This window comes from Callionymus lyra, chromosome 5 (assembly GCF_982586985.1).
Source record: "Callionymus lyra chromosome 5, fCalLyr1.hap1.1, whole genome shotgun sequence".
NCBI lineage: Eukaryota > Metazoa > Chordata > Actinopteri > Syngnathiformes > Callionymidae > Callionymus > Callionymus lyra.
Genome location: NC_141822.1, coordinates 21,871,607 through 22,012,698, shown reverse-complemented (window position 1 = coordinate 22,012,698; position 141,092 = coordinate 21,871,607). Strand labels below are relative to the sequence as shown.

At 38.4% G+C, this 141,092-nt stretch overlaps 13 protein-coding genes across 16 annotated transcripts in view; 7 read left to right on the top strand and 6 right to left on the bottom strand.

Annotated features, from left to right (window-relative positions):
* The window catches only part of arhgap1 (Rho GTPase activating protein 1), a 13,774-nt gene extending 9,637 nt beyond the window's left edge, over positions 1–4,137 (bottom strand). The window contains exon 1 of the mRNA XM_087791430.1: positions 4,052–4,137. The gene's annotated coding sequence lies outside the window, so the exon portion shown is untranslated. The remainder of the gene's footprint in view (positions 1–4,051) is intronic.
* A 54-nt stretch (positions 4,138–4,191) lies between these two features.
* Positions 4,192–5,756, top strand: arl6ip6 (ARF like GTPase 6 interacting protein 6). 3 transcript variants are annotated; one of them, XM_087791433.1, is made up of 5 exons: positions 4,192–4,317; positions 4,563–4,669; positions 5,050–5,103; positions 5,401–5,515; positions 5,595–5,756. In XM_087791433.1, exons 2-5 carry the CDS (start codon positions 4,564–4,566, stop codon positions 5,686–5,688), a joined length of 369 nt encoding a protein of 122 aa, XP_087647559.1. In that variant the 5' UTR covers positions 4,192–4,317; position 4,563; the 3' UTR covers positions 5,689–5,756. The 3 variants fall into 3 exon arrangements, with proteins under 3 accessions (XP_087647559.1, XP_087647558.1, XP_087647557.1); XM_087791432.1 differs by lacking the exon at positions 4,192–4,317 and adding an exon at positions 4,382–4,484; XM_087791431.1 differs by lacking the exon at positions 4,192–4,317 and having other exon boundaries at positions 4,383–4,669.
* slc19a2 (solute carrier family 19 member 2) lies at positions 5,739–13,466 on the bottom strand. The gene is made up of 6 exons (XM_087791428.1): positions 12,865–13,466; positions 9,761–10,294; positions 9,447–9,693; positions 8,329–8,521; positions 6,643–6,784; positions 5,739–6,564 (listed from the first exon to the last, which is right to left on the bottom strand). The coding sequence occupies exons 1-6, from the start codon at positions 13,003–13,005 to the stop codon at positions 6,397–6,399; spliced, it is 1,425 nt and encodes a 474-aa protein (XP_087647554.1). The 5' UTR covers positions 13,006–13,466; the 3' UTR covers positions 5,739–6,396.
* A 91-nt stretch (positions 13,467–13,557) lies between these two features.
* On the bottom strand, positions 13,558–17,356 carry atg3 (autophagy related 3). The gene is made up of 12 exons (XM_087791427.1): positions 17,198–17,356; positions 16,937–16,978; positions 16,815–16,864; positions 16,524–16,594; positions 16,164–16,271; positions 16,026–16,078; positions 15,583–15,658; positions 15,480–15,514; positions 15,260–15,412; positions 15,025–15,152; positions 14,502–14,570; positions 13,558–14,162 (listed from the first exon to the last, which is right to left on the bottom strand). Exons 1-12 carry the CDS (start codon positions 17,267–17,269, stop codon positions 14,081–14,083), a joined length of 939 nt encoding a protein of 312 aa, XP_087647553.1. The 5' UTR covers positions 17,270–17,356; the 3' UTR covers positions 13,558–14,080.
* A 910-nt stretch (positions 17,357–18,266) lies between these two features.
* Positions 18,267–20,793, top strand: ddrgk1 (DDRGK domain containing 1). The gene is made up of 8 exons (XM_087791426.1): positions 18,267–18,455; positions 19,266–19,415; positions 19,585–19,736; positions 19,841–19,942; positions 20,011–20,133; positions 20,201–20,239; positions 20,317–20,422; positions 20,498–20,793. Exons 1-8 carry the CDS (start codon positions 18,368–18,370, stop codon positions 20,656–20,658), a joined length of 921 nt encoding a protein of 306 aa, XP_087647552.1. The 5' UTR covers positions 18,267–18,367; the 3' UTR covers positions 20,659–20,793.
* A 13-nt stretch (positions 20,794–20,806) lies between these two features.
* Positions 20,807–26,771, bottom strand: cars2 (cysteinyl-tRNA synthetase 2, mitochondrial). The gene is made up of 15 exons (XM_087791425.1): positions 26,424–26,771; positions 26,295–26,345; positions 26,108–26,225; positions 25,583–25,654; positions 24,887–24,992; positions 24,739–24,819; positions 24,540–24,672; positions 24,325–24,458; positions 24,182–24,249; positions 23,985–24,051; positions 22,465–22,603; positions 22,269–22,392; positions 22,096–22,194; positions 21,007–21,213; positions 20,807–20,930 (listed from the first exon to the last, which is right to left on the bottom strand). The coding sequence occupies exons 1-15, from the start codon at positions 26,636–26,638 to the stop codon at positions 20,844–20,846; spliced, it is 1,701 nt and encodes a 566-aa protein (XP_087647551.1). The 5' UTR covers positions 26,639–26,771; the 3' UTR covers positions 20,807–20,843.
* Positions 26,772–42,197: 15,426 nt separating this feature from the next.
* atp1b1b (ATPase Na+/K+ transporting subunit beta 1b) lies at positions 42,198–48,456 on the top strand. Its single transcript, XM_087791424.1, has 6 exons — positions 42,198–42,363; positions 44,825–44,953; positions 45,580–45,735; positions 45,810–45,994; positions 46,063–46,146; positions 46,988–48,456. The coding sequence occupies exons 1-6, from the start codon at positions 42,273–42,275 to the stop codon at positions 47,246–47,248; spliced, it is 906 nt and encodes a 301-aa protein (XP_087647550.1). The 5' UTR covers positions 42,198–42,272; the 3' UTR covers positions 47,249–48,456.
* A 3,362-nt stretch (positions 48,457–51,818) lies between these two features.
* Positions 51,819–55,571, top strand: LOC148079748 (cyclic nucleotide-gated channel alpha-3-like). The gene is made up of 7 exons (XM_087792020.1): positions 51,819–51,824; positions 51,871–51,896; positions 53,373–53,423; positions 53,493–53,612; positions 53,680–53,781; positions 53,844–53,950; positions 54,208–55,571. The coding sequence occupies exons 1-7, from the start codon at positions 51,819–51,821 to the stop codon at positions 55,569–55,571; spliced, it is 1,776 nt and encodes a 591-aa protein (XP_087648146.1).
* A 1,392-nt stretch (positions 55,572–56,963) lies between these two features.
* LOC148079747 (ubiquitin-protein ligase E3A-like) lies at positions 56,964–67,702 on the bottom strand. Its single transcript, XM_087791420.1, has 11 exons — positions 67,561–67,702; positions 66,953–66,997; positions 66,021–66,325; positions 62,657–63,918; positions 62,439–62,583; positions 60,733–60,938; positions 60,500–60,664; positions 60,271–60,426; positions 60,128–60,201; positions 59,712–59,855; positions 56,964–59,035 (listed from the first exon to the last, which is right to left on the bottom strand). Exons 1-11 carry the CDS (start codon positions 67,635–67,637, stop codon positions 58,915–58,917), a joined length of 2,700 nt encoding a protein of 899 aa, XP_087647546.1. The 5' UTR covers positions 67,638–67,702; the 3' UTR covers positions 56,964–58,914.
* A 1,594-nt stretch (positions 67,703–69,296) lies between these two features.
* Positions 69,297–74,514, bottom strand: ddx4 (DEAD (Asp-Glu-Ala-Asp) box polypeptide 4). The gene is made up of 23 exons (XM_087791422.1): positions 74,433–74,514; positions 73,952–73,979; positions 73,835–73,880; positions 73,724–73,762; positions 73,623–73,667; positions 72,482–72,502; positions 72,347–72,406; positions 72,200–72,238; positions 71,976–72,002; positions 71,869–71,910; positions 71,775–71,810; positions 71,669–71,704; positions 71,567–71,599; positions 71,354–71,496; positions 71,117–71,269; positions 70,878–71,032; positions 70,682–70,811; positions 70,450–70,616; positions 70,241–70,386; positions 70,076–70,175; positions 69,738–70,008; positions 69,564–69,668; positions 69,297–69,496 (listed from the first exon to the last, which is right to left on the bottom strand). The coding sequence occupies exons 2-23, from the start codon at positions 73,970–73,972 to the stop codon at positions 69,425–69,427; spliced, it is 1,887 nt and encodes a 628-aa protein (XP_087647548.1). The 5' UTR covers positions 73,973–73,979; positions 74,433–74,514; the 3' UTR covers positions 69,297–69,424.
* A 2,616-nt stretch (positions 74,515–77,130) lies between these two features.
* Positions 77,131–83,475, top strand: donson (DNA replication fork stabilization factor DONSON). The gene is made up of 12 exons (XM_087791423.1): positions 77,131–77,623; positions 78,271–78,345; positions 78,438–78,635; positions 78,711–78,889; positions 79,085–79,160; positions 79,619–79,721; positions 80,558–80,663; positions 80,995–81,135; positions 81,224–81,422; positions 81,497–81,566; positions 81,702–81,832; positions 82,958–83,475. Exons 1-12 carry the CDS (start codon positions 77,201–77,203, stop codon positions 83,093–83,095), a joined length of 1,839 nt encoding a protein of 612 aa, XP_087647549.1. The 5' UTR covers positions 77,131–77,200; the 3' UTR covers positions 83,096–83,475.
* A 900-nt stretch (positions 83,476–84,375) lies between these two features.
* sonb (SON DNA and RNA binding protein b) lies at positions 84,376–96,263 on the top strand. Of its 2 annotated transcripts, none has more exons than XM_087791419.1 (20): positions 84,376–84,481; positions 84,903–85,085; positions 85,233–85,428; positions 85,521–85,669; positions 86,131–86,237; positions 87,794–87,850; positions 87,945–88,173; positions 88,251–88,444; positions 89,985–90,137; positions 90,518–90,693; positions 90,904–91,038; positions 91,625–91,711; positions 91,882–92,097; positions 93,750–93,860; positions 93,921–94,037; positions 94,119–94,266; positions 94,329–94,397; positions 94,478–94,593; positions 95,629–95,730; positions 95,800–96,263. In XM_087791419.1, exons 1-20 carry the CDS (start codon positions 84,399–84,401, stop codon positions 95,875–95,877), a joined length of 2,706 nt encoding a protein of 901 aa, XP_087647545.1. In that variant the 5' UTR covers positions 84,376–84,398; the 3' UTR covers positions 95,878–96,263. The 2 variants fall into 2 exon arrangements, with proteins under 2 accessions (XP_087647545.1, XP_087647544.1); XM_087791418.1 differs by having other exon boundaries at positions 86,131–86,303; positions 95,800–96,262.
* An 11,078-nt stretch (positions 96,264–107,341) lies between these two features.
* chrm4a (cholinergic receptor, muscarinic 4a) lies at positions 107,342–140,803 on the top strand. The gene is made up of 7 exons (XM_087791417.1): positions 107,342–107,675; positions 123,630–124,228; positions 127,700–127,854; positions 129,142–129,337; positions 129,398–129,469; positions 130,723–130,989; positions 134,289–140,803. The coding sequence occupies exons 1-7, from the start codon at positions 107,621–107,623 to the stop codon at positions 134,532–134,534; spliced, it is 1,590 nt and encodes a 529-aa protein (XP_087647543.1). The 5' UTR covers positions 107,342–107,620; the 3' UTR covers positions 134,535–140,803.
* Positions 140,804–141,092: the final 289 nt, after the last annotated feature.

Sequence of the window (141,092 nt, the reverse complement as noted above, 5' to 3'; positions counted from 1 at the left end):
GCTTGCTACACACACATGTACGAACACACACACACACAAACACTCTGCCGGCTCCCTTCAAATTGACGTTATATTAGTGGACGTGTGTGGCCTAAAATAAATATTGCCACAAACCAAGAGACGCAGCACAGATGCAAAGCTTGAGTGTAGATGAGGATTTTTAAAAAGCCTTAATCCCGCATTTGTAACCATTTTTGAGTTGTGTAATTACAAACAGTATCACTCCCTTGTTGCTTCTCTCACTTGCCGGAACAAAGACCCAACCAGCTGGTTAAAAGCATACCAGTAAATCACAGTATTTACGTTTTGCTATTCAGGATTTTTATTTTATGGTCCGTTTGCTACAAACGAAAAAAAAAGATTTAGTTCTGATGTCTGGCAGCAGACAGTAGACATAACGAAGAAAGCAATAATAGTAAAAGAAGGTTCTTCTATAAAAAGCTTGTAAAATGGTGTAAAATAAATCAAATTGTAATGTTAGTGTTCTGTATTCGAAGAGTTGCTGGAGCAGAACATGTCAGTGGGTATATGTGTGTGAGAGTTCTTGTTGTAGTTTGTGTAAAAAGATAAACAGATTAGACACATTCTGCTTCACTATATACACGTCATTTTTCAGCGGTTTCACATCCTGCTGACGCACTCAAGATCCTTGTTTATATAAGAACGCAATTAAGTCCATTGGTGGGACTTTAAAAAGTTGAATCTCTATTGGGCAGTGATGCCCACCCCACGGTCAACCAGACAAACTGAATTCTCTGATGCACTTAATGTTGAATGCACATTCAAAAGAAAGGAGGCAAAGCCAATGCATCCACTTTTGGTTTGCCAACTAGGATTCTACATCTACAAAAAATGTCAATTCATTTGTATTATTTCCCCTTTTCTTGTGTCTGCCAATAATTTAGAGGCTAATTTTTTTAATTTGTGTAAAGAAGGTCACGCCTTGTTCTCAACATCCCGCTGTGAGGTAAAGATCCGGTGCGATAACAGCGACTTCTCACTTAGTCCCTTCAAAAAACATCGATTGCAGAAGTGTGAGGTCATTTTAGGTGACATTTTCAAACATCAAGATTTGGTAAGACATGAAAAGGTTGTTTCAACCATTTTTTTTATCATTTCGAAACAACTTTAAATACTGTATAAGTGTTACATTAGACTTTTCAAATCTGACTACAAGAGACGGATATACATTCCTCTTGTTTTAAGTGATGGAAAATTTGAGACACATTCTTAAAACACGAGCCCCGCGACCACAGTCTGCGACTGCCTTTGATTACAAATGGAGAAAGAATCTTGTCGGGTCGGACTACAGTTTAATCATTCTGTAAATTTCATAAAGTCATCTCAGTACTGAACCTCTTGTGTTCTAGTAAATGGGCCTTCTTTGGAAAAGAAAAAGGACTAAACAGATCCATTAAAGTCCAGAGAAATAAATGTTTTCCTACAGAGCAGATGTGGCTTTAGTAAGGAAAAATGGTGGGCGGAGGTAATGGCGCAGAAGTGTTTCAGCTGAGACGAGAACTGGCATTTCCTGGGCCATTTAAAAGCGTACCGAGGCCGGTCTTGCCATTTTCAAAAATAACTTGTTGGTAAACCGCGGAGTAAATGATCACAAATTGGGGCATGAATCACGTCAGACACAAGATGACATCCAAAAGTCCCCCACAGAACCATCAGACAACCAGAACATGCAGAGATTCTCGTGAACAAAGGCAGAACATTCATGTCATATTTCAGGTGAGTGGCAGCTGCCAAGAGTAAATGCTGCTTGTAACTAAATGTATGCGTGTGGCTCATAAAAAAGATACACGACAACCCCTTGAGAATGATGGGACAAAAATCTCAATTTGCACCTGCTTCCACAAAGCTTTCGGTTTTTCACACTACTGTATTGATAGATTTTGGGCTTCAAATCATATTTTATTGTTTACCATATTTCTTTGATGGTTGTTCAGTTCCATAAAGCGTGTATAAAATAACTTGATTTTTAATTTACAATTAACACGCAAATATTTAGGGTTTTCATTTTTTTTGTTGTAATGACACTTCTGGTTCCTGAATGGCAGCAGTCATTACGTTCTCTGCAGCAAAAGGAACAATGACATCCTGAAAGATCTCAGCAGTAACTGAGGATGAGAGGATACAGTCGACTCAAGCAGCTTTAAACGCCAATGTTTGGACATATTTTGGTTTGGAGTTACAACTTTGTCAAGAGTCATGTGTTCTGCAAATACTGTGTCAGAGGCAAGTACAAGGACAATACTACAAATACATCCTTATCGTAATACATTGTATCGTTGCTCCTGTATTGTGGTACATTGTAAGATTCTTGCCAATACACACCCCCACACAAAAATTGTGCGAGTAAACCAGAGTGCTGAACAACAGCCTCCCTCCACATCACCTGTGTGCAGGTGACAGTGTTTACCCATCCTACGTCAGTCCTCTGCACACTTGAAGAGCCACTGACTGTCCATATAAAATTGTTTACAGAGGGCTCCCATCCTTGAAGCCATACCCTGCCCCCTTCATTTTCCTCTATCTCGCCACTGCAGCAGAGAAAAGCAGCTTAGTCAAACTGCGCTCCAGGGAGTGGGTTACTGCTTCACTGGAAGCAGCAGGGAAAATACATAATGTAGATCATATAGCCATTATTCACTATGACCCAGACGATGCTTAAAGAGTTCTCATAATCTGTTTTTTAAAAATTTCAACTGAGATACTAGTCAATCACGTTTACAAATCTCCTTCACAGGGAACGCAGCAACAGACAGTTGACCTTCCACAAGCAACCTTCGATGAGTCACCACATCCAACGACACAGCTCCTCTTATTTTACATTACATTTACCCATTATATTTTCATGACAAATATTCATTTGTGGTTGAATTTCTGGAGCAATATATGTGGTATGGTTATTTCTTTAGATATATGGCCAAATATCTGCACAGGCATTTACACAAAAATACAAATGTTCTAATATAAAATGTCAATAATAGCAGTAGAAGATAAGACAGGAAAGGTTGCTTTTTCTTTGAGTGGAGGTACGAGTGACCCAGGTATGTCAGGCAGGATATTCCAAAGACGGGAAAGGAAAAGATTCTAATTCTCAACATTGGGACAACCCCCTGAGGAAACTGAAGGTCCTAGCCGGCTCATGAGATGTCGACATTGTGATGGGTTGGCAGAACCTGGATGGTTAAGTGGTACAATGTATGTCAACATGTCAAGCTCGAAAGAGACATTGTATTTTCTATCACAAAATGGTAGATGCTTTGGACAGTATGGAGACCACAGACCAGAGAAGAATAACAACATCATGAGCGAAATAAAGACAACATCTAACATGTTGGTGTTGACCTATACAATTTCAGTGACTGAGACCACCATCTTTTCTGTGTCAAATGATACAACCAGCATCATTTACATTAGCTGCCCTGTCTTTTAGGAGCGTTCATTGGTTTTAAGTTTAGTTTAAACTCAGTAAAATAATGTTTCTCCCTTTCAGAATGACATATTACAGTAGGGTTTCATAGATTTAGCTGACATTTCTCCATCCCTGTGATCTGAAATAGTAAATATTATAGGGATATATCTGCAGTTTGCAACATGGATTGGGTCGATTGAACCATCAGTCTGATGGTGATGGTGATAAATAATAAATTAACTCAAAAGTAAATGAAAAAAAACTATATATTCAACACATTCATAGCTTTCACTTATAAAATAACAGTGATAGATGTAAACGATTTTTCACTTTAACATCGAATACATTAAATGATAAATGCTACCCACATTAGCAAGCTAACTTAGCATGCGTCTGTAGACAAACATACGTATATTTTAGTTACTTTTCAGAATAACAGGTAAGGACGTGTGCGTTACCATCTACGCACAAGTGACACAAACACAACAACATCTCAGAAAGACGATGTGTCAAGATAAAGACATTCTTCAACCCCGGAGCACGCACATTTTAACCAAATATGCGGGGGGTTGAAAAAGTACAAAATAACGGTAATCTCAGGAGTGGATACAACATAATTCTTACCTCGATCACTGGAGGGTCTTATGATGAAGATACACTTCGTGATCGCTGGTGCTGGCAGGCAGCTATTAACGCCGTCGACACCTTTTCCGGGTTAGGATTTCCAAAATAAGACGCTGCATATCCGGTGGGAATCCGTTAACATAAGATCCCAAATATGGAAGCGCGTGCTCTTGTGGGGGGATATTGTTACTACACTCACATTATTTGAGTTAAGATAAGTCACAGAAAGATGGTTCAAGCTTTAGAAAAGTCATCATTGTACAAATGTAAGTGCCTCGTTTTTACCAGAAAGGTTTTGACATCAGGAGCGGCAACATCCGGGACACCAGTGTTTACGGAAGTGCAACAACAGAAAGTTCCTGATCGAGTTGTAGAAAGTTAAACTGTAGCGTCAGTTTATCATTTTTTTTTATTAAATAAATATTTGTTTCAAGTACGATTTTCTCAATACCTGCTATTAGGCACATCAAGATAAATAAAGAAAAATATTTTCCTTTTTTTTTCGAAACAGAATGGGAGTCAGAAGATGGCCAACCGTGTTGTCATCGGTGCTGAGTTCTGCGTTTACAGTGGCTGTAGCGGGTGTTTTTTGTGCCCTTATCTACCCTATACTGAAAGGTAATACATTTAACTCAATTGTTCTAAAACACACCAGGTGCTAGTCTTCGATTTTATTTAAAGTTCATTCACTCTTTTCTTTACGTCTGTCTTGATCTGATTATAAGTGTGTCAAGTGAAAACACTTCACCTTGACCTTATATGTTTTATTTATTATTGCACATATTTATAATGTGGAGCTTAATGCACTTCACAACATGTTTAGTGTAGCATTTTACTCAATGGTTCAGCTACATTCATCAATGCATTCATGTTTGTCAACCATTCCTGTATTATACATTCCTTGACCTATGACCCCTTACTGTTTACAACCCTCTGTGGATTGCGAATATGTGGATCCACAACACAGTCGTTTGATATTGGCTGGTATCCCTTTTCAGAACTGCGGGCTGAGAGAGTCAGAAAAGAGGATGGAACCGAAGAGAGGATGCTGGGTAAGTACCAACACATTCCATAGTGAAAATGGTAAAAATGAATTTAATAATCATCAAATAATACAAATATTGTGTATACTTTGTATTTTTCATCATCTACCTTAGTGTGTTCCAAGAAAATGTCCAAAAATGTAAAATCCAAGTGGGTTTTATTATTGTTCATTTGTTAACAATATCAGCTCAAACACATGTTTGAAACAACCTTCGACTCCGGATTACATTTGTAACAATAACTTAATCGAAAGTGTTTTAGTTTAAATTGGAATCTAACCAGCAGTAATGTACATGTGCGTGTAGGTTTCTGGACTACCCTGGTGATGTCACTACTGGCAGGATTCATCGTAGCAGTTTCCTCATGGACACTGTCTTATCTGGTCTCACTCAGGCCTGGGCTGACGTTGACTTCAATCAGGTGATTTTTTTTTATTTTAGAGGGAGATGATAAGGCATTAAAACAATTTGTCAATCAATGTTCATCTGTGTCTCTCTAGGAGAGCGTCTGGTCCTAATCTCCAACTGGCTTGCAGCGTTGCTTTGCTCAATGGCAGCATGGCCATGCTCACGGTCATCTGGAACCTCGTCTGACCGGTTTTGGAAAAAGGCCTTCAGTATGTTACAGAAAATATGATGACAAATAAATTTGATAGAAAATGGTTCTTTTTGATTGTTGCTAAAAACAAGATAGTATTGTTCAAGTGTTTCAGGATGACACAACATACATAGAAAAGTCCTACAAGAGAAACAACACAAAGTTTCAAGTGCATTCGTTCTAAAAGTAAACAATAAACAAAACTAGTTGAAATTACAAAGACCTTCAGGATCATTATCAGAAGGCAATCACAAAATAAAAAAGTGTAAAACATGTCAAATTAAATGACTAAAATACTGTATACATATAAAGGAGGAACTAGAGAGAAAGTTTGAAGTGGAGGGTACCACATGTGGTAGTGTCATTCTTGCGTCATTCAAACTGTCATAAGTGGAAACATCGTTGACCAGAAGAACTTCATCTGATGAAGAAAGTATTTACGCTGAAATAATTTTTCAACAGCAGCTAAAAAGACATCTATAATCCACAGTATAAACTTACATCAGCAGCACTTTATAGAAACACTCATTAGATTTGGTTTATCAATATGTAACAGTATGTTTACCAGAGGGACCCAGTGGCAAAAAAAGGCTGTAGCTCTTATCAACAGTAAGGCACACACTAGTAAGCACGTTCATGTCAGATCTGTTTCTGATCGCCAGCTGAGGAGAACTCATATCATCTCCTTAACAAGTTCTTGTGTGCTATGTACAAGTGTCGGTGTCCACGACAGGAAGAGACACAGGCTCCGTGTCTGATGGATCTCTGGACTGTCCTTCCTGCTCGGAAAATCTTCGACGGGCGAACTTGAACAGGCCAGCGAGAAGGAAGACCACGGAGATCACTACGAAGTATCCACCGTAGACGGAGAACTATTTGGAGAGAAGCAGATTCTTCCATCAGATTGAGGCTGACTGACTTCAAACGATTAAAAAAAAACAACACTTTACTTGAGTAGAAACTTGAAGGCCCAGTACAGCAGAGTCCACTACTATTGCAGTGAGCAGCGTCTGCAGCAGCAGAGCAATGAAGGTGTTGACTCCAAACACCAGGGCGTAGCGTTGCATGTTGAGAGACGCAGCAATTTGATATCTGAAGGGGTAGAAACGGAGCAAAATTACTTCATTTAATAAACTTGGCAAAGAGAAAATGGAAAATAACTATCCTGATTCACATACTGACTGAATTTAATGCAGTTTAATTCACAGTTAAATGTAATCTACTGCAAATAAACAGCCAGAAAATGTACTAGATCTTGCTCAATATTGTGACTCATCAGTTGATTGTCAGACATGTGATGGTCAAACTGTGAGCTCAACGGAATATTTACTCTTTCCTCCTCTCCCAAATAGTGCTAGAGGGTGAAAAACAGAAAAGATGCAGGACAAAGATAATCATACATTCCACAATAGACTTTGCTTGGCTCATGACTCGGCACTTTTCTTGATTAATCTTTTAATCTTTGTAATTATGTTGCAACGAAAGCTTGTGTTTACTCGTTTGTTCTTCCAAAACATCAACACTTGTTTGTTTTGAATTAAATATACTGTATTCATGAAGTTATTTTCACAGTCGGTTCAGAATGTTCCCCAAAACCACACCTTAAACTGTAGCTTTACTGCGTGTCATTTTAATAAACCACAGATAGAGGAGGAAGGAGAGCAAAGGACAAATGGAAGTTTATTTCCCCATAAAATGAATCTGACCCCTTAAAAACAACTGTGTACACCATTGTTGAAAGATTGTATTAGCAAAGGAGGTTGTGTGATTAAACTGGGCACAAAGGCAGAAGACCCCACTGAAACTTCACATGGGTCCAACTTACTAACGATCTTACCATATTTAATACATATTAGATATGGATTTATTCCATTATTTCAGATGAAGTCTGCAATTATAGGGCCCATAATCCACCAGTGCATAATGTTTTCCATCCTCCCTTTCACGACTTTTGAGGTCATTTGATTTTTAGTATTCTTCCTAATTTCCTAAACTCTTTTCTTTGTTATGGGATGAAAAATAAAGTAGTTTTTTTTATATTAAAAATAAACACCCTTGATGCAGTGCCTGTAAAAAATACTTGACATAAGGACACAAAAGCATAGAAGAATTCAGGTTAGACCTCAGATGCTCAATGAAGATTAATTTCTTAGCTCAGGCTGCAGTTCAAAGTTCTACATTAGTTGTTTAAAGAAATTTAACAAGGTCACCATTGTTTTTGTAGAAGAACTCAAGTATATAAAATGTATGTTTACTTAACCGCTTTCTAAGTACTGTTTCCTTGTTGTTGTTGTTTAATTTATTTATCCGTTTCTGTTCAAACGTTTTCCTTTAGAATCGTTGTCTCATTGTTTCCTAAATATTATTCTGTTTTACAAAATGTTAAGATTTATTAAGACATTTTATAGACTGCTTATTTTTTCAGAGAAAAAAAAATCACATGATATATTTTAGTTTCCAAGCAAATAAAATTGGCCTAAATTAAAGTAAATGAAATAAAAGAAAGTCTAAGAAGGTTTAGTGACAATATTACTAATGTTTTTCTAGACAATAAAGCTTCTGTTACCTTCCAACTGTCCACAGCAAGGGTGGAAGACTTGGCAGATTTGAAACATGTAAAAGTGTGTGAAACTCACGTGGCGATGGTGATCAGCAGCATGTATGTGGCTCTGAAGAGAACGTAGGCGCTGTAACACAGCCAGATGTTTGCAGTGTGGCCCATGACGAACACACACACCGCCATCAGCACGGAGAGAAAGAACAAGGCCAGCTCCCCCCACAGAGACCAGCGCATCGACATGTATCCCACCAGTAGAGCGGCCACAGCCCCTGCACACAAGGAACACCAAATACATTCCTGAACCAATTTAATAGTTGCTGGAGACTCATTATTTTGAGGAGCTTACGTTTTTTGGTGACAGAATGGAATGTATTTAAAAATTGTAGCTTTTAGATTGTATTAACCCAAAAGTTCATTATACCTTCCCTAAAAAAAATTCTTAAATTAACTGTTTACATTTTTCAACTCTATGTTATGCAGTAACAGTAAAATGTAACATAGTAAGCCAAATAACATTTTGTCTAGGGAAAAGAAAATCAAGGAAAAGCCTGCACAAATAAAAGTGTCTTCAGTGTTGTCCACCTCAAAGGTCATGACATCGGACGTCAGGGATTTTGACATCATTGTCCTTACTGCTGAAAACTCAAAAAGTAACAACTTTTTTTTATGATCATCACAATTTTCAACAATTTTATATTCACATATTTTTGCAATATAGACTTTACCTTCCAATATTTGTGTGTATTTAAGTTTACCTATTTAGATTTTACTCATTTCATCTTCTGCTCTCCTTTAATCAAAAATATACAACTGTATTTAGTGAGGTTGTCGGAACTGATTGACATTTTTTTACAGTTCCGTATCTACATTCAAAGGCTAAAAATCTGTTTTTTTTAAATTACTAAATACCATACAAATCTTCCTTCGGTTGAGCTTGTATTTCTTTGGTTGTGAAATACAAACACCGCCGTTTAATTTAGTGAGTTCGTGTTAAGCATGTAAAAGCTAAGAAAGTTTTACTCCAACAAAATATTTTTAAATAAACCCAATGTAACACTTCTACAGCAATACAATACACCGATCATTGTCCGGTATCCTGATACACATCACATCGCCACACCCCTAGTATTTAGACATACCTAGTAAACTTTTGTTTTTAGAGCACACAAAAGGTTCATAAAGTCGTTTACTCACCCAGCAGTGTGGAGAAAGTCTCCACGTAGCCATTATAGATTGAATATTCCAGCGACGGTCGGATGTTCTCCCACAAAGGTTGTGCATAGTTAACCACCTGGAAGTAGCCGCACGTGGCGAGAGCCCACCATATTGACCAGGCCAGCAGGGTTTGACACCTGTAGCACGTGAGGAAGTCTTTAAACAGCATGTGCAGGACCTCCAGAAGACCTCGACGAGCACCTTTTCCGGCGCCGGCGTTGTTCACCTGCAACAGGAAACAGGATTTCAAAACAACCGTCACACTGAAATGTAAACGTTTCTTCATGACTTACCAACGACAAGCTTTCGCTATTAAGCGGGACTTTGCTCTCCAGGTTCTCCATATTCTTACTATCTTGGGCAACGACCGATGACTCGTGGAAGAAGAGGCTCTTCTTAGGCATGGGGAGAAACCACGAGGCTATCAATGCCACCGCAGCTGCCGCCAGGGTGATGATGACCAGGTGGGTCAGTTGAACATCGGCCACCGACAGAAGAAGCTGTCCGGTCAGGGAGCCCGCCGCCGACCCCAGTAGAGCCACGCTCCGGCAGTAGCCGGTCACCTTCTGATAGAGATCTGGATCCACCAAACTGTAGACGTAGGAGTAGTAGGCCACCTCCGAGGCCGTCGCCAGGCCGAAGAAGAACTCCAGCATCTGCATGGCCAACATGCCCTTGGCCTTCAGCAGGATCACGTAGGTGACCACTAAGCTAGTGGCCTGCAGGACCAGGACGGGTATGTAACAGAGGTAGTCTGTGGCGAGGAAGACTGGAAACAGCAACAGCAGGTAAGAATAGGTCCATATTGGATAGATTTCATTGACCACCTGGAGGGAGAAAAAGGCTGTGAATACAAGAAGCAGGACAAAAAAAATACATAAAACCGATCCCTGATATTTCTCCTCTAACAGATGAACTTAAGCACATTGTTTTCCCTACTTAAAAGGTGCACTTAATACCATTTATTTTTCTTTAAAATCAACAATGCTACATATAATCCGGAGAGCCATTGGTAAACTACACAAGGGTCAGTAATAATACAGGGTAATGTGTAACATAATATTATAGTGTTTTTGGACCCAGAAATGACACCTGTTAACAGACATGCTTATCAAGCAGATTTCAAATTAAAGTCAGGTATAACGAAATGCAATTATTTTTCGCCTTATAGTCCAATAAATACAGTATATGTTAAATAGATTTTCAGATACTTGTTGTCCCTGGCCTTGGTTTTTCCTCCAGGCATCTTGAACGACAATTAAATAAAATAAGTCATAATTTTTAAGCATGTTCTTGATGTTTTTTTTATGCAAATCTATTTTTTGGACCGGTTTAGGGTACACTGAATTTTAGTAACATCTTGTGATTCTTCCAATCTGTTTTGGTTGAATCAATAGAGTACAATCCTCTTGTCCTCAGTAATCGCCGGGATCGCACAGGAATTTATTTTTTGTGCAGTTAAAGTAAGTTATTTAGTGGTCAGAGGTTCAATTTCAACACAAAAATTAACAGCCCAGTAAGAACAGCACAATAAACAATTTCCGGGAGGAGACCTCCAGAGGGATCAATAAAGTTGTATCTATCCATCTATAATAGTAAAAACAAGATTGAAACAAAGAAAGACAAGATAAGTTAAACAAAGCATTAAAATGTGACAGTTCATAAAAGCTGTCTGTAAAAGTTCGTCTTTTTAAAGAGCATGAACCAGGCTGGTTGATTTTAGCCTTGACTTTGGAACAGCTGCCTCACGAGGATTAAGAGAGTCTTGGGCTCTAAGTGACGCGTGGAAATTCCTATTTTTCCTGCAAAGCCCTTTAACTGAACACAGGAATATTGGGGTCCATTATCTTAAACATCACAGTCTGGTATACAATGTAACCAACTCAGAACCTTTTGTGGTGAACAATATCTGCTCCTACTTTCTCCCTACGTGTGGTAGAGCGTGTGAAACTCTCTCTGTTTTCATTACAGGTAGCACACTGAGAGATCCACTCCTCCGTCAGTTTTCCCATGCTACACTGAAACTGGACATCTCTACAAATAAAGTCTCATCTGACCAACACGTTTTTTCATCCTTGAATGTGTTTGAGATTAGATTTAGTGGTTGTGTTGCACAAAAAGTTAAATGTTCTCAGTTCATGGTCTTCTGACATTTGTTGGTTTTCCCTATTTATTTTTCAGGGACAGGAAGTTTGACTAATTTTTCTGACCTCTAACTCATGACTGTTATTGCCCTTTCAGAAATACACTGGTCCAATCGTGGTTCCTCACACACATCAATCTATTATGCATCTGCACAAGAAACACGAGACAGGCTCAGGACAAGAAAACATCTCTGCACGGTGAGGAAGTTACAGGTGTATGAATACCTGTGGTTGTGACTGACTGAAGTGTATTGTACAAGAAGACAATGAGCAGACTCTACTTCTTGGAGAAGCTAAACAACTCTGCCGGTCAGTTGTTGTTATTATTATTACTGGGCTGGCAGCGTCAGAATTCAGAACTGCTGACAAGAACGTGCTCAGTAAACTGGGCCGGGGGGTAATCGAGTCAGAGGTGGAGAACAAGACACTTCTCTGCCACACATCATAGATGTTTTGTATCTGAACGGTGCCAAATGTTCTGCTTTCAGACCATTGAACGCTCAATTCATTGCCAGTGCTGATCAATCTAAGGAAAATAACAGTCCTAGCTGCGACAGTTACTATTGTTTAGTCTTGTTCATAGTCAAGACCAACTGATATGGCTTTGCTTTGGCGAGTACCAGGCACACATCCTGCAGGCAACATTCAGACAACACATACCACACATAAACACACTAATAGTAACCAAGTAATAACCTCAAATCGTCAAATAATATTGGACTTACTGCATCTTTGAGAGGAAGACTTCAACATTAGAAACATGCGAGTCAGGAGAGTTGTTTTTTTAAACTGTGATGCTTATTTATTTATTTTTTTTAACAATAAATGACCACAGAAAATAATTCGACATTGTGATAATATGGCTATAACATCAATTAAGTATTTGCCATTTATTAATGGTGACCTTGACTTGTTTTTTTTTATCATTCAAATTTTGAATTAATAGAAGTGTAAGAATGAACGCACGTGGAAGTTATTGCGCAGTTGACTAAGAATCACGTCACAACACGAATAATAATAATAACTTTGTATATACTATATACTACTGTATATAGTATTTATTGAAATATAGCGACATAGGTCACTATATTTTTGTGTGATGAACTTTGAGTTTACATTTAGATAAACAACGATTCGATCCTGTGACAGCGTGACGTGGTTAAAGTAAGTTAAGGTAAATATAACAGCTGGAATATATTAAGTTTCCATCGGTGAACCTGACGCAGGTGAAGGTAACACCTGGTGAGTCTCACCTGAGCCTCGGTCAGGTTCTTCTCAGGTCCCATCAGGAAGGCGGTGAGAAAGGGTTCCGACGGTCGCAGGTTCGAAAAGAAGCCGAAAAAGCAGAGCAGGATGATCGGAAAGAATAGAGACATGTTCCCCTGTTTCTGCATGACCTACACTGGGCACCATGTCTCCCAAACTCTGCGTGACTGTCAGTGCGCGATGTTACATCATTGTGCGCATGCGCCGGAGCGAGTGGCGCCCCATGATGTAACTACAGGTACTATTAAGGGACAAAACGCACGGATCGCAATATGCATCAATTTAAAAAAATAAAATAAACCAAAACGTCTTAAAACGTCAAACAACCTAAAGAAAAAATAACTGCAACATGTGTTACATACGGATTGGGCTAAAAAAGGAAATATGATTTCAATGTATGAGGTATTTAATGTTGAAGCGATATTTTAAAATAGAACAAACAAACAAAAAATAATTTAAAAAGAAAAGGAGAAACTAGAAATTCCCAACAGGAATAAAAAGATACCAGAATTAATTTGATTTATTTTACATAGTCAGCCAAAGGGCTCCTTTGCATATGGGATTGATACACATCGATACAATTTCTAACAAAAAGAATTAGAAAAAAAGCTCCAGCTCCACTTCCAGAGTAATATAAATGGGTTACATTATGACAATAAAAATAAAAAGCACAAATCATGTCAGGATGTTTGGTAGATTATTTATTGATAATTTTACATTGAGTAACGTGATCAAAAATGTTAAAACATTAGCAGAAAAATGGCCCAACAGGCAGCACAGTTGAAAACAATCACAGTAGCCCGTTTACAGCCACAGAACCTCAGGAGCAAGAGAGTGTTATTGTTACTTGGAGAAAGCGTCAGCAGCAGCAACAAGAGACGTGTAGTAATGTGACTGTGTTGAGGGTGATTCAGAACTTAAAGAAAGAAAGACACTGAGCCGTCAATGGTTAATTTAAAGAAAATGACTTGGTGGAATGTTAAAATGTTAAGCAGTTACAAATGTTAATCCCAGATCATTTTGAAAGATAAATATTTTGTTCGAATTGTAATTCGTCAACAGTCAGTGAATCATATGTAAAATGTTCTTTTCTCCCGTAAACGATCCGCTATCATAGCTGTGCCTCCAATTGTCCCCAAGAGCACACATTCGACAACCGGTTGATCTGCTGGTCACATGATCTTATAAGAGACTTTGATGAAGCTACATGGTGAAGTGTCTTGTATAGTCATATTCTATTGTCGGGATGACGGCCTGGACAAACTTCAGGAAAATCAAAAGATACCTGAAAAGCTTTGGTTAAGGGAAATATAAAATAATTAAGATTTTAAAACCAACAAGGACAATGAGACACATACAAAATGATCCTCTTACACTAAACTCACTCTGGTTCTTTAACACAAGTTTGTAACATATCAAGAATGTACATTATTTAGTTTGTTTCTGTGTAATCTTAACCAACCCTCTAGTTGAGGGCTGACTGCTAAGGCAAGATACATCCCACTTGCTGCTGATCAGCTAGTCCTACCTGTCATCTGTGATTTACTCTGTAGACAGACTTAATTTAGGTTAATCGTCGGTGTTGCAACAGAAAGGTGTGGTGAATACCAGTGGTAAAGGATACATATGCACTCCAAGCTCTCCTCCTCCTTCTGCCACAGTCTCGATGATCTTTTTCATCACTTCAGCATGTCTAAAAAAAAACAAATGACAACAAAAAAAAAATTAGGGAAGAAAAAACATGGTTTCCGAACCAAAACCTCCACCTCGACCTCAATAGTCAATGCCAACTCTGGAATGTAAGGGTGCACTGTTAAATCTTTCGAAAATTAAAAGGATTTTAAGTGCGCCTTATCGTGCGAAAAATACTGTATGTATAGGTTTAAAAAGTTTCTACACTTTCTGGGTTGTTATCGTCGCCCATTGATAGGATAACAAATAGAATTTGTGTAAGTTGTAATTAAATTACAACTTTTTTTAATTTTCAATTTAAATCCAACACGCTTTGGGTGGAAGTAAATTCAATTAAAATTCTTCAAGTGGTCAGAAATTAGAAATTTGGTATTATGCACAAGTCAGCTTTATGAAGATGGAACGCAGCCACATGACTTAAAGATGTGCAGCAAGCGTATGTGAAAGTAACAAACCTGCAGGGATGGACAGAACACATTGCTGGCGGGGGAAGATTAGGATGGTTCTCGATTGTGACCGTCTTCTTCACATGGTCCTGGCTGATGTCCTCATACATCTGATCCACTGTCAAAGGCTGGCGATTCTGAAAGACACGGACCAAAAGCAAAGTTCAAAGAAATGGTCAGTAAAAGATTAACTTCCATAAAAGTTGAATTTTTATAAAGGTGTTGACCGAAGAGAATTTCTTACTTCATCGTATCCAAACAGCCACAGTCGCGGTGTCTGGTAGTACTTGTCATACGTGATGTACAGGTCGTATGTTCTTGTCTGTAAAATTGCGTCCTCACTTCCCGACTCTGCTTTAACACTCGTATCCGGCATTTTACTTAGGTCCAGAGTGGCCTGCAGGATATCGAGGAGGGAGAGTTAATTTCATCCCACTAGAAGAGGAACATTATGCTTGAATCACCTCATCCGTTTCCAATAACCCACTCTCCTCATACTCTAACAGACGGAGACACAAGGAGTTAAAACACCTGAACATAATTGAGGGCAATTACTCGTTTTCAAACCTTCCATATCAGCAGCCTCTTCATCTTCATCATCATCCTCGCAACATGCTGCAGATGGAGCATTCATATTCCTATCCTGGAAGAATCGGGAAAAACAACAATCCCTGCCTTTTATTTCTCATGGACACGTACAACCATGTCAAGCTTTTATTTTTTTATCATTTATTAACGTCCACTTTTACTATCTATTTGAAAAAGCTCTTCATCCTCCATTATTATATCTGCACAATTTTGTGTTTATATTTTTATAGATTTAATATTTGTGGCACCCGGTGTATTAATACAATAGGTGACATCTAACAACAATGATTTAAAGATGTTGACACACTTTACATCACTTTATTTTTATGAAAAATACACTTCAAAAGATTACTAGTTACTAAGAACTACTACAGTTTGCACACAAACAAAGCATTTGCCACAGGGAAGTATTTCTAAATTACCTTATTGTTATCCAATGAGATCTCTCTAACTGTATCCGTGACACCCAAGACACCTGTAAAACGAAAATGTATTTATTTCATTTTTTAATCCTACACGTTTTTTTTTCAGTTAATGTCATCCTTGTGAGCTGTACCGACCTGCATTATGATACGTGTCCACCCAGCCTCCATCTCCATCGTCCTCCTCTATAATGGCCTCAAGCTCGTCCGAATACTCCATCTGTTTGCAGCGCTTGTAGCAGGGAACTACAACAAACATTATTCAAACATTTCTACAGAATAGAAAACATGCTTTCAAAAGTTTTTTTCGGGATGACTTATTTGTCGAGCAAACTATTTTAAAATAAACATCCTACAGGCACACACTTAACACAGTCATTGACTCACATCGACGACACTATTGACAGATACGTTTTTGATTTTTGTCAACTTGTCTAACGAATAGATAAAAGCATCAAAAAAACTTCAGGTACAGTTATACAGCGTTTCTTGAATTACCATTGCGGGTGAGAAGAAACTGTTTATCTGGCGGCAAATACGGCTTCACTTTAACTTCCTCGCCTGTTGCCCTGACGAGACACAATAAAATAGTTACTGGGTTGAATTCTTCTACAACAGTAAACTTCCCACTTCATGAAATCCATCCTGTTGTGCAATTTTAGGGTTCTACATGTTTATTAAAACGGATTCACTTCTGTATTGCACTTCTCTGTCAACATCGCAAACCTTATACTAAAAAATAATTGCAAAAAACAAATAAAAAATACAATAGTTGCTTATTTAACTTACCATTTCCATGTGGGGCAGTGGTGAACCAGATGATCGCCAGCTGCCACAAACTAGTACACAAACGTTTTCCTTTTAGTGTGACATTAAACAGAATGTACTCAATGTTATAGTGTTTTTCTTACCTCTTCTGGAGTAATAACTCCAGTTTCTTTAAACTTGGATTCCTGAAAAGAAAAACACACCAGGCGACATAAAAAGAAAGCAGTTGTGTGTGTGTGTTGTTCTGGAGTAAACGGGTCGATATATAGGAGTGACATTTGCTTCTACACTCTGGCAACACTTTAAACAGCCAAACAACGTCAAGCTATATATGATGTACATGGACTGTCATGTCATCCTAGCGACTTGTCTTCAAGCTAGCAGCAGATATTGCAGTGTTTTACCTTAAGAACAGGTGTGAGGAACTCCGCCACACCGAGGGCAGTGCCTTTCACCGAGTTGATAACGTCCTGCATATCAGAAGCTGGAGGAAAGATTTAGCGTCACGGAGGAAAAAAACGTGGTTTTATTTAGTCATAGCTTCCGCAGTAGTGTGTTTAGACGGATTCACGTGACACGCTCGACGACTCCGGGATGTCATAATCTCGCGAGAGGTGGCAATTTGACGGTCTGTCAGAACTCGAGAGCGTTCCCAAAACTTTATTGAAAAGGTGAAAATCGCACCTTCAAATCACAAGTCCAGTTTAGTTTGTAAATATTAATTTAAAGGTAACTGATCAGAAATAAAAACGAGTCGATTATAGTGAGTAAGTAAGTAAGAAATGTGTATTTTTATGGCGCTTTTCCAGACCAGGGTCACAAAGCGCTTAAACAATCAAAACAATATTCAATTGAGTATAAACTTTAAAGATCAAGATAAAAACTGATAACACAACAGGAGTTCCAGAAAATCAAGGAAAAGCCTGAACAAATAAAAACGTCTTAAGATGTTTCTTGAAGGAGTCAATAGTGTTAATGTATTGTCCAGAAAAAAAACTGTGTTGTTCTCAGTGTTGTCTTGACCTTTAAAGTATATACTTTATTGAATATTGTTTTGATTGTTTAAGCGCTTAGTGACCCTGGTCTGGAAAAGCGCTAAATAAATACAAATTACTTACTTACTACAGTCGAATATACTAACGCTTGTACAGTTTATTGCTGGGAAGAAGTTCTTAATAGTTTTTTAACGGAATTAATAGTTTGTAATTCGCCGAATGGAACACTTGGGGTCGTTTTTTCTTTCATGGCACAGATGTAACTTTGTATTATCTATAATGTCAGTGTAACATACAGATTACTAAGTGACACGACCGTTTTTAACTTGGTTACCGCATTTTACAACGAAATCATTTGCGTTGCATTTTAGAGACAACGCTCTGTTGTCTTCTCAGAAACCGTGCACTGAGGTAAACTGCAGTTCGTGTATTTTGTCCCTGTAGTGTAGCGGTAGTGACGTCATCAACCAGCCGACGCTCCTCCTGCACTCTTCGGCGCAGCGTTTTGTGTACTGTCAGTTCTGAGTCCCTTTGGGTCTTAAACCCACTAATTTACTGTATAACTGACGTCATTCAAACATGGACATAGAACTGTACATCATATGCGCTGCTCTACTCCTCATTTTAATTATATTTGCTGTGAAAGTGCGGAGTAAAACACAAGAAGGTAAGAAGCTAACCGCGAAGCTAGCAGCTGTTAAAACTACTTCCTTAGCTACTATTATAAGATCTAGATGCGCATTATTGTCAATTACAGAGTGTAAGGATCAATTATTGTTAAGCTAGAGATTGATTTAAATGTCAGTAATGAGTTATAACGTAGGTAACGACAGTCGTTGTTGTTGTGTCGGTGTGCATTTTGCTCAAGTATCAAGTTACTATCAAGTTAGGACTCGTTTCTGTCGGATCTTCGTGTTGACATGTTATGAAATGTTTTTTTGTTGACTATAATTTTGATACTTTCAAAGTTGATAGTGAATCGAGATCTCCTGAGTCCAATCTTGTGACTATCCAACTCTTATCTATCAACATCAGAGCTCCAGAACATGCATGAGAGTTAAATTAAAGTTAACAAGGAAGTGGATTCAAGACGATCCATTGCATAGTTGTAACGATTCATCCTGTGAAACAAATAAATAACTTATATGTAAGTGATGTAATGTTTTATTTGAACAAACTAAATGTTTATTCTGCAGCAAAACCTTTTTTTTTGCTTCATGCTAAAACCTGGTGCATTTTATTCATGTGAGAATAAAAGCAGCAACACGAAAACATTGATGATGGAATTCTGTCTTTTAGATTAAACAATTTCTATACTTTTGACACTAAGTAACATGTGGCTGCCTTAACCATGACCTATATTTTTTTTGAATAATTAGAGGAATGGTTTATTTGTGTTTGTGTTTGAGAAGCATTGTATTGTCGTGATTCTTCAGTTTTCAAGGGTCATTATAACACTGTTGTTGTCTTTCCCAAGCGGATGTTGAGCATCAGAGCGATGTGGCCCGGGCAGCTGGACGCCCTCTGCAGGCGGCTGAAGAGAGAGGAGCTGGAATGCCACGGAGGAGGAGGAATCTTGCACATGGGATGGCCAATAGAAGATCACAAAGAGAAGATGTGGCGCCTGGTAAACATAGCTTTGTTTAAGCATTTTTATCTTTATGCAATTATTTATAGTGTTGCAGTCATAAACACAGGTCAACAATGAGAATGAATAAATCACTTTTACAATGGGATTACTTGTATAGCTTAGTTTGATCTAACTAACTACTGTAACACATGCTGTTGTATTCTAGAAGTTGAACGAAGAGTAGAGGAAGTCGATGACAATGATGATGATGATGATGAGGGGGAAGAGGTTCAGCCAAACCTCCAGCCCACAGCTAAAGTGGGAGCCAAGAAGCAAAGAAAGCTGGAAGAAAAGCAGGCCAAGAGAGCCCAGAGAGAGGTGATTAGACGTGATTTTTATGTTTCCCGATGGTGTAAAAACGAGGCCAGCTTCTTGCACTCCCCAAAGGTCGTACAGTTTAACGTGTTTCTGTGTGTGTTCAGACTGAGCTTGAGGAGCGTGAGGAGAGAAAGAGGACACAGGCACTGAGGGATCAAGAAAGACAGCAGCAGGAGGAAAAAGAGCGCTTGATGGAACAGCAAGAGGTCACAAATGTTTCCTGAGTTTCTGGCGGGATGTGACTGGCAGTTGACCAGGGCTCATGTTCCTGCAGGAGGAGGCGGAGCAGCGGGCCAAAGAGGAGAAGGAAAAGCAGGAGGAGGAGGAGTACTTGAAATTAAAAGCCTCATTTGTGGTAGAAGACCAGGGCGAGGAGGCGCAATTGTCTGAGGATCAGGTTCTGACATTATATTTTCGACTTGATGAGAGCGAAGCAATACTAATGCCTTTGTTTTTACTCGCAGTCACGCAACCTCCTCCAGGAGTTCATTCAGTACGTTCAGGTGGGAGACTTTTCCGTTCATGAAAGCAACAGATGGAAAGTTGATGATTCTCATCTATCATTGTGTTTGTGGTGTAGAGCAACAAAGTGGTTCTAATGGAGGATCTGGCCTCTCATTTTGGAATGAGGACTCAAGATACCATTTCCAGACTGCAGACCCTGCTGGCTGATGGATCCCTCACAGGTGACGGTTTATCAAGAAAAGGAAATGGATTGAGTTGCACATGTTTAATAATTTTCTCTTCCATGCTTCCTGCAGGAGTGATCGATGACCGAGGAAAGTTCATCTTCATCACACCAGAAGAGCTGGAGTCTGTGGCTCAGTTCATCAGAAATAGGGGCAGAGTGTCCATCAAAGAGTTGGCTCAGGCTAGTAACTCCCTCGTCAACCTGCAGCCCGAGGCTCACATCGTCGCCTGAAAGCCACAGATTCACCTTGATGGTGTTAAAATAATCCATATTATTTTGTATATTTGTTTATTAAATTAAAAAAATATCAATTGGTTGAAGAAATTATTTTTAAGTTGATCATAGAATAAACGGATCAACAACTCACTGATCTCATTGTGGTCAATCAACAAATCAGCACGAGGGAAAATTTAATATCAGCTTGAAGTCTCCTTTTCCTGGATTTTCTGTTCCTGACTTGGTCTTTTCCAGCTCATCTCCCATGTAGAAGTGGCACCTCGATCCTGAAACCAAAGGAGAGTCCTCGGTTCAATTCCCCCTATTGATGTTGTTTTTCAACACAAAACATAGTCCACAAACCTTGATCAGGACTCCAAGACTGGCCAAGTCATCCCTGAGCTTGTCACAGGCCTTCAGGAGTGGAATCCTCTCCGGGTAGAGTTCGTTCTTCTTGGAAACACCAGAATTATCCTTGCAGGTCAGAGCGAATCCACGGATCTCACGTCTGAAGTCAGTCAGTTGTTCAAGGACAGCGTCAAGACTCACTGAGCCGCTGTGATCCAGTTCCTGCACAGAAACATGCTCCGATGAGATCCTCGATATATGGGCGGTTATAATACAATTACCTTTTGACTGAAAATATTAATTTTGAAAAATGTTTAAGAGGAAAAAAAGCCAATTCAAAAATTATCTTAAAAATAAAAACACCTTAACAGACATGCAAAAGTGTTTTAAAAGGCATGAAAGTGTTATTTAAATATATTTATATATTTAAAATAATGTTTAATAAACTACTATCATTTTAAAAGGTTATTAAAACAAAGCAAACAGTGTTTTTAAAATATATTCTTGTCGACTTGTTTTATGTCGGCATGGACCATAAAAACAAAAGGACTTAATACATTACACTTATGTTTAGTTTTTTTCATAATACCAATAATTATTTACTATTTCCTTGATATTCAAAATCATATTTATTTTATCAGTCATTTTATTGTTTATTTTTTAATAAATCATGTTAATAATAAAATAAATCACATTTATTTTTTATTTAAAATTGACATGCAAATATGGAATTTGTTTTTTTTTGTTGCAAATAAACCTCCAGCTGCCATCATGTCATTGCATCCCTGCAATTGGCAACAACTAAGTACAAGAGGATACAGTAGACTCCAGCAGCTTTTAAAGCTGATACTGACAAATTTTGGTTTCAAAACAAACAAAAGCTTCAAATTCTGAACTCTAGAGTTAGGTACTCGGTCAAAACTACAAATATATGCTTGTTTCTACAGTATCTGAATATATTGTATCGTTGCCCCTGTATCATGATACGTTTTGTCGCTAGGCTATGGCCAATACACACCCCTAATTATTTGATGCGTCATTAATTAAAAGGTATTTAGAGAAATATAGATTTGAGCTCATCGAGCTCAGTAAAATCACCCGTACCTTCCAGTGCTGCGGAGTAATTCCAAACATGTCCAGCACGTCTCTTATGTAGGCTGTCATCGCTCCGAACACTGCTGGAACGCGAGCTTGACCCTCAGTCTGGACACCAACCATATAAACACATGACTGGTTGTACGTTATGATTAGGGTTAATAGTGTGTTGGCATGGTAACCTTTGAGACAGGTTGGAGTTGGCAGAATCCCTGATGAGCTAGATCGAGAACAGCACTCATGGCCTGGGCAGTGTCGAAGTCGTCCGTCAGAGCTGCCCGGACGCTGGCTTTGGTCTCAGCTAACCTGCAAAGTCATGATGCTAAAAATGAATCACTGACTCATTTCACAGGGTTATAAAGAAGAAGCGTGAACGACCTCTCCCAAAGAAGAGCTTCCTGCACAGGCGCGCACTGAAGCTGGCCCTTCATGTAGGCTTCAGCTTCATTGAAAAAGCTGGAGATCGTTCTGAGAGTGGAGCGAGCTTCCTGCAAGCTGCCCTCGCTGAAGTCTATAGCTGCAGAGACAAGATATCACAATACACAAGGATCAGTGGAAGATTGTTGTAAAAGCACATTTCTCTTCAGACCAAGAACACTGTGAAGAGAATATGACCAGATGCAAAGACTTTTGCAACACAGCCTTAGAAAAGCAGAGGAAACGGATGAATGCAACGTAAGAACTATATAACTCTCTGTTTCTTATAAAAAAGTTTTACTTGTGGTCGAGACTTCCTGCCAAGACCAAAACACTACTAAGAGCGTGGAGAGAGTGTCAAGACCAACACTGTTCCAAATATGTAAATAAAATTATATTTTATTGGCAGCTGGTATACCTTTTGATCTACTTTATTATTATTATTCTATTGATTTCGAATAAAATAATAATGACAGACGATAAAACAAAAAAGTAGGTGAAAGAAAGTGAAAACAAATCAGTAAGGTTCCCCTTCTACATTATGTATCTGAGATTCACTTTGGCACAAAGCCTAGTGAAAATGGAAAAAAAATGGAAAAGATTATAGTTTTACTGACCAATAATAATGAGAGGTGACAATATAATAAGAGGCAAATGTTGAGCATACAGTAATATTTCAGACAAATGCTCTACTCAATGGGAGTACCTGAGATAGTAGGATTTTTTTTTTTAATGAACATAAAGTAGTTTTTCAATTTGCACTCATACTTATCACACTGGTTGAGGAGTCTGTAAGAGTTACGTTCATAGGTTGATACTATTTTCCAATGACAATGAGTTTCCTTCCCAACTTTCAATATGTTTGAACCCAGTTTTCCTGAAGGGCTGGAAGAGCCTCTCACCCAATATAAATAAATATGGGGAAAATGGAAAATCAGCTTTAACTACTAATTTACTGTGATTATGAATGGATAACGTTATTATTAAAAGCATACATCAATACTCTTCATTCCAGTCCAGATGAGGTCTACTAAAAGTCAATTTTATTCAATAAAAAATAGTAAATAAAGTGGCTTTTCGGCATAGTTTAGGTTTCTTAAACCACATTAAGTCTAGTTTTTATAGTCAACAACTCTGCATTATATAGTAAATGATAATTAACATCACCTGATTCACATTTACGTCCGGGCTAATCTGGTTTTGTCCCGTGCAACAGTCTCGCTGTAGACATTAGTAATTCATATAATAATATAGAGAACGATCCTGGTCAAGAACACCATTACGTCCAGAGACCAGAGTGAAGAACGCGACATCAAGACAGGACTGAGGCCACAACACCAACAGATCTTCACAGCTACAAGACTATCTTGTACACAATAATGTCAGCATTAACAAGTTTCTTTTCAGGACTATTTTGCTGCATAAATACTACGAACTGATTGGTTTGTTTGTTTTGGAAAGTCAAATAAAAAAGAGCTCACCTGATCTGTATTTGGTTAAAAGGCAAAACATCCGGAATTCATCGGCGGAGTAAGACTTCAGGAAATCCTGTACCGAAGAAATGAGTTACTACTACTACTACTACTACTACTACTACTACTACTACTACTACTACTACTACTACTACTACTAATACTACTACTACTACTACTACTTTAACTGAATAGATCAAGTTTACCTTTATTGTAATGTAGTTTTTTAAAGATTTGGACATCTTTTCTGCACTCCCTTTAACATGTAAATGTCCTGAAGACACAAGCAGAGAGATTTGCAACATGGATGCGTAATTCATGATTCATGGCTGCGAGAGAGAGTAAACACCTGAGTGCATGAAGTAGTTGGCCCACTGTCCACACTGGTGATGAGCTTCACTCTGAGCCACTTCGTTTTCATGGTGAGGAAAGGCCAGGTCGATGCCTCCAGAGTGAATGTCCAGCTGACTCCCGAACACAGAACTGGAAGTTACATGAACGTCTTAGAAGGTTAAACTTGTGTCAAACTCATTATGTTTATAGATAAAGAAAAGCAGATTGAACCTTGCGACAGTTGAGCATTCAATGTGCCAACCAGGTCGTCCAGGCCCCCATGGAGATTCCCAGTGAGGTTCCTGAGGTTTGGCTGCCTTCCAGAGGGCAAAATCCCTCACATCCTTTTTCCCTGAGCTGCCAGCTAGCAAGATGAAACCCAAATATCCAATGAATTACTCAGTGAAACATTATATTAACTACTACCTACCAGCTTCTCCTTCAGACTCGACGGCTTCAACAAACTTTCCGTAGCGATCGCCGATGGTACGGACGTCAAAGTTAACATCACCTGAAACATAACACTCGTTAAAACCTCAACTCATGAGATCCGATTATCGTGCAGCAAATATGTAAACCTTCTTTTGTCGTGTAGGCATGTCCGTTTCTGATGATCTTCTCTATAAAGTTGACGATTTGAGGAACGTTCTCTGTCACTCGCAGATAAACTGACGGAGGAATCACCTGAAATAGGAAAGAAATATCTTGTTCTTCAACCTTTTCTTTAACTTGTAGGGGGGAAAAATGAAAGTGAGATACAGTCATGCAAGCTATATTACACATTTTAGGCTTCAGAAAATTTTCATTTAATCAAACCTTTACATAAAAGGTAGAGGCACAACATTTAGACACTTTAGGTAGCATTAGGTTTACACATTTAATCGGTAGGTTAAGAAGAATATATGTTTTTTTCCTATTAAAATTGGTACAAATTATCATTGCCAAATACTAGCAAATACTGAAAGTATGCTTTGAAATAAATTTCTGTTTGTTAAGGGAGATTGAAGTTTCTGATTTTAAACACATAGTTTGCAATGTAGAATTTGTTTTAATCCCTAAAGTAATCAATTTTAATAGGTTATTACTGTTAAAAAACACGTTTTACTCAAGGTTTCTATACCGACGAAAAAGTTCTGTCTCCTTCTGTAGTGACTCAACGAGAGTACAAAGAAATCTGTGCATCCTTGTTATAGAAAATATCCTATGTAGACACATTTTATTTGAACAACAACAATGACAATAATAAATAATGCATTCATGATTCAATAACAGACCTTTAATGACAGCATATCCTGTTTAAATTCATCTTCGTATAATCTGGCTAAAATGGTGGACGAAACGTTTTCCTGCAAAAGACAAAAACAAAAAGTTTTTAGAACGTTGCTGTAGTTGAAATAGGACTAAAAAGTTTTTTTTTAAATAATTGGTGGATATTATACTATTGATAATACACATGTATGGTGGCATTTCAAATGACACGTTTACAAAAAAATGCATATTTATTCAAAATGGTATGAGGATTGAATCACACTGCTTTCTGTTTGTAGCTTAATTCAATTACATAGTTAACTTTTGACAATCATGCAAAATGGAAACAGTATAAAAAAAAGGAGTTGCATAGAGTAATGTTCAATCCCGAAAGTTAATTATTAAATTCCTCCATCAGCATTTCAGGGCTACTCACTCCATGAAAGAACATGATCTAGTATTTTACCCACAGAGGTGAACGTTCTTATAGGTTTGAATCAAAATAACCCAATGTATTCTGCTTTAAATATTTAAGGTTTAAATTGTCTCACCTCCAAACTTCTTTTGATAATTTTGTCGTCGATGTCGGTGATGACCATGGCGTGGATGACAGTGATCCCCAACAGCCTGGTCAGGATTCTCTGCACGATGTCAAACCTGACATATGAACTTTGAAGCAGAAAATAATTGTTTACAATTCATGTTAGTGACAGTATGTAGGTGTGTGTGTGTAGTTACCACGCGTGTCCCAGGTGGGAGTGGTCGTAGACGGTGGGTCCACAACTGTACCTAATACACACAAATACACAAAGACACTTAAACACAAAGACACAACTTAGCAATACATTTCTACGGACAACAACATACCAAGTAGCAGCTCCTTCCCTCGCAAGAATCAGCGACTCTTTTCGTTTGGTCAGGCTGTTGTAAACCTTCATGCCAGTGTCGAATCCTTTCGGTTTCTTCCATTTTAATTCAGCAGCAACACAACAATATCTGACATTTGCTGCAGACTTAAGCAGCTTTGACTGCTGTAACAACAACCTACCTGTTCTCTCCCACATTTTACTGACTGACAACATAACGTTATTCTATTCTATAACATATATGGGGATATCCATAGCTTTAAGATTACAATAGCGCGTTTTATTCAACGGAATATCAAACTAAAACAGACTGACCTGTCACAACCTGATTTCCTACCTTTTAGCGCTCCTACTCTGTGTCGCATGTGTGACGTCATTGTATTAGGCGCATGCGCCGCGCAATGGTAGACGACTTTCAAGTTCAAGAGTCTCTATTTAGCATTTAAAATACAAGATAACGATATTTCGCCATTAAAACAGTTAAAAAAAACTCTAAAAAAGAGGCAGAGAATAAAGTGACAAGAAAGAGTTTATGATATCAGAGTTGAATGTCGTTTAAAATAGATTATCACACTATGATAATATATAATATTAATAAAAAGTATTTCACTGAACAACACAGATACATAGTTGAATATCATGTAGTGTTTTTTTGTTTACTTTATTTCATAGAGCTGCCTTAGTCCAGGAAACATTAACAAAAGTATGTGCATCCTGGATAGTTAATACATACTGTGTAATACTGTATATATATATATATTTTTTGTACTTTTTTTCCAACTTAAATTGTATTCTTTGTATTAATAAGTGTAATCAAGAACCAAAGATAATCTATCATTGACTCTTATATACGTGTGAAAAACATTCTTAGATAATATTCATCTGGCCCTCGCATGTATCCTTGGTCTTCCACTCAAGTTGATCTTTAACCGTAGCTTTCTGCTTCTTGATGATGATGATGATGATGTGATGGTGATCATCATCATCATCACATTGATCTTAAAAGTATGTACTTTTTTGAGTATTGTTTTGATTGTTTAAGCGCTTTGTGACCCTGGTCTAGAAAAGCGCTATATAAATAAATATTACTTACTTACTTACTTACTTATCATCATCATCATCATCATCACTCATCACCAAATCCTCTTCCATTACTGCACCCTCCATCCCCTCCATCATCATGTTCTTTTCAAAGACCTCCAGCCCTGACTGGTTATCATTAATCCAATATCAAACAGTAAACATTTTCATTTGAACTTATATTGCCATACTGTAATAGTGAACAAAAATTAATATTACTATTATTTTTGTTTAGGTTTTTTTTTTGGATGTGTATATGATCTAATCAGTTTAATCTAATATGAATTTATGTTTATTATTTTTCTATTTCGGCTGTTGCTTCTGTAACAACCTATATTTACCCACTGTGGGACAAATAAAGGAATGTTTTATCTTATCTTAACTCAATAGATAAGTTTGAGGAATGTAGTTTGCATTTGGATGTAATTCTCGGCCATTCTTGACTCCAGTAAATTGTTTAAAAAAATGTTTTAAAAGTATCATAAAAGTGTGCCTCCAGTTTAGAATTAAAGCTTTAAAGGTCACTCACATCCATCCATGTTTGACCTTGAGACTGACAGATGTCATTTAGCACAATCAGACTTTACAACAACGTCTCTGTTGTTGCACTTGTGGTATTGAAGGTCATTCGGGTGTTATCTCCCTGCTACAATCACCTTTTTTTGTTCCTGAGTTATTTAATAAAGAAGAATCCTCACCAACAATATTTTATTCAAAATAATTCCTGCTTCTATTTCCACTGTCAGCGAAAAAACCACTCTCCTTTCACCCTCGTGGGATACAAAACAAACCGTTCTTCTGTTACACACTGACATGAAGTGCAGCTAAGAAAAGATCTAAATTTAGAAGCATGCAGCGACTTGGTGTGACGACTTGCGTGAACTCATATCTGCAGCAGGAGGAAGAAGAACGAGAAGACAGAGTGTGCTCATCGTTTAATCCTTGCTCACACCGAAGGCCACCAGGGCGGGGACACTTCTTTCCCATCATTATAGTGACATCAGCAGGACACTGTCTCTTTCTGCTGCAACCTGACCCATCTTCCTGCATCTTCCCCGTGCATGTGAGCGAACCCCCTCCCCCCCCCCTTGTGTCAAGTGTGTGTAAATCATACCAGATAACATCTTTAATGAAGGATATTAACTTTATCTGCTTTTACTTCAGGTGTTCAGAAGGATGGACGACTACAATAGAGAGCATTAAGAAAGTTGAGGCTGAAGGTGAAACTTTTAGAGGACACTTCTCCTGCCGCAGTCTTCATTTCCTGGTTCACTGCTCACTGGATATTTAGGAAGGCAGAGAAGCCTGCAGTGAAACTGTCACATCCCGGTGCAAAAACTGCACTATGAGGCGGAACACTAGTACATCATGCCTCACGTGCCTCATGACAATCCTCCAGAGGTCAGGGCGGCCTCTCGGCACCGGCTCCGAGCAACGTGGAGCTGAGCCAGCATATCGCAGGAGCGTGCAGGTGTAGCACCGGGAGTCGAGCAGAGGGGGCTGGACTCTGAAGGAGACCGGAAGTGCTGCAGCACTCAAGGTGACTCCTCTGTAGGGCAAGGAAGGAGTAAAGCGCTCAGGAAAAAAAAAAAAAAAAAAGCTTTCTCATCGGAAAAAATGATCATGAAGGGATTCTATCCACATGACAACACTTTTCATAAGCATACATTTTAGATTTGTGGTTCCTAAGATCAAACTGATATTTGAATATTAAAAATATAATTGACATTCATACGCAAATGAAATAATGATTCTGGTTAATTGAGAAGTACTTTAAATTGTATGTTTTAACAGCTCAGAGGTGACTAGAATTATAATTCATCTAGAGAAGATTGCTTTTCTCTTTTAATTAGATAATGACCTTCGACTGATTGACCTGAAGTTTCATATAAACTCTATATAAAGTAATACCTGCCAACTTTATAACAAGAGATAAACATTTCTGAACTTTCTTAATGAATGTGTATACAGTATATGCAGGCTTTCAACAAGAGTGATCCATAGAGCTGGTGATATTCTGCATATTTAAACGTGTGTTACTCATCTCATGAGGAGGTTATTTAAAGGGCAATTAACTACTTAACTACTTACTATGTTTCAAGTGTTGAAGTCTTCCTCTCCAGCATGCAGTAAGTCTCTCATCATGACAGTGTTTTAAAGTAATTTATTTATAAAGTTCTCCACCATCTGAAATCTCAGTGAACGAGAGGTTATGAGACCGGAGTCCAATGTGATGTAATAATGGCTTCACTCCTCCTCACGCCTCGCTTTGTTTATACAAAAAGCCCCTTGGAGGTGGAGACTTCATTGATTGATGCAGAGTGGATGTGGTTATGGTAAACAAGATTTAATCTCTTGAAAAACAGTGTTTTCAGTGGGCGGGAATAATGCACAATTTCTAATGTAAATATATATAAATTAAAGGAGAGTTTTTTACAAACAGACACATACTGAAGAGTACATAAGGGGTCCAACATCTATTTAAGATTTAAGACACGCTTAAATCAATACATTAGTTGATCATTAGAGGTCTTTTCTGACCTGAAGTTTTTTGTGGAACAGACACAACAGATACACTTATATATAAACTTATTCATATGGGCCAGTAAGCGGCTACTAAGATGGAAAACACACCCAGTCCTTCTTTTTTACCAACCTACTGAAATAAAAATTAAAAAAACGTTCTGTTCCTAAAGCAGTTCTACTGTTTTCAGAACACATATCAAAATAAAATGTGAAAGTTCAAATTTCCACATGGAATGAAACGATAAACATTTAACATCATAATGATACCAGGCATTCTACCGTCCAACAACATTCCAGATTAAAGGCTTTCTATTCTATGTTGATATAGACAACATGACATTCAAATGTGTTGAGATATGTGGTTTTTAACCTCATAAAGCGTTTTTGAAATCTGTAATCCTGAAGGATCCTCGTAGCTCCAGCCTGCACTAATATCTGTGGAATTTCTCTGACAGTGTTAAGTAACACTTATTGACTTCATGCCAGATTAACGAAAGAAAAGGTGAAGGGACACACATGTGGGCGGGAACAAGTGAAGGGCAAGTTGGTGGATGGTCTTCTGAAAAAACAGACTTTGTTGAGAGTCTGCGCCGGTGAGTTGTGATCCATAACGACGAGGCTGTTGTCGTCACAACACGAGCTGATGACAAGTGATTCCTCTACAGCCGTGGATTCCAACCACCATTTTTTAACCTGGTTTTCATTATTGATCAGTTTGAACTTTGCTGTAGTCAAACACTTCACAGTCCCCTTTTTTATAGTTAGAAAAAAATAGTTTCCAAATTTCAGATCAGTAGTGATAAGGGATGCAAGATTAAACAAAATATGGATGTAACGTAACAAAAACGCTCTCATTCTTAACAGCGATTGTTCAAATGCTATTTGACTCAAAAGACTACAACGGTGTCTGGATGCAAACGTTCTACCTTCAAATGGCCTGAGTCTATTTGTGGGTTACCTATTTTCTTCAAATATTAACCATAGGATGAATTATTGCAAGGCGTGAGTACTAAACTTTGAGCTAGGCTATGAAGCGTCTAAAATCGAGTGAGATTAATTTGTAACCAAAGTTACAACACGGTGTCGGGGTGGCCCAGAACCTCGGGGTGAAAAGGATAAAAATTTCCTAAACTGCATCGGCTCAACTGCAACCTAATGTGTGGGAAAAAAGAGAAACATTGCGTCCGGTGGAGTACTATCGCTCTATAATATCAGAGAAAACAGCGGATGAATGAGATCTGGAAGCGTGCACACAATCATTTCTGCAGCAGTGCACGTTACAAAGTTAAAATATGCAGATGGTGAAGGAGCTGAATGAAACATAAGATAGCCTATCTAGTTCCAAACGGACACTGTGTCATGACATCATATCCTGCGGAGTGAGGATTGGGTAACACTTAAAAACATTCACCTCCTTTAGCTTATCATCGACATAAGGACACACGCAAGCTAGTCAGTAATTAAAGGTTTCGATTGGAGGAGATAGAACTCAATCATACTGGTGTGGGTCTTGTTACAGGAAGAGCTACTGAAGGTGGTCCATCCTGCTGATTCAAGAGGATTTTCCGGGGGGTTTCGTTTTGCACAGAACTTGACATTTTTACAGCAGTTCCAGAGCCGGACTTTGTAACATAGTGATGTCACAATGTCTGTTGGTAACCTCTAGTTCACAACATATCCAGGAAATAAAAAATTAAAAAGTATATTCATGGACATATTGCATTGTGATGAGAATGGTCAAACATTTTAAACATTTACCCAAGTCAAATTCAAATGTTCAACCTCCCTGTGGCATGAAGCCATGCCTCCAGAGTCTATGGACACATTACTTGTAAAAGTAATGTCAGGAAAAAAATATTCAGCAGGTTCTGTTCTTCCAGACAGACGTCGTCGCTCAAATGCCTCCTTTTTCTTGTCCAGTGGTTGAGGATGGCACCTCACTGTTATGGCGCTCCTAGCTTCAGAGATGAAGAGCTGGTGTGATTGACCATCAACTTCCTGATCAATTTCATTTACGTACATCGCTTTCAGTAGTTCATATAGTGGCGGGAAGAGGTTTTTAGCAATACAGTAAAATATGTTTTCTTAAATCATCCTTCACTCTCTCTTTACCCTTAGCTCTTTAGTATGTTTGTTATTTTTATTTACAGATTAAAAAAAAAAGCTTATAACAAACCACCTTTCAGAGAGTTAAAGTTAAACTATTGAATTGTAACAAAGGGGTATTTCCCAGTATCTATCGAATGACACTAAAAAACTGTGGGTACAGTGAGCTGCCGTTTGGATTATACTGTAAACACAGATATTGTACCTAACAGACCCTGCACCGCCATCCATATTGGATCCCAGTTCGAGGAACATACACACTCCCACCTCCCACTGATGGTAACTCCTATGGATGAATGACTGAGAGATAGAGTCCGAGGTGAGCCCAACTGTATCAAGTCTTCACTCTTCAGCTCAAATGAGTCTTTCTGTTCACATCTTTGATACTTTGAGCCAAATATGAATTGGAATATGAACCAGGTTGATCCCAACTCCCACCCGTGGAGACACATTAACCTCTGTGGAAGAACATTTAAACTTTCCATAATGTTTCTTAGTCAATCATTGACCTCTGGGATTTGTTAAGCGTGTGACTGACAGAAGCTTTAAGTGAGTTTATTTCAATCTCAGGTCATCAGTTGACAAAGTGTATAACGTTCTACCTCGTTTCCTTCTTTCTTCTTGAGCAGATTATTTAGCTACTTCCAGTTATTCTTCTCTTTCTTTCTGTCGTTCTGGTTGGTGTTCTTTAAGTGTCAAGTATTTTTCTTGTATTCCTGAAGTTTTTTGTGTCAAATATCTAGTTTTGAAACTTTGGTAAAGATGAACTCTTTTTACATTTCTACATTCACTGCTATTATCTGCCTCAGAGTTGTTTAAGTACACGTATGGTTGGTATAAATTCTACGTATGAGCAACAGTGGCCTTGTGTTATTATAATAATAGTTGCCAGTGACGCCTTTTCCTGTGTAGTTGTAAGCACTGTTTTAATCTCCTTGTATTTGCATTTATTTATATTTTCGGTTTAGAGTCTGTTTATGGCCATTCAGTTTCTATTTTCTGCGTTTCATTTTCAGTATCCCCACTATAATGAGATTGTCTCTATAGATTACAAAAGTTTAATTATCTGCAAAAGGTTTTTTTCTTCTGTCAACTATGTTTCATATATAATCCAAAAATATTGTTACAGATAATGAGCCTTGTGGTACTCCACAACTACTGTATATCCCTTTGATTGTGTAAATGCCAACTTTTGCGTACATAAAGTATTGTTTTTTTCCTTATTACTTACCTTTATGAGATCAGAATGTTAGGAATAATTATGTCCAATGTTTTTTGTTTTCAAGAAAAAATCATTGCATACTTTTTGTTGTCCTTTGTTAAAGTTACATCCTCCATTTACCTTATTAATGCCATAAAGAACTGCTGCTGTTGATTGTTGCTAAGTAGCTTATTGGATATCTTAAAATAGAATTGGAGTGGAAGTGAGACTAGTCAATAAAAACTACGATCTTGTTTAATCTTCATTGAGGGGGATGACTCCAGCTACTTCCATCCTATCTAGTGAAGTTTCAGTTTGAAGATTGTAAATGTCTAATTGTCATAAATATAATCGTAAAGTAATCCAGGATTTTTCAGAGTATTAATACACTCACTCACATTGTAGTATTGCGAGAGTTTCTCAAAGGTATGGACGTTCCTGTAAAGTGAAATCAAATGATTTAGAAAGCGTTGCAATGTCATTTTACTTTCTTTAGCAGCAGCACATACAGTATGATTCAACCTGTCACTCTATCAAGTGATGTCACATCATACTTGTATAGAGTGACATAATGACATCATAAAGAATATAGTTGTAATGACACTAATTGTTTTGTTACATCAAAATTAGTTTTTAGGCACAAACGTCCTTCTTGTCTTTCTGTACTAACATCTATCCTGAACACCATGTGTGATGTCACTGATCTTCAGATGGAAGCAGATTAAATGAATCATGTAGTAAAGTGGTTGAGTCTCGAGCAGCAGCGCCGCTATCTTCATGCGGGTTACGGAGAGCAGATTAAACGTGTTAATTAGTGAGCCATGAGTGTTTTGAACTTTGAACCAGACCCGGACCGCCACTTCCTCCTTATTGCACGACCTTCATGTTGGGTCGGACAACATTCCTCTACTGCAGGATCAGTGGAGCACTTGCCTGGAAAAAAACAAACAAAAGATACGATTAATCTATTAAGGAAATGTGTGATGTACATCGAATAAGGTTTAACGAATACACTTTTTTTTCATAAACATTCCATTAGGAAGAATTGTTGTGTCCAGAGATGTTAATGCTACTTTAAGGAATGATATGTTTGTACTGGACTAGCAATGTCCACAAAAAAACATACATAACAACATTCGCATGAAAGACAATTTACTTTAGTGATTATATATAAGTATTTGGAATGACGAATCATATCTACCTGAATCTATAGGTTGAACTCCAGTACAACAAAATGCATTCATGTCTTCTTTGTCCCATTATTATCACTTCCTAAAAATATCATAAGCACACATTCAGATTTTTGGGCCATTTTACCAACATATAGACTTTCCTGGCGTAAGGTAAGAATGGAATTATTGCATCTATTAAAATAGGAAAGATAAACTGATGCTTCACGATTAACATTACAGGGCCACAAAATAAAAAAGTAGGGGAAGAAATTAGCAAGTAAATGAGTTTAGTAAATAACATAAAGGTCTCTATCTTGGTTCAAGAACACAGAGGTGAGGCCAAAGATTGTCTGTATCCACATAGTATAAAGAGAACAAGTGAGATTTAAAAGGAGTCAGCATAGGGGGGGATGGGAACAGTCACCATCTGAATAGTAGAACAAAAGGAGGAAGAAGCAAAAACTCCTGATGCAGGGAAAGCAAAAATACAGTGGGCGTAATGCTCTACAACCAGTGACGTGTCAAGTTATCAGGTCAGACACTAAATTAAAGGCAGGCAGGCCCATTGACATTGTAATCCATTTTTAAATATTTTATTTCCGGGAACAGGCTGATGTATAAATATCCATTTCTTTCTGATTTACTCAAATATAGATTTCTAAAGTCTAAATAAAGAAGTTAGTCTTTCATAATTTGACATTTTTTGTACCACTGTTTTATAGTCAGACATTCTTGTATCAGCAGTTTCTTATGACCAAGTTTAAATCTTAAATAGTTATTGAATATATTGTGCTTTATTTTGGTATAGTGGGACAAAGAAAAAAAAGGATTTTTATTCTTTTTTTTTTAGTAAGAAGCAAGATTGATGGAAAAAAAGGTGGTGATCTTTTGTAATGAAGCCAAGCCTTTACGGTAACAGGAGCAATTAGAATAATACTTGCCTATAGGAGTTTTCCCTCAGGGATCAATAAGGTGAGCTGGTGAGACCAGGTGATAACTATGATGTCCAGAGCCAAGGAGGGGACAATGTACTGTGTTTTTGTATGTATTTGTATGTGTTATATGTATGTGATGTACTATGTAAACTGTCTGCATCTTTGTTGAGGACTACAGATGGAAAGTAGCATTTTGCTAAATCTGGTGCAACCATCTTTTTAATGTAACTACACATTGTCCTTTGAAATAAATGAACTGAAAATGAATGTAGGCGGACACTCCCTGGGTTCTCGTGAACGTATCTATATATATCAGTTGGACGAGGTGAAGCTGAAAATGTCGCAGCTGTGACTGAGGATTCACTAGACTTGCTGTATAATACTTGTCATTTATAATAAATCGATTTCCGCAAAATGTGTTTCCATCCCTCCATCCATCCATCTTCTACCACTTATCGGAGGTGCAGGCGTCATGACAAATATGTCTGATCCAATTTCATAAAGCTGTCGATCCATCCTGGTGGATTGCAGGAGTGTTTGACAGGCAAAGTTGGGATGAAGGCGACCGAAAATTATATTGTGTCAAAGTTTGTTTACATCACACAAACATTTTGTACTTTATATGTTCAGCTTCATTCAATGCCTTTAACACAACAGGAACCGTTCTAAGCACCACCCATTAACCCATTAACCACTCAAACGTCATTATTTTATGGATCCTAAAATTGAACTTAACATGAGATATTTTAAGTTAATCAAACTCTAGTTGATTCCAAAGTGAGTAGAATGAAGGTGACCTACAGTGAAAACTTACTTTGACCTTGTTCTCCTCCCCCACTCTTTCTTTCTCCTCTTCATTACGTGTGTTTAGTGTGTACACATGCAGACAAAAGCAGCAGTTGTCTGGGCGTGGCCACGCACCAAAAGATGACAGTGAGATTGGACTGGGTGGTTACCGTCACACAGCTGCTGCATGACTAGGTTTTGGTTCATGGTCACTCACCAAAGACACATCCTTCTCTGCAACAACGTCAGCTCGATGGGATATGATTTGTGTGGTACTTTTAAAAGAAGTTTATACGTTCACACAACTTTGTAAAATGTTCTACACCAATACACATTTGATATAATTGTATGGACCTTTAAAAATGAAAATGCAGGTGTTGTCACAAACTCTTTAGACCAGGGGTCTCGAACTCAACATGTCAGGGGCTGGGGGGCCACCAGAGGTAAATATTGTTGCAACTGAGCCACAGGATGTGGAATCTTTATTTGTGTGTGTGTAGTTTCTCCATAAATATGGACATCTTTAGTACATCTTTTTAAACATGTTCAATCTTAACTATATATCTTAATCTATAACAATGATAACATTTGATGAAAGTAAGTAGGTGAGTATTTTTATACTAGTTATTTCTAAAGTACCTTTCTAGACCAGGGTCACAAAGCGATATAACAATCAAAAACAATACACAGTTAAAACGATATACTACAATATAAATTCCTTAACCATCTGACATTATAAAAGAGTGCTTTGCTCAGCCTGAACTAAAAGACTTCAGACATCCAGTAGAGGGGCCGCAGAATATCATCTCCCTGGCCGCAAATGGCCCGTTAGCCACAAGTGTGGGACCCCGGCTCTAGAAAAAAATATTCATACGTGTGGGGATCAAACAAGTTCAGTATAATTCTCATTCCTTCTGGCCCTTATTCACATTTTACTTCTTTAAAGAATACTTTTTCCTTTTACATCTTGCTTTTCTGGGAAAAATGTGACAACCTTAAACCATATATTTATTTGAATAAAGTTGAATCCCTTCAATAACATACTTTTCATTCATTATTCTCCAAATGTGGCACCACACTCAAGACCATCTTTTTTAAATTATAATTATTAAGACAGTGGGGAAACCTGATCAATTTATGATATTCTAAAATGTTAATGGTTTCATTAAACATTGATAAAGTGAAAAAATAAACAGAATTTCTTCCTGCTTTTAAAATTTACTTCACCATTCAATAAATACTTCTGATACATACTTGTTTACAATATAATATATGATTCGATGAACTTTAGAATTCTGTTCTTATAGACACTGTAAGTCAAACGTCACCATATCTCACATAGTAATCTGTCCTTTGTTCGACATTGAAAGGTCGAAGCCCTCATCTTTAAAATCCTGGCTAAGCTACACATATGTTTATATTCAAACAAATCAACAAAGCTCAAGCAAGTCTAGTGAGAAGCACATTGCTGAGGGATTTTACACATGCATGCATGAACATACACATTACACACTCACACACACACACACAGGCTCTCTCGGCCAGACAAGAATGTGAAGCTGAATAAAGCCCTACATGTTTTTGCTCAGCATGTGTGAAAGATTGTTCTCCTCTTTTCAGACAGGATATCATCGCGACCATCGCAGGTTACACTATGGGCATCTCTTAAGGCTTTTTATATAAAGTGAATAATTCCACTGAAATAAAGACTTCACTTCTGTGTACTGAGGTCAAAATTAAACATGTCGTAATATTAATTTCCTGGCTGAAATTGACACAGTTTCTACCCTTCTTTTCGCCTAATACATAAAATTAATTATTTTTGTAGCCACATTTCTTTGCTGAGGCAACAACACAGTCATAACCTTTAATACAAACCTTAGTTCCTCATGTCATCAAGCCTTTTTTTTTTTAAGATTTGTGAACTAATCGATGCTCTTGTTGGTTTTAGCGGCTCGGCTAACTTGTTTATGAGGGTGAAAAATAAATGTTTAGCTAGCAGACAACCAGTTAGCTAGCATTGTCTACTGCAAATTTGTCAAACTCATAGTCCAGCGGGCCAAATTTGGCCCAAAAGATGTCTTTAAATAAAAGAACATTTTTTTATGTTGAGATGTTTATGATGAGGTATAAAGATGGACAAGGACAAGGAACAGATAATATGGATGTAAATAGTTATACAGAGACTTCTAATAATAGTAAAAAAAAAATAAGGTTGATAGGAATTTGATACTCCTTGTTAAAGACAGTTTGGTAAATGAAAAATTAGTTTGCACTGCAAACATGAGTTCTAAACTTTTTTGGGGCAATGTGTGAATAGGTTTGACACCTGTGTCAAATATGGACTGGAGGTACCAGTGTCATGATGGGAGATGTTCTTGCTGAAGACCAAGCAACAGGGTTCTTCAATGGAGATAGTCAAAAAGGCTGTCATGGCGCCATAACAAGCATCAGAAGGCAGGCATCAGGATAACCAGAAGCTAGGGAATAACAAGGGATGAAGGAGGAGCTGAAGAGGGCAACGGGGGCAAGTTGTGATCGGGACACTGGGGGGCTGTAAGATCCAAGCTTCGTGGATTGCTCCGGCAGATCCCGGGAATGTTATACAAGACCCCATGAAACAGCTAAGATGCTGCATAGGACCCTCAGGCTCTCAGGTAGGTATATATATACCGAAAAAAAAATGGGACAAAAAAGAAGCCTTTAAAGTTTTAATTATTGCTTCTTGTCATTTTGAGAACGCATATATTTGCACAAGTTGCGACCCTAACACAAGGAGCGTGTGCCTGGGGGTCTCCGGTAGGGATGGTTTCTATTACACGCAAAACACTCGACACCCATGTGCCGGCATAAGGAGCATTAGCGCTTCGCAAGTGAGAACAATGATTGTGTTGGTTGGTAATAATGACTGTTTAGTAGCTGCTGTCAGAATTGCAGGTTGAAACCCTATAATCAGGCCTCTTGTGGATGAGGGAATATTTTAATTGAGGTCATGAAGTGAATCCGCTTTGAGCTTTCACACTGACTGACAGAGCCTTGAGTTTAAGATGAAAGAGCGTGACGCTTTTCACATACGGCTCTACACAGAGAAACCAACTGAAAGGTAAAACATGTAGCATTTTGATTGCATTCATCCATATAAGATACAGTAGCTGATGGATTAGAGGAATCATACATTTGAGCCCCTCTTCCCGAAGTCTAAGCTCACTTCCAGAACCAGACTAGTAAACATGTTTGTTTGGAACCAGCTCAGGCTTCATTTTTCTTGCAGTCTAAAGACTGTTAACCCATCTTATGGCTACTAGTTTCAATAAAAACATAGTTTTAAATGTTTTTACTTTATAATAAGTTTAGTTTTACCAGGTTCTCCCTGAAAAAAAGACAAAAAAAGGTCAATGCTACTTTATTTATGATTCTAATACATTATAAAAAAAAGATTCCACTCTTCTTAGCTTGAATTGACCCATATATTTTAGGTATTGTGTCAGAAAGTGGGAGTGGACAGAGATACCTGATTCCAGCATCTGTTCATGGGTTATGTTTTGATGAATAAGCCTAGAGTCTCCTAGTGTATTCTAGCCTAGATTCATAGGTGCTAGTTCTGCTTGATCCTCCACAGTCTCTTCTCAGAAGGAAGTGGGCAAAAGCACATATTCAGGGTAGATGGACTCTTTCATGATCTGGACTTTTAGATGCTTATGATGGTGATGACTCCTGTTCAACATTTACCTTCATGTGGAGATCCTTGGAATGGTCTCAAAACACAGCTCTGATGAGTGTGATCGGTTGAGCAGGAAGTCCAGCAGCCATGTTCAGATTTAGCCATTCAGAGCAAGCGTGTGGAGTTTCTTCAGTGGGGTGTTCAAAACAGATGTGATGTCCATAAAGACCGGACAGACATAGAATCCTTTGTCAGTTCGCGGACAAGATTGCCATTATCAGTGAAGTGAATCTGCTGGTTTGTATGAAGATGAAGAAACACTGAGACATTGATGATGAATGGTGAGTATATAGTGTAATGTGTAAGGTTGTGTGTCTCTGTTACTGGTGACCTGTTTAAGGGGTCTCCCCCGGGACCCCATCAGCGGATCTGTATTGCATCGCTGCATATTCTTTCTTACACGTTTTCCATGAAATGACGAATAAGGTTTTATGCTGTTCTCTGATACATACATGGACAAATGTGGTACTGTTGACATAAATATTTGTGTAGTTCGAATGGATTTAGTAAATTGGTTACTTGTATTCTAAAATATTACTCTCAATTGCTCACAATTTTGGATTAGGCAGTTTTTGGATATTAATCATTTATTTTAGCCATTTTTAAATATCAAAATAATCCAGTATCCAAGTATTTTAACTCCTTTGTGACAAGGAAGGGTGATTGTTGTATTTTTTATTTAGTTGTTATAGATAGATTCTGTTTTAATTATTGTTCATTTTATGTTTTTTTGTTTGTTTGTTTTTTATATGTGTAATGTATGTCTTAATTTTTAGTATTTTTACTACTTAAAGGGCAAATCATGTGTTGATTTAAGTGTGTCTTAAATAGATCTTGAACCTTTATTGTATCATCAGTATGTGTCTGTTTGTACAAAATTATCTTTTCATTGAAATATTTATTCGAAAATGTACTTAAGCCCAGCCCACTGAAAGTGCTTGATTTTTCTGGAGATTAAATCTTTTTTTTTTCTGTAACCACACCCACTCTGCTGTGACTCGGCATCGGCGTTTGTCACCACAAAGTCTCCACCTCCAAGGGACTCGTTGTATAAACAAAGCGTAATTACGGCCAGCTCATAATGGTCTTTGCTCTTTTAACGTCTCGATCTCTGAGATTTTAGAGGGGGAGAGTACTTTATAAAGTAATAACTTTAAAACACCATCAAGAGAGGAAGACATTTGAAACATGTGAGTGAGTCAGGAGAGTTGGGTTTTATCATTAGTTTAAACTTTAAATTTCCTCGAAGTGGGGAAGAATTAAGACGTGTCAATCCGTTAATACATCAACAATAATGAGTATTGCTGCGTGATTAATGGCACTCTCACCTCCTCTTTCACTTTTATCTGTGCATTAACTTCATTCTTAGTTTATATTCTGTTTATTAGTTGATTACTTAAGTTTGTTGATTATTGATTTCATTTTGTTGGTTATTTATTTTTCATTTACTTTCTTGAATGTCTTAATTAATGTCTGTTAAAGTCTTTAATTGTTAAGTCTTTCATTGTTTTAAGTGTTTAATGTCTGTTGTTAAGTATTCATGTTTTGCATCGTGGGTCAGAGAGGACCCAATTTCATTTATGCTGTATGTCTTAACACAAGCATATTTGACAATAAAAGAACTTGACTTGACTTGACATGATGAGTTTTTGGGAGACCGACTTAGCTGTTCAGTAGATTCTGAGAGGATCTTAGATTGTTCTTTATCTTTAGACTTAAGATTGTATCATCTTGTTCTTTCTCTTTATTCCTCTTTGTTCTTGTTCTTATTTTTACTTTTATGAAGAATTGCTGTATTGCTGTGTCTAATTGGAAAAAAAAAACAATTTCCCGAATGAGGACCTCCTGAGGGATCAATAAAGTTCCACCTAACCTAACCTAACCTAATGGGTTATGGTTCATACCAAGGACAGTTTGATGAACACACCTGAACAACCTATAAAAAAAATAAAGTTGAACATCTTAAACGTAACTTCTTATACCTTTATTAGTAAAAAAAATAAAAATAAAAGTCGCCTTTGAACTCATGTAAAAACATATTTATTATCCCTAAACCCCCCCTCCAAAAAAAAAAAATCATCATAGCCCGTCTAAAGGCGCCCGGCGTTATCTATGACGTAGGCACCACGCACGGCGGTCTCCGCGGCCCCTGATTGGCTCTCGCTGTTCCGCCTCGACGTGACGTAATTTTTTGGGGGAAGAGACTCTGAAGGCTCGCTTTATAATTAGGAACCGTTGGCTGTGGAGCAGAGACTCACTGCGACAGCGCTCCAGCTGCAGGGACATCGGCGGAGGACATCCATATTTAAAAATAAAATAAAAAATGCCTTCGAAACAAGATGACGGCGGATGGAAGAAGTTCCTGTGGAACTCTGAGACCGGGGAGGTGATGGGTCGAACCGGGAGCAGCTGGTGTGAGTAGCCGCGCGCGTGCCTCGTGCTTCAAAAAAAAAAACACCTGTTGTGTTAGTCGCTGCCGGTGCTGCGTTCAGGGACCTCCAGACGCGCCGGTTTACACACGCGTAAAGTATATTTTCCTAGAAGTATTTCTTATATCGAGTTAAGGTTATTAATGTACAGACATGTTTAGCAGGTGTTTCCTCTCTTCTTCTTTTTTTTTAACGGACGCCACAAAGGCAGCACGAGTGACAAAGTCAGGCTTTTTTTTTTTTTTAATTTTACGCCGGGTTTGTCCCTAATATTGTTCTATCAAAGGGTTAAAACTGCATCATAGTCCAAGGTGAGTCAAGGTGAGACGGGCCTTGAAATTGGAAGAAGGCACTTATCGATCGATCAGGTTTCTTGCGATCAGATGTCACTGTAATCCAACGCAACCATACAAGACTCTACTGTGTCTCCTCCCGGTGCTCGCACCCGCAACCTCAATGTCACTCAGACTCTCCTCGCTGCTGCACACCATCAGACCCCCCACCCCCCCCCCCCCCCTACACACACACACACACACACACTCACACACACACCCTGCATCACAACAAAAGTGTTTTTTACTTGAGCTCCAAGTGTAAGTGTGTTATGGGTCCATGATGCGCTCCAGCTGATGTTGTGAGGTGTGATGTCCTTGTGAGGTCATTGAGATTCTGCTGACGCACTGTTGGGCAAAGTGCCAGTGCGGGTTTGTGACACAATCCGGGATTATTTCTCTTTATTTCTCTTTGTTCTTATTTTATTTTGATTCTTTTTTATGAAAAATTGCTGTATTTGCTGTGGCTATTGGGGGGAAAAAAACAGGTCTCCTTTGGGATCAATAAAGTTCTACCTTACCTTACCTTATTATAAGAAATGTATATCTTAAAATAAAAGAGGAAGATTATTACAGAAGTCAAATTATGGACCTCCAGAAACAGGGGACACTTTTTTTCCCATACTTGAAAAGTGAAAAGAATGCAGTGTATTAAATGTTTAGAAATAGACAAAAGATCATTTTGGTTTTATGACCTCTGTGAACCTGATGGTGATTCTCCCCCGTCCAGAGGAAATGTGCTCTAATGTGTCGTCGCCTATATAACTGCATTGACCTTTAAACACCGGCCGGGTGGATGAAAGACGTCGTCGCCTGAGCTCATGGATTCACAGAATCTTGTGTAATGTATAATTTGCCTCCAAAGTCACATTTGTGGGACAAAACAATGGACGCCACTGTTCTAGTGTTCTGTCATGAATGCTGCTGCTGTTGTGGGCAACCTTGAGTCTTTAGAGGAGACATTTTCAGTGAGTATTTCACAGTCTGCAGATGCACATGGGACAAGAGCCACTTCATTCCATTTGGATTAGACGGCATACAATCTTAAAAAAGACCCTTTTTTATTTATTTTTTAGTGTAAATGCAATATTGAGATCAGTAAATGGCATTTCTTATTACAATTACGCACACATTTGTCTTGAATTCCAGGCAAACGGGGATCAGACATTAACGTATGAAATGCGATTTGTTTGGCTTTTTGTCGTCGGTCAAGGCGCTGAGAGGCGTAATGAATGCTCTCGTGACTCTTTGTGCTTGGACCGTGGTACTGCAGAAGTCCTGGGCTACTGTAGCGGAAGCGCTTTGTGACCCTGGTCACATATAAAATAAATAAATACAAATGACTTACTTACTTAATATGAGCACTTCATCTTTTTTTTTTAAAAAAAACATTTTTTTATGTTTTTTCTTCTGAGAAATGAGTTCGAACTGTAATTATAGTCGACATTTTAAAGTGTATAGTTAAACTAATAGATGCAGAGATAGAAAAATGTGTTAACATACTATACATGATAAATAAGATGTGTTTAATGACATTCCTTAACCACTCATCCAAGCCAGAGGTCGCAGGAAACGGAAGCAAATACTACTGGCTCCCGAGTGAGATATGATATCGGCTCTAAGGTCACCGTCAGTGCAGGACGCAGAGACGCACGACGACTCCTACGTGGACTCGAAGATTAAATAGTGTTATCTGGATAATAAAAGAAAACATCCACACAATCATAATGACTGTCTTGAAGGAAAATCTTTTGTTTGCGATGCCGGAGCACAAAGTGTTCAGAGCTTTGGTTGTGCAAGACTTGTCAGTGGCGGCGATATTTACTGGTAATAACCGGCTGTTGTAGTGTGATAAATGGAAGGTTACCGCTTGGATTGTCCCGCTCGATAATGCTCCTTATCTTCCGAGTGAAGTTATCGCTACACAAATATGACATTTATGTGAAAAGAGCACGCTTGATGCAGACATTTACTTCCTGGAGTATGCGCTCATTGAAATGTTAAACCTGGTGTCCAGCAGTGATGAAGTGATGAAGTTTCATCAACACTCATTTTCAATAGTGCGACTGTTTTATGATGTTGACCTTTTTTTTCTATTTCTCTCTCCCCTACAGTCAAGATTTTCATATTTTATGTGATCTTCTATGGCTGCCTCGCTGGAATCTTCATCGGCACCATCCAGGCCTTGCTTCTCACACTGAGCGACTACAAGCCGACCTGGCAGGATAGAGTTTCACCCCCTGGTACGTCATTTTACTATCACTGTGGGCTGGTGAGGCTTCATGGAACTGTGGCCTTATTTTAAAGAAGCCAGTAGGTGGCGCCCTCAATTTGAAATTATGTGATTTTTTTATTTTTTATAATGATGTAATAACGAGGCTATAGGGTAGAGGGTGACATCTAGTGGACTCTGGAAAATAAGGCTTCATCAACACATCACTAACTATATGGACTAAAAAGGGAAAGGAGTACTTAACTAAATGTGGGCGGGGCGCCCCCTACTGACCTCTAAAAATATGACACTGCTTCATCAACACATGTATAATAAAATGTATTTCTGTGGGGCAAAAAGAAAGACGGAAAATGATTAAATATATGTCTGATCAGTTTTTACAGACTTTTCATTGCTTAATAAAGTGGAAGTAAAAACAGTATTTCCTATAAAAAAAAGTGGAAATGTGTGTTCGTCAAGAGGGTATAAAGTCTGGTAAAACAACATATCTGGACTCCTGGATTCGATAAGACGGTTAAATTAAAAATGATGAGAGTAAGTGTTTCGCGCCTCAGAGTCCAGTGATCATCTCTCGTGTTCACACTGCTGCAGCACGGACTCCATGTCCTCCGCTAACAAACGCCGTCTCTCGCGCAGGCCTTTCTCACACCCCGCGCTCGGAAAAATCCGAGATGTCCTTCAGCGTGAACGAGCTGGAGACGTTCCTGCCGTACACCAAGGCCTTGAGGACATTCCTCACCAAGTACGACGACGAATTCCAGAGGGACCTGATGAAGTTTGAAGACTGCGGAGGTCGGTAACGGCGGGTGTTTGAAACGACTGGACCGGAGGCTCGCGAGGCATCTCACCTTCCACTCTCTCTGCAGATGAGCCTTCCGACTACAAGAACCGCGGCGACCCGGACAGCGGCATCGGCATGAGGAAGGCATGCGGATTCTCTCGACGTCTGCTCGGACCGTGCTCCGGTCTGGACGATCCCGAGTTTGGATTCAAAGCGGGGAAACCGTGCGTGATTGTAAAGCTCAATAGGATTGTTAACTTCTACCCAAGAGTAAGTTGTCAGGTCAATGTATTCTTTTTGGTTGTTTAACTAAAATCAATGTTTTAATCCGTGTTCAGCCTCCATCCACTAACGAGTCCATCCCTGAGGAGGCTCAGTACAAAGTCCAGCCCAATGTCATCCCCATCCACTGTACCAACAGGGTAAGTGCTAGTTGTACGCATCAAGTGTGGCTTACTAGGGTGTAATGCTAATAATTAAAAAAATATATATATTTTTTATTTTTATATATAATACCCAATGTGTGTGTGTATTGGCAAGTATCCTCAAGATATACCTGTCATAATACAGGGTATGCACTGTGTTGCGATACTGTTGGAACACTAGTACTCACATTTGTAGTATTTCCAGAGCACTTTGAAGAATTTACAGACCACATGAGTCTTTCCAAAAAATATTCTTGTTTATTTGTTCTGAAACCAAAATTATGTCCACACAGGTCAAAAGTCAACTCTATCCTCTTGTCCTCAGTCGTCACCTAGAATTCTAGAAAGATTTAATTGTTGCTTTAGTTGTGGAGGACGTATTGAATGCTGCCATCTAGTGGCCAGAAGTTTAATCACAAAAAAATGGTTCAGTTAAGTTTATTTAAAAGGACATGTGAAATTAAAATGAAAGAACAATATATATATATATATATATATATATATTTCATCTATATTTCATCTATATTTTCTTCCACCCCTTCACTCGTTAGCATCACATGCTAGCAGGTAAATGCATAACACTGGTGATATGGACCAAGATAATGTACATTAAAATTCATGAAAATAATATAAAAAAAAAAGGTCAATTCAAACGCTCAGACAATAATGAAACTGCTTCATCAAACCTAGTCCTACCAGCAGAAAAGAAACTTAATATTTTTTCATTTAATTACTTATTAGTTAAAAACTCTTTGTCCAAAAAGTAACTTCTTTATTTTCTCTATATTTAATTTGTTCTGCTTCATTTCTGTCGCTCACCGCTCGTCTCTTCTCCCAGCGGGAGGAAGATGCCGGTAAGATCGGCGACATCAACTACTACGGCATCGGCGGCGGCTTCCCAACGCAGTACTACCCGTACTACGGTAAGCTGCTGCACCCTCAGTACCTCCAGCCGCTGGTGGCCGTGCAGTTCATGAACGTGACCCGGAACATGGAGCTGCGCATCGAGTGCAAAGTGTACGGCGAGAACATCGGCTACAGCGAGAAGGACCGCTACCAAGGACGCTTTGACATCAAGCTCCAGGTCAACGGTTTATGACCGGTGCCCTTTCCCTGAGCGAGCCCTCCCGTATCCACTCATCCTATGAGTAAATCCAATAATCTCCTGTAGGAGCTGAGAGTCTGAGGGGGTGTGGGTTTTTTTTCCTTGAGGGTTTGGGGGGGGGGGGGGGGGGGTGGTCAGGCTCTAGCGGTTAAGTCAATCACATCTAGTCTTTAATGAATAATTATGAAATCAAATAGGGGACCCAGTTGTAATCTGTCTGCTCTCATGACTGCCTTCTTCACCGCCTGTCCAGTGTTGGCATCAGAGGAAAAGTAGCGGTAGGTTTATTCTATTTATTCTGCTGCTAGTTCAACTTTTCCCCCCAAAAAAACCCATCGGGTGTGCTTAATAACAGTGTTCATCTCAACAAACGCTGCCTTGTGGGAGTTCACGATGCAGACTAGAGTCTGGTATAAGGGGCAGAAGTCTGGTCCATCACATCACTCCTCGTGTATCTTAAAGTAGTTTGACATGCATGCGTGTCCGACATATACACACACACACACGCTCACACACACACACACACTCCTTTGCGAGCTGCACTCCAAGAATCTTCTTTTGTCTTTTACATCTGATCACAGGGATACTTTTACTCTTTGTTTCATGCTTTGTTCAATCATTTTAAATGTGTGGGAAGGTTTTATAATTTTCATTTCCTGCTTTCTACTTTTGATTTTCGCCTTGAATGTATAGTTGTGTGTCAAGCCTTAGACACTCAAGGCCTTCGATTAAGGCCAGTTTTTTTTGTTTTTTTTTGTTTTTTTAAAGCAGCTTTTTATTTCTTCTCGACATCATCGCAGCAATGTGGTGTTGCTCTGCGTGCTTCGTTATTAAAACACGGTGGACAAATTTTATATTTATGCAGTTGTACATTTTGTTTCTTTCAAGAATATCGTATAAATGCAATACCAAAGTGACGAGATGAAGAGGGTCTTTATCTGAAGCAATGCAGTACTGATGTATTAAGTGCTAAATCAATGTTTTGCCTTGTATCTCTTTCAAGTGTCATGAATGTATCTGTTCATAAAATGAATGGGAAGCAATCTGACTCCTAAAGCATCTCAATAGAACATGTGCTCTGAGTGCTCGGTGGCTTTAGATGATGGTAATATTTCATTGGATCTCATGTTGATGTTATTAAAGAAACCCTTGACCATCATTTCATTCTTTGTCATCAAATAAAAGATAGACTCTTAAGATCATTCCTAATGTTTCTGGTGTGTTTTATTCTTATCATACTTGTGTTCAGCCCTGGACTTTCGCTGGAAGGGTTTTTATTTATGACCACCTGGTGTGGGTCATTGACCTCTACTTCTGCTCAACTAGTCGACTAATGAACTGAATTTTGCATCTTTAATATTATCTAGAATCTATGTGTGATACTGTGATAGATTTTAAATTAAGTTCTTGGAAAAACTGTTGCAGTCATCGAATATTCTTTTTCCAAGTTTCTTTTTTCTAGATGGATGAATAGAACACAAAATGTGTGTTTGTGTTGTTCTAAATATCCTTTTTTTTGTAAAAAAAAAAAAAAAAAAGATTATACAAGCCCTCTTTTCCAAGAAAACCGTCCAGTGTTTCCTTTTTTTTCCTTCTTGGAGCTGAAACGAGAAAGTATGAACAGCACATATTTCTCTCTGGTAAAAAATAACGAAAAACAATTGCATAGTCAGTGTGGCATACACAGCAGAACTTTTAAAATATATATTTATATTACTGTTCAAGTGATTTTCCGTAACTTGTATTTCATAAATTGCCAACTGGAGCAAAGGACTAACTTTTTAATTCTTTAACTTTGATGCTTTGGCTACATTTTTTTCCAGCCTGTATAAAATCAAAGTTTAAAATGGTTAAATACCGATGATTATAGAGAACAACTATGAATGATTAAAAAATACAACCCATAGAGAGAAGTATGGCTTTTTATATCCTTCAATCATTAATGTGTATCTAGCTTTGCTACTAGTTAACATTTCATTCCTTAGTAACTTCATTAAAAAGCATTAAATACATCTAACGTTTTTCTACATTTCTGGCATAACACGGCAACAATAATGTTCAGCGGTGGACAATGTGGACCCGTTTATTTTATTCAATATTTTAAAGTTTATTGATGTTTTATGATTTCAATATTGATCAGTGCAGCAATAATCTAGCTGGCAGTACAAAAAACATTTGGTGAGGAACAACCCGTTTAATACTTATTCGTCAATTCGCCGTAAAGTCATTTTTATTGACCGTATAACGTCGGTTTTATTCGTCATTATATTTTTATTTTGTTTATACTGTCGTTAAATTCAGTTACTGTTTTGTTATTTAATGCTATCATCCTCTTCTGTGTGCTTTTTGGTTTTTCTCTATTCCTTCTGTGCTACTGGAAAACAGAAATTTCCCTGAGAGTGTCATCTCAAAGGGATCAATAAAGTGCAGTCTAAGTCTAAGTCTAAGTCTAAGGTTTCCATCTGTTGATTATTGCTGGGTGTACCGGAGGCCACCGCTCGAGGGCGCCCTTGTTACACGCCTGACTGTTCCAGTCGTAAATCATCACGTCAAGGATTATTCTTCTGGTTCTGGTCACAACATCACACACTGGGTTTGAAGAACTGCTGTCGGGATTGTAAATTGGGATTCGTATTTTACGGGTGAGAGCCTCGTGAACTGAGGGCCAATTAAGAAGGCAGCATGGGGGCCACAGATGATCTGGTAACGACCTTAAGCCATGTGAAAAAAAAATAAAGATCCTGGGCAAGTTCCAACTCATCTGCTCCCTGAGGGACACCATGGGTGATGCTGCACCTTCTAATTCAGTTAGTTGGTTTCTGCAGCTTCATTTATACACAGCTATGACAGTATTTGTAATCATGTATCAGTAGTTAGGATTATAATTTCAAACATTAATTCACTTCTTATATTTTAACACTCAGAACAATGGCAGTTGTGTTGAAAAACATGAAATACATTTAGAAACCTCGCAAAAAGTGTTATTAGATTTGATTAAAATTATCTTTGTATGTCTGTTTTTGTTTGTGCAAACTGTCCTGAGAGCCAATCCTGCAAAAGGGTCATGAAACCGGATGGCACTACGGAATACCAACAATATGTATTTATCTTTTCTGTCTCACACTGTCAACCTTTCCTTAAAAACGTTTACTAAAAACTCGCAGTTCATCTTCCCACTTGACATTTTTAAACCGCACTTCATTCTAGCATGTTCATTCTGTAGATCTCTCCTTTTACTTGTTTCTTGATGAAAAATAAATAAATAAACATGTTAACTGTTTCTTACTAATACTATTCATACAAATACAAATCAGTGAATATTTGAGGGTTAAAATACTGATTATTATCATTGTGTTGTCCGGCGATCATGCTTGTTAGGAAACTGTGTTTAAAGTGTTTACGCAGATTAGGATTGTGTTGCTGCCCTCTGATGCTTGAAGGTGGAGACTGATGTCTTTCTTTAGCTGCCACACTTTAAGAGGATTTGAGTCCGACTGGTGGAGCTGAAGATAAATACGGTGGTTTTTATTCATCTCTTGAATCATACAAGCTTCAAACTAGCCTATCAGATTTGGGGGGAAAAACATGATATTGTAAGAATCGCCCTTGTTATGATTTCACTGATTATTTTACATCTTTTAGCTTTTAAACATCAATATTTTACAAAGTATTTTTAACCTTTACTGATGTTTGTCATAACCAGGGATTTACATTTAATTGAAACCTGCAATATTATAATATATAATATTATTATAATATGAATTAAGGACATTTATTTTATGATTGCATTTTTAGAAAAGTTGAAAAGGTCTTAGAAGTGCAACCACTTAAAATAAAACATTTAAAAGTGATCAATTCATCTCTTCCTTTTCATCTATAAACATGAAATATTGTTTTATTATTTCCACGCCTGCATTTAGCCAGAAGGCTGATGTCTCCTCCTCCTGCTTACACCCTAAGAAGAAGGTGGTGCTGAGAGGATGAACAGATGGGACTCTCTCAGGACCGAGGATCTTAAATGCACAATCATGACGACATTTTGTTCTGAGAAAACGCTGCCGGTGACTTTTGCCTCCATCTGGACATCTTACGCTTGACCACGGTGGAAACATGACGGAGGAAGTGAGGAGGGATTAACGCTATAATAACTTTTGACTTCAGAAAACCTGCCATCCAACCAGGTACAAAACTGCAATATTTATCTTAAATACATGTTATAGTGATTATCAAATGGGGGTTAAATAGATACATATTTTAGTTTGGAACATGTGAAATCTAAATGTAGGTGTTTTAATCTCAGGCGAAAGGATTGGACGTATAAATGCTAAAGAAGAACTAATTGGACTAACCAGAGAGTCACGCTCCTGGAACATTCAACCCTTCAAATACATGACAGCAACAACTCAACCTCAAGAAAATCCTCAATTCATCCTTTAAACTAAATCACTATTTGTAATTGTACACTACTGTTAATAGATGTTCATGAGTCACTGAGGAATGTTTTTGTTGTATAGAAAAGCACATAAATGATCAATAAAAAATACAAATCATCATTGTTAAGAGGATGCAGGTGACGTCTGGTACTGATCACAAACGTTTCTCCTCATATCTTGCAGCATCATGGACGGCCGGGACAAGCGACGTATAGCCACTAAAAGGTGTTGTTTTTCATCTTATATTAAATGGTCATAATGTTTAAACCATATATTTTAAAAGATAATTAGATTGTGTGAAGTGTTGTGAAGTGAGTCAAACATCAAAACTAGCAGATGAATTTTATAACACAATGTGATTAAAAAATAAATAAATCTGGAAATGTAAATAAAAACACATTTTTTAAGAGATTATTGTTCATTACTTAAATGTATTTTAGGAGAGAATAACTTAATGTGGACACAAGTGTGCAGAATTTACTAAACTCTTTCTTCCTATTCCTTCTTCTTCTGCTTGGTTAAAAAGAAAACAGACAATAAAACATTTCTTATTGTTATTATTCAGTTAGTTAGTCAGGTGAGGAAATTGACTTTTCCTGTCCATATTTGATTATTATCCTGCGTGAAAACTTCTTAAAAAGATGCAAATACTTTTCCAGGCCACTTTCAGTCCATCTTAAACAAAAAAAAAAAAAAGATTCAGCGAGTACATAAATGTAACCAGTTCATACCAGACCCGTCTATCCCCAGGTCAGCTTTTATGGCTCACTTCCATCTTCTTCATCACTCACTTCAGTGGTGGAAAATAAAATTGCTTTATATAAAAATTATCGCTCCAACAACATCCGCGTTTTAACGCAAAAACATTATTGGACATGTGGTTTCTCATTAATGTGCATTAGACTAAATTATCAACGTCATTCTTTGAAATAAAACAACAATATTATTTAATTAGCAGGCTTTAATCAATACTATAAATAAACAACATAAATCAACTTATGTAACCCAAATGAGTTACAACACTCTCATTTCAGCAGTTAATTTAACCTTCGACATATCAGTCAATAGTTTATTTTACCCCACAATTTTAACAGAGTCATTCACCTTTTTCTTTTTATGAATGAAAAAAAAAACTAACATTTTATTAGGAACATGTATACTATTTGTACACACTAAATAAAGACATAATGCTTGAAAATAAGAGCTGCACATAGTTCGGTAAAAGAAGTAGAAAGAAGTAAAAAACAACCTCTTTTATATCCTACCCCTTTTTAACTAATATTCTAGCAAAAGAAGTCAAAAATGTATCATTTCTTTTAAGGAAAAGTGTCTAATAACTATGAAAACTGCATGTTTGACAGCTCAAACTGGAATACAATGCATAAAATAAGGATATAGAGACTTCTATAGTTAATTTGTATAAAACGTAAAACTTACTTGAAATTATTTCCCTAGAGCAAAGTAAAATGATCACAAAACATAAAAATCTATTATATTAAATCTAATGTATGGATGAATATTCTAAACACATCTTATTTGTATTCAAAACAGAGTAAAAAAAAAACCTATTTTAATAACCAGGTGAATTTATGACCAGAAAAAAATTAAATATTTGAAAAGCTAAATATACAGTAAATTGTATTTATATATATATATATATCAAGGTTTTCTCTGTTGTGTTGTAGAAATGGACGTGTGGCTGCACTGAACGTCAACAACAGTAACAACAATGATGGGTAAGATTTATTGTTGTAACAAAAAGGCGAAAAGGCAACAAAAGTTAGATCTAATCCGCCTTGTCACAGAAAAAAGGACGAAAAGAAGGATCCGCCAAAGAAAGAGGAGAACAAGGATGCAAAAAAAGACGAGAAAAAGGATGATAAGAAACCTGACGACAAGAAGAAGGACGAGAAAAAGGAGGCGCCGTAAGTTTGATCCGCTCACGTCAAGGTTTTACAAACAAGTAGATTTACTTGTTGCTTCGTTCTCCAGCAAAGAAGTGTGGATCATGGACCCCAACACCGACACGTATTACTACTGGCTCGCTACCATTTCCATCCCCGTGTTCTACAACTTGATACTGCTGGTGGCGAGGTACGTCACATCTGGAACATCTGTAACACTGAACCGTTCAAACGTCCACTGTCCCTCCACAGAGCCTGTTTCAAACAACTGCAGTCTCAAAACACCACCATGTGGATGGTCCTGGACTACACCTCCGATGCGTTTTACTACCTGGACATCTTCGTGAGAGCCAGGACCGGTGAGCGAGTAGAAGCAGTGACGGTCTGATGAAGCTTCGTGAAGCAGTGTCATTATTTCCCGAGACCACTAGATGGAGCTCTCTGCACTATTTTCCTTTGTTTGAACAACTGTTCTCAACATTTTTTTTAACTGATGGCGCCACCTACTGACCTCTAAACAACATGACACTGCTTCATGAAGCTTCATCAAAACATCACAAAGTAGAAGGTGTAAAAGTGTTTCAACTCATTGGCTTGACCTCTGAACCGTCTCCAGGTTACCTGGAGCAGGGGCTGCTGGTGAGGGACGAGAAGCTCCTCAAGGAAAAGTACATGAAAACCAGACAATTCCGTTTGGACATCCTGTCAATCATCCCGACCGACATTGTCTTCTTCTACTTGGGGATCAACAATCCGGAGTGGAGGTTCAACCGTCTGTTCAGGTTGGGTCGACTGTTTGAGTTTTTCGACCGGACCGAGACGCGAACGAACCTCCCGAACATCTTCCGAATCTTCAACCTGGTGCTGTACATCATCATCATCATCCACTGGAACGGGTGCCTCTACTTCGCCATCTCCAAGGTCCTGGGCCTGGGCTCGGACACCTGGGTGTACCCCAGCGCCGACAAAAACCCAAACTACGGACGGTTGGCGCGGCAGTACATCTACTCCTTCTACTGGTCCACCCTCACCCTGACCACCATCGGCGAAACGCCGCCGCCCGTGAGGGACATCGAGTACTTCTTCGTGGTGGCGGATTTCCTCACGGGGGTCCTGATCTTCGCCACCATCGTGGGCAACGTCGGCGCCATGATCTCCAACATGAGCGCGGCCCGCGTGGAGTTCCAGGCCAAGATCGACTCCATCAAGCAGTACATGGAATTCCGAAAGGTTTCCAAAGACATGGAGATCCGGGTGGTCAAGTGGTTCGACTACCTGTGGACGGAGGAGAAGACCTGCGATGAGAAGCTGGTGCTCAAGAACCTCCCGGACAAGCTGAAGGCCGAGATAGCCATCAACGTGCATCTGGAGACGCTCAGCAAAGTTCGCATTTTCCAGGACTGTGAAGCGGGTTTGCTGGTGGAGTTGGTGCTGAAGCTTCAGCCTCAGGTCTTCAGTCCCGGGGACTTCATCTGTAAGAAGGGGGACATCGGCCGGGAGATGTACATCATCAAAGCGGGGAAGCTGGCGGTCGTCGCGGACGACGGCATCACTCAGTTCGTGGTCCTCAGCGACGGGGCGTACTTCGGCGAGATCAGCATCCTCGGCATCAAAGGCAGCAAAGCGGGCAACCGGAGGACGGCGAACATACGGAGCGTGGGGTACTCGGACCTGTTCGCCTTGTCTAAGGACGACCTCATGGAGGCGCTCACCGAGTACCCCGAGGCGAAGTACGCTCTGGAGGAGAAGGGACGGTCCATCCTGATGAAGGACAACCTGATCGACGAGAATCTGGTCAACGCGACCGACGCCAAAGACCTGGAAGATAAGGTCAATAAGATCGAGTCCGGCCTGGAGATCATGTCGGGGAAGTTCAAGAAACTGTTGGGCCAGTACGAGTCCTCGCAGCGGAAACTCAAGCAACGTCTTACCAACATATCCAACGAGGTTCCCAGGCTGAAGGTCGACGAGGAGTATTGACGACGTCAACGACACACTGAACAATGCATGAAGATTTTGGAGCCACATAGAACTGGAACTGAATCTTTAACTTAAAGGGAAAGCATGTTTTCTATGTGGATAATTATACACACTGAACTTGTTTTTGTTAATCTTGGTGAATACGTCTCAGTTAAACTGCTTATCCAAACAAAGTTCTGGCCTAACAAACTAAACTAGGCTTGATGCACAGATAAAGCACAGGAGGATGTTTCCAAAGAAGGTGCCATTGTGGCAGCAGAATGTCATGTTTCCATCCAAAGAGAAGGATGTGTTGCTAAAGAGAAATGTTACTAGAAATATTCTAAGCCAAAGTAATAATACTGAGGTAGTCCTAAGATCTTCAACCATGTCGAGTTTCACCTAAATGAGTCACAATTGTCAACATGGGTTAAGCTGTGCTGTCAATAAAGATATTTATAACTCAGTTTGTCTCACAATTTGTCTTCATTCAGTGTATATGAATAAAGTACTATAATCTGTTTAGAGGCATTTCTTTTTTTATCCTTGTTTACTGTCAATTTTGACTCATTTTGTTTGAATGGACTTTGAATTCCATGTATTACTTGAGCCCAATATTTAAATCATTCATTCATTTTCTACCACCAATTCTCTGATCCGGGGTGAGATGTGGGGGACACCCTGGACAGATCGCCAGCCTGTCACACAGAGACAACACAATTTGCCTACGAGTACTTTTTAATTATCAGTAAACCGCTGTATATTAGACGAGTTAATGAACCTTCATTAAACCAGAGACCAGTAGATCCAACTCTATGATCTATAATCTATTTCTTTCAACAACTATTTTTTTTAAAACAGCATTTTAAACTGAGGGCGCCACCTGCTGACCTCTGCGTGTTTGTGGACTGTGGGAGGAAACCATAGTGTCACAGTAAACCCACATAAATATAATACATTTAAAAATACAATAAAAAAGATGCATTAAATACTACATGAAATCTAAATAAAAGAATATTATTACAAAACTAAACTGTAAATGACTTGAAGCAAAAAAAACCCATTTCTAACCCTAAAGAAGTATTTTCAGGGCCTTATTTGCAGTGATGCTTTGATGAACTTAATGGAGCAGTTATTTTTAAACCGCCAGTAGGTGGCGCCTTTAGTTAAAAAAAATAATGTGAGCCGTTTAAAACATTGATTATAGATCTGAGAGTGACATCTAGTGGGCTCTGAAAAAAGAACACCGTTTCATGAAGCTTCACCAAACATCACTACTTATCATTGGTTCACACATTCTTCTGGGACGAAGCATAAGGATGTTTTAGAAAACGTTACAGGCCTTAATAACTTTACCAAGTTAAGGCGAGATGCACTGATGGACACTTCTAAAAAGACGATTAAGGCGTGAGGTTGAAAAAAGCCGTCTTTATTAAGCATGTTCTCACAACATTGAACACTTTTGCCTCATCATCACTTTGTGTCATTTTCAAACTTAAATACGGAACCAAAACAATCAATGTTTCCATTCCCTTTCGGCCTTCGCCAGGCTCGACTGTCACATGATCAGGTGAGCAGCGTACAAACACAAACAGAACCAGACTGAAATCATAAAGAGTGAACCGGGTGGCGGTGAAGGAGGCTCAGACCGTGGGTTAGTGGCATCATGTGAGCGGAAAAGCTGCTGCGGAGGACAAAGGAAAGACGAGGGGAAAGGGTTCTGTGGAAAGTGAGCAATAATCTGGATCTTTAAATGTCCAACAATGACTCATTATTTCTCAAATCAAGTCATATTTCCGTCTGAGGTTAACTGAACTAGACCACACAACGAGAGGAAGGAAACACTTTCATATCTATGGCTCTGGAGTCGCTGGGCTGGTCGAACAAAACTACATCAATGCGTGGTTCCAATAAAATAACTCCTGAGACGACACTTTTCAGGCTTTTTCTCTTGAATTTTTTATTCTCACCAAGCTGTACTGGATAGAATTATTTATTTTCTTACAGTGAGTTATACATTTTTTTTATTGCAAGAACTGGCCTTAAACTAAAAAAAAAAAAAAAAAACCCACCCAGGTTGACTTAAGAGTCTTTGAAGGCGACAGATTTGGAGTTAGACACCCGTGTTCTACGCAGGCTGGGGTCTCATTCACTTGGGTCTGTGAACTCTAGCAAATGACAAGTCACGATTATCAGAGAAACAAGAAGAGTTTGTTTTTTTTAGGAGGATCTTGACCAGCGATGAAACGTGTCCAAGCAGGAGAAGGACATGCTAAGTCTCTGTAGCACCAGTTGTCCAGACAAACAATAAGTGCCTAGTGGGATGAACTGATGGCCTGGTCGGCACAAGATGGACACGAAGGCTACGTTCACATCGTCACTAAATAAATGAAACAAAGTCACATGAGGCATTGACGACGGCAATTATGTTATACAACAAGTTTTAAATGTTGAAAGCCTTCACTCTCTTAGCTGTTTAAAGCAGCATTGTCGTGTCATTGAACACATCGCAAACACGATCGTGGACCTGAAGTACAGACTGATGGAAGCCGTCATCAACATGAAACACATCGTCTCATTGTTATTATTATTATTATTATGTTTTTAACAAACCGCATTGACGCAAAAAAGGAAGTCAAGTGTGTGTAATGTGAACGCAGCCTCATGTATCGTGGGCGACAGGCGAGTGTGTACCAGGAGAAATACCGTCACACTTTGTCGACACAGTAAGACATGGAAATAGAACACTTTGAACAATCATGGTGACCTGTGGTCAGAAAAACAAAAACATTCTGAAAATGTCTAAGTGCACTTACACAGCTCTAATCTGGCCCCTTAGCCGACCCCTGACCCCCAAGAAAACCAAAAAAAAAAGGGTTGTAATGTCAAAATAAGTGCCATTTTGGACCGAGTAGCACAAAGTAAACGCGGTGGGAAGTGATCCTCGTCCTGTTGCGTTGGTCAGAGACTACTCTAAAACTTTCTAATTTCAGAGCTACTTAAATGGTAAAAAATTGGCATTTAATGTGTCAACCTGCTCTCGAGTTGAATTTGCACACAGAAGGGAAGCCGTGGTGCAGTTGCAAGTGTGAAAATAAACCTAAACCTTCAAATAAATAACAAGAAAATGAAGCTCAAATGAAACGTGGAGCTTCGATCATGAGGTGTCTGTGCTTTCACTGACAGATACAGGTTAATGCAGGCACAGTAGAACCAGCAGAACTCTCATGAGGGGCCACATCCTAACCCTGGTCGCTCCCGGTCTTGCATTCACACTCTCGCCACACCTTCGTCACCTGTGTCTGGTCAGGAGCGCTGGGTTCGAGCCGAGTCCGTTCACAGTGTGGAGGAGCAGGAGGGAGACTCAAAGCATGCCAAAGCCTTTGGCGTAGGTGATGGCTTTTAGCAGTCTCTCTCGCAGCTTCTCCTTGCTGTTGTATTCAGGAAGCAGCAGTACGTTGAAGCAAGTGTGAGATGTTGGCAACCTAGAGAGACAAATACAAAGCTGGTGAGTTAAGTCGACTCATCACTTCCATTGAACCGTCTTAACTCGTATTTACTATTACTTCTGTTATCAGCTCGAGGCTGGTCCGTAGATTTGTCTTCAATTTCACGATATTATTGAGATTTTGTCAAAATGTGCTTTTTAATAACAAAATATTCATTGTATATTGACTTTCATTAAAGATCAATTGTTTGCGACCAAATTAAAGTTACATTAATTTCGTAAAATGACATCAAAAATGACTTAAAATAAAAAAGTTGAATGAAAATACTTTAACTTAATTTGCCATTATTACATTATTATGATACTCATGGTGCATCTCATTGATCTCCTTAATCCTTGATCTCGTTCCTCAAGATCAAACTCTCACTCGAAGAAAAGCGCAGCAGCACCACCCAGTGGACTACAGAGGAACCGATTTTTTTCTCCTGCGTGCAATATATAATAATAATAATAATAATAATCTCTATTTATATAGCGCCTTTCTAGACCAGGGTCACATATATACCTCGCCTACTAGTGAGTTGGTTGTCTAAAGTCAAAGTTCTTGTTTAAAACACTGTATTTTTCCTGGCTTCTTAACATACAGACAAACATTCTTTTTAAAGGAATATATGGTTGTTGTTTTTTTGTCTACGAGACATGCAGGGTCTTACCTGTCTGTGTCCGGGCCATTCTTGGCAATTATCATCTTGAGCTTGCCCAGTCCACCGACAGGTGCTCGGTCTGTGCCTGTTGTGAACTGAAGGAAGAGGCGCTTCTGGTCTTCGCCAAAAGAGTGCAAGAGCTCCCAAAATTCCCTACAACCATGAAAAGACACATCAACTGTGGGTTTCAGACATATGCAAACAACCAATACAAACATTCTCTAGTTGATTCAACTTGAAGTGTGTTTTTTCTTAAGAGGCAGTAGACACGTTTCATCTTAAGTGAAAGGTTAAAATCAGAATAGTTCTTAAGGCTATTAAACTTCCTTAAAGCAAATAATCAAACCAATAGTTAAGTTGGTTTGTTAAGTTTAAGTCCAACTTAAGTCCAACATTCCATCGACACTTCTTTCACTTTGTCTTACTTTACTATTCTGGAATCTCTGTTGTAACCGCCGTCGTATTCCGTGGATTCCTCTAGTGCTAGAAAGTCGAGGTTCTGCAGGAGAGTTAGAAAACCGACATGAGTGAATGATCCTGATAAACCGCTCATGGTGTGAAACCTCACCCTGCTTCCACAGATAAGCAGCTCAATCTCTTCTGGCCTGAACAGGTACTTGAGGGGGGACTCGTTGGTGACCATGTGGAAGCCTCTTCTGAACGCCCGGAACTGCTTCTCCACACTTTTGTTCAGCATGTAGTCGGCATACTGGGTCACAAACTCCTGGAAAAAAGACCAAAGACGTCATGACAAGAACATTGTTATGATCCAATCAATCAATGGATTTATAGCACACCTTTCTGTTTTCATTTGTGACAGGAATCTTATCACCGTTTTCCCTTAAGTCGTACATCAATGGGTTTCCAAACAAGTCGGTCTGTGAAATCTGAAAGGTGATCATCATGTCCTCCTCCACGCTGCCCTCATACGCCAGAAGCTCCCTGAGACTCTGATGCAGCATCTGTTTGAAAGAAGTTTCTCGTTTAACTTGTTCCGCCTCACATGGACACACCAACAGGTGCTACTTACTGGGTTGGCATCGCTAAGATCCCGAAAAGTTCCTTTCTTGCCCATGAGCTTCCTGTAGACCACCATGGGAAAGTGGACATCCAGGATACAGTTGTTGTAGATGGCCAGACCCAAGACGATCCCGATCAACGTGTACTGGCCATCGTTTTCAAACGATGACGGGTTGAACCAAAACAGTTTGGTGCGCTCATCGTATGTGAACATGCCTGGAGGCGGAAGAAACTTTTTAAAACAGCCAAACTACTGTTATATTAACAGCTTTAAGTATGATATTTTACTTTGATTCTTTTTATTCTAATGCCTGAATAACGTGTCATATTTGCCAGATTGTTCATTCCGAACCATGTCATGGCCTTGGCCAGATCCGGACCGCCAGATCAGTTTTGTGTGGTCTGCTGGATCCTGGCTCACATCCATCTAGATTAATGCTCATGATGATATTGTGACTTATAATGGGGCCAGTGTTTATGATGCGTAACTAAGATGATAGTTGTCGACAAGAAAATAAATTTGCTTGGTGAGTGTACGATGTACAAACACAGAGATAATTGAGATTTATATTGATAATATGACAATAACAAGTGAAAGGAGATCAAACTAAAACCATGGACAGCATTTTATATAGATTGAACCACACATTAACCAGCTAAACTGTCAATTGTAATGAGTGGACTTCAATGAATACTTGTGTCCTAATGTATTTTGCGGGCAGTGGAAAACATTCAAAGCTGACTCCGGAATATCCAACGTATTAGACAGAAGAATTTCATACATGCAGCAATTTAATCTAAAATTGATACCCTACTATTACTGTGGTGAACAAATGTCACAATAACGAAATCATCACATTATGAAAGAAACCATCCAAATTCATCAAGCTGTATTTTTCATTTTCTGGCAGATAAATTACATTTATATAATAGATAATTTAAACTCAAGAAATGGTTAATAAAGAACCACAAGAACCGATAATGAGGACCCACTGCTGTTGTAGAATATCCCGGCTTCAATCTTAACAAAAAAAGTCCTCCTTTGAGGTTAAGATATCTGTGTTGTCTGTCGGCCAGCCAGGCACTTGTCACCTGGTAGCTAGGGACATAAGTTAAATTCCATGCTGACTAATGCTGCTATGGCACTTGGGAGGAAGGGGGGGGGGTTGTGATGCTAAAGTAGGAAGACGAACAAAGCGGATGTAGAAACAAATGCGTGGCAGTTATGCAATATGAGCATGTAGACATTTTTAGTCCATTATTGAAATGCAAGTTTTTAAACATTACCCAACGCTGATTATACCAATGAACTAAACATAAGGCCAAGAGTTGTATATACCAACTATAAAGCTTTTAAAAAGACATGTGCATAAAAAGTTTTCGAACATTGAGATGAAGAGAAAATAATTTCATTATTGTGTCAGATGTGTGAGATTTAAAGTCTGTTGTTGTCGTTTGCATTGAAATAAGTATCAGGAAACCTTTGATGGGCTTTCTCTTCTTTTAAAATGATGAAGAATGTAACTGTTGTATTTAAATAATAAAGTAAAGAAAGTCACAATAGTAAGATTAGTCTGGACTATCATTGAATCAGTACAAAAATAGGATTTATATGTTACATAAACCATGCATACTGTAGAATCAAAATCTGCATTATTATATAAGAACGTTGAAGAGTCAATTAAGAAAGTAGAGGAAAGTCTGGTGTGTCCTTACCTATGTCGGGGTTAAAGATCTCTTCCACCACAAGTTGAAAAAACTCCTTGGAAACACCGCCTTCATCCACTCCTTGTTCTCCTTCAAACTCCACATACAGCTGCTTCTTCAAATCTGCAGGATTCTCCATCGCGATCATTTCCAACTTGAGAGAAAAAAGGTCGAATTAAAACATTTTTAAATAGAGAGAATCTTATAAAGCAGCCTGAATCACATACCCTGACCAGAGCATCGTCGATGATGTGGTCTCGTCGCACCTTCAGCCGTAGATAAGGGTTGAGCTGCTGACCCTGCACTAAGCTGTAAAGCACTGTGATTCGCCGCTCGCTGTACATGCGAATGCGGTTGTCGTAGTACAGACCGAGGTTCTTGGTGACGGCGTTAAGGATAAAAGGACACGTCATAAAAGAGAACTTGTTTTCTGTTTCGACTTTAAAGAAAGTGTAGTCCTTGTCCATTTCCAGCACCTCGTTGAGAGGTTCATTGACGTACTCCTCAAAGGGAACAAGTGGCTTCCGGCAGTCGTTGGTGCGAATCCCCAACTCCGTCTCCACCGGGTCCACTCGCGGGCCCTTCTTGTTTCTCCGCTCTTCCCCGAGCAGCTCCTGAAGCGTCAGTTCACTGGACTCTGGAATAGGCTCTTCGTCATCTTCCTCATTGTGTCCCACGTCCAGGTCGCCGCCCAACACGTTTGCATAGAAGACTATCTTCAGACACTTGGTGGCTGCCACCACTGCATCGTCGTCGTTCACAAGGTTCCGACTACTGAACTCATTGCTGATTACTTTATACGTGATGAGTTGCTGGAAGGTCTCGACCATGCGTTTGATCTGGTCGCTACTGTAGTGCGACCAGAGGCGTGCGAGCTTGGCCTGAGCGGCCAGAGGCAGTTTGCTCATGGCCTTGCAGAACTGAGGAAGGGCAATTTCTAGATATTCTGGACTGTGAAGATTGCTATTTTCCATCACTATTACAAAGAGATTCAAATAGTTTGGATCGCGGGAATACACGTTATGGTACGTCAGGTCACACTCCACGTTAGGCGAGAGGTAGACCAGTGCGTTCAGGAAGGCAGCTTCTATCTTCTCATTGGACAGCAGACGTTCGTAGACCCGCCGAACAGCATCTAAGTCCACGGAAACCTCACCCGAGGCCAGCTTGACGTCATCCCCTGAGGCCCCCTCTCCAACCCGCGATGAAGACGACGACGATGATGAGGAGGAGGCGGGAGAATCCTCTTCCATTGCCGTGACAGTGCTGGCAGCTGCCTCCTCTTCATCCTCGTCTTTGTCCTCATCCTTTCCCTGCAGAGACTTCAGCTCCTCCTTGGTGTGAGACTTGGACCTCCGGAAGCTCTGGACCAAGCCCTCGGCACTTGAGAAGACTCGGCCTATTACTCTGATCAGAGGCGAGTAATCTTCCTTCTCACCGCAGCTGTCCAAAATCTCATACACCTTTTCTTCAGTCAGGTAATTGACATCTGGGATGAGGAAAAATAGATTAGGGTTGAATATATATATGAAATGCACGCATTCATTTTGAGTTAAATATTTATTTTTTTGCCCCACTCTACTCTCTGGATCTTCACGTCCCCTCTGTCCCCATCATTACTACTCATTTCTTCCATTTATCTACTTTTATTATTCTTTTCCTTATTTTTTCTCTCTATGAATCCCAATATACTCAGTAAATGGTCCTCACACTGTTGTATATCATCATATCAAACAGGAAGGGTGTTGCTGGTGTAATACTGATGCCAGCTTAAATCCACCAATCACTTCTACAGAACACCTCAACACTCTCCTCATACACATTATTCATGCTCCTGACTTCCTTATACAATACCACAATTACTCTAGGAATTCAATCATGTCTTAGCAAGTTTACTCTCTAGTTGCGCTTGAAGTTTAAAGGGCAGGGTATGAGATTTTCTTCCACATTTTTTTATTAAATTGCCGAGAGTCGTATTCACCTGGCTTGCTTCAGATTCATTAGATTCTGAAAACATTTTAGCTACCAGTGTAAACTACAATACTATAAAAAACTTAGGTCAGATAATTGAGTATTTTATTGAATAGATTTCATGATGTGCTTTCCTTGGCAGAGTTATGTGCCATCTACATGCTTATCTAGTCAGCTATGTTTTGATGTATTCTAATTTAAGATTATTTTTTCTGTACAAAAAAAGTATTTTCAACCCTTTCAGGTCAACTTAATCTCCACACAAAGCACTTTATAGTTTCTTCTACTCGCCAACTATTCTAATGTTTTAGGCATTAGGGTATTTGGAAAATCATTAGGATTAATCATATGCTGGTAGGTTCCAACAGCACTTTTAGACACAGTTCAAAACAAGAGGAAATTGGAGAAATGAATTGCAGCACACAGTCATAGCCACATCTTTAAATAGATAACCTTGTTTTGATTAATGTGCAGAGACTTTATTTAGCATATGTCCAATGAATAAATGTAAAAGATACGATTGACCATTATTAATGGTGTTTATGGAAAATTATTCCAAAGATTTTCTGTGTGAAAATTAAGTGTCACTTAGAGACATCTGCAACATCAATGGTCGACATTGTACTGGATAAAAAAAGTCAATCCAGTCACAAACCACTGTCTCCATACTGCCATTATCGGCATATAATGTTCCCTAATGTTTGCTACACTACCTCCCGACGTTGTCGTCAAACGACACAAGAGGCAACACTGTCCACAATTTACTGCAGTGTTCCTAACAGAATCTGTATCACAAATCATAGCTATTGTTTAAATCATTTCATTAGCATTTGAGGAAGCATTGTTTTCACTCAAGAGACACTGTTCACGCTCTTGCATTAGTTTAGACACAGACTGTGACAGGAATCTGGATAGTTGCTGATGAATTTAGTAGTCTTTGCGCAGGGAGAAAACGGTCCACCTCATTTTGTTATCAGAAACATTATAATGCCATCGTTCACATCCACAAATTTCAGTAAGAGTCATTAAACACACACAATTGCTGCTGGCCTCATATTGAACTCGTATTACCTAAGGTCATTTTGACAGGTTTAAGACAGCAAAGTGATTTAAACTTCAAAGTAGAGTAGAAATAATATCATTTATAGGGCTGTTTGAGTTTTGCACAGATAACACCAAAAGTATTTTAAAAGAGAGCGTATAGTGGATACATTCATAAATATTTAGTCAGTTTAATCAATCTTGCTGTAACAAATGTATCATTGCATTATTTGTCGCTACAACGATGCAATCTAATATTTTATTTCTGAAGGTATCATGTCATAAAGGACTCACAAATAGTACTAAACTGAGAAAGCTTTGAAAGTGGGACAATTGGCAGAGCTCACTTTTATAGCAGTTCCTGATGACCACTGGGCATCACTCCACGACCAATATACACCCAATTAAAACTATTCTGCAATAATTTATGTTCAACATTTGCAATTTACTCTTAGTATTTTTAAATTTGCAACTACACATAGTAGCAGTTTCCTGTTATTAACTAAACATTTTTTATTTCTATTGACAGCAATACTTATTTAGAATAGGGAGGCAGCAAAAAAAGAAGATTAAACCCACCTTTAAAATTGTCCCGTAGAGTGGTCATTTCTTTGTGTTTAATCTTGCTGTTGCTGCATGTTGAATTGCTGTGGGCGCTGCTCTCAACATAGGCTGATGCGGTGCCTTTTTTGGAGGGATGAGGGTCGCACAACTTGGCATTGACCTTGTACAGCTCCAGAGCTTTGACAGCTGCGGCATTGTTGTCCATGCGGCTGAAGACGACCGACGAGGCACACCATGAGTTTGGGCAAGAGTCATTCCCGCAGCCCTCAGTTAACTGGTGGTAGTAGCGCTCTATTAGATGTTTAGCAGCGGCTCGCTTCCTGCAAAAAACAAAACGTGTCAAACCTATTAGACAAATAATGACAGAAAAATAGATTATTATCATTTGTTATAAGACCATACATTGTATTACATTAGCTTGACATGTGAAGACAAATAATCCTGAATTTAAGAAAAAATAAAAACCGGGCTTTGGGCTTGTGGTTGGACTCAGTGGCCTCTTTGTGATGCACAACACAAAATCAAGGTTGTGCATTTCCATAATACTATTTCAACACAGATAAGCAGACCGCATCACGAGTGCAGTCTAAATAACACAACGCTTTTTATATTATATATTCAGTTAATGGACGTTCTTCCTCTTGTGAAGTTATCAGGAGGAACCCGTCAACTCTTGACTGTTTGCCTTCAAGGTGCAGCGGAAGTTGGCAGCTGTGCAGAACCTGTGGTCCAGTTCACAAGTTACAAGAATGGTTAATTTAGCTCATATCTGCATTATCTATGCAAGATAACCTAGTAACCAAACCAACAACAAAAAGAAAACCTCTTTTTGCTATACTATGGCTTTCACATGCACTTAAAAGTTCAATCTTTGATAGACTGAGAAAATAATTTGGTTTTCTTTACGGTCATGTAGAGATGGTCAATAAATGTGTAAATAGACTTACATCCGGCTTGCTTCTGGGTTTTCTATATCAGGCTCCTCGTAATCTCTGACAAGTAAAAAAAACAAACACTTTAATTAAAACAGGGCTTTGATATGACAGTGAAAATCACAGATCATAGGTAAATACATCATAAAGTGCACAAGTTACAAGTACGTACAAGTGTTATTACAACAACAAAAGACTAAACAATTGAAACATAACACACTGCAGGTAAAGTATAACACGATCCACACAACGTGTTAATAACGACTCAACTATTAAACGATGTCTCAACGGTTTAAGAATATTCCATAAACATACGACGGTCTTATTATCTGTACGTTACCTAGAATAACCAACACGTTCAGCCTCACTAACGGCTATAGACGATTTCAACTCAGCCTCAAATAGGACATGAATAACTGAACAAATCCACAGAAAATCCACACTAAAGCCTGCAGTAGGACTTTCATTGGACGTGCGTTATTTAACGTCCAGAAATAACAGTTGTGGTTTGTTTTAAGTACTGATTTAAATCAACTAAGGATATATATTGAAACACGAGCTAAGATCAATGCTAACAGGCTAACTCCAGCACGTCCCCGAGCCTCTCCTCGCCACTCCCCCACCTCTCAGCTCCTCCTGCCGGGCGACTCTCGGCCTGTGGTGGCGCACACTCGCGGTCCTCCTGCTGTTCGGGATTCATACGAGACTTTAATCTCGGATGTTTTTAAAATCTTCAGCTGAATTCAAATACCCAGACATCCACAGCTGCTGTGACACAACCACCCGAAATGCAGCAAATGAAGGAATGTAATTTAAATCTCGATTCTCGGTCTTCCTACTGCAGCTGCGCTCCTGTGCCCTGAGATAGCAGCCATCTTGACTTCAACCGTCAGTGTTCGTCCCACAATGCACTGCGCTACGACTACCAAGCCCGCTGGAATGGATCGATTTTGTATATATTAGATATAGTAAGTAATAGTAAGTAATATTTATTTATATAGCGCTTTTCGAGACCAATATATCTTACTATTTATATAATAATAATAATAATAATAATGTCTATTTATATGAAACAAAAGCGTTACTATCTTCCCTTTACATTCTTAATAAATAATCCAGAAAATGCCATTTTAATAATTAAATTATTTTCCATAGAGCTGATTAATCATACATTTATTAAATCATTCTATGCATGTCACAACCTCCTCCATTTTATATAAGAAATGATGCCTCATTATTTAATTATAGATAAAAAAAATTGTAATTTCGATTATAATTTTGTTCTACAATACAATGGGTTTTGGGTTGGTAAGCAGAATTCCTACTTTCCTCAAGCGTATATCATTATCATATGAGATATAAACTACAACCGGAACAAAAAACAAAAAAATCCAGATGTATGAACTTGGCGCCTGAAAGGATTTGAGTGACGTCACCCGTTTACTGTCACTTAAAGTAACCCTCTTAATATCACAAGCGTTATGAACTGTGAGACTCATTTAGTCTTGTTTGATTTTAATGTAATTTTTATAACCCACTTTTAAGGACCACATGTACCGACTATGTGGGTCTTAGTGTTGTACCTAATTTCTTTGGCTGTCAAATGTTCATGTTGCTTAAATTGTAATAACAGTCTATTCTACACTCAAGTCCATTTTCATTCACTCGGGTTCCATGGATTGCTTGACTTTTGCTTCACTTCCCATTTTCGATGCATGAGCAACATGCACATAAAAAAACTGATAATATAATCGTCTTATTAGTAAGCATTTTATATGATGCATTAAATAAAAGTCTCATATAAACCCAACCATCAATTTAGACTGTTAAAAAAAACTCGGGAGGCACCTGATGACGTCAAGTTCAAGTTGTCGTTTCTAAACGTCACGTTATAGTCAAGTGACATGTGTCACAATATCAAATACTTATAACTGGAGAAAGCCTTTTCCTCTGCCGAAGATATGCAACCCCCCACATCCGATTCTTAATTACTTGAACACAATGCGAACAAATTCAGGAAATATTTTGGTAGAGAAAAAGTTTGTTCATTTGCAAGTTACTTTTGAGGTAAATCATTTTAAACTGTATATCAACAGCTGTAGCCCAGGAAGCAAACAGTTTAATATTTGTGTCTTGTATGCAAGACCAGTGTGACTTCAGCAGTAGTTGCAGCAGAACAGTCACATAAATTCACAGACCAATCAAATGTACTTATAAAGGTGCAGTGTAAACATCAGGCATCAGAGAATTAGTTGTATGCTTGTCTGCCAATTATTCAAAAGGTTAAGTGGATACATTTAAAGATCAACAACACCTCTACCCTTCATCATAGTCTTCAGAGAAGGTTGGACACGCAAGTTTTCTTCAAACAGGTTTATATTGTCTCATATTAGACTGATTCTTGTCAAACCAAACTTAAAACTATGGATTCAAACAAAACACAACATGCTGAACATTTACAAAACAGGTGACATCACTGCAGCATCATTAACCCCAGTCTTCTTCCTCCTCCTCAGCTGCAGCTACTGGTTGCGCAGATTCACCTGGTCCTTTAGAAAACTGAAACGACACAGCCGAGGATGAGCCACCATCACATGAATTGCCACACAGATCCGACACCCATTACCTTCCGGGAATCTGCAGAAGCGAAGCTCTTGTGGGGGTTGAAAGTGGAGGATGAAGGTCCACTGAAAGCCATTTGCTCCAGCCATGAGGGCACTTCTTGTTGAGCCTAATCAATAATGACAATAAAATAACTTTAAACTAGCAAAAGGACAAACAAAATAAAAATAAAACTTGCCTTGGCCAGTATAGGGATCAGTGAGCTAGCCAGTGGACCATCAGAGTCCGAGTCAAAGAAGGAAACTGCACGGCCAGTATTACCACAGCGGCCAGTTCTCCCAATACGGTGGACATACTCGTCAATATTGTTGGGAAGGTCGAAGTTCACAACATGTTGCACGTCTGGAATATCCAGACCTCTGGCAGCTACAGATGTGGCCACAAGCACGGGGCATTTACCAGAACGGAAGTCCATCAGGGCCTGCTCCCTTTCCCGCTGCTCCCGGTCACTGTGGATCAAAGTCTAGCATGTTTTAATGCCATCATGACAAGAAAAATGCGTAAAAAGCAACTTACCCGTGAATGCTGGTTGTAGCAACCTTTTCCTGACACAAGAACACAGCGATGAAATCTGCTTGCCTTTTGGTTTCTACAAAAACCATTGTACGCTCCGTTCCTTTAAACACCATCAGGAGAAATCATCAAGAAAAATCCAATCAAAAAACATTCTACCCTCCTCACCAGTGGTCTTAAGAATGTCCAGAAGCTGTGTCCTCTTGTCGAACTTGGACACTTGGACCAACTTCTGCTCTACGTCACTGCAGGCTCCGCCCACCACACCCACGGCAAGGAACAGGTAGTCGGTCTTGAGGAAGTCCGCAGCCAACCTTAATGCACAAAGAGGGAGATCAGAGGATTGTTTAAACAGAATCTGTCGAGAGGGCCATCACCTTTGGATGTCTTCGGGAAAAGTTGCACTGAACAACAGGGTCTGCCGGTCCTCTTTAGATGGCATTCCAGGAGAGCCCACCAGGCGCCGCATGTCAGGCTCGAACCCCATGTCCAGCATGCGATCAGCCTCATCCAGAACTAGAGTGCGCACTTTGCTCAACCCAACCTGGAGAACAAAAATATCATACATTCTTAAAACTTGGAACTTTTAAGTTAAATCAAGGCATTTACCCTTCCTCTTCCAATCATGTCCAACAACCTCCCTGGTGTCCCACACAGAACATTGCAGCCTCTGGAGATTTCTCTTATTTGGTGTCCAGTCTGAACGCCTCCATAAACCACCACTGGACGCACACATGTGCTGCAACGTTCACAAGGAATTAACACAGAATATTGAATGAATCAGTTGATGGAAAATGTTTGTTACCCGTGTGCAAACTTTCTAGCCTCCTGATAGATTTGGTTTATGAGCTCCCTGGTTGGGGCCACAATGATGGCTTCAGGCTCTTGCAGCTCACTGAAGCTGCTGGCGGCAACACCATCAGCCATCAACTGCTGCAAAATGGGGAGGAGGAACGCTGCCTGGAGACAACAATTAGTGGTTCATGAGGCTTATGTAAAGCCATTTATTTTCAACACCGATTTATTACAAATTTAAAGACTCACCGTTTTCCCAGATCCAGTCTGGGCGCAGGCCATGAGATCCCGTCCTGCAGATACGATGGGAATACCGTGCTTCTGCACAGGAGTTGGCTTTGTGTAACCAGACTTGTCAATATTTCTTCTTAGAGACTCGCAAAACGCTGCCTCCTCAAACGTCTGAAAGATTTGAGCAACTATTTAGTTACACGCTTAATCTTCACCGGATCTTTAGATTCCAAAAATTACTATTTGAATACATACCATGATTGCACTGGTAGGATTGACCCCACTCACATCCACCATTATATCATCATATTTGTCGAAGTTGATGCCGGTCTTGTAATGAGAAAATATGCTGTCCTCATCCTCTGGAAGCGCCGGAGGAATGTAGGTGATCTTTGGTTCTGTTGATCAGTGAAACGCAAAAAATGATGAAGTGACGAGATCGAGAATGAAACCACAATATTAACTTACTTTCGCCCTCTTCCTTCTGCTCCACATCTCCTCCTGTGATGACAAGTTCAATGTAAAACACAAGACCAAAAGACCTTAAAATATAATAATGTCAAATATAACCTTGATGCGAATCCATCTCGTCATTGCCTTTATAACCTAAGAGAAGGAGTTACATTTTTTATTATTGGTATCCAAATGTCTTCAAAGGATGTTATGGCCAATTTACCTCCTCCAAAGCCTCCTCGTCTCCCCCGATTGCCACCTTTTCAAAGCAAATCTTAGACATGCAATTAAATAAATTAATTTTCTTTTATTAATACCTTCACTGCCTCCTCTTGAACCGCCTCTTCCTCTGCGGTTTCCTTTGACAAATAAAGCACATTTTAAAAAGAAATCTCAATCATATCTTACACGTGGGTTCACATACCGAATCCTTTTTCTTCATTATCCTCATCTGCAAAATAGAGACAGGAAATATAATAGAATGCATATACACAATGAAAATATCCAAGTGAAATGTCCATCCTCTGACAAAATACATGTCAAAATACAAATGTTTCCCTAAATCATTTTTACCTCGTTTTATTTCTATTAAAATGTAAAACTTAGTCAGTAAATTGCCTGATTTTTAGTAAAATAAAGTCAATTTACCATAAGTGTCATTCCATTCCGTTCTGCCAAACCCTCGACCTGAAATAAATAGAAAAGATTGAATTTCCTTAAAAAGGTAAGAGTTTTCAGGCCAAAGATCTTATAGAGGTCTGCTTCAGAGCTTGAGGAATAGTGGAGGAGCCTCACCTCGGCCTCCTCTCCCTCTGAAACCACCTCTTGCTCCACTTTTCTGCCAAGAGTCACAATCTGTATCAAAACAGAGAAGTTAATAAAAAAAAAAAAAAAGTAAGTTGGTCTTTAAACATCACACTAGAAACTCACGATTTCCGTTTTCATCACCACCTGCAGTACATTCAAAAGCACCATAATTAGAATTTTACCCAAATTAGAGCCGAACACATACATACACAAAAATACCCATACAGACTAATAAAAATAAATACTTCTATTTAGACCATTCATTAACTCATTTTTCAGTTACTACAAACAGTACCTCACCACCTACTAGTGTAGGGGCACTAATCCCTTTAAGGAGTTTAACTTTAATATCTTGTAAAAGAAACTTGGCGAGACAGAGGCATTAAAAACATAATACATCCTACATTACTTTTAAGTTCCCATTTAGTTTCAAAATACTAATGTTTATGGTTTCTTAGTTGACTAATGGGGGTATAAAATATTGACACAGCAATATATCACATTTTCTTTTGTTCCTTCTTGTATTGTTTACAAATACCATCACCACACCTCACCTCCGCTTTTACTACCTGTGCTTTAACTTTGTTTTTTTGTTGATATTCTGTTAAGTATTGTTAATGATTTAATTTTGTTGATTTAATTTTTATTTATTTATTTTCTTGAATGTCTTATTTAATGTCTTTTCAATTGTCTACTTAATGTTTTGCATCGTGGATCTGAGAAGACCACAATTTCATCTATGCTGTATGTCTTGCATACATGTATATTTGACAATAAAAGAACTTGATTTTTTTTTAGTTAACATGCAAATATTCACAATCGTTCATTTTTGTGTTGCAATTAAACTTCTGAACGCGAGATGGCGACAGTCATTACATCCTCCACAGCTATGGAGGATTGAAATCCTGGGGATGACCGAGGACAAGAGGATACAGTCGACTTTAGCAGCGTTTAAAGCTGATGGTTTAAAAACAAATGGAAGCAGTTACTACTTCATCAAGAGTCATGCAGCCTTTAAATTCTTCAACACTAGAGTCAAGTATTCGGACAATACTACAAAAGTATCCTTGTTTCTACAGTATCCCTGTATCAAGACTTGTTGTTTTGCCAGATACTTTGACCCCATGCACCTGCCCCCAGACAAAATACAACATTTCAACGCAATAACCATACCTGTTAAGACATAACATTTAACACAAATTTAAGTAGTTTTACACATCGTATCAGTAAACATGACAACATTTAAACTTTCTAAATGTATCACCTGATGAAAAGTGGCCCTTGAATCCTCCTCCCCTGCCTCTGTGGCCTGGAGACAAACACGTTACAGAATATATTGGTAAAGTATAGGAAATATGTACCAACCTTTCTCAAATCCATTCCTTTCTTCAGTAGAAGTGTCTCCTAATGTACACGATATGCAATTTATTAAACGCTTAAATAGCTTTTTATTCATGTCAAACGATATTAAACTACCTTGACTTCTGAAGAAACTGGGCATTGGTGTGGAACTCGCTGGGGTCTGTTAAGAAATTACAACTTCTTTATATAAACTACTGACAGTATATTTAATGTATTTAGAGTATTGCTTACGTCTTCTATCCAATCATCCATGTTGCACCTGTGGAGGGAAAAACAGAAAATGCGTTTTATTCCCTTCAAGAACACGTGGTGAACAAGCCAATCCCGTCTGAATTTAACATTAATTCCACCACCGTGTTCATAGACTGGAAAAAAAACTTTCGTAAAAACCCAGAACAAAACTTATACTCTTGTAAATTTAATGAAGCAATTGTTAACGAAATAAAAACGTAAAACTTTAAAACTTTTATCGACAAACTACGAGGTCAACGTACAAACTTTTCATTATGTTCAAACTAAACTAAAACATTTATAATTTAAAATAAATGTATTTAAAATTATTACAAAATACACTGAGAAAACCACACCCCTTCAAGTTTTGTAACTAACACAAATTAACTTGCACGAATAATTGACTTAATTCACCCTGGTTTCAAATGAATGCTATTGTTGCAAATGTAGAAAACACGCAGAAAAAAAAAGCTTTTCTTACTATGAAACTGATGTTAACGTCCAAAGGAAATTGTAGTTATTTTTTAGCGGATTAACGCAAGACTGCTCCTCGTGGTGACTTCTATCGAAATGGACGCTTCACCTACAAGAACTCTCTGGTTGTGCTTAATTACTTGGGTTGCCAGATCTGTACGTTTCATGCACCTTCTTCAGCAATCAAAGTTGTATTTCTATTTTCTCCGATTTATAATATTTCCCCCTGTTTTTTTTCTCTTTTGAAAACGTTTTTTAAATTAATATAAATAATCTTAAGCCTTCTAATTTCATCAAGTATGTAATTTACAATTTAACTTTGCAGTTTAACAGGTTATTTTTTATTAATTTGGGAGTGACTGAACAATGTATTCCTTTTAAGTCAAATGAATATTAAAATTGTAGGTAATGTAAAAATAAATAGCTCAGTCACCCACTTCACTTTAAACACACTACACAAATATAGGCTTATCTCGGAGGATTTATTTAACAAAGGACTTTTGCATAAATATTCTTTTATTTGTTTTATTTTTATTTTTGCCTGTCTGTGAGAAATTAGGGGGATAACTGTAGGGTTTGGCAACATGGGTGGAGGCCAATTTCAGTCGAACAAGAGAAAAAGTAGAATCAAAAATGTCAAAATCACAAGTGAAATTTATCGTGTGTTTAAAATTGTTTTTTTTCTTCTTAAAGACATGATAAAATATTTTTTTTTCACTCTGAGAACCTGAGGGATGAGTTTTAAACATGGATTTTTGGATTTTTTATTTTCCTTTAAAATAACCAAAAGGTCACCTATTTATTATTAATCGCTTAATTAAAATTAAAATCTGCATTTGGAATCTTAAAGTCCCTGTCAAGCCAGGTAGATGCAGCATCAGTAAATATGGGTCAAGGAAAGGTAAAAGAGGCTGCCCTCGCCACCTGATGTACTGTACATGATACAAACTTCATTAATAATCATTGTTATGTTCTTATTATAATTGTTTTTCTTGTTTATTATTGTTCTTCTTGTCTTCTTCATATACCAACACTGTTCCAAATTTGTATTAATTATGCCTTTACACATACATTTCCCCCAGTGTTTTACAAACCTGTTAACAATACATAACTTAAAGGACCTTTCATATGTTAAGAAGGCATTGTATTCATTTCTGGCCAATTGAGAATAAATAAAAAATAATCTGATGTTGTGATTTTTAAACCTACCAGTAATCAATACATTTCAGCATTTTGAAAAATGGACCAGTGCTTATTTTGTGAATCCCTGTCAGTCACTTGAATGTTGTAAAGTTCCAGGGTATATTAAGTAATGACTAATAATACCTCAACTCTAGGGGTCTGGATCAGTTGTAGGATTTGTTGATTGGAATATTGAGGGAGAGATCATGATTCCTTTTTATTTAAAGCCACTAAAGTCTAACATATATTTATATAAAAAATCCACATTAAAAAAAATAAAGGGTAAATCATTTATGATATTATACATTTTTGATAAGATTCTGATCATCCTCAGGGTAAAAAATAATAATTTTAAATAAAAATAAAATAAAAAATCACAAAACTGAATGCTTTCCAACTATTTCCGTAGCTTTGGAATGCCAACATTCCTTTTAAATTAAGTTATGCCCCCCTCATTAAGTAAGTAAGTAAAGGTTTTTTGTAACTTTCTAGAACAGGGTCACAACACAATCTTATTGGATTTTAATGGTGAAACACTACATCTAATTGTTCACTTTGACAGAATTGATATTAAGTGTATATTTAGACTGATAGATACTTTATGCTTTGGAACGATCTTCCTCTCTCTTTGCGCTTGATGGAGTCTACTGACTCCTTTAAGAAACATCTTAAGACGTTTCTATTGGTTCAGGCTTTTCCTTGATTTTCTGGAACTCCTGTGTTGTTCTCAGTATTATCTTGATCTTTAAAGTATGTACTTTTTTGAGTATTGTTTTGATTGTTTAAGGGCTTTGTGACCCTGGTCTGGAAAAGCGCTATATAAATAAATATTACTTACTTACTTACTTTATTGATCCCCTGAAAGAGAAATTCTGTTTATTATTAAATTTGTTAAGTTATGAACAATTTTAAATGGCATTTCCTTAATTGTATTTCGATGACAACCATATTTTTCTTTCCAATGTATATATTGTATTGTATTGTTTCAAAAAGTAATTTACACTATGATGTATTTTTTCTTTTATTGAAGAAGTGATTTCTGATGTTTGTTTGAGCATTTTTTTGTACTGATCTCATTCACTTAAAAGAGACCCATGCATCGATTAATGTTATTTTGACCATAATACTTCTAAGGAATTTTAGTCGATAGAAAGATATATAATAAATTATTTCGGCAATTGATATGATAAATATTTGATAGTATTCATACTGTATTGGAAACTGTGAATTCATGAGAAATGTTTACCATTTAATAACATTCATTTTCAAATTTGTTAGTCGGACAGGAAAATCATTCAGTTATTTATTGTCTTTCTTTATATAAAATAATATCCTTGTGAGTAGAGAAGTTCCTCGCACATGCGCAGGACCAATCGTGCGGCTGGGAGCAAATCGTGTAGCAACGGCTCCCATTTTGTTTTTAGCTAAAAACGCCCAATTTCCGGAACGTCGGAACGTCACTTCTGGCGCTTGACGTCATCACACTGAGCGCCAAATTCATACTCTGTGGATGTGGAGGCAACACTGACAGCTGTTTATCTTAGCGTCACTTTTTATTGTTCTTTTACTATTGTTTTTAAATATATCGCCAGCATGTCAGAAGAGAAGGGTTACTCGCCCAGCTTCAAGCGACCGGCGGACATTATGCGACTGAGTCGAAGGAGAACTCGCAGTGACGCCGGAGCCTCTTCCACCCAGACTAGTCTGTTCAGCAGCAACCGACCTGTGGCCGGTCTCAGGCCTTACTCCCCGGGACCGCTCTCTGGAAACCCGAATCGCTCCGGTGGTGGGGTCAAGCGTAGAAACCCCTTCTCGAACATCGAGAACACGTTGAGCCCGAGGAAGAAAAAACTCCACATTTACAACCCGGAAGACAACACTGAGGATACAAATAAGGTCTCAGGGACTGAGGGGGATCAGGACTTCTTGACAAAGAAAGGCTGTCAAAAACAGCTATGTTTCAATAGTGGACTACAAGAGCTCGAGAGGATACAAGAACTAGACAGTTCCAACAAGGTTGGTGTAAACATTTGATAATTCACCTAAAAAAGTTGGTCGTAATCGCAAAGAAAAGTCTGTTGATATTTAAGAATGTCTGTCTGTTTGCTGGTGTAATTACTTTTTTTTTTTTTTTACTATATATTCCTGATTTTATTTAAGGTAAGGTAAAACTTTATTGATCCCTCAGGAGGTCTCCTTCGGGAAATTGTCTTTTTCCAATAACCACAGCAAATACATCAATTCTTCACAAAAAATAAATCAAAATAAATCAAATAAGAACAAGAACAAATAGAAATAAAGAGAAAGAACAAGATGACACAATCTAAGTCTAAAAATAAAGATAAAGAACATAGATCAAAGAAAAATAACAAAGACAAAGGATACAAAGATGAACAGAACATCCAGATACTTTTACTCCACTCCTGCCCCCGAACTCAGAATTGTACAATTTAATAGCCTGAGGGATGAATGAGTCCCTGAGTCTATTTGTTTTGCACCTGGGAAGGAGCATTCGTGCACTCATTCTGCTTCTCTTCTCACTGATAACAGTGCTGAGAGGATGACTGTCATCATCCATGATGGAAAGTCATCCAGTTATGTGTATTTATATAGTCAGATTTGTTTCAAAACGTGATTTATTCTCTCATTTTCTTGTGTTGCAGAAAGATCCGGTGATTGCAGAAGATGATTCTCTCTTCGAGGAACCTGAAGAAGATGTTACAGATCATTTGCTTAAGGTGTTTTTTTTATTATTGACGGTTGCATATGAAGTATATGCTTGTAAAAGGGATTAAACACTGATTCATTCATTTAATTTTCTCCCATGTAGAGCCCCCAAGATTCTGTTTCTGCTCCGGTTCCCCCCACCTGCACAGAGTACCCTGCAGACTGGAGCCTGAAGACTCGCCTCCTTTTCACGTCCCCGCTCTCGTTGTCATGGGCAGAGAATCTCAAAGCTCAAGAGGAAGCCATAAGCCTGAGCCAGCACTGCAGAGCTACTTTTAGCACACTTCCTCACACATTGCAGGCAAGTCTTCATGCCTTATTGTCATTTATTTTAAAAAGATGACTTGTATACTATGTTTTTTTTCTTCTCCATTAGGACCCTAAATCCTGCCCTGAACTGCGGTGTGCCTTTCAGCAAAGCTTGGTTTACTGGCAGCATCCGTCCATCTCCTGGCTGTCACTGTTCCCTAGGATCAATGCTGAGAGAAGCTTTGCAGGGAAGAGCGCCCCTTGGACACACGAGACCTCATTACAACAGAGTCTTATGACAGAATGGTAAAAACATGCTTTTAAAGACGAGATAAAAAATATTGTAGCTGTGCCGAAACACATTTGTATATTGTGTATTGTTCTGTCGCAACATAATTTATAGTCATTTTACAACATGTATTTGTATTTGTAAGTTGTTCGAACTTACAAACACTTACTTAGCATTTTCCTCTTTCTGATTTTTCTTTCTTTCACATTTAGGTCAGTCAGTTTGTCATCCCTCTACAGTCTTTTGAAAGCAAAGCTGTGTCCTTACTTCTACGTGTGTTCCTATCAGGTAAATATGTGTTAAAATGTTGTTCTTGTTCATTGTTTATTTTCATCTTTACTTGGTCGTGAACTGTGATTTTTATACACTATATCTATATCTTAACAAATGTCTATGTATATAGATATACTGTATATCTATATATGTATAGTTCCTTTAACAAAAATCTTTGTTTTGCATACAAATTTAAATTTTTAAGTGATTTAAACAGAGCAGAGAATAGGAGTTCTTATTAATTCGTCCCATTTACTTTTATATTTAACTGAACAAAATATTTACTCACTACTTGTTGCATGAATATTGATTCTTAATAAAAACAATCACATAAACAATACTTTGAATTAAAAAAAAATATATATATATATACAGTATGTATGTATATATATATATACACACGTTTATATTATACTGTGGAGTCAACACGGTTTTATCCAAGTCTGTTATTCATGAACTCCTTTCTGTTTCAGTTCACAGTGTTGTTCAGGGCTGCAGGAATTGGCGGCTCCATCGGCATCAGTGCCCTGATTTCTCCAACCACAAGAGGTCTTAGAGAATCATTGAAGGCAGAAGGTGAGACTGAAAATGCCAAACACACAATAAATCCCAGTAGATTATCAGAGGGTTTAGTCAGATTATTCCCACTTTATTGAATGACATAAACAAACAATGTGATGAAATGAAAATATACGCATCATGTCACAGTCATGAATCAACACTATGGCCAAATTGTTATCAACTAAGAAGCAAGAATGATCGAAGGAAACCAGCATGTGGAAAAAGAAGATGGGGGGGGGGGGAAACAAAAGCAAATGTCAATGCTGACCTTTCCTAAAGGTGCATGACAACTTTGCACAGGATTTCCCGGTAGGCAGCACATCACAAATTCAGAATATAAATCAGCTGAGAATGAACAGAGGATTTTTCTGAAGTGACTCACACTTCCTCCTTCTGATTTTATTGTATTGTGTGATTTTATTGTATCATGTTATTTAATTTTAAAGCAACCTTGAGTTTCTTGAAAGGCACTTTAAAATAAAAAAAAGATGTAATGATGATAAGGGATCACAATCAAGTATTCGATTACTGTCTCTAACATGTTAGCTAAAGCTATCACTGATGTTTGACATAATCAGAATCAAAAGCGGTTCAATTGTTTCATCAAATTGGCCTAAATGTGTTTGCACAGACTGAGGCCTGTGTGAAGGCCAATATGACGGCACCACCTCTTGTTGTTTCACATTACAAAAAATGTCCCATCCATCCAACGAAAAAAGATTTGTTTTCCCTCAACACTGATGTTGAAATGAATGCCTAGAATTCAAATGGAATGTATTTAAAATACCGATTAGAGGTCATAATGCATTACATGTCTAACCACATCCGCTCTGCCCCGTCTATGCGCTCAGGTATTGAGTTTAGTCTCCCTCTAGTGGAGGAAAAAGGGAAGAGCAGAGACCAGAACATTTCGTCAAATGGAAAACCAAAGGAAGATGAGCAGTTGGAAAAAGTGGAGTAAGTTTATCTCCAACAATATTTCTTATTGGTGCAGGCATTTCCCTGATTTTCTGGGACTCCTGTGTTTGTATTATGTGTCTTGGCTTTTTAAAGCATGTATTTTAACTGTGTATTGTTTTTGATTGTTCCAAGTGCTTTATGACCCTGGTCTAGAAAGACACTCTACAAATAACCTTTACTTTACTCACTTACTTTATTTTCTTGGGTTTCTAAAGACATTTCCCTCATCTGATGCCATGAAGAAATGTAGCACACTATATAGAGTATTGTGTGTTTGAGAAATGCCAGTTTTCATTTAGAAATAAGACATATTCATCATGTTTTTCAGATGCTCCAAAATTATAGACAAAGAAGAATGCAAAGATGCTGCTGATGAAGACAATGAGGATGACGACTGCGGCTTGTCTTGGCTGAAGGAAATGGGAATCCAGGACAAAATCAAAAAGCCAGACACCATCAAAATGCATCTGTATCCTTCAAATTATGCTGCAACGTGTGCATTAGATTTAAAAAAAAAAAAGAAGAAATGTGCAAATAGACCTTGACCCTATATCCAGTCATAAAGAAGGTAACGTGATGTCTCTGGACCACAAGCCAGAGTCTGTGGTTTACGTGGAGGGAACTCACACCTTCACGCTCATCAATTTCTTAATCAACTGTAAGAGTCTAGTCGCTGTGGCAGGTTCACAAGCAGGTCTACCGCCTACTTTGCTGGCGCCTGTTGCATTTAGAGGAGCTTCTATGCATTTACTCAAGGTACGACCACAATCTGACACATTTGTTTCTCAGAATCTGTGCGTATCTTCAACAGCCAATGTGTGTGTTTGCAGGCTCACAGTGTGAACGTGCAGAGTCAGATTGGTACCACCTATCAGAACGTCAGCAGCCTGGAGATCTCAGGTATTAGTAAGAGCGTAAAAAAACAGAATGATTAAAATTACATTAGTTGTTTCAAATAATCCCAGCAATGCGAAAAAGAAAACTGTAGGTACAAAAGTCAAAGTTTGTTCTTGAATTCTTCACTTTTGTTCGAAGGTCCAATCCTCCCCTCTGCTCTCCACACCATCACCACTCTACTCCGCCTCGCTCAAGGAGGAAACTTCTCGGCTTCCTTGTACTCGCATGCGCCCACAGCTGTCATGAATGTCCACTCGCCGACCCAGCAGGTAAAAAAGACCATCTACCTCTCGTATGTCAGAATGTTTCTCTCCTTAGGGAATCATGCTGACTCTCTTGTTAGCTATAAGCTCAGCTTTCTGGCTCTTTCATTATGTCGTGCTGAAATTGTTTTGTACAGAGAAATAATGTTGATTACTAAACCAAGGATGCAGAGTCTTAAACCTAAAATTTGAATTACCTAAATCTTTTGCGCAGTTCTTTTACTGAGCAGTAATGCTGGCCGTAGTGAACAACAAACAAGCATTTGTTTATTTCCTTTTAACTGACTGACAGGCCTTACTTGAGGAAAGTTAAGTCTAAAACATGTTCTCCTGTGTGTTTTTTCTTCTTTACTTTGCATGTTTCTACCATTGTTTGTAGAGAAAATGTTTGTATGATTATTAACAACTAGAGTGGAAAACCTGCTGTTCACGATGACGAGTGTTGCCGTAGATGGAAACAAGTCCCTTCGTTTTAGTAGTCTGTGCTCACAGATTTGTATTGACTTTTTCCGCTATGCAAGTTTGAGGTGAATTGGCTTAGCAAACCAAATGAAGCTTTTCTTTTGACAGATTTTCAATCCATCAAACTCGGCGTGTCTATAACCTGACGGAGCGTGACCGTATGATTTGGACGCGCTGAGCACACAAAGTGTGTGAGAGACATAAATAGTTCAAACTTTTCAGGAACTAATGAAAGAAAGACAAATTAAAATGTGTTTAGGTTCTTTAGTAACACGATCTCAATGCACTGAAGCTATGTGAACTTCCCAGCTTCATCTTCAAGATAAGATAATGGCAGGTTCTACCGTTTTGTGGCATATATTTCCTCTTTGAATTTAATATATTGAAATGTCATGGAAGTTTATCAACTCTCTCTCAGTGGAGTGGATTTATTTCACTTATTCAATTACATGCAATGATTTATTAAGTAATGTCCTCCATTTATTTGATATTTATGAATTTGGAAGCAGCAGCTTTTTGCTATTCATGTGAAGGAAAAATTCTTCAATACCTTTCCTGGATCCTAGGGGAACCCCAATAGTCAATCGTCAATAAATTAATCAATTTTATTTTAATTTGTTCCTCCTTGACAGAGGTAAATATTTTAACATTTGGCCTGTGTGTCTGCAGAGCGGCGGAGGATCGCCTGATTTGTCCTATGGAATTCATCCCTTGTCCCTTCAGCAGCTACAGCAACCGTCCACTTTGGGGAAGACGGCGTTGACACGCATCAGCATGTGCAACCACAGCTACACATGGAAGAATTGACCTAAGCTGGTGCTTCTCAACCTTAATGTTGGGTCAAGACATGGCTGCTACTTTGCATTAAGCTACAGTAATGTGTGTCGTTCTCTTAAATCCATATATGGTTATTTAACTTAAAATGCTTTGACCACATACCTTTAATTACCTTTTAGTTTTGTTGTTGTTTGTGCAATTATTTTATTTAACTTTGCATTATAGAAAGTTTACAACATGAGTTTTTAAGGATTGTCGTTTAAATTCTTTTGAAAATGCAGTTTATATTTAACACATTTTACGTTTTTGAATGCAACTGAACTTTTAAAAACCTTTGGATTTTATATTTTCATACCATATTGCATCATGCTGTTGTGATTTTGTCTTCAGTGATGACAAAATGTGATGTGTTTGAGACCATTGTTTATTTTTTATAAAAAATAATAAAATAAAATGCAAGTATTTCCCTCTTATTCACTGTAATGGAATCTTATCGTTGGGCCTGTCTTAATGCTTTGTCCAATAATTTCATAGAATAACATCCCAAAATTCCCCTCGATTAAGGAGTTCCTAATATCCTGTAATCTTTTAAAATCCAATTCAAAGTTGATATTTATTGCAGCATAAGGATATAAATTGTTGTCTATTCTTCAATCAGACCTTTTTTTTTGGTTTCTTTTTTAATTTAAAAAAACTAAATCAAAACTTTTTCACTCGACAAAAGATGGAAGCCAATTTGAATGTGTCCTTCTGGAATTGTCCTGCCTTGGAGAAGAAGGCCAGAAGTCCCCATGGAAGAAGCGATAATTAAATAATAATTTTTAAAGTATAAAGTGTACAAACAAGCACCTCCTCAAATCAAATGGAACCCACCGACCTTGCTATACGGCAGAAGACTTTCCACTAGAGATCGGAAGATGAAGCTTCATGAAACTATCGTTTTTTTCTAGAGGTCAGTAGGTGGCGCCTTCTGTTTAAAATTATATAAAGTATGAGAATAGCTGTTCAGATAAAAAATATAGGGGCTTTCAATTTAGATAAGTCCTTTTTTTAGGGAAAGCTTGTCATATTTGGCATAACACACCTGTATTTATTTTCTTCAATTAATTCTTAATGGTATCATTGGGATAAGAATATTATTAAAACTGTTCCATTTTTGGACGGACCAGATCAGAAATAAAACTATTATTCCTGTGTGATATGGTGCATTACTGTTAGTGAACCACATATAAATACATGAGAAATTCCAAATAAACGTTCGAGCTGACGTCAGCTCGGAACCTTCGCTCCGTACACTGTTTCTACTCGAACACCAATAGACGCACAACCTAATATGGCAGCCAATTTAGAACAAATATTTCAAGATTTTATCTTGAATAAAATTAAAGAAATTGAGGATCAAAAGGATGTCAAATCGTAAGTCAATACATTTACGCGTTTTCACGTCACGCATTTCTGATCCACGTTACACAAAGAACGGCTTCAGATTCTCAGCAGCCGGTTTGTATTCAAACACGATGCGTTATTGCCGCATAGAAACACTTCACAGAAACAACTAGCTTGTTTTTGTTTGAATGCATTTTGAACTCTTATCAAAGTGTCGCTCCTCTGACCAATCTGTCGTTGTGTTGTTCGTCTACGTGGCTTGTTCTAGTAATAAATCCTCTTTCTGGCAATAAAGCAAACATTTAATTCAATATATTTACTGGGGTAGAACCAAAGTTATTATCAAATGTTCCCTACCTATAAGTGAAACGTAGGAAATAAATTGTTGAGTTACATGTTGGTTTAACGCTGTGATGACGTTTGTTTACAAAGTGTTTTGTGCCTCTTGTAGTGATGGAGAGAAGCTAAGAACGCAGAAAATGTTATCCGAAAGAGGCGAAAAGGAGAAGGAAAAGGGTGGAGGATCGCCAACAAAACACAAAAAGTTAAAAAAACACAAACACAAAAAGAAGAGTAGATATAAAGATGAATCAAGAGAGAGCAGCCAGTCGAGCAAAGACGTTGACTCAAAGAGGTAATTGTTCATCCTTTTGTTGTGATTGAAGTGACATATCATTGTCTTTTCCCATCTTTGAAAAAGGCTAACTACAGCTGACAAAGATGATAGTGCATTTCTGTATTCATCAGACCACATAAGACTTGCATCCCCTGTGTTTCAAAGCCCATGTAAAGACAGCAGCAGACACCGGAAGCACACATCTGAAAAGAAAAGAAAAAAAAAGAAGCGACGGAAAGATGGCAGAAAAAGACATTCATCGGATTCTGATCCTGAAATCTTGGTCAAGCACAAAAGAAGGAAACATAGTCGATCCCCGGCAAGACGACTAGAGGAACTTCCTGACATCATCCCAAAACAGGTGTGAACAATATCATTTGTTACTTTGTTCTACTATGTGCTTTTATTATTTTATTACAACTGTATTAATGATTTTTTTTATACTACTAACAGGACAGCTCGTTGCTGGGGAAAGCTGAAGATAGACACGGCAGTGCCATGCGCTGCTCTCGATCCCGGTCACATTCCGGCTCTCGCTCATATTCCACAAATGGGGAAGGAAGAACAGCCTCTCACTCAGTGTCCACGCATCACAGCCAGAGGTCTCAGTTTTCTTCATTTGATGGATCTTCATTGTATAATTTCATTCTAATCCTTTTATTTATTGTTTACTGTATTTATTAACTTATGACATCTGATGGATTCATAATCACACTGTTTAATTAAGCTTCATCAGCCAAGCTCTGAAGCTTGTGTTGAATTAAAACATTTGTTCAAGTGGATATTATTTAAATTGTATTATCTGTGAAAAAACATTTTTCTAGATTCAGGAATTGCAGTTTTTCGGTCTCTTGCCTTGGCTATTGCCGCACAACAGACTCAGTTACACATCTTGGAATAAGAATTGACTCCAAATATTTAATTTCAGATATGAACAGTAGACTCTAGAGAATATGTATTCACAGTAAAATCGTCAAACATTATATGCATTTGTTAACTAGAAACAATTTCCTATAACCTTTTCTTTTTATTCTTTTTTTGATTTTGTTGTGTCTTGATGTAGTCCTTCCAGGATAAAAGAAGCTTTTGTTCAGTCTGACCAAGCTCCTCCGAAGAAGTCAGAAGATGACAGCACAGCAGCTTTAAAGCAGAAGGAGTCTGGATCAGACGGTCAGAGTCATGCATCTGCTGGGACACACCAGCAAGACACTGACACAAATACAGTCACAAACGCAGGTGGGTGAAGATTTCTTATGATACTGTCTGTTTTAAGCGAATGGCAGTCGTCAGACTGGAGTTCAAATGAGGTACAATCCTAATGCTATTGTTGAAATGTAATTACAGGTTTAATGCTCAATGAAAAGTCAAACATTGTCTTTTTCTAACTGTGGTTTTAGTAGATGAAAATGTAAGATACCTCTTGCAAAATGTAATATTTTCCATATCGTATGAAAACAAAATGTTAAATCGGTTTATCTTTTCACCAAGACTGACCTTGTTATTTTCAATCAGAAATAATCAGAAAACATAGGATATTTTTCAGAATCCTAACCATGTGTACTGCCTGTAATGTCAAAACAAAACAAAAAAGCGAGTCAATCACAGATGCAGCCATATTCAACTTTTTAATGGGTTCTTGTTCATCAAACCGTAAAGCTTTAAATATCGATGAAAATATCTAGCAAAACATGAATGGGGATTTATCTGAATCTTGTATTGTGGTTATAAATACAATAGACTTAAGTACTTGATAGTTTAATTAGATATGAATTTGCTTGTTGACATTTTTATTTAGTGAAAAAATGACATGAATAAGCAAACTTAAGTTTAAAAACAATTTTCCATAATCACAAAAACAAATGATCACTCCTCGACTTTTATTTGTTTACTACTGAGCCAAAAGAGATTAATTCTGTGATTGTATTTATAGACAGGAGTGACGAGTTGAATGCTTCTTAAACTTATGTATCAGTCCAGATCAGCAGATCAGTCCAGCTCCTTCAAGCCTGTTTTGTCCAGAGCCATACGTGATCAGGGAGCAGGTGGCAGACAAACAAGTCTGCTGGTGATAATATGACTTCCCTGCTGTGCTGTTAATGACCTTTTAATTAGACCAGAGAGGAGGTGACTGAGAAGCAGTTTGATAACATGTGAACTTGATTACGCTCTGGATATCACAGACTTTTTCTCTGAAGCCCCTTTAGCTCCCAGACACAACAAGTGTCCATAGATGAAAAATGAAAATCTTGACATGTAAGATTGGAAGACAAACTGGAGGCGCAACAATCCTCACATCCACATCCATGTCGCAGCAACCTGTGATGATGGGTATGATGTTGTGATTTCTCTGTATTGCACGTGACACTCTTGGCTGTAGCCTGTGACTTCAAGACCAAAAGAAATTGATGTTGAAAAAAAGGTGTTTACGCCTCCTCCAATAGATGGTAAAATCAAAAACGGAAAAAGAGTTATCTTCAAGGTATCAAGTCGAGCAAATACAAATGGAAGCTAATCCTAAACCAAGATTTATATTTGAACCTTACCTTATTTTTTTAACCAGACAATAACTTAAATTTAAATATACCATTTTGACATCTTTGCTTGATCCTAATAGTGCCAAACATTGTGAAGCAGGAAATAATATCTATTTGTTAGACTCATTTCTCTGCACTGAATGTTATTAGAACTGCAAGACAACTCAGTTCACGCACTTTTGTCTCTTGTAGGTAACACGTCTTCTCAGCCGTCAGATGTCCTCAGCGTCAGGATAAGGGGAGACGAAGGTATGAGGTGATGTGAAGTGTCACTTGCTGTAAATGGGTCTCTTTCTGAACCCTGAGCAGGCTCTGTAGGCACATCAATCATTCTATTCTATAGTTCCAGGTCGTGCTGCAGGGAAGTTCACTCATCCGGATGAGAGGATCATGCCCAGCCTCCCTTTGATAAAACTTTCTGAAAGCAAAAAGTCACCCGAGAAGAAAAGAAGGAAATCACCGAGGTCTCCGCGCAAGGATGAAACGACGAGGAAAAGGCAGCGAAGGTCACGATCTCCAAAGAGATCGTCCAGATCGAGGAGCCGTTCCAGGAAAAGACGCTCAAAGTCCAGGTAGAACTGCTGTTACCACACTTAATATATTTAGAAGAATGTTTCTTTTAATGGCAGTGAAACTGTTGTTTGCTCAGGTCAAGGGGCAGGAGGTCGCGAGACTCCCGTTCGTCGTCCGGCTCAATGAGAGTACGCAGGGGAGCGTACAACCAGAGGGACCGCTGGAAACGAGAACTGAGTCACTCCCCGGTGCTGATCCTACGCAAAAAGAGGTCTCCTTTAAGAAAACACACCAGCTCGGCCAGCAGCCCTCACCGCATCAGTGATCTAGGTACACGCAACGTTTTGTATCCTTTCTCATCTACGATCCGTCTAGTTCAGCAGATATATCTGATGCATTTCTGAAACAAAGCAGAACCTTGAACACACCAGAGAATAATTATGTCACTGGCTCTTGTTTTGGCTCATTAAAAATGCTCATGTTAGGATGCGTTTCACATAGGAAGGACTAATTGCCAGCTGCAACATTTGCAATCCAAAGTGCAAGAGCAGCGATGGCCACAGATTAGCCTGAGGAAGCATGTGGTTGAACTCCCACTGCAGCTTGACTCAGCTCTATGCAGAGAAAGAGAAATAGCTGTCCACAGTTCAGACTATATTATATAAATGGAATAGTCAGTATTATATCATATAAATAGAAACAATTCAGTTAATATGTCCTCTGTTAATATGATGGTATATCCGTGTCATCAGATTATTCAATAAGACAAATGCAATTTCAATTTTTTTTTAATTCAATTATTAAGAAAACATATTAAACCTTTCAATATACAAATTATTTTCAACATTTAAAATGTTAAATTCAACCATTCAATATTCTAATGGAACAGGTATACTTCCATAAAAGGGAGTCTTAAACAAACAGCCAAAATTGTATCAGAGTTCTGTTTGTTTCTGCATGAGTCTCTTACACCTTACATGTCAATTGTCTTTCCCTGGATAACCATAGAAAGAGGCACAAAAGGGCAAGAGGTAATATTGGGCTGAGGGACAAAAACCAAAGTGTTATTTTACCTTCAATAAATGAGGAAAGTCGTCAACATCAGCAAGTTGTCTGCGAAATGTGTCGATCAAGCTACATCTCACAATCAAAACTTCAGTCAGGTAATAACTCACTTCTGTGTTTATCTCTCTTGTCTGACAGTTTCAAAAAGGGAATAATATACACGTGTATTGATTCTATATGTATGTTTCAGACATAGCTTTGTTAAAAAAAACTTTTTATTTAATGTTAAAACTACAAAAAACACGTGTTCTCCTTCTTAATGGCGGAGCCGATAAACATAAATGTAATTATAATTATTATTATTATTATTACTGAAAGGTTGCTGTGCAGCTCTTTCTATGTAGGAGGTTTGATACAAACCTTCCTGGTAGCTCTTCTTACAACTCAGAGCCCATGAAGTATCCGTAGGTCATGAAAAGGTTAGTGAGCCCAGACGTGGAGGAGCAAGAGTGGGCATTTTGGACAAACAATATCGGAGATAGAAAAACGGGGAAAAGGAGAAGAGGAAGATGATCAATCTGGTTCATGAATTTTAAAAATCACAGTCGGAAAAGGAACAGGCATGACTTGGATAAATAGATGTGTAAGTTGGTTTAAGGTGGAGAAGTTTGACTTGCTGTGAGATTGTGGTTAAAGTAGAATATGTGTTGTTTTATAAAGAATATACAGTACATCTTGGCTTCTTTGTTTTGTTTTTTACTATTTTTAGTTTATTTTTTGATCACATTTTTGCCACACATTCAAATAATAAAGGTTACAATTAGGCTCAGTGAAATATGTGTATATTTAATGTCTTTTCCCACAGATAAGGAGCAATTGCTGGAAATAGCGAAAGCCAACGCTGCCGTCATGTGTGCGAAGGCAGGAATGCCAATCCCGGCCAGCCTGCAGACCTCCGTGATGCCCATGTCGCTTCCCAGTATGACGATGAGTGCAGCGATGGCCAGTATGACTGCCGGTATGAATCAAACTCTTACTTTGATTGTGATAAAAGGAAAATGTGTCATGATTTAATTTAAGGTAAGGTAAGGTAAAACTTTATTGATCGGGAAATTGTTTTTTTCCAATAGCCAATACATACAGCAATTTTTTATAAAAAATAAAAAATAAATCAAAATAAGAGAAAGGATACAAAGACTAACATAGAACAGAACATCCAGATACTTTCACTCCACTCCTGCCTCCGAACTCAGAATTGTACAATTTAATAGCCCGAGGAATGAATGAGTCCTTGAGTCTATTTGTTTTGCACCTGGGAAGGAGCATTCGTGCACTCATTCTGCTTCTCTGCTCACTGATGACATTTTTTCACAAATTTGTGATCCGATTTCCACTCAGCCACCATGACGGCAGCTCTGACCAACATGGGCAGCCTATCGTCACTCCTCCCACTGCCGTCAATCACAAACAAACCCCCTGTTGGAGTCAGTCAAGCGAACACTGCAGCTCTGGACGAGGTGAAGAGGAAAGTAGCCAAGCAGTTCAACAGCATCAGCATCAAGGAATTCACTGAAGTGAGACCACAACTAGTATAAATAACTCATGTGACCATATAAATGAATTATGTTTTTCATATGTTTACTTCGATTTTTAATCATCATACATAAATCCAATTGTCTGGGGTTCTTATCACAAGTTTTGGAATGTACATGTTTTTACAGACAAAATGAGCAACAGTGAACAGCAAACATGCTTTAACTCTGAAATCTGTTGATCTCCGTCAGAAATGCCAGATGATCGTGGACAGTAAAGGAGAGCTGCCTGTCACGTTGCCTCATGTGTCCGATGAAGAAGACAACGGCAAACCATTCGGAGCGTCTGCACTCCGAGAGCAGAAGGCCATCAGCTTCAACATCAATGTAACATCCTCTCACTGTTTTATTGAATCCACCATTGCTGTGATCGTGGAATATATTTTTAAAACGATACGTTACTTTCAATTAATTACGGCCCCTGATTTAATAACTAAGGTAGATAGTGAATCCCTGATGTTACATTAAATTTACAGCAAAAAGAAAAGCATCAATGTTATGGATTAAAATATTAATGACATAAGGAGGAGCTAAGTTTAACCTCAGCAGCATGATCCTTTCTGGATGAACGTAATTATTAATTTAAACATTCTGGAAAAAAAATCTTTGTATCAATCTTATAGGGTCTAGATTTGTTTTTTTTACTATGCTTTACAGGGTTTTAAACCATGTCTGAAATAAGAAAATGTAAAGAAAAATCATCAATAATCTTAAAAATTTCTATCCACTCAGTTTTTTTGGTTATGTAGAGGATCATAAAGTTAAGCCAAACACCCTTCAACTGTTTCTCTCAGAGAAACACAGTTTAAACAAAATGAAAATGACAAAATAAATTTTAAAAAAAATCTCCCGAATAACAAAAATGTATGTCTGAGTTAATATTTTTCATAAAGTAATTTTTTTTTCTTTTCAGAACACGACAGTTCGTCCTTCAGGGCGAAGTGATGCCGGCATGGCCAAAGAGTTTCCAGTGTCTTCAGGATCTCAACATCGTAAAAAAGTCAGTAAAAATCTCTTCTATTTTTAATAAATTTATGTTGAACATTTTTGAGTCCACACTGAAACTAAAAAGTAAAATGACAAGTTAGAAAAAAGTATCTGGAACAAAATGAAATAATTGTATAACACCATCATGATTCAAACTTCATTAACGATCATAACTCTGTCCAGGAGGGGGATTCTCTGGGAGCTTATGGCGAATGGTTACCAGTTGAGAAAACCAAAGTTGAAACTCCTGCAGTATCATCGTCTAAAAAGTCAGCGGCCAGCTTCCCCACGGCGACGCACAGCTCCTCATCATCGACGGCGACGACAGCGACGGCATCAGTGGGCCAGTCCGTGTGTGTGACGGATAACGACAGTGTTTTTCCTGAACCGCCAACGCAGGTCAGACCCAATTATGCATGTGTGAAAATACCGTTTCAATCAGGATAAAATGCTTCACATAACATTATGAGCACCTGCTCGTCAGCTGTTTTCAGCAAGTCTTCTATGTCTTCCTATGAATGATGCATTAGAGGAGTAACGTAAAAGCTCAAGACTGAGTGGAGGGTGACTAAACCTTTCTTATGGGGTTTCCTTTTAGGGGTTTGCTACATCCAGCCAGCCTCTACCCGAACTCCTGTGCATGGGTTGTTACTACACATTCGATTTGCAATTTAATATGATTTAAAACACATTCATTCTCCCCATATTTGGGACATTTATGTTTCCACAGCAGTTCACAAAAAGGTTTTTTCATAAATACCATTAAGAAATGCTTATAAATGGACACAAAAACAATTATAGATCATGATAATACAATTATAAATGATAATGACAATATAATAATAATAAAACAAATATATGAAAATAAAATAAACACAATAACAAATAAAATAATGATGAATATATTAACAACAAAACATATGAATACTTGTGCAAACACTACAGACGTACAAAGGTGGGGTCAGGCTGTTATGAACACTAATTAAAACATTTTTAATTTATTTAATAGTCTGACGGCATCCTTTTCATCCTTTACTGCATTCATGAACTTCAGTGTTTTTTCTTCTTCTCTCCTCTTTGTCTTTTCCCTCTTTCTCTACCATTCTTCTTCAAAAATGCCCACTGTCTGTCCTCTCAACATCTCCAACCCAAACGTCTTCCCATGATTCCCTGATATAGTCTCTAGTTGATGAAGCCTCATGAAGCTGTAACATTATTTTTCCACTAGATGGCACTCCCTGCCCTTGAATGGTTTTCTTTAAACAGCAATTTGATTGAAACCTGGCATCATTTTTAACCTAAGGACGCCACCTAGTGTCCTCTATAAAGATGACACTGTTTCATGAAGCTTTATGAATCTGTCAGAACTACCATGTATCCTGTGGAAATATACTTTGACGAACTGGTTTCATTACCACTACCATTGTTTTGTCAAAGACCCTCCACTTGTAGTCGGTAGTAGCTGCTGGATCCAGGTCGTGTGAATGTGGAGACAAAGCTGCTGCCTCTGATTGTTGAGGAGCCAAAAATGAACTCTCCGAATCCCACGTTTTACTATGCAAAAAAAATCAGATTTCCGCCTCTCACTCCACTTCCTTTGTGGAAATAAAACGGGCGATGGACTGCTGCCATTCCGTTTGCTTTCTTTGTTTGAAAACCTGTTTCACTCTGACACTCTAGTGCAGCCGTCTGCTCTCTGTGAACTCTGATCAAAACATTTCATGGTGAAGGGGCTCAAACTGGCATGTCGGATCCTAACCTGATCTGGCTTTTTATCTGCTCACGACACATTCAGAGCATAAAAGAGGACAAATCATGGAGTTTGGTGACATCCATGGTTATTATGGTGTGTTGTTGGCCTGCAGAGGAATGTTTGATTGACCTGTAATGTAATGTCATTTTTGAGTGTTTCTCCTGCACACCTTTAATCTCTAACTATGCATGTTCACCTGACGTGTGTCACGTCGGTGAAGGAAAAGTTCTAAAATATGTTATTATCAGGTACGCACAGGATAATGACTCAAACTAAAGCGGCTTTGCTCCACATGTAGCCCGTAGACATCTCTCAAGCCGTGACTGAGAGGATCAAAGCCCAGCGACGATTGGCTGAGAACCCGTACGACACCAGCGCAATCTGTATGCTGAGTCGTGCTCAGGAGCAGGTACGTCTCAGCGAGTTAACGTTTGTGATGAACTAGATCAGGGATGGATACCCGTTTCAGGTGGACGCGTGGGCGCAGTCCAACACGGTTCCTGGTCTTTTTACCGGGTCCACCGGAGCTCAGGTCCTCTCCTCGGAAGAGCTGTCGAACAGCGGCCCTCAAGCGTGGCTGAAGAAGGCAAGTGAAGACGAGACAAGGCAGGACGAAGATGAGTTCGGATCATGCAAACATCGCTGAGTAATCAATCTTTCTGTCCAGGACCAGTTCCTGAGGGCCGCCCCAGTGGCCGGGGGCGTCGGTGAATTCATGATGAGAAAGATGGGCTGGAGAACCGGGGAAGGCCTCGGGAGGAACCGCGAGGGAACCATCGAGCCAATCATCATTGACTTTAAAGTGGATCGGAAAGGTGCGAGAGACCTTGAGTTTTGTTCAGACCTTATTAATCAGACGTGCTGATGTGTGTTCCAGGTCTCGTTGCTGAAGGAGAGAAAGCCCAGAAACAAACCGGGGGGCTGGTGGTCACTAAGGATCTTATGGGTAAATATTTTCTATAATAAAGTCAGCTGAAATACAGACATTCTTCTGATTAAGAATCACCTGTTTTTTTTCTTACGTAGGAAAACATCCCGTGTCAGCTCTCATCGAGATGTGCAGCAAGAGACGGATCATGCAGCCAGACTTTGTCATGGTTCATCACAGTGGTCCGGACCACCGCAAAAACTTCATGTTCAAGGTGAGCGCGTAGATCGAGGTGATGAAATGAATAAAACAGGGTTTTTAGAGAGGACTGCAACATGATCAGGTCCAGGGAAAGAAGGTCCAATGGGGTCAGAAGACCTATATTCAAATTAAAACATGTCTAGTTTGTATATCATATAAAGGTGGTTCCTTGTTTATTGCAAAGAATCACTAAACTAAATTCAATAACTAAACTTAATGTTCATTTTACAAATCCGTGTTAATGCCTTCCATGCACTCTTTATAAACCTTACTCAAACTGTCATTTTCCACATTCTCACACACAATCAAAAACCTACATAATTAAAAAAATATATATTATTAATGGACAAGGTTCAAATGGGAAACATTATTGAACAACATTAATTAAAACCTGCCAACCACCATTGCATACGAGGTGCCATCACTCTCAACATCCCTCCAAGTGACAGTGACCTGAAGAGCTCCCATAGTGCTTGGCCGCCCAGCCAACCAATCACAGCTGACGATCATTTCGACAAAGATTCACAATTAATTATTAAATACAGTATTGAAGCGACCAATCAGCCGTCACTTAATGGTGTAGAAAGGCATCATGGGAGTTCACTGTTTTGCTGGCACCATCAGTAAGATGGGTGAGGTAATTAGTCCCTCTCACTCAGTTCATGGGTTAAATTGAAGTTTATATACTGTTTAAATTAAGTCATGGAGCCGTTTCTGACTGCAGCCTGCTGTAATACATGTATATTGTAGTAGTATTTGGTACATTGAGCAAAAACAAAACTGCGAGACCTCGTACGATGAACACTAATATGGTTAGAGAATAATGTGTTGCATACTAAGTAATGAATATTTCCCCCAGAAGACCCCGCAGAAAATGGGGCCATTTGGTTTTCAAATGTCTTCTTCTCATTTATAACATCGTTTCGTTTTTTGATTGTCATTTCTATTGATGTCAATTCTATTTTTATAACCAGGTCAGGGTAGAATATTTCAGCTTGTAAGAATACAAATATCTCAAGAGGAGAATAACTTGACGTTCTCTCTCCAGGTCACGGTGAATGGCGTCGACTACCAGCCCCAGACGGCGAGTCCCAACAAGAAGCATGCGAAGGCCATGGCTGCCACAGTGGCCCTGCAGGCTCTTGGAGAGGTTTGTGGTTTTACTCTTCATGTCATGTGACTAATGAAGATCATGACCTTTGGTTCTCTGCGTTTGAAGGTTCCCGCCGACGGACCAGGACTCTACACCGGCCCAGTGTTCACGGCCGCCTCCACCGGGCCGCTCTTCTCCACGTGACCTCGTCCATGTTTGTTTGATTAGTAAAATGTTGATTCAACTCTAACGTGCACAAGTTTCTTTGTATCAAAGCCACTTTGGCACATTTTTACTCCCAAAAAAATCACTGTATTATTTGGGGAATAGTATTTTTCAATAGTGTCTTCGCTACTACACAATGTTCCTGATGTTCCTGAACTCACCTCCTCGTCTGACTGTATTCTCAACGAATGTTTTTAATCTCAAAGCAGCTGCTTGTCGCTGTTGAACAGGCATTTTTATTTGTGTGTATATAACTGCCTTTTTCTGAGTTACAGCCTTGGATTACATATTTATGAGAGGATTTCCTCAAAGACATGTCGACAAAAAAAATAAAGATTATAAAAATGTCACGACTAAAAGAGATTATGAGTTGTTCTTGTTCATCTTTCCCAGTCACGTGTGTTGACTTCATAATGTGACGGTTCATCTGCCTCGTATCCTTTTCCCTTGTTTTTCTTGAAGAGGCCTGAGGTAGAATTGTGCTGTCGAGTGACGGCAAAGCCTCTTGTTATAACCTGATAACTGATCTACTCTTTGAACACTCTTCCTCATGGCCAGATGTTTCACACGCTCCATCTCCGAGGAACTGCAGCTCTGGCTAGTTAGCGCTCTTGAAGTTTCAGCTAGCTTGTCATTTATGTCACGCTCCGAGGCTTCAAGTTCGGTTTTGCAATTCTGTTCAAACATCCTCTTGTTGTGCTCTCGCTTCCCTTTCGTCTCCTCGTGTTCGCAAAGTCGTTTCTCTCAATTTTGCTCTTGTTACTTACTGCGAATGTTTCTTGTTCCTTTGTCAACTTACTTTTGTAAATCCCTTCACTCTTTTGAAGTCATTCTTAAATGGAAGTGGATCTTATTTACCCCCTCCACTCCACTCTGATGGAGCGCTCTAGGTTTGCCTGAGGCCAGCTGCTACATCAACTGACCTCATCAGAAATAAAGTTCATACTTTGAATCTATTGTTGAAATGTATTTTTTTCAAGCATTGAAGTTGTGAATTCAATCATTTCTTCATTGAAAGGTTTACTTGTTTTAACTAAATACTTGAATTCAATAACTTGAATCTAAAGGTTTTATTGAATTGCATTAAAATATTTGAGTTTTTGAAATTCGTAGCATTTTCAAATTCAATATAAAAAATGGTGGCATACTGTAACTTGACCAAACTTTCAGCCAATCATACGATGACGCAGACGATCATGTGACTGAACCAGCAGTAGAGCTTGATGTTGGAAGATGATGGAGACGAGAGCTGAATTCTCTAAATAAACAAATATTTTTTTCTAATTCAGCATGACTACAAGTAGTCAATTATTATTTCTTTTTCATTTAATCATTCTTTTGCATATGTTATCAAGTGGAATAAGAGGCCGGTGGTGAAGTCATTTCAGTCGTGTTATTTATAGAACAATGGATGACTCATGTTTTTTCTTTTGTCTTTGGATAAGAAAGATGGGGAGGCTGTATTATTGTAGCAAAAAACATACATCCATATCCTTTAGTTTATTTGAGATCTCAACCGAGGGACAGTGTTAACCTGAAGAAGCTTCATGAAGCAGTGTCATTATTTCAGAGCCCACTAGATGGCAGTCTCTGCTCTATTGTCAATTTCTTTTGTATTGAAACCTCACATAATTTATTAAACAAGGGCATTATTTTTTATATTCCAGAGGATTCTCTGAGACAAGACGCTCCAAAAGAAGCGGGATAACAATGTACCATGAATCAGCCTGATCATCTCCAGCTGTGCCCACCTGTCAATCAAGCAAACAAAAACAATCACAACCAGAAATAACAAAATTACAATTCAAAGGACACTCACAACTCAATAGGCAGTACAAACATTACAAACAAACTTGAATAAACCTCTCCATGCTGTGTTTTCACATTGCCATCATCGTCTCATAATCAACACAAACACACACACACACACACACACAGACACACACTCATCACATCAGAAATCAGCTGACAAAACAGCCTAAGAGACAGCAAGCACTGAATTGTTAGTGTGTCATTTTGGGAACCAATTGAGATCTCAGTGTAGCACATGAGTAATGTGTGCACTCACACACACACACATACACACACACACCCATACACTTTACTGTAGTGGGTTGTGTAAGAAGATAATGGCAGTGCAGGAATCAGCCCACTTAAGCCCGTAATGACACATTCTGTGTGCGTGTTTTGTGCGTTTATGTGTCAGAGGTGAGGAGAGTGCAGCAGAAAATATCTCATGTGAGCCTGACAGACCACGACTCTGTTCCAGAACACACTTCATTTATCATCCGCTAGATGCTCAGAGACTTCTTCAAATAAAACAGACAATTTTTATTTCATGAACTTAAACTACAGAGAATATCTCCCACAGTTGACCTCATGACTTTCCTGCTTCTTCTGATGCACAAAGTGTGTTTGTTTAACAACATCACGCGCCATCTTTCACCTTTCCGCCTTCCATTTGTCCAGAATGAAGGGAAGGAACTCATAGCAGACAGTGAAATTAAAAAAAACAAAACATTAAGGATTCAGACTGTGGAAGTGTCTGCGGTTGCTTGGCAACGGTTTGGTCGTTTCCGTGGAACAGGATTAGACACATCTAAGGAGGGTTGGTAATTGGCGTCGTCTCTGTATCACTGTAGCAGGCCAGACCAGTGGGGGGGGGATCATGCTGCAGGAAAAAATAACAAATGACAGAAAGAGACATTTCTCATGTGTGTGTGTGTGTGTGTGTGTGTGTAGGTTGGGCGGGGGCAGAGGGTTGAAAGCGTTAAATCAAAAGAATCTGACGACTGTGATCCCAGTCGGATTCTTGCACTGTGGACACATACAGGGACCGAACACACCGGCGGCCAAACAGACCACAATTCGGCTCGACAGGTACAGCTCAGCAGATTGCGAGGCGGACAAAATATTGTCGACATGAAATGTTGTAAAACAAGAGTTGGTACGGCTACGATACAAAACTGAGACAGGATTAATAAGAATAAATCTGCTTTGGAGGCTGATGCTGATGTTGGATATGTGGACAGAATCCTGACTTGGAAAACTGACGATGTGGCCTCAGCTGTGACGCTGGCAGAGGATCATCCACCCAGGAAAGAAGGATCACTGCCACTCAACAGGTTACTACACCAGACTGTGGCGGTTCTAGGCCAAACATTTGAGCCTACATCAGTCGAATTGTACATTGTTCACTTCATCACATGTTCCATTTGGTAACAGGCCCACAGCTGAGAGTCCATTTAGGACCGTTTCCTTGCAACCTTAAACGCACTCAGAGAATTAGTTTGACAGACAAACGTAAGACAGTTAATCCCCATAACTAAATTATACAGTTTTTTTCAATATAAATTTAGAAAATAATATTTTTCCAATTATAAATGTCAATATGTAGTATCTTCTGGTTTGAATCTCATAAAAATGTCCTTCTTCAGAAAGTTTAACTCCTTTTCCTCTCTTGATACTGTCATGTCCCCTTTTTGTCTCACTTCCTGAGCTGTGTCTCTACTTAAACTTAATATTTTTAGTACATAAGTGCGACTCAATTCTTGGAGATGTGTACTGTGCCATACACACTAAATTGGCGTACTAAAACGCCCACAAAACGGAGTATGGATCGATGGACACTTTCTACCCTAAACAGCCGCCATCTTAGTGACGTTGACGTTGTAAACGGAAGTTACGATATATATAGATATATCTATATATATCTATATATATCTATATATAGATATATATATCTATATATATCTATATATATCTATATATATGCATATACTTACAGGTGCATTTTCAGCCAGCAGTGGGAAGATAACACGTCTTCGATGCTGATTCGAGCGTTAATATCTCGCGAATATTTAATTTCTCATATTTCTTGAACACCTGCAAAACGTGGTGCCAGCAGGTGTCGACGATATTGTTTCTACAGCTACGTAACTTCCGTTTACAACGTCAACATCTCTAAGATGGCTGCTGTTTAGGGTAGAAAGTGTCCCTCGATTTTGATGGCGTTTTAGTACGCCAATTTAGTGTGTATGGCGCAATAAATTTCGAATACTAAGAATTGAGACGCAATTGTGGACTAAAAATACTAAGTTAAAGTACACAAGTATGCGATTTAAGACACAACTCTGATCTGATCTGATTGTCCTGATTCGTGTCACCTGTGTCTTCGTCTCCGATCCCTGTTCCCTTGATTGTTGTACTTTTGTCTGTCATACTCTGTTGTGATGCCAAACTTCTATGGTATGTGTTTTGCTCTAGTATAGTATACGTTCAGTTTAGTTGGACATTGTTTTTGGTCCTTGTTTTATGAGGACCTTTGTGCCTGCGTTAATAAATTAGTTTTTTTTTTTATCATTCCTGTTTCCTGACTCTAGTTCTGACAGAAATATTTGGAAGAACTAACTGTACTAAAAAACAATAAACTTCCAATTGGAGAAGTCAAATAAATGTGAATTAAATGAGTAATCTTTGTTTTGCTGCTTCAAAGGTGTGAAGGAGCCACATGTGGCTCTTAAACCTCAGCTGTCCAAGAGGTCAAGGCAGCAGTATTAAGTATTTGTTTATCAGCAGAATACATGAGTCTCAGAAGTCTGTGTCCAAAAAACCTAATAAAACATGTAAACTCTTGAGCAGGGATTTAATATATCAAGTCAAACGAATTTACAATTGACAATGTTTGACAAGGTTTTCATCATCACTCCTCAAATTTATTTTGGCCATGAACATGTATTCCATTTTTTCTCTTCCTTTCCTTTCCTGGTTGTGCTGCTTCTAGATGTGTGTGTTGATTCAACAGTTGCTTCAACAAATTAGATTTTGAGTTACCACTACAAATACCTTCTGCAGTTGTTTCACTGAATTAAGCAAGCAAGTAAGTAAACCTTACTTGTAAAGCGCCTTTCTAGACCAGGGTCACAAGACGCTTGAACAATCAAAAGCAATACACAGTTAAAAATGCATACAAATTTAAAAACTCTTAAAGGCCAAGACATAAGACAAACACAGGAGTCCCAGAAGACTAGTAAAAAAGCCTGCACAAATAAGAATGTCTTAAGATGTTTCTTGAAGGAGTCAGTAGATCCATCAAACACAGAGAGAGAGGAAGATCGTTCAAAAGCTTAGGAGCAACAGCCTGGAAGGATTTCTCTCCTCTGGTCCGGAAGCGTGTTCAGGAACCATCAGTAGATTCTGATCCACAGACCTCAGAGCCCGAGCTGGGGTGTAAGGCTGGATCAGATCTCTGATGTAAGGAGGAGTCTGACCATGAATAGATCTGAAAGTAAGAACCAGAATTTTAAAATTGAACGTGAAAGAAACTGGCAGCCAGTGAAGAGTTTTAAGGATCGGAGAAATGTGAGTTCTTCTACTAGAGCGGGTCAGAATTCTCACTGCAGAGTTTTGTATTAAATGCATGCGAGACAGCTCCTTCTTGTTTAGACACCAAATCAAACTGTAATAGTCTAAATGAGAAGACACAAACACATGGATCATAAGATCCAGATCGAGAAAGAATTAACACCCATTGTTTGGAAGTCACTCCCCCGACACTGCATTGCTTTTTTAGAAAGGTCATAAGCCGTCCAGCAGGGGGAAGCGTGGGCACCCTATAAATGGCTCTACTATCGCATTTTTATTTGACGCACAAGCATCGCACAAATTGGTAGAACCGGAGTTACTTCTGTATGTTTTACTTCTTGTGTGTTCATCCTCTCAACGAGACTTCACTATTGAGCAAAATCAAGCAAAGGCTAACGTTTCAGACTCTCACAAAAACAGTGTTTCCAGGCTCCAAGGCTGCTAACACTGAGGTTATGTGCAGCCAATGCTGAACAAAACCAAAAAAGTGGAGATGTTACTTTGCAGAGAAAGCAACAGTGGACAGTGAAATTATATCGTGCTGGCAGGAGCAGATCCACTAGAGGACACTGAAGTGAATCCACCACTGACTTATTACTGATGTGGACAGCTCCCGCAGTTGAGGGCAGACGAGCCGTCGGGTGACATTTAGCTCGGCCAGAGACGAGAGCCTTGTCCGTCTGGCCAGGTCCAACGCTGTGTGGAGTGCTGGGTTCCTGACTCTGCCAGTTAAAATCATTCAGACCCTGAAGATAAATATGCTTCACCCCCAATTCTCTTCCCAGACAGACGATATTGTCGCACATGAAAGAGGGAAAGTTCAACTCACCGTCTCAATAATCAAACATACTTTATGGAAATAACACCTTGACCTCAGTCTAAGGTACCGAGCGTTCTGCAGGAGAAGTAATTGGCTGTTTACGAAAAACAATGCCACCAGGACTTTGTTTAGAATGTGCCGCTCAAGAAGTAAAGTATAGTCTTTATATAATAATATAGTCGATAGTTAGTGAGGAAACAAAACAGTGTTTCATCCAGACACGTTGAACTGTTTACAATATCGGAAAGATCGTGAAGTTCCTGCTGCAACTAATTTGCATTTCCCCCCATAACTATTCCGTTTATAAAACACTGTCAGGAAATGTAGCAGAATAAAGGAGGCTCATTTAAATTCTATATCACCCCAAAATGATTCACTAGACTACAGTACAGACACTTAAAAAACTGTAAGTACAATTTCAAGATATTTAAAGGGCAACTAATGTTAAACTCAAACTCTCCTGACTTACTTAAATCAAATGTGAAAGTCTTCCTCTCCAAGATGCAGTAACTCCCTCATCATGACCATGTTTGGAAGTTAATAATTTTTAAAGTTCTACCTCGTCCAGAATCTCAGCAATCGAGAGGTTACGAGAGCGCAGTTCATTATGACGTAATAATGCCTTCACTCCTACTCCGGCCAGTTGTAAATTACACCCGCTTTGTTTATACAACGAGTCCCTTGGAGACTTCCGGGATTAATGACACACGGTGACAAACCTCAATGCTTGACCAATCACAGTAGAGTTGGCGTGGTTATGGTAAACAATATCCAGAATAACAATCTGCCAAATAGTGTTGTTAATGAATTCTTCAAAAACATACATATCATTGTTCATAGGTTTATAATGTTCTCTGTTATAACTGGTCACACAATAAAGACACGAGTCCAGTCACGAGGTCAGGAATTCCAATGAGAGTCTAACTCTCACATACTTTATGTGACTCAGCTCAAAGCTTTCCATTCAAATTCTGTTAGGCTCTGAAAAATGAGGATGTTTTATTCAACCAAGCTGCTGATAGTGCAGGTTCGGATGTAAAGCGCTCCGAACACACTTCTTTTTCCCCCCCATTACATTTAGTCTCCCTTCACACCTAATTGGATTAATTACCATGTTGGCTTTGAAGTAACGGTAACGGAACACAAGAGTCTGCTCCAGGCGTGTTGAAATTATTTTGTTTAAGCTTTCTGCGGAGCAAGGCTGTGAGGTAAAGGGTGAGGTAACTGGCGAAAAAGGAGGATTAAATGAGACTTGAATGGCCAAATCACTATACTTCTTTTTTTTCTACAGCACTTAGGTCAGAAAGGACCTGTAAACGTTCATTCATTCGTCCGTCTGGAAATGTTCAAGGTTGCTCACGGGACAATGAAGATATTATATTGTGTTGCTGGTTACCATCTGGAGCAATCAATATTTTGAAGGGTTTGTACTTGTACTTCTTTCGGCCCACCTGGGAAAAATGGCATGTACAACTTACCCCTCAGTGAAGGTTTTCGGGGGGAGTGCAACTTCTTCAGGGCAAAGGAAAGGAGGGACAAGGGGACAAATGTCTTTGCGCTTGATGGAGTCTACTGACTCCTTTAAGAAACATCTTGAGACGTTTTTATTTGTTCAGGCTTTTCCTTGATTTTCTGGAACTCCTGTTGTGTTATCAGTTTTATCTTGATCTTTAAAGTATATACTTTATTAAATATTGTTTTGATTGTTTAAGCGCTTTGTGACCCTGGTCTGGAAAAGCGCTATACAAATAAAAATGACTTACTTACTTGCTTACAAAAGACCACCATGAAAATTCAAACATGTACAATTTAAATTAAATTTAAAACACATATATAAATACGTAGTAAGTACAGTAATTTTCAGAATTTCATCTAAGTAAAGGGCAACTAATGTGAAAACCCAACTCTCCTGACTCACTCACATGTTTCAAATGTTGAAGTCTTCCTCTCCAAGATACAGTAAGTCCCTCATCATGGCCATGTTTTGAAGATCTTACTTTATAAAGTCCCCCCCCCCCGTCTGAATTCTTGGCGAATGAAAGGTTACAAGAGTTAAGTCCATTATGATGTAATAATGGCTTCGCCGCTCCTCCAGCCAGCTGTAATCATGCCAAGCTTTGTTTATACAACAAGTCCTTCAGGGGTGGAGACTTCTGGGATTAATGACACACAGTGACAAAGCTCAATGCTTGACCAATCACAGCAGAGTTGGCGTGGTTATGGTAAGTCCTTCAGAGGTGGAGACTACTGGGACTGATGACATTAAGTGAAAAACCTCAACATTTTTGAGATTTAATCTCTAGAAAAACAAAAAGTGTTCAGTGGGCGGGGCTTAAAATAATTTTCTAATGTAAATATTTAAATGAAAAGAGAGTTTTCTACAAACACTCACATACTGATGAGTACAATAGAGGTTCAAGATCTATTTAAGAAACACTTAAATCAACACTTGTTGCTCTTTAAATATAATCAAAAGATAAAACCACTTTCATGTTTCTTTGGATCATCAACCTTAGAGCTCTGCAGATAGAGTTTTTAAGTGAACATCTTTGAAAGTGTATTTGAAGACTTTTTCTTTGTTCTGCCTGTTTAGTTTAGAGCTAAACTATGCTCGTGTGTCAGCGTGTCCGAGGGGCTTTGGCAGGCAAGTTCCGGTGCGGTGAGAGAGTGCGTACCTATGTGCCTCCAGTCGGCTTTGAGTTCTATTAATAGACGGCGGTGATGATGCTTCTACCAACTGGATATTGTTGCTGCCTGATTTCTGCTCTCAAGACCACTCGGATAAATCATGAAATGTTCTGTTGTTGTGTCCTCTTAAGTCGCCACCCTCAAGAGAACCTCATCAGGACCACGTGAAATAAAAAACGGGTTTCTACAATATATTTAAAGGGCAACTCATGTCTTGATTTAAGTGTATTTTTACTTGATCTTGAACCTCTATTGTACTCATCAGTATGTGTTTGTTTGTGCAAAACTCTCTTGACATTGAAACGTTTACATTGGAAAATGTGCTTAAGCCCTGCTAACGGAAAATTCTCTCTTTTTCTGGACATGAGATCTTGTTTACCATAACCACAACCACTCTGCTGTGATTGGTCAAACATTGATGTTTGTCAATGTGTGTCATCAATCCCGAAAGTCTCCACCTCCAATGTATCGTTGTATAAACAAAGTGGGACGTAATTTCAGAGACTATTAGACTATTATTACATCATAATGGACTCCGCCCGCGTAACCTCTCATTTGCTGAGACTTTAGACAGGAGAAAACTTACTGCATCTTGGAGAGAAAGACTTTAACATTTGAAACATGTGAGTAAATCCATAAAAGTTTACATTTTGAATCGTCTGAAACACATAAAAATTAAATTGTGGTACTTACACAGATAGAAAGAAATACATTGAAATCGAAAAGCGCTCTGATCAGCACATGAAACATCATTGGACTTTCAACCAACTAACTAACTAACTAATCTATTTACTGAATCTATATTTATTTAACCACAAATGCATTAAATTGAGACCGGCCCTGTCCAAACATGTCCAAAGTCCCTCCACAAATGTCCCCACCCACATCATCTATGTGTCTTATATTGATTTGCAACATTTAATTGTAATAGTAATCCAACATAGACTCAACATTTAATGCTGAACGCTGACCTAAATGAACCAAACTGAATAATAATTAAACATTGAAACGATGTAGGTTGAGTAGTATCTGTGTCGTATTGCTGACAAGTTCGAAAAAAATGTAAAAAAAGATTAAATAAACCTATTGTTTCTTATTATTATCATATCTCAAATGTCTTGTTTTTATATTTGTATTGTAACGTTTCCTTCTTTTTACATTTAATTCCTCAGGAGTTCCAGCGAAACATGGTCTAATTGTTGAATGACAACCCCTTAAGAATTAGCTTGTAAAAGAAAAAGATTATTATCGAAATAAATGAAAAATGTTATCACCTGTTGAATGTTCAGGACTGTAGAAAAAAAAGATTGGCTTTTGGGACGTCAATCCAACGGATCCTGCTCTCTTATATGTTACAGCAGAAAGATAAAGCTTCAAAGTCAACAACAGAAAAACACACAACAGTCAGTCATGTGACCTCACAGCCCACACAACAACTTTACTTCTCCACAGGTGAGTCGAGGTCTACAGATTTTCCTGCATGAACGTGGCCGGACGGTCCCTGCTGGAGAGAGAGAGAGAAAGAAAAACAACAACAATGCAGAAAGTAGGACATACATCCCCTCACTCCGGCCATAACACTCTGATTTTTAAAGTAACCCTTGAGCAAGACGACAAACACTCTCCAGTGCAGCTTGAATTTCACTGCTGCCCAGACTCGTCTCTCGACGATTGTAACATCTGCCTTTCTTTTCCTTGACTGATGTTGTGTTTAGTTTGCTGTTTTGTTGTGCGTCTGTTATTGTCTTTCATGTCAGGGGCGGCGAGGAACTACTGGAAGCTCTGGCAAAGATCCGCGCTGAGATTTCCTCAAACTTTTTTTTTTTTCTTTTTCTCTCCGATGACTCCTTTATTTATGGCGACAAATTAATTATGCTTGTGAGATAAATCTGACTCCCTCACTCCCTCACCGCTCTCTCCCATTCTATTCCCGATATCATGTCTGCCTCTCTCTCCATCACTCTCTCTCTCTCTCTTCCCTCTTTCTCTTGACTCTTCCCCTCTGTTGACTCCCATGGCCCCTGCCTCGCAGTCCATCCCTCGATTCCCATCCTCTCTTTTTCTATCTGTTCCCTCTCTCCATGTACAATCCCTCAAGTCACCCATCCCCCAACTCTCTTCAATTTTCTGTCTCATTCAGTCACTAAGTTTCTCTACATGTCTTCCCGATTCTCTCCCCTGAATTTCTCGCCTCTTTCTGCCTGGCATCCCCTCCCCCCTTTATCTTCTCCCTCATGGCTTTCCATCTCACCCATCGCTCCATTTTTCTCCTCCCCTTCTGATCCCTCTTTCATTCGTTCACCCTCACCCTTATATTTGATTTCTCCCTTATTTGTGACCCCCTCGTTTTTGTGTTCCTTCCATCAATGTTGTCACTCCATATTACCCCCCCAAACCTATTTCTTCCCCCTCTCTTTTTCTCAGCCTCCTCATCTCTCAGACCCCCTTTTTTTTTGACTCCCTCTCACCCTTCCTTTGGCAACGCTCTGCTCTCTCCCTCTGCCTGTCGTGTGCCTTTTCTCTCTTTCTCTCTTTCTCTCTATCTCTCTCTCCTCCATCTCTCCCCTTCCATGTCCTCTCTCAGTTGCGCAGAGAGTGGAACTCTGGCATTCTGACAGAAGGACCAACAACAGGGAGGGCAACAATCTGCATATTGTTCATATCTTTTTTTTTCTTCTTCTTCTCGTGCATCACACAAACCGTCATGATGGACAATTAAAGTAAAAAAAAAAAATCCAAACAAGTCAATATTTTTTAAAAGAAGGACTACGGACGAGGAAGGAAAAAAAAAACTTGTGGAAGGGAAGAAGGAAAGCAGGAGATATTAAAGGAAGACAGAAAAAATGCAACATGAGTAACGACAGTACTGGAACTGCTGGACTTCAGCCCCTCTGGAACTTCACCGGTGAGTGTGAATCACTTCTCTAACCTTTTTACCAACCACTTCAAACACACTTATATCAGAACATCAGTACCTTTAATTGATGGATCATTTCACTTCATCTTTATCACTTATATTATAAAATGTTATTGTGTTTAACACGTGTTAATAATTGCAAAAAGAAAAGGATAAAAGAGCACATGGAAAATTAAATGTATGGAAGCAGCAGAATTTAATATTTTATGAATATTTTTCAAAATGTCAATGATCTCATGTTTAATTATAAGTGTTAAATTAAAACTCATTAGGATTCCAGAGTCGATTTTAAACACATTTGTGAGCAAAGTAAGTTCAATTAAAATGATTCACGGCAAGAATAGATGATCTTCCATCAGCCTTTAAAACCTGTCCTCAAAAAAAAAACTCACCTGCAACCTTTCTCCAGCTTTCATCTCATCCTGTTTACATCTGTCCTCCTACAGGCAGCTTTCCCATCATGTGTGTGTGGGCAGATGCACGTGTGTCAGAGACGTTGACATGAAGTCGGAATGGAAGGTCTAAGTGTTAAGACTCTGACAGGTGCGAGGCTGTGTTTATTCTCACACCTCTTCCCAACACAGACGATGAATTGCTTTGGAGATATTTGGATTAAACAGTTGCGTGTATTCATTGAGATGTAAAACTGACAACAATTTTATACATTCAACAGTAATTAAAAATGTTATTTTTAATTAAAAAAAGGTCTTTGAAAATGAAATTGAACCTCCTGCTGACTGCAATTGTTTTTGGGGTATTGAACCCTCCTCCTTGATTGGCATTTGACTTAACCTTTTTTGCTCAAGTTTCCTGATTAAACATGTCGATAGGATGTATATTATTGTATTGAATTATTCATGGATAAAAAATGTCTCCATTCCCTTATATTGATATGACGTGTTCATCAGCGAAATGAATTTCCCTCGTGTCTCATCTCCAGAGCTATGAATCAGACATAAGCCATTTCCCACTTCTCCAGATCAATCACAGGTGTAGCTCCAAGCTGACAGTGACTCGTAAGAAGTGGGTTTGTTTATTTACTCTGTGGGAAGTTTGGATCTGTGCCCACTTTGTTCAACATCCTGAACGGTCCCAGGTACTATTGCAGAACAAACATATCGAACCAAACACTCTCCGTTTATTGTGGCACTGCAGCACAAGTGTAAGCAAAGTAGGCAGAGAGTTGCCGCTGAGCAACGGCTCCAGGCGCTTGGAACGTTTTAGAAAAAAATACACACTGTAAAACAATGTAGCCTTGTTTTGTAAGTGTGTGTCCACTCACTGCCTCTGTGTTGCACAAATAATAATAATAATATGTAACAGGTGTTCAATGTGTTGACAACTTTAAGCTTTCTACGAGTTGGTTGACTTGGTATTGTAAGTAATCATTTGGTGGAAAAACTACAAGGCCACTTGTTGAAACATTATATTTGTACCATGAAAAATGAAAAATGCTGGCCACATCAACCTTGCAGTAGAAAATATATAGTTTCAAGACTTTGATTTCCATCTGTACATCATGGACTGGTTCTCATCTGGGCTGTGAGCTGAGCCCCCCTGTGTTGACCCTGCTGACATATGATTGCTGGTCTAAACATGATTGCTGTAAAAAATGTGAGGTTTGCCGACGACACAGCAGTGGTGGGAGGCATCAGTTACAACTATACTTGTGAATAAAGGTAGGAAGTGTCTCATCTGTTGGTGTGGAGAAGATCACGCTCTCTGACCCTAGATCTGCTCAACCACTTCCTCCTGCATGTCTAAGTTGTTAAATAATAGCACATCCTAAGTTATGAATTAAAGTCAAGTAAAAACAAAATCAAGACTAATATAATGATGAAATTTGTAGACTACTTTTATTTATTTAGATGGAAAGTTGCAGGATCTTTATTTAAAATATATGTGGCTCTATCTAGCAAAATAAATAAAATCACTTGGAAAAAAAATCCTTATTTCTGTGAATGTAATCCGATAAACTGATCGTCAAGATCATCAAGATCTAATTTGCAGGGAATATCATTATTTGAATTACAAGATAAATAAATAAAGACTTAATTAGGTTTTAATTGTATCACGTCTTTGATGATTCAGTTTTAATCTTCATCAGTGATGCATTTCCTGATGAAGACACAGATGGATTCATTTTTTTGCTTGTGTATTATTAAAGTGTGTATTTCTCACATGAAACATTTAAAGCAGCATGTGTGATATGATACAAGGTGCTCTATTAGATTCCGGTCACGTGTCCATAAAATCAATGCACTCCAGACACATGCAGTTGGCTATTGTCGTGAATGAGAAAGAACCAAGGACTAACCAAGAGTCAGTGCGATAACTCTAGTGTTAGATTGCTAAAAGGAACAAGGTCAGACGACGGTTTGTGGTCTGCCGACCCCTTCTTTAAAAACATTGTGTTGATAATTGCCTCTAAGTTCCACCTGTTGTCGGCTCCATTTGAGCAACAGCAGATGAAATGGATTCACGATCATTGTTTCTTCCTAACTGGACAGTACATTTCTAATTTCCCAAAGGAATTTCCCGAATTGATCGATACAGTTCTATTTATTTAGATCCCAGAAGTGTGATTCCTTTCAAGCAACATTGTCATTTTTAAGTGGTCCCTTTGGTTTGTTGAGCAGTGGAAACATGGCTTGACAAACAGCAGGTGCAAGAATGTGTGTTTTCCTTAAAGTAGTTCTTTGTTGAGAGAATCTCAGCTTCTTGTGCTGTTGTTTTCTGCTCATGCCTTAGTATTAATCTTAGATTGAAGTCGATCCAACTCACTGTTTCATTTTCTCAACAACTCTGTTTTTCTTTAAAACATTGTCTCTTTTCTTTGCTACTTTTCGTCTAACAAGCCCTTGTTCTCCTGGAGCACTTTTGGTAGCGAGATGAAGGAGGAACCTCATCTGATTGAGGGAAGGTGGAAAATCATCTGCTTGGAGTGGGAACGTGACCTTGACAACAGAGGGCCGTCACGCCCTCCCTGGTGATTTCTTTTTATAACCCTTCATCCAGTTCTCTATTTGTAAATCATCAGGTCCCAGAGTAAAGACTGGGTGCTGTTCCGGCAGTAGCAGGAGACAACAACATGAACAACAATTCATTGTCAACAACTTACCTCGTGACTGCAACCATTAGATTGAAATGTTTATCAATAAATAGCAATGAGCTTCAGAGAAGGATGGTTATCGCCTTAAGGTCGGCATTTCTTCCCCTCTGACTGAAAGCCGTCAATCTTCACACCTTGTGTATATAATGTTGGTGAACCTGGTCAGCGGTGATACCACGGTGGATGGTGGATGTGAGCAAAACGGTCTCGGTTGGCCGAGAGATTAAGTTGGATCACACATCAGAGATATGCTTTATTGCAGCCAGCACACCCTCAAACCTTTTTTGGAATGAATTCCCGATTACTCTCCGGGTCTTTTGGCTGCTCAGACAACACTTCTCAGGTCAATGATTTCAAATTGCAGACAGACCCTTGACTTAGCCTCTCCAATGAGTGCTCCTGTGTCCTCTGGTCAATATTGTACATAAAAGCATCTGCAAGGCCTTTATTCTACACTAGGTTTTTTGTCTTAATAGCGCATGTGTTTTTTAGCATTCTCTGCAAGACTCCTTAAGAATGCCTTCTGGTCCGAAAGTCTTCTAACTAGGTCAACCTGATGTATGTTTTCTTGTAGTCCTCGCTGGCTCAGTTGGGCGCCCAGACTTTGCCTCCCTAATTTCCCGGCAAATGGATTCGATCTGCCTCTTATGCCCAATCATGGCTGAAGCGCCATCGCGGGTCAGGCCGATCAGCGTGTGGGAAACAAAGGTTTCATTTAGGCCAGTAAAGCTTTCGAAAAACCAGTATATTGTGCACAATTCCCTCTGCGACAAGATCAAAGAATACATTTTCGGGCGATTCTATCTCCAGCAACTGGAGACTCGTATGCACAATGAATTCACTGCTTTTGTTGAAGCCTGTTGATTCATCTAGAATAAGCCCGACTCTCCAGACCATAATCTTCTTCATCAATTTTCATTTCCAGTGAGCTGTGTTTAGGGGTGTGGGATCACGCCACATCGTTCTTGGCTTGCTTGATCATTCTTTTCAATGTCAACGAGTTGATGGTAGGTGTTCCATTTCTTCATCTGAATCTGGAACTGGACCCTCTCAACAAGAACTTTTGTTGGACAGGAGTCCTTCTCAGTTTATGAGGCGACCTTTAGACTCAGAATGTCTGCATCATCATCTGCATATAGCAAAAGCTTAGACCCTTTTTTGCCCTTATTCTTTTGAGGAGAAAATGTTTCCTACATCCCAGATGTTTCTGGTGGTTTTAAAGTCAAATTTTCTGATCTGGAATGTACTTCGCGAGGATTATCTATTATATATCCCAACGTCTTCTCATATCTTAAAATGCTTATTGTAGTTTTTTAACATCACTTCCAGATGTAGACAGTGATACTACTTTTTTGGCTGATTTCACAACTGATCCCTGCCTCGTTTCTTCAAGCCAGGACTAGTAGCACTTCTTGGCTTCCAACTGATCAACAGTGTAAATTTATACAGTATGAATATCCCCAGCAGGAATTTTGCCCAATCCTTCCTCTGGTCTCAGTCCCCGAGTCTTCCTCATCTCCCTGCCGTAACATTTCCCACACAGCCCAATACTTGCAACGCTAACTGCTGCTGTGCTGCTTCTCCCATCCCAGTTTTCCAGGGAAACAACCCTGGACCGCTTTAATTCAGACTCAGCTTGAAATATTGGCTTAAAAGACTCTTTGAATCATATTTCCTTTTAACCATTTTCTATGGTCTACCCAGCTTACACGGAGAAGCATACATTCTGCCTGCAACTATGCAAATTCTCGCTGGCTTGATCTCACTTTGCACTCTCTTCCTCACTTACCAACCGCTTCGACATTCATTTTTGGCAATGGAAGATTTATAAATGATTTATACTTAAATTGTACACTCATTCAAATTGTGATACTTCAACATGTTATCGAAACACATAGAGTCTAGTGAGTCAAATGGAAGTACTGGTTGTAATCTTAGAGTTGCAGGTTCATTTTCTGTCAGATTTCAGACGAAAATAAGCCCCGCCTTCGTCAGATCCACACCCACAAACTTGTAATCTAAACATCTCTTCTCTCCAGTGCAATTTTCTTTGCTGCTGTTTGCTGTTATAAGTGATAAGAGAAGCGTTAGCAAAATCATGTGGGAAATAAAGCCTTTTGAAATTTGTAAAAAAAATGAGAGAACTTGTTGCAAACCAACTCTATCAGATCATCTTTATGGGCGCCAACTGCAGCAGTTTGATCGTAATAGAAAAAGGTAAAAAAAAGAAAGGAAAGTGTTTTCATGAATCCATTTACCTGGTTTGTCATTCTGCAGGGTTGAGTCTTAGTTTCCTGTGACAGCTTCATCTCTTATTTTTTAAATCAAGACATACTGTACATGACAGACATTTGTGTCACATGCAGCTACGCATTTGAAACAATTAAGTTGTCCATATGGGTCGTACCTCATGTTAGTAAGTAAGTAAGTAATAGTTATTTTTAAAGCGCCTTTCTTAGACCAGGGTCACAATGAGCTTGAACAATCAAAAGCAATACACAGTTAAAATAAATACACATTAAAAAACTCTAAAAGGCCAAGACAACATAAGACAAACAGGAAAAAGCCTGTACCAATAAAAACGTCTTAAGATGTCAGTAGACTCCATCAAACACAGAGGGAGAGGAAGATTATTCCAACACTTAGGAGCAGTGTTCAGGAATCATCAGTAGATTCTGATCCACAGACCTCAGAGCCCGAGCTTGGGTGTAAGGCTGGATCAGATCACAGATGTAAGGTGGAGCCTGACCATGAATAGATCTGAAAGTACGACATTTTAAATGTCATCCTGAAAGAAACTGGCAGCCAATGCAGAGTTTTAAGGATCGGGGAAATGCGAGTTCTTCTACTAGAGCTGCTAAGAATTCTTGCTGCCGAGTTTTGGATCAGTCTCCATTTCTGACCTCCTGAGCTTAAGATGGAAGCTCAAAGAACCATATTTGGGGGTCTGCACAAGCCCAGGTTGACATTTTCAAACCCCCCGCTTCCTGAGCCACATAAGTACTCTTCATTTGGAGTGAACACCGGTACTCCTGACAGTTTGCTGTGGGTTGGTGATGTTCTCAGGGGTACTTGGATAAAGGTGTCTCTCATAACTCTCCACCAGCTTTGTGTCTTCAGATGTCTTCTTCTTCCGGTCCATTCCCATTTCTTATCCTTCCATCGGTGGAGGAATGATCATGCTTATCTTCAGGTAAATTATTCCACAATTCAAGAAATTCAAGCAGTCACAATCAAACGGTCTTTTCACCAACACAGCAATTTTGCAATTTAGTGGAGAAGATATAAATATGTGTATGGTACAATTTTTTACATTCATGGAAACCTCCAGGTATCCATCGGTCTGCGTCTCTGAGGGAGATAAGCCATTTTTTCTACAGCTTTATTGGTGTCTTTTACTCTAAACTGAATTGTGCTGGTCTCAACCCAGGCTGTTATCAGTGTGTGCAGTGTTGTGTTGTGTGTTTGTGCATGTGGTGTTTGTCCCTCATGCAAGCATCTACTCTAACAAAGTGGAGTTGATTATGTTGGTTACGGTGATTACATATTTAATAAGAGCATTTGCTTTGATTACAAGTGAGTATAAGAGTTTGGCTCCAACAAGCTGTTTCGGCTGATCAAGAAGAGACACGTTAATGTGTTTCCAGACTCTTCCTGAAGAGAATGTGAGAGAACAGTGAGTGAAAGTGGGAAAACAGTTTGACCAAACAACATCCCAGTTGAGGCGTTGAATTGTTTTGGGTGAGAGAGCAGTGAACTTTCTGAAAAATGTGTTCAATCTGATCTCACGTGGAGGCAAGACCAGAGGAAGGAGACTGTTGGATTCAACAAGAGGATGTTCGGATCTATAGCATCTCTGTAGGTCCTCCTGACACAAATGTAGAAGATAAAAATGGATTTCATTTCAGGAAACTTAACAGGATACAAATAACTTATGACTTTCATTTAGGTAGGAAAATGAACAAATTCAAACTCAATTCCCTCATAATTTACATTAGAGTTTGGATTATCAATTTATTCTTTGTCATCATCTCTTGTTTCTCTCCCTCTTTCCACATCTTTGATGGATAATCTAGCCTAAGGTGATCCATTGTCTTTGTTAACAATTGTAACATTCGCTTTTTAAATCACATTTATGGGGCTTAGCGTAATCGCTAGTTATTTCCAGGTTGGGAGGGAGCCAGCTTTTGACCTTTCTGTGATGAGTTTCTATGTTCTCCCCGTGTTGCATGGGTTTACTCCTGGCACTCCGGTTTCCTCTCACAGTCCCAAAACATAGAGGTTGATTGGGAAAATGTCCACATGTATGAGTGTGAATGGTTGTCTGTCTTTGTGTGCCCTGCGACGGACTCGCGTCCTGTCCAGGGTGTCCCCCAACTCTCGCCCGAAGAGCAGCCAGCATAGAAAATGAATGAATATAACATTTATTTCTCTTAATATTTTTCTAAGCTCCATAGTTGTTTGTGCATCAGAGGGGTGGATCAGCTGGTGTTTTCATGGAGTTTTTAATCTTTTTTTCGATATCCTCTGTTACGCTTAACTTGACTTCCTAGTTTTGGACTGTTTATCCAACAATATTTCTCAAACTACTGCTGTGTTAAGTCTTTTGTTTACTTTGTTAAGCAGAAGCAGATGGCTTTTAATTGAACATCTTGTCTGGTGCTTTTTGATTTGTCACTATCTGCCCCCAAGAGGTTACGTGACTGTTTGTGCACGTCTGTAAACAAAATAACTAAAACAATCGTATAAACAGATTTAAATGGAACTTTTTAGACATATTAGATAAATTGGATTTAAAAAACATTTTGAAATCTGTCACTCTCTATGGTATGTTTCAGAACAGTACTAAAGAAAGCCAGTGGTATTTCAGGTGCAAAACAAGGTATAAAATAGGTGAAATATGTTGTGTTGTAAGGGTGAGGGGAACACAATAATGTTGGGCAGAGATCGCTTGAGAGCCTTTGTAGTATAAAATTCCTTACAGAGAGAAAAATAAAATCTTCACGGTTATTCCTTTCCAAAGAAGACTCGATGGACTGAACAACCATTGAAGTAGAAAAATGCCACGCAACAAAGCAATTATGATTCAGAACTGTGTACAGAAGGTTAGAAATCAACTAGTACAGAATAGACGTTGACGTCAAGTCCTTGAAGATGGATGTAAAAACAATGTATTTATTATGAATAATTAACTTTTTGTTTTTTATGTTAATTCTACCTGTTCTTAAGTGGGAAGGCTACACTTATAAACACAAGGCCATTGCATCCTTTTGCAAATGGCAGTTGGAAAAATATATATTATATTATTCATGAACATATTCATAAACCAACTGGAGATGCCCAGGAACACCTCCTAGGAACATGCGTCCCAGAGGGATCATAGTTAGATAGATAGATAGATAGATAGATAGATAGATAGATAGATAGATAGATAGATAGATAGATAGATAGATAGATAGATAGATAGATAGATAGATAGATAGATAGATAGATAGATAGATAGATAGATAGATAGATAGATAGATAGATAGATAGATAGATAGATAGATAGATAGATAGATAGATAGATAGATAGATAGATAGATAGAGAGAGATAGAGGGATAGATGGATGGATGGATGGATGGATGGATGGATGGATGGATGGATAGATTAAAAAAAAGACAAATTCATTATTCAAAAGTTGCCAACATAAAGTAAAAGTGCATGAGGGACAGTTTTGTTGTGGCACCTTATGGCAGAAGGAACAAAGGATGTCTTAAAACGTTCCGTTCCGCAGTGCATGGAGAGGAGCCTGTTTCTTCGGGTTATTCTTCTGTGCTGCCATAGCCTCATGCAAAGGGTGTCGGGGTTACTCAGAATCCCCCAAATAAGACCCTCCATCCTTTTCTCCAGCACTGCTCCCACATGTTTCCCCATCACACACACCATCACAGACAATTTCCTGATCAGCCTATCCAGCCGGTTACTGTCTCTCAAGGTCATGCCCCAACACACAACCCCAAAGAACACAGCACTAGCTACAACAGACTAATAGAAAAGGTGCAACAACTGACTGCTCACATCAAAAATTAAAATACAATAAAATAATATAATCAATATTTGATAGTTTATTTATCTATCTATCTATTTTTAACATTGGTATTCTAATGTTAGATTTTTGTCTTATTTGCTTAATTTAGTCTTGGTGCACAGTTATTGAATAGAGTATATAAAGACTAGATAATACTGTTTTTATTATTTGGCTGTATGTCAGTAGTGTTCCCATAGAGACATATCTCCCAAGATTAAAAGCGGCATAGGTGGTTAGACATGGAGCACAGTAGCAAATGTGAAATATATATATATTTTTTTAATGCAGTGGGATATGTCGGCATTGCGGCAGTACATACATGATTCAAGAACTGGGGATATGTTGCATACATGTTTGATCACAAACTCGCCGGTTGCTTAACAAGAATGTCAGGAGAGCAGCATCCAAGTGTAAAAAAAGGAAAACAGTCGTATAATTTATGGTGTTTTGCTGCTGGTTTTACCCTCAGCACAACAGTGGTAAGAGCGTTTTTGATGTTGAGTTTTCATATTTCTCTTACAGAATGTATTAAGTGAAGGAACAGTGTGCCAAGAGTGGAATCTAATGATCTTGTCGTGTCTCCATTGCTCATGCTTGTGTTGTAGTTTTGTATGTTATGTGCTGTAGAGGATGTTCAGAGTTTCTTTTTTTAGATTTTAATGATTTTATATGATACAAAATCAATCAATAAATATGATCATTTTTTTAAGCCGTTCTTTCATTTCCTTTTCTGAAAACACATCATCATTAGTTTAGGGTTACAAGGGAATCACAATACTGTTCATTTGTGTGTAAACGATATACAATATTAGTTTAAAAAAACAAATACTTCACTGTGTTTAAAAATGAACGAAACAAACCGAAAACATGTCAAGCCAAGACGATAACAATGAGAAATGGAGTCACTATCCAACACCCGGAGAAGAATCCACCTGGTCTCCATTAGACATCTAGCGGTTCATAATGTGGTCTGTACGGTTGGTAAACAGCCATGAACTAAATGAGGCACAACTTTAAATCCCTGTGAATTTCTCACACATATATTAGAGAAACAGACTCTGACCCAAATATGCAAACAAGGCGCTGCTGCTGTTCTGATTTATTTTAGGGAAACAGCACAGACATCGCACATTTGAAGCCTAATACAATAGACTGACAGGTCACTTATTCATTTTAATTTTCACTTATATTTTACATTCATTAGAAGACTCAATGTAGACATTTAAAATGTTAAATAAAAAAGAAATGGGAGTTAGCAAAGGAAATAAGAAAAATCCAAACAATTAAACTGAACTAAAAACATTAAGGATATTCTAATATATTTATCTTTTAGCAAGCATGTAATATAAATATTAAAGAAACAACATTTTGGAAAGTGAAGGGTGCAGACTTCAGCCCACGACACAGAATAAGTAGCTTAGTCATTCACCTAAGTCTTAAGTAGCGTTTATCCATATTAAAAGCACATGATCGTAAACTATTTATGTAGGTCAAGCAAGTCTTATGTCATGTAAGTCTGCTGTTTATTTGGGAGCATTTTATTGAGCAAATCGACTCTTAAGAGAAATCTTTGACCTTTTTTGAATGTATATAACAGAGGATAATAAGGGTTATAATTATTTAAGAATTCTTCAATACAAAATGTTGTGGTCTCTACTCCAAAAACAATTTACCTCACTGAAAATAAAATACACTACCAGTTATAAACCAACATTTTCAACATTTAGGTCATCATCAACATCTCAATTCCCGGAACAGAGTTTAACTCTCAGAATTCAAAATGTGTCCTGCATTTCTTCTTTTTCTGGCTAATGTTTATAATGAGTTTCTAAATGTCACATCTGTCACCAGACCTAAGTGAACCCTCGTGTGTGTTGTGACTGGAGGCAGAGAGACTATACACATAACAAGAGTATGTTTAACAGCTTAATAATAAAGAGTATATACAGTACAAACAAACATAAAGAGAAGTAAAAGAAATCATACAAAAAGGAGGGAAAAGATGTAACAAAATACAAGGGAGGAAAATCCGACGATTTGGAAGTAAGAAAACTGTCAATAAAGTGTAAAAAAAAAAAAGAAAAAAGGAAAGTTAAGTAAAATGAAGGATTAAAATCACACTGAAGGATAATACTAGCAAAGCTAAAGATCACCAGAAAGATAAATCAAATCATCGCAAGGAACAATAGGGGTATCAATTTAAAAAGCATACTTGCAAGGATGATCTGACACCACGGACTAGAACCAGCTTAAACATCAGCTGCACTGATTTTAGATTATTCCAGCTGGAAAGACAGAAAGGAAAGGAAACAAACAAAAAAAGTAGATAAAAAAATGGATCACGTGAATATCATAAGGTTGTTTTGATTTAAAATGTTTTTTTAAATACATCAATACATTTCAAAGTCATCTTGAATTTATTCCAACTGCTAATAATAATAATGAATGTGGTGACACTCAAATATCTCAACTTCTTCGTATCTATGAAAATACTGAGCTGGTCTTTGTGATAAAACATTCAGTTGTGCATTCATTGGAAGTAAAAATCACTCAAATCATGTTTAAACAAGCATGAAAAAAAGGGTTGAAATGTTGTTGAAGTTTCGATAACAATGAAATATTTTGCTTGACTCCTGCACAGGATCATCATTCTTTCAAAGTTATCTGAGAAAGGAACTTTATCTGAATGTCTGAAGTCTGATGTCTTGCCTGCTAGCAAGGTTTATACCCACGCACCAAAGACGGATGCCTGACCCTGACCAATGTTAGCAGGCAGGAACAAATCTCACATCTTGATTCAGGAGAAGACAGTCGTCCACTGGGATGTCATTATAAACACCTTGAAATGGTCAACACCAATATTTGAGCAGGTTGAAGACGTGTGGTATGAAAGTTGTACTAATATTGAATACATTTCATTAATTTCTTTACACACATTCTAAGTTATTTAAGTATGAAAAAAAACCCATAGGTTTTATTACTTTGCCTTTCAAATTCAATATTTTAACATATAATTATTATTTAGAATGTAAGATGCTAAGCCTGCTTAATTCCCCTAATATATTTGTATAGTTGAGTTGGGGAGTACTTTAAGTGCTGGTCTATATTTGAAATTTGTTTGCAATTAAGTCGTCGGATAATGAGACCAGACATAAGATCTCTGTTAGCATCCGGAGAATCATGTTCATTAGTCACAGTTTAGATTTAATGACCAGCCCTACAAAATTCAAATCTGTGTCTGAGCTCATGTTCTGTTTGTCAGGCGCATTCGCCACGGTTACCAGTGACTCTGATTGCGTCCGGCTAGCAGTGGCGGGCCGGTCTATTTGTAGGCCTCCAGTGGCCCACGTTTGAATGAATCCACCCCTCAATAACTACTTTAAGGTTCTTTATACACCAAATGTTTCTGACCATGTACTGTTATAAGTCAATAATACGTTTATCATCAAATGAACACAATCCTTCGGCTGCCTATGATTTCAATGGATAAGGGCCACCTCTGAAACGACTGAAAGCCTCGGGTAGCACATGACCGGCTGCTCAAATATGATTGGATGAAAGCTCTAACATGACTGTACAATCCTGGAAGCAGTGCGCAAATTGCGCAAGCAAGAGATAAGAAAAATGAAGAGAAGAGACTATGAGGAATAATTCAATACATTTTTTTAATTAAAAAAATTACATTTATTTTCTGATTATGTTTAGGCCAGCGGAGAAGGTCTTGCTGGCCCCGACGACCCGCCACTGCCAGCTAGGTGGGCAACTTCATCGATTGTTCCTGGAGACAAGTGAAGCCCTGGTGATGGTGTCACAATTCTCATAGCAATGTAGTATTTATATCCCTAAAATAAACATGTACTGTTTGTCCATTCAAGCTCTGATTTGATCCCAGATGTGTTATATATATATAGACGTGCTCAATCAAACTCTGTTATACAGAACACGTGTGAAACTCATGGTCTCAGGAGCCAAACCTAGCCAGTGAATGAGAGTAGAATAATGTCCCTATTGATATGGCGACCTACAAAGATGCCCATAATTAATATAAGATAAGGAACATAAACTATTAATGTCAGCTATTATACAGTGAATTCCGGCACAACGAAGTAAAGGATTTGCTTGATGAGTGTTTGATAGCTGAGGACAAACACAGAGATAAGTGTTAGTCAGAAAATGAGTTAGGAATTGTTCCAAAAGCCTTGTTTTTAGCAGAATACCCCAGACCGTCAGTGTTAATCTTGCAATGTGTTTAATGAGGTAACACCATGTTGCTGGAGCTCAAAAACAAACTAAAATATACAGTTTAATTTAATTATTTTCTAAACAAATTCTCATGTCGAGGCTTCAACACAAGATGGACGTTAAGGACGAGCAGTATGGAGGTATTCAGAGGTTTTTAAGTGTGTATTTTTGGACGAAATGAAGACCACAATAACTGAGCTCAAATCGCTACATCAGTGGCAAAAGTATTTTGGCCCCTCGTTTGATTGAGTGTGAAACCCCTCTTAAAGATTATCATCCCTATATTTAGTTTGATATGTTGAACTAAAGTTGTAAATTATGTATGATCAATGTTCAAATGTAGTCGTGCAAGTAAAATAAAAATCTGCAATTTTATCTCCGGCTCATCCGTCTCCATACAGTTTTAATACATGCTTGCGGTTTAAAAACAGATGGCAAAGATGATGTTTTATACTTTATTTTATTCATTGACTTCTGTTTATTCCCTTAACTAGGTCACAGAGAGCTGAAGCATATCTGATGTACTTGGGGAAAACGATAGGGGGGGAAACTGGGCAGGTTGCACACAAACAGACAAAATCAGACAATTCATGGGCTGGCAATTAACCTCTTTGTGTTTTGGTGAGTAACGGCGGTTTGTTGTCCTCATTTTGCTTTATTTGTGATTAAAAACTTTACCGCCAGCACACAGCAGCAGTTCAGTCACTGAGATATAAAGATCTCCCATCAATCTACCACCGCTTATCTGGATTGATTTTTATTCTCAATAGCATTACCATTGCAAGGCTGATTTCTGTGCAGTTCTGTGTGTGTCAGCGACTCAAGAATTTCAAGTCCATCACTGCCATCATTTGAAAAATCTCGTCTTTAAAGTCAGGCGGCTGTCAATCAATGTCTACTGCTCATAAGTTGAGGATTTAAGGGTGTTTGATGTTTCTAATTTTACAACAGTGCTCCACTAAGATCTCACATGATTAAAAAACTCCCTGGAACAGAGTCAGAATCTACTGGATTCATCTGACTTCTGTACATGTGTTTAACCTTCCATTTACGCAATACAGCCTCCTCATGCAATTGAAGGTGCTAATTTGCGTTACTTTTTCCTCTCTTGTGTTTAATTTCTTGGTGGAGGACTTCAACACAGCAGCACTTTACCACACCATCACCGGTCTGCAATTAGAGCCTAACCGTCCACGGTCGACATCCTAATTATACGACCAATTAAAGGCAACTTAGCAGTAAATGCAGTCTTGCCAAGTATCCAACTTGTGAGGAAAGTGCAGACACCGAAACAATTGACAGTTTTTATAATTAAGCGTTTTCGTTTTAACAGCATCAGCAACCACAAATGACTGAGTAATGAACAAAGTAATGTGTTTCTGTGAAGTCAATTAGGGATTTATTGCATCATTTTTGGTTTTTAAAAAGCCTGTTTGATGAGATGATTGATTTTTTTTTTTTTTTTTAAGTCTTTCATCCACTGCATTGGCAGAAACCGCTTGAGGCACAACTTAAGTTGAAAACCTTTCCATCTTGGTACATCTCTTGGGAAAACTCCACAGGTTCTCAATCCCTTTTTACACACATGGGCAACAAGTTTTTATTTTTATTTGATTACAGAATTGTCATACAGTTACAATCAAATGCATATTGGTTTATGATTCACTTAACAAAAGTGGTTAAGAAGGGACTTTTTTAAATATTAAAATTGTATATATAATTTTATATACTGTATATTTGTGAATTAACAAAATATAATTATATTTGTATTGTATTCTTATCTAAAGAGTTTATTCAACTTTCATTTCAATTTTTTGGGGGTGTGCTCTTGCATATTGTTTTTTTATTTTCCCCTGATGCTGCTATAACTAAAATATCCACTTGTGGGACTAATAAAGAAAAAATCGAATCTAATGAATATCTACTTACATTTTTAAAAAACAACAACACTGACTTGTCAAAGTCACAGTCCATATCATGACACAAATGCATTTAGATATTAGGACACCTAAGTTGACAGATTACAAAAACAAAGCCTACATATAAATCTTTATTCATTTTTATTATAGCTGGTTCATCCGGATCCTTCTAACTTCCATCCTTTTAACTGAAAATAATTGTTGTCCGATTAGACTCATTTGCCCTCCTCACAAATGTCAAACATCTGCTTATATCTGGCAATCTTCCGGAGTGACTATGTAATACATATGGTTCAACTTTCAAATAAAATTGGATGTATTTGAATTTTCATGGCGCGCTAGAACCCTCTATGCCCCTGAGTATGCTTATTTTGTTGAGTGTTTTTGAGTCTATAATACATTAAATCAGGCAGAAATATACACACAAACATAGACAGACAGATATATGATAATATATCAATGTATTTATAACCGCTATATGTAACAAACCTTTTTAAAGTGTTCATGTTATACATTCAGTTAACATCGCTTCATGCCCTTTCTACAATGCTTGAGCTGATACTTATACGATATCCAACGTTTTGTTTCCCAATTGCAGGCTCATCGTTCAACCAGTCAGGTGACCCTTCCTCCAACTCTACGTGCAACATCACCACAAATGACTCGACCTCGTGCTCTGTGGTGGAGGATGGCCTGGGGACAGGGAGCTCCTACAAAGCCCTGGAGATGTTTTTCATTGCCTTGGTCACCGGATCTCTCAGCTTCGTAACCGTTACCGGAAATATTTTGGTCATGCTGTCCATCAAAGTCAACCGCCATTTACAAACTGTCAATAACTACTTCCTGTTCTCTTTAGCGTGTGCCGACTTGATTATCGGTGCGTTCAGCATGAATCTCTACACTGTTTACATCATCGTGGGCTACTGGCCGCTTGGACCAGTGGTCTGTGATCTCTGGCTTGCGTTAGATTACGTCGTATCCAACGCTTCTGTGATGAATTTACTGATAATCAGTTTTGATCGGTACTTCTGTGTCACCAAACCACTCACGTATCCAGCGAGAAGGACGACTAAGATGGCAGGTTTGATGATAGCGGCCGCCTGGATTCTATCATTTATCCTTTGGGCTCCTGCTATCTTGTTCTGGCAGTTCATCGTTGGACAAAGGACAGTGCCCCATCGAGAATGTTACATTCAGGTACCTTCCTTTGATTCATTATTTATCTTAATCTGTTTAACGTGTTTGAGTCAAATAGACCATGAGACACATCTTAAGAAGACTATATTAATGTCAAATAATTGTGTTTATTATTGTAATGTTCACCAAAAAGGCATCTTTTCAAGAGTGACTGTGTTGCTTTGTGGTCAAAAGTAGAATCAATAAGTTCTTTCAGACACAGGGTCAAGCCGAGCCAGGCTTAATAAACCTAACAAATGCTCGCAAGTGTTACCTGCCTCCATCCGTCGCAGCCTTTTCACCTCCTGAATTGACAATTCCAGAAATTCCATTCCATTCCATGATGTTCTTTGAATAATATGTTTTTTTCAATTATTGTCTTAAACATTTTAATACTTTAATTCAAAGTATTAAATAATAAAAAATTTAGATTCAATATATTTGAATATTTTGTATTTTAAATTAAACATAAAATATTGGTTGTACTCTTCCCTGGATCACACTCTTACTGTTGTTGAAAAGGATCCCAATGAACTTCAGAGCCTTGTTATTGGGTGACATAAGTATAATAGGGTATTTTTTATAAACAGAAATATCAAGAACATTTTGCCATTGGAGGGAAACATGGAAACCAACTTGGAGGCAGGCCTCAACTTAAAAAAACATTTAAGGTTACATTAGCAATCTAACCATGAGGACCTTTTCCACTTTGGAATTGCCCAGGGGGAAAGGAAACAAATCAGGGTGACTTAATCCAGTAGGTAAGGTAAGGTAAGGTAAAACTTTATTGAGGGTTATGGGTTGGGTCCTAATTTTTGTCCACAGCTCGTAACTACAGTTTACATCTTTTGGGAGGTGTTCTGAACATGCCCACTGGGGGGAGATCTTATAGTAGACCTAGGACATGTTGAATGAAAGGGAAGGGGTGAGACGGAAGGCCAGATAGCCCTTGAAAACAAGTGAGATCAGAGGGAAACTTGAAACTGGGGGGTATGATAGATTTACCAAGAATCATTCCGAATTTGCGACCATTGTGAATCAACTGAGAGTAAATATGCTTACGACAGCTTTGATTATTTCACATTAAAACATTGGCTTTTTGTCCACAGTCCTTGATACACTCTATGAATATTCTATCCGACAATTGATGGTTTAGCAAGGGATAGCACTGTCCCAATTCTTAGTCCGATATTTCTATCCCTAGCCCTTTACACTCCGTTTTAAGGGGTAGACAAAGGGGAATGGGCTAAGGTGTGGAATTGGTGTGTTTGAAGAAGAGTTGGAAGAGGTATCTAGTTAATAAGTGTATATTTGAAACAACTGTGACAGACTGCCTAGACTAAAATGGTTCCATGCCATGAGAAAAATGCTAATTATTAATCTCAATTTGTGATGCTGTGGTAGCATCTGGATAGGTAACATGGCCCAGAATAATACCTGGTTTGAGAAAATTCACTCCTTGTCTGTTGGATTGTCAAGGAAATGCAATATAATAGTCCAAGGATGAAGCAAAATATCTCAGAACAAGATAAGCTTTATTTTGTCCTTCTTATTTTGAAGGTGAGCTGCCGACATGAAGATTTTGCGGCTTATATTCGTTTTAGTTTTTAGTTTTTTTTTACATAAAAGTATGTTTTGTTTGTGATTTCTTTATTATTTTCAAATGAAAACAAACTTCTTATAAAGGTTATGATGGCGGCTGTTTTTGCCACTGAACAAATAACAGTCATACATATGTGAGGCACCATTTTCTTTTAGTTATAGGCCGAATTCTTACACAAAATTCAACATAACAAATAAAACAAGAACATGACCAAACATAAACCTTGTTTTGTTCTGTTGTGCTGCAATCCCAGGGCCAGTAAATGTCCATGACAGTAATTGAGGTTTAATCCAACCAACGAGAACTGATTGAGGGGTTTGATAGGCCTTAGGCTCTGTTGTGTTAACTGAGGTGTCACATGATCACAATCGCAGCACATGATTGGGTAAATGTAAGTAGTACTGTCATGTTTACTTAGTAAAGTGGTAGAAAATGTATTAACATAACTGGGGGGAGAGGCACTAACCTTTAAATTCAAAGTTGGAAATTCAACAATTAGCACAACTAATGACACAACCAAGCTCCTCCCTGCCTATCTGACTCCTTCCATATTTCCACTCATGTTTGTTTCTTATTCTTTTTTCATCTACCTGATGCCCCCTATAACTGAACTCTGTGCCACGTGACATGAAAACAAAATGCTTGTCACTGCAAATCTGACGCAAGAATACTTCCTTTGTTGTGCCTTTGTCGTGTTGTTTCATTCATTGTTTTACTGTGCACGTGGTTTTTACCCGTTTGTTGTTTAATGTAAAGTGTAATTGACTTCATTCAGAGGTGCTTATGAATAAAATATCTTATTATTGTTGTTGTCATTGTCCTCATCGTCGTTGTCGTGATTATGTGTGACAGCCCCAGGTGAACCTGTTAGGTTATGAAGTGTTGCTCGGCATGCTGGGACTTCACTGACCCTCCAGACAAAATTGTATTATTGCAATATGTGCCTGCCATGCTCAGGAGTCTGTCGTATGATGATTTAACCTTTTCATGCCATTTAAAAGTTGTTTTCTCCTACAAATGTTTTTTTTTCCCTCAAAGCTTCAGGTTATTACTGTTCACTTTACTTTACAACACATTTCAAAACTCACCAGTCAATGTTATCTATACTGTTCTGAATAAATGTACAGAAAAAGCTACAATCATTAAAATCAGATTCTTGTGTACAACAATGTCTTTAAAAAAAAACGTTTTATAGTAATAAAAACACCAAATTTAACAAGAAAGAGTTGAAGTCCCATAGGATTTTCTTCCACATTTAGATATCTCGTAGAAGAGAATACGAGAGAAAACAATCTATAAAGGACAAAATATCTCAATGGAACAAATAGAAAAGCAAATTAATTCAACTGAAACTAGTGTAAAATCAGCTCTTTTGTTTACGTATTAATTATCTTCTACTCATTCCCTACTTAAGTATGATTTTTTTCAAACATTGGCCAACTCATCTGGGAAAACTGTGTTTCGGGTTTTCCTACAAAGAGACATTTCGGACTGATGGATCTTTTTTGGGGTCTGTCCTTTAGGTGATGAAACAAAAGCGTCACAATGAATGCATGTGACGTTGCCGATGGTGTGATTGTTGTTGGGTGCCTGCGAAGTAAAGTTATATTTGGAAGAGAGGAGGGGGGATAACACATGAGTCTCTTTGATCCCAAAGCCAATATATTTTGATTTGGGATTTTTTCTTTCCACTGTTGAAGTGAATCAATCAAACTTGTACCTTTTATTAAAGTTAATTTTCAATTCCCTCAAAAGGGAAATTATATTTCCCTTATGCCTCTTTTGGGGCCTTGAAAATATGACTTCTAATTACACTGTGAATATATGATATATTCAGAAAAATTGAGAGTTTTCTTCTTTTTTTTCTCTCTTCCTCCCCAAACCCACAGTTCCTGTCAAACCCCGCAGTGACCTTTGGGACAGCCATCGCAGCTTTCTATCTCCCTGTGGTAATAATGACGGTCCTGTACATCCACATCTCCTTGGCATCCCGCAGCAGGGTGTCCAAACACAAACCAGAGAAGAAAGAAAAGAAGGGAATAATGTGCGTATTTCAAGAAAACAGAATACTTCATTCCCCAGCACACATGTGTCAAACTCAAGATGGATGGGACAAAGATATTTAAAATATATTCAGCCTCCAGGAATAAAATGTAATGTCGCAATCATACTTCATGTTAGATTTACAATCTGTTTAGATCATGACAGCAAATTTGGCCCCTTGTCTTATTGAGTTTGACACCTCAACATTGTCACATTGTTACATTTCATGTAATGATAGATTTATATGTACTCATGATTATGTCATTGTGAAGGAGAAGTTATCAAATATGGCTTTCATTTCAAGAAAACGTTCACAAAGAGAACAATTATTGATCTTGAATCTTGGATTCTTTTTGAAGCTCTCAACACGATCCACATGATATTGAGTTAAATGTTTTTTTTAATTAGCGTTTGGTAGAGGAGAAGAAAAAGAAGAGGCGGAATATATATTTGATGGAAGGAGAGTGATTGGTACAGCATAGGGATCCAACTGGTACGATGAGGAGAACGTTTTGGTAATGGAAGGTATTGTATGTGCAGGAAAGTGGAAAGAAATCAAGTACAGGAACATCGGAAATAGATGGACTACAATGTTGAAGATAGAAAGAGACGGGTAGAAGACATAATAGGTACAGTGGTGTAGAAGTGAAGAGTGAGAAGCTCATTAGTCTGAAGAAAGACTAGAAATGTCAAGATGACACAGGCAGAGCCAACGGATGCAGGAAGACAGGAAGACAACGAATGTCAATGATGAAATGACGAGATTGAGGCATGTGTTCGGAAATCAGTTAAATTTAACCGAGGAGTGGAAAAGTAGAGCAAGAATGCAGAGCACAAATAAAGAGACTCGGTGGTGGAATGAAGGATTGGGAAAAAAAAGTGAGATACATGGGAAAGAAGGGGCAGAGACAAAGATAGTTGTTAATAAGACAAGCAGTCAGTTGCACGAGAAACTTGATCGCAAAGAAGAAGAGAGAGATGTTTTCAATAGAGACAAAGAGAGAGAAGGGGAGGATGTGCCACTGCTTTGGTCGTGTAAGACCAGAATTTGTGTTTTAAAGTAAGGCAGTCGGTCCCAAGAAGAGAAATGAGTAGGACGTTAACGTTAAGTTGTTTAACGATTTGTAGCTGATAGTCACACTGAAACTTATGATTCTAAATGTCCTTCTTTATTCATTTCTCTTCTTGGGACCAACTGCCTTACCTGAAAACAAAAAATATGGTTTTAATATCCAAGATACTACTGTAATGAAAAAAAATATTTAAGATGTTTTTTTTTCGCTTCCAGACCTCCGGGTTTACTCAAAAGCCACCTGCTAAAGCAGAACAACAACAACGAGACCAGCCCTCAGCCGAGCCCCCGCTGCTCCCAGAAAGTGGACTCTGCCAGCGTTGAACAGGAGGAACAGAGAAACGGCAGAGTAGAAGAACCCAAACCAGACCAGCCTCATCCCACAGCTCAGCCCAGCCCTGGCCCCACACAGGTATTCTGGCGGTCAACATCGTCAAGACATTTTTTTTATGCTCTCTCTCTGTTTATCTAGGAGGAGAAAGAGAGCTCCAACGACTCATCAACAGCCTTTATTCCCCCGACAGAACCAACAGCCAATAAAGAGGTGATACCTGATGGTTTCCAGACGATTTTCATATTTCTCAAACATAAATACAAGATACATTGACTTGATGTTTGAAAAATAGAAGATGCTTTTGAAACAAGTGATTATTTTCATAATGTGTTGACAGTTTAGGACTGAAAGGACTAAAAGTACCAAAAAAAGCAACTAATAGTGATCATGGGTAATTTAAAGACACCATCTATAGTAAAAGACAATATATTAGTAGCTTCAGTAGCTCAGACAACGTTGACCATAATTGATGTGTTAATGAAGCTTCATGAAACACTGTCCTCCAAAGGTCACACTATTTTTAATCGAGAGGACCGCCTACTCAGCTTTGAAAAACATGACACTATTTCAACCCACAAGTATCCTCATCTCCTCCTATTCAGTCCATCATGAATCACACCACCCATGGTCGGTGCTTTCAGGTCATTTGCAGGTATAAACTCAGCATGACTCACCTCCCCTTCCTCATTGTTATGTTCGTCATAAAAAGTCAAATTATCTTATTTTTCTATGGGAGCTGTAACATTTGGGGATAATAGAGAGCAACAGGTAGTAATAAACCCGACATGTGTAAAAGTGTTTTAGTCATTTAAGCTATTATAGACACTGTTATCTGAGTAGATGACTAGTCCTCCAGAATCCAACATAAACTGTAGGCGCAGTGCAACCCTGGACTAACAACTGTTAATAATTGTTGTCTATCATGACATGAGGGTAACTTTATCAGCCTGTATAGCAGTAATATGTAACATAACATGTTGATTTAGAGGATGAATAATTGATTAAAAAACTATTGAACGTTTATTTTTGATGATCTAAGTCTACACAATTATTTTAATAGAGTATGTTAAATTTAAGTTGAAAATCATAACTACATTCAGTGAAGCCTAAAAGTTTCAAAGCGAGGCAAAGGGACTTTTGGGCAGAAATTAAACTGAAGATTTGCGTCGGAACATTCGCATCATGCGATCGTAACACCTGACCCGACAATGGGAGCGCACAACCCTCAGGAGAGGAATCATCTGTTTTTCTACGACCCACACATTGATCCCAACTCCTTTCGGGTTGATCTCTGTCTCTACACCTGCTCCTCTCAATGTTTATCTGAACCGATGAAGCTTCATGCATGAGAACGTCTTCCCAAAACACATTCCAACCATGTCTGGCATTCTAACCTAAGGGAGGTGTTTGTGTCCTGATAAAGAAGATCAATCAGTCTTATCTCGTGTTGATGTTGTTTTCAGGCTACGACTAACACGATTGCGACGACCACGTCGAGCGATCCCTGCGTGTCCAAAGTCAACCCGAGCTCCAGGTGGTCCAAGATCAAGATCGTGACCAAGCAGGCAGGTGACGAATGCATCACGGCTCTTGAGATCGTGCCGCAAGTAGATGGAACGGAGAGGAGATCCATTCCCATCAGCAGACCTCGCACCGTGGCGAGGAAGTTTGCGAGTATCGCACGCAGCCAAGTGAAGAGGAAACGGCAAATGGCGGCGAGAGAAAAGAAAGTAAGTCTCAGAATGTCTTACAACTTTGTATTTTTCCAGATTACTGCTTAGTTTAGCAGACAGACAAAACAATCTGGGTTATAGCTACTCCTGTCTGCTGTTATAAAGAACAAAGTAGGTCAGAAATAGACTAAAGGTAGAGAAAGTGTCTGATGATTACTTTCCCTCAAGATGGCAGACGAAATATACTCTGGGAGAGTTTGGTGTTTTGCAGACAGAGTTGTGTGTTTTGCAGACATAACACTGATCATTTTTTTAAATAGTGTCGTCTTACCAACTAAACTTAACTAAACCAACATTATTGACCGATATATAATTTAACCTTTTATGTTACAGAGATGTGACACAAACAACACAAATAACTCAGAGGAAATATAATTAGGCACTGAAAATATCTGAGGAAACACAAACAGACCACCCCATACTCTTGGGATGTCATGTGCACATTTCCATTTCTGTGTTGGGGTGGCATGTTTATGTGTTTGGTCTTCATATGTACATTTCTGTTAATGTGTTGGGGTGGCATGTTTATGTGTTGGGGTGTCATATGTACATTTCTGTTACTGTGTTGGGGTGGCGTGTTTATGTGTTGGGGTGTCATATGTACATTTCTGTTACTGTGTTGGGGTGTCATATGTACATTTCTGTTACTGTGTTGGGGTGGCATGTTTATGTGTTGGGGTGTCATATGTACATTTCTGTTACTGTGTTGGGGTGGCATGTTTATGTGTTGGGTAGGCGTATGCTAATTTCTGTTTATATGTTTGGGTGGCTTTTGTATATGTCTGTGTCATGTGTAAAATTCCATTTCTGTGTTGGGGTGAGATATGTACATTTTTGTTTCTGTGTTGGTTTGGCTTGTATATGTTTCTGTGTTGGGGTGTCATGTGTAAATTTCTGTTTATGTGTTGGTTTGGCTTGTATATGTTTCTGTGTTGGGGTGTCATGTGTACATTTCTGTTTCTGTGTTGGGTTGGCTTGTATATGTTTCTGGTTTGAGGTTGCAAGTTTATGTGTCGGGGTGGGATGTGTACATGTATGTTTCTGTGATGGCGTGTCTTGTGTATGTTTCTGTGTTGGGGTGTCTGTGTTTTATCTGATAGATATGATCTTGATACCAATTCATACCACATGACGGTCAGATGTGTCCTGGATCATCACAGGTGTCACACAGTTGAACAAAACACTAAATGAATGAAAGTGTTAATCTTCACTTCTCCATGTTAAAGTTCACTCTGTGGATTTTATTGAATCATTCATTTCCTTTCAGGTGAACATCGGCCATATTTAAACCTGACATGACAGAAAAGCTGTCGTTTCCCTTCTCAAGTAAAACTGTTGAGTCTGACTGCGAGCGATCCAAAACTCTATCTTGGCAGAAAGGCTAAGAATTGTTTCATCGCACTGACAAAACCTCAAGAGAAAAAGGAGAACGACACAGCAGCAGCAGCTGCGACAAGGATGTCAGAGTATGAGAATATCTGCCACTTTTCTATCTCTTGGCAACATTTAGAATTTCAGTGAAAAGAAGAAACGACAGCCAAGTGACAGACACAGATAGAAGTGTAAGAAAATACAACGAGGCTCACAGCAGCACGACAACACATACACAACCTCAGCTCGACACTGATATTCACACTGGTTTCTAATATGTGTATACATATGTGTATTTGGGTACTTGTTTTTTACTCAATACAACTTTATTTAAAGTGTCAATTCATAACAGAGTTATCTCAAGATGCTAATGTTTGTATTTGGCAACAAGAGGGAAAAACAGGCAGAAACCTCCAGCAGAACCAAACCAGAGTGAAAGGAACCGTTTATATACTCTTGCTCTATTTTCAGTTTTTTAATAAATCTCAAATTATTTTCTGACCTCCATCTTGTGGACCTAATTGTCTGTCATCCTACAAACTCTGAAACACATTTACAAACTCTCAAACATATGTACAAACTTTGAAACACATTTACAAACTCTCAAACATATGTACAAACTCTGAAACACATTTACAAACTCCAAAGCACATTCAAGAACTATAACATTTTTTTTTACAAACTATTAAACACATTTATAAACTCCAAAACACATTTATAAACTCCAAAGCACATTTACAAACTATAAAAACATTAACAAACTATTAAACACATCTACAAACTCCAAAACACATTTACAAACTCTGAAACACATTTACCAACTCCAAAGCACAATTACAAACTATATAACAAAATTAACAAACTCTGAAACACATTTACAGACTTTTAAACAAATGCATGAACTCTTAAACACATTTACAGACTTTTAAACAAATGCATGAACTCTTAAACACATTTACGGACTTTTAAACAAATGCATGAACTCTTAAACACATTTACAGACTTTTAAACAAATGCATGAACTCTTAAACACATTTACGGACTTTTAAACAAATGCATGAACTCTTAAACACATTTACAGACTTTTAAACAAATGCATGAACTCTTAAACACATTTACGGACTTTAAACAAATGCATGAACTCTTAAACACATTTACAGACTTTTAAACAAATGCATGAACTCTTAAACACATTTACAGACTTTTAAACAAATGCATGAACTCTTAAACACATTTACAGACTTTTAAACAAATGCATGAACTCTTAAACACATTTACAGACTTTTAAACAAATGCATGAACTCTTAAACACATTTACGGACTTTTAAACAAATGCATGAACTCTTTAACACATTTACAGACTTTTAAACAAATGCATGAACTCTTAAACACATTTACGGACTTTTAAACAAATGCATGAACTCTTAAACACATTTACAGACTTTTAAACAAATGCATGAACTCTTAAACACATTTACAGACTTTTAAACAAATGCATGAACTCTTAAACACATTTACAAACTTTAAAACAACTTAACTAACTCTGAAACACACAACTATGAAATTGTTTTACAAACTCCAACATAAATTTAACAAACACTGAAACTAATTTACTCTGAAACAGAGTTCAAACAAAAACAAATTTCTTAAACGATAGTACAAACTCTGAATCACATTTAGAAGTGAGGAGGGAAAAAAAAGGCAAACTCAAAGAAATTTACAAAATCCTACAAACTCAAATGAAACACATTTGCGAACTTTTGACCAAAAAATTAAAAGTGCAGAAATCTTTTTTTATTTTGTTTTGCGATTTGTAATTTAAGTTTCTTCACTCAGCATATGTTCTTACTCTCATCAGTTACATTCAACCAGTCAGGCCAAACATATTCTATCAATTATTGTTCTGTTTTTTTTTCTCTCTGCAGGTCACTAAAACCATATTTGCCATCCTGCTGGCCTTCATCATCACATGGACGCCCTACAACGTCATGGTGCTGATCTCCACCTTCTGCCAGTCGTGCGTCCCGGACACGGTGTGGGCCATCGGCTACTGGCTGTGCTACGTCAACTCCACCATCAACCCGGCTTGTTACGCGCTGTGCAACGCCACCTTCAAAAAGACCTTCAAGAACCTCCTGCTGTGCCAGTACAAGAACATTGGTACCAGATGAGTTAAGAGGACAAGAAGGATGGTCGCGGTGCTGCGTCACAGTCACAGGGAAATGTTTGAGAGGATCACAGAAGACTGAGTAGAAATGGAGGAGGAGGATGAAAGTTGATGGGATGCGAGAGTAGGTTGGAAGGCAGATTAGCTGCTGCAGCATCTGTTTGGGTAAAGCAGGGGGTTGACAGTCATCACTGACCCCATTTAGAGAGAAGCAATAAAGAAAGTTACCGCACAATTGAGGACATTTGGAATGTAGATAACAGTGTGTTTTCATCTACAGTCCATGCCGGGGGTTGTAGGAACAATAGCTGCGTTTGCACTGTAGGAACCTTTTTTAGTTTCAAGGACATTTCCACAGATGGAAAAGTGTTGCAGAGTAAGAACTAAAAACCAAATTGAGTAACTTCTCGAACCTTACCAGCTCCTACTCCGGAGATTTTTCTTTTTGATAGTTCCTATGGGAACCAATCTCAAACCTCCATAACGAGGCGAAACCAAAAAGTGAGGAGAAGAAACTGTAGGACCTCAGCTCATTATCATAGTTTTTTTTACTTTTTTTTTTTTTGAATAAGAAACTCTCAATAATGATATTCATAGTTCCTGAGGCTTTCATGCAGTTTTGATTACATAAGTCTTGTTTAAGTCAGTGCAGGTGAGTGTTTTCATAGATCTTTCACCAGATTAGCGATAAACACATGATTTACTTAAAAAAAACAATAGTTTATTTTTTTGATGTGAGGATATCATTATTTATGCATTTTCTTTATTTTATTATTTAATTATATAATTGTACCTGAACACAAGACTAGTGAATCATATCTAATATGGAATTAGATCAATTATAAGTGGACACATTTGGAACTATTCTTGATTTATGAGTTTATGAGTTTGAAAAACAAAATGCCATTTTCATTTGTCATTTGAATGATTTTACTTGTTCTATTCTCTGTATAATCACAAATGCAGATACATTACAGCAATTCCTACATATGTCATTTAGTTTAATAACATTTAAACACAATCTAAGCACTTTTCATTTATTTAAAAAAACAGGATCCAGTGATGGAGGAAGAAAAATAAATGCAAATACTCAGTCTAAATATTTGTTGTTTGTATGAGCGCTTTGGTACTGCAACCATGAAGACAAAATTAAAAAAAACAAACAAACTTTAACTAAAGATGGTATCCAACAGTGCAAAAGTGGCTCATTACCCCTTTGAGGCAGTAGACGCTTCACGAAACAGTGTCATACTTCGAAGAAGTCAGAAGGTGGCGCCCTCAGTTTGAGAAGGATGTGAGGTTTCAATAGAAAAGCTGTTAAAGTAAGAGTTTATAGAGCAGAGAGTGACATCTAGTGGATACTGAAAATAACGACACTGCTTCGTGAAGCTTCACCAACAGATCACCAGTAAACAGCTCCATGTGGATCCATTATTAGCCGCTGTATTTAACATATGAAGAAGATATATCATCAACAACAACTGTGAGTCAAAGCCAGACTGTGATCGTGACTTCTATCTCGACATGCACGGTTAAGAAATATTGTGTTTTATTTTCTCTCCAGGTATTGAACAACCTTTTATCTCAACAGAGTTGCAGAGAGATTGATACTCATCGATACTGAGCTGGTGCATGTACATTCAAGGATTATGTATTTTGAGTAAAATACTTTTAGGTCTGTTGTAGAAAAAAAAAAAAACGTGTGACAAGTGACAAAAATAGCATGGGGACCATTCACAACTTTGTTATACAAAAAAAAGTACCTTTTTTTTTTAATCAACTACTTAATGTGATTTTATAAAAATCTATGTATAGAGCTTTATTTGAAATGTTTAGTCGAAGCATTCATGTTGGTTAAATTCATGAGCAGCCTTCTCTACCTGTCTCACTCATCTTCCCTGGTCACGCTCATGATGTCCTCCACGACTGAAGCCATGTTCCCACCAGCATGTACCTTTTGTTTGTCCATGCCATCTCCATACTTCCTCATGGGCGAACCCTCTGATACCAATTTCCGATCGGGTTCTCCCATTAGACGCCTGAGCATCTTTAATTCTTCCACTGCTGTGTTATTGTCAGAGCTGCTGTCTCTGTACGTCCTTCACTGCTGATCCATCCACTGCAAATATGTTTCTCTTATTTCCCTAAACAGACCATAAAAAAGTGACAGTCGGGCTAATGTTCCAAGTCATCAACCACGATAATCTTATTGAAAATAGAAAAACAAAAGGAAGGAAAACGGACACGACAGAAAATAAATCTAAGGGAAAGTGTAATGCAGTTAAATAGAAGAAGTTTAAAAAGCAAGGAGTGTGGGGGGGCAGAGCTAATACAGCTGTATTATTCACATTGATAAGATCCTAACGAAACATGTGACATGTATTATTGATTATCCTTCGCCATGAAAGAATTTTAAATCAGCAGAACACATTAGCCAGAACACACTAATGACTCTCGCAAATTCATAATCTGTGAATAATTACTCAACTATTATTGCATTGAGAATGAAATTACAGTTTAAAAAAAAAAAAAAAAAGGCAACAATTAAAACCCTCTGTTCCGAATGATGATGCACAACAACACATTTTACATGCTCTAGAGAAATGAAAATGGTAATTTGTTGATTCTGCACCATTAAGGGATCAAATTTACTGAACTCAGACACGGTTTCATTCGTCTGCCTCGTGGTCCCTGGTCGGGGGTGGTGGGGGGGCATCCCGCTCCTCGCTAACCACCACACTCCCCTCTCTGAGCAGGAACATGATATGACAGCTCGGGTCGATGCTGTGCCTGTTTTTTCCTCTTGGTCCTGGTCCCCTGGTGGGCGGCGTGAGTCCACATCAGGATACACGCCATGCACTAATGGCTGCTGAGGGAAGCGGTTCACAAACACTTAGGGGGATTCACACGCGGGCGATGTACCCCCGATGACCTCGCAGGGTTCTTAGCCGTCCTCTTCCAACCTGCTTTTCCCAGCGACCACCTGGGACTCCATTATCTGGCATGTCAGTTCTTACAAAAGCAGGTTTAAAACACATTGTGAATCACAAAAGTGAGTACAACCCTCACTTATCTAAAGATATTTAAGTATATCTTTTCACGAGACAACACTGACAAAATGACACTTTGACACAATGGAAAGTAGTCTGAGTTAAGTTGATATAACAGTTTAAATTTATTGTTCCCTCAAAATATCTCAATATACAGCCATTAATGTCTAAACCACCGGCAACAGAAGTGAGTACACCCCTAAGAGACTTCACCCCTAAATGTCCAAATTGAGCACTGCTTGTCATTTTCCGTCCAAAATGTCCCGTGACTAGTTAGTGCTACTAGGTCTCAAGTGTGCATAGGGAACTTTCACTAAAGGGTGTCCTCACTTTTGTTGCCAGGGCTTTAGATATTAATCGTTATATTTTGTGTTATTTTGAGGGGGAAATAAATGTACAGTGTTATATAAGCAACACACAAACTACTTTTCATTGTGTAATTTCTTCAGTGTTGTCCCATGAAAAGCTAACTTAAATATCTATGTAAATGTGAGGGGTGTACTCGCTTTTGTGATACCCTTTAAATCATAAGAATGAGGTCAATGTTAAACAAGACAAGACCATTTAAATAACAAAAGGAAATAATTGCTGATCTGTCTTTAAAGCCAGGTATTGCCGGGAGCACGAAAGCAAACGGTTCCTATTCTTCCCTCACGGAACAACTGTTTTACTGTTCATGGCGCTGCCGTAGACACTACCCTGCGGAAGTCTTAAAGAATAAAGATAGTCTTTAATCGACTCTCTTAGATGTTGAGCTCCAGTGGTTCACATGTTCAATTATTTGGTTAACTTCCTAAAACTTTAATACTTTGTGTACTAGAGCTCTTCAGGAAAGCTGAGATCAATATTCTGCATGTTATCTCTTTACATCCTTTTTTTAAATTCTTTATCCAAGCAGTGTCAGACAACATACACAATACTAGGCCCATCAGAAAGTAATATTGTATTACCTGTATGAACACCACAGGTACTGTCTTCAGCACAGAGTTGATCACTATTAAAACAACCTTTGTGACCTAAAGAACTCTGATAAACTTCTTATTATCGCTGACACCTGGACGAAACTGGAACATTGCTTCCAACGTCCTGGTCAAATTACTATGAAATGTTGAATCTTTAGTGGACAAAGTAATTGGAAATGCAACATTATTTCGTTGTTTAAAAAAAACAAAAACTTTTATCATTGGGCACCAGTTGATGACTTAAAGATTATACGGACTCTTTAGGAAAAATATGTCTGTGGATGATTGATCCTAAATTCTGTTTCTCCAACTCACACCTCCACTTCTCCAGTTGTCCTCGACCTCCTCCTTACTCTAAATACTGCCACATTATCATGCATGGAGATTAAAACCTTCTTAATAAATGCAAACAGGGAGGTACTGAGACCTGAGGTACTGCAGAATATCAGACGCATGTAAAATCCTTAATGTTTCTTTTAAAATGGACAGTGCAGCTTATAATGCGTGCACCCTGTGAACTATGGTTGAACCTACTGACCTCAATCCAATGATTAAATAGTTTTACTCCAAATTGAAATCAGTAACGTGTCAGTCTAGGTCACTGGTGGAACAGTCTGTACCAGGATGTATGATTATTGTCATTTCAGTTTTGGAGGCTTTTCTTTTTATCTTAATTATTTTTTGGTGCTTGTCCTACTTTACCAAAGTCTCCCATTAATTATTTCCTTCTTCACGAGTCTTCCTGTAATTGAACGTCTCTTTTATATTTTACTGTCCGTTGGTTTTAAGCCAACCATCCGTCGAGCCACATAAAATGAGACGGTGAGCCACTGGATCAACAGTGCATGACCTTCTTTATCAACATCCTCAAGGAAAACAACAGATTTGTCTTGCTTGGCTTCCCTCACCTCCTCGCTAATACCCCGAGCTGCCTGATCAACCTTTTTCACCTCTACCTGTCCTCCTCTGTCGCTCCATCCATTAGTTCCCTGCAGTACTCTGTCCATCACAAGCAACCTGTTTGCTCAATGGCATTTGATTTCCACCGGAGTTGTGTCTTGTTACTTCTTGTTACTTCTTCTATCTTTTTGCAAACTTCATCTGTAATTTACCATGGTGAAAATTGTTGTCTGTATGTTCTTGATATGTGGGGGAGGTGGTAAACGTCTCCATGGCGACAACATGGCACTGCATCCCTTCACATGCAGGGTCACCTGAGTTTATAAGCCACGTGCACACAGTCTGGTCCGTCAGGAACCAAAGCATCCACATGAAAGTGGACATAAACCAGGGGTGTGTAGCTATATCAAGCAAAGGGAGAGACTTTAATACTTAAACTAATACTTATATTTATACTTACCTAAATACAGAACACAGCTCCTCGGTCCAAACATCAAGATCTTAATGTCCAAGGGTGAAAAAACTGGAAAATATGAACCAAAAATGAATCTTTCATCGCTGATAGACCTGGAATTAAAATGCCTTTGTAGGTGGTCTAGTTTCTAGTTTCTAGTTGAGGGTAAAACTAAATCGTCACTGTTATATAAACGGTCAATATTTCAATTTTTAAAGTTCGTTCTTTAGAGTTAAATTGGTGATGCAACAAGAAATTGCGAGTCTTACCCACATTTTTGGCCAGAAGACGCACATTTTAAATCAAAATAAAGGATGTGCTTCATTCTTCAAAAAGTATTATTATTAAATCCCAATGCTTAGACTTAACATTTGGACCACATTGTCTTACATTATATGGAAAGCTTTTCATTAAAAAAAAACCAATACTTGTCTCATTGGAACTTGACTGTCATATTTTGAAGTACAAATGGGAGTTAATTGGTACATTAAACTCTAAGCTACCCTGCCTGTGATGTGATGTTATGGGTGTCTTATAATTAATGATGGGAATTCTAAAACTCTCAACTCAGCAAATGTACAGGATAAGCACTCGCTGGATAAATATCTGCTTTATATGATCATTGGGGGATTATAGAATTTGCAGTGTAAGGCTAAATTCAAAGCATTTTCACAGAGAAGTGGAACAGTTTCCTCCGTCTGCTCTGTAAGATTAGACGACACAATCGGTCTCGTTGAATTGTTCCTTCTAAAAACTCTGAGGCGATCATATATAAAAATGAAGTATTTGCCACAATAAGCAACTTTTTCTTGCTTATGTTTACTGTAATCGCTGACTCCAATAAAACGAACCCAACAGAACGTCATGTCCATGATTTGTCTTAATAGGTTCTTAAGTCCAGCCTCACTTGCACAATCAGAGACAAATATCCACAGATTTTTAAGTAGAAAAAAAGCGTTTTCTAGATCTAATCTTACATCATCCACATTAATAGTGGACGCTGGTCGCCACTTTATGAACTGTTTATCTCCGTTTAAACTGATGTTGCTCTTCATCTCTAGTCTAAATGTAAATTTTGCCCTCGTAAAAAATTTATCTGAAAAAGAAGTCCAAGTACACGACTGAGCAAAGGCATCCAGAGTTTTTAGTTGCATTTCTCCCGTCGCTGTTGACAGAAAGCGGCTGTAATTGCTTGT

Coding starts and splice junctions, on each gene's coding strand:
- arl6ip6 (XM_087791433.1), top strand. CDS start 4,564: ATGGGAGTCAGAAGATGGCCAACCGTGTTGTCATCGGTGCTGAGTTCT. Junction 4,670..5,049: donor TATCTACCCTATACTGAAAG/GTAATACATTTA, acceptor ATCCCTTTTCAG/AACTGCGGGCTGAGAGAGTC. Junction 5,104..5,400: donor AACCGAAGAGAGGATGCTGG/GTAAGTACCAAC, acceptor ATGTGCGTGTAG/GTTTCTGGACTACCCTGGTG.
- slc19a2 (XM_087791428.1), bottom strand. CDS start 13,005: ATGCAGAAACAGGGGAACATGTCTCTATTCTTTCCGATCATCCTGCTC. Junction 9,694..9,760: donor ATAGCGAAAGCTTGTCGTTG/GTAAGTCATGAA, acceptor TTCCTGTTGCAG/GTGAACAACGCCGGCGCCGG. Junction 6,785..8,328: donor CTGCTGATCACCATCGCCAC/GTGAGTTTCACA, acceptor CTACCCCTTCAG/ATATCAAATTGCTGCGTCTC.
- atg3 (XM_087791427.1), bottom strand. CDS start 17,269: ATGCAGGACGTTATCAACTCGGTGAAAGGCACTGCCCTCGGTGTGGCG. Junction 16,979..17,197: donor TCCTCACACCTGTTCTTAAG/GTAAAACACTGC, acceptor TTTTCTTTTCAG/GAATCCAAGTTTAAAGAAAC. Junction 16,079..16,163: donor GGACACGTATCATAATGCAG/GTCGGTACAGCT, acceptor TTCGTTTTACAG/GTGTCTTGGGTGTCACGGAT.
- ddrgk1 (XM_087791426.1), top strand. CDS start 18,368: ATGGACATAGAACTGTACATCATATGCGCTGCTCTACTCCTCATTTTA. Junction 19,416..19,584: donor AAGAGAAGATGTGGCGCCTG/GTAAACATAGCT, acceptor GTTGTATTCTAG/AAGTTGAACGAAGAGTAGAG. Junction 20,423..20,497: donor GGCTGATGGATCCCTCACAG/GTGACGGTTTAT, acceptor TGCTTCCTGCAG/GAGTGATCGATGACCGAGGA.
- cars2 (XM_087791425.1), bottom strand. CDS start 26,638: ATGTTGTCAGTCAGTAAAATGTGGGAGAGAACAGGTAGGTTGTTGTTA. Junction 24,820..24,886: donor TGCCTACACGACAAAAGAAG/GTTTACATATTT, acceptor GTTATGTTTCAG/GTGATGTTAACTTTGACGTC. Junction 24,459..24,539: donor GAATGCTCAACTGTCGCAAG/GTTCAATCTGCT, acceptor TGTAACTTCCAG/TTCTGTGTTCGGGAGTCAGC.
- atp1b1b (XM_087791424.1), top strand. CDS start 42,273: ATGCCTTCGAAACAAGATGACGGCGGATGGAAGAAGTTCCTGTGGAAC. Junction 44,954..45,579: donor GGATAGAGTTTCACCCCCTG/GTACGTCATTTT, acceptor TCTCTCGCGCAG/GCCTTTCTCACACCCCGCGC. Junction 45,736..45,809: donor GAAGTTTGAAGACTGCGGAG/GTCGGTAACGGC, acceptor CTCTCTCTGCAG/ATGAGCCTTCCGACTACAAG.
- LOC148079748 (XM_087792020.1), top strand. Junction 53,424..53,492: donor AACAGTAACAACAATGATGG/GTAAGATTTATT, acceptor GCCTTGTCACAG/AAAAAAGGACGAAAAGAAGG. Junction 53,782..53,843: donor TTGATACTGCTGGTGGCGAG/GTACGTCACATC, acceptor GTCCCTCCACAG/AGCCTGTTTCAAACAACTGC.
- LOC148079747 (XM_087791420.1), bottom strand. CDS start 67,637: ATGAATCCCGAACAGCAGGAGGACCGCGAGTGTGCGCCACCACAGGCC. Junction 60,427..60,499: donor TCACAAATGAAAACAGAAAG/GTGTGCTATAAA, acceptor TCTTTTTTCCAG/GAGTTTGTGACCCAGTATGC. Junction 59,856..60,127: donor AGAGATTCCAGAATAGTAAA/GTAAGACAAAGT, acceptor TCATGGTTGTAG/GGAATTTTGGGAGCTCTTGC.
- ddx4 (XM_087791422.1), bottom strand. CDS start 73,972: ATGGATGATTGGATAGAAGAC. Junction 72,003..72,199: donor GGAATGGAATGACACTTATG/GTAAATTGACTT, acceptor TCTATTTTGCAG/ATGAGGATAATGAAGAAAAA. Junction 70,176..70,240: donor GGACATTCTTAAGACCACTG/GTGAGGAGGGTA, acceptor TGGTGTTTAAAG/GAACGGAGCGTACAATGGTT.
- donson (XM_087791423.1), top strand. CDS start 77,201: ATGTCAGAAGAGAAGGGTTACTCGCCCAGCTTCAAGCGACCGGCGGAC. Junction 78,346..78,437: donor TTACAGATCATTTGCTTAAG/GTGTTTTTTTTA, acceptor TCTCCCATGTAG/AGCCCCCAAGATTCTGTTTC. Junction 81,423..81,496: donor CTTCTATGCATTTACTCAAG/GTACGACCACAA, acceptor GTGTGTTTGCAG/GCTCACAGTGTGAACGTGCA.
- sonb (XM_087791418.1), top strand. CDS start 84,399: ATGGCAGCCAATTTAGAACAAATATTTCAAGATTTTATCTTGAATAAA. Junction 85,086..85,232: donor AAAGACGTTGACTCAAAGAG/GTAATTGTTCAT, acceptor TGTGTTTCAAAG/CCCATGTAAAGACAGCAGCA. Junction 92,098..93,749: donor TTCCTGAACCGCCAACGCAG/GTCAGACCCAAT, acceptor CTCCACATGTAG/CCCGTAGACATCTCTCAAGC.
- chrm4a (XM_087791417.1), top strand. CDS start 107,621: ATGAGTAACGACAGTACTGGAACTGCTGGACTTCAGCCCCTCTGGAAC. Junction 129,338..129,397: donor CCAGCCCTGGCCCCACACAG/GTATTCTGGCGG, acceptor CTGTTTATCTAG/GAGGAGAAAGAGAGCTCCAA. Junction 129,470..130,722: donor AACCAACAGCCAATAAAGAG/GTGATACCTGAT, acceptor TGTTGTTTTCAG/GCTACGACTAACACGATTGC.